Here is a 144,179-nt window from a genome sequence, read left to right as displayed (position 1 = left end):
ACTACAGCATTTCAGAAAACGCCACAGCATTTCAGAAAACACAACAGCATTTCAGAAAACACAACAGAATTTCAGAAAACACAACAGCATTTCAGAAAACACAACAGAATTTCAGAAAACACCACAGCATTTCAGAAAACACCACAGCATTTCAGAAAACACAACAGAATTTCAGAAAACACCACAGCATTTCAGAAAACACTACAGCATTTCAGAAAACACCACAGCATTTCACATTGGACGGAAAGGGTATTCCTTTAGGGAGAACACTTCTTGTTTGTGATTGGACAGAGCCAGCCAGAGAAGCACTGCTGTGATTGGTTGTTTTTGCTGCCAGTCAAGAAATGACGCTTCGTGATTGGTCAACACCCGACAGCGAAATATGTCCCAACGGTTTTGATTGATTGATTGAAAAGTTTATTAACAGCTTGTATATTGGGTACAGTACAGTACAGCTCAAAACATACAATTGTTAAGGGGATGCAGACCAGAGAAAGACTTTCGTCTTGTTTACATCAGGGTCCCCCATTTCCAATTCATCATATCATTTAAGACATATAAGACATATTTGACATACAGATGGCTTATTTACAATTTACATACAGGTGGTTTTTTACATACAGATTGCTTATTTACAATTTTCATTTTAGATTTCGTTCTAATACATCCCAACACATCAGCCGTTAGCACACACTCAGAGCTCACAGCTCCTCATATCTGTTCAGAAACTGGACACAAGTTAAACATGTACAAACCACAGACTGTCTATGTCATGGTGAATACAGTCGCTGCTTTATTTATGTCTGTATGACGTTGTTGTGAGTGTGGACGGAGCAGCAACACGTTAGTTTAGCCTGATGGATCCGATTCCATTCAGAAAACACGCATTTTAAAAGCTTTTCGCCTGCCGTCTTGTTTGCAGACTTGTTAAAGCGTTAATTCATGGTTTTTACTAACCGTTATCAGTATGTAGTTGCTTTGGCATCACTTTCAAACGTGTATTACAATTAAATTACGGTCAAATATGTTCATTTTGTTGTAGTTGGTATCTCCCATTGGATTTACATGGGGATACGCCCCGCCCCCTCTCCAGCGCGTCTTGTTTGAATGACAGGAGCAAACACAGCTGACAGCCGCGGTGAAACTCGAGCGATTAGAGCGATGCGAATATTGGGTGGTCTACCATAGTATTTACATGGAGATAAACCCCTTAAAAACCATGAATTAATAAAGCATTAATTCTGTGTTTACTCCTGTCATTCAAACAAGACGCTGGAGAGGGGGCGGGCCGTATCTCCATGTAAATCCTATCGGAAACGGATCGACCAGGCTAAACTAACCTGTAGCTGCTCCGTCCACACTCCCAACAACGTCATCCAGACATAAATAAAGCAGCGACTGTATTCACTATGACATAGACAGTCTGTGTTTTGTATATGTTTAACTTTTGTCCAGTTTCTAAACAGATATGAGGAGCTGTGAGCTCTGAGTGTTGGGCCAATCACGAAGCGTCATTTCTTGACTGGCAGCAAAAACAACCAATCACAGCAGTGCTTCTCTGGCTGGCTCTGTCCAATCACAAACAAGAAGTGTTCTCCCTAAAGGAATACCCTTTCCGTCCAATGTGAAATGCTGTGGTGTTTTCTGAAATGCTGTGGTGTTTTCTGAAATGCTGTTGTGTTTTCTGAAATGCTGTGGCGTTTTGTGAAATGCTGTGGCGTTTTGTGAAATGCTGTGGCGTTTTCTGAAATACTGCGGCGTTTTCTGAAATTCTGTAGTGTTTTGTGAAATGCTGTTGTGTTTTCTGAAATGCTGTGGTGTCTTGCACTTCAGGGCCACCGTACTAAGATATTCTAAACAAATTATATTTGAAAACATTAACAAATATATATATATATTTAAATATTTATTTTTATATTTTGTTGTTGTTACATTTTTCATTAGTTTTACCAAAATAACTTGATTTAATTGTATTTAAAATAATATTTCCAAAGAAATAAATCCTTCGAATCTGCCTGTTCAGTTTCTGTTGGAATGTGAAGGGTTAAATGCCGTCCCTGCGAGTTATGTGAAGACGGGAGAGCTTGTTGGTCCCTCTCTACATTCACAGAGGGCCAGCTATAGTAACTCAACGAGAGAGTAATGTCAAATGACAGTACAATTGACCAATCATATCTTCCCTCTAAATGGGCGGGCTTTATTTTCGCGGACTTTATGACAAGTTCCGCCCGCTGTGAGGTCTATGCAAGTGGTGCAGCGGATTCCCTCGATACAAAAGCAATGGGATTTCTCCATAGGATTTTGGAAAATAGCTTGAAATAAGGTCTGTGGAAAACGAACCTGTTAGATAAATGCACGTTTTGTTCAGCCGGATAATATCCACATGTCTACCCTACTTTTATTATTTTCGAATCATAAATCTAATCGATAGATTTATGATCGATAGATTTATGATTAGCATAAGTTCGTTCATGATGGCTCACTTCAGTGATAGTATTTAAAAAATATATATATTTTATATTTTTATTTTTAATGAACAAGGTAAATATCATACAATTGGTATCAGTAAAATGTATAATCTACAATAAAATCTCGTTTAAAATTGTGTTACGATGTCTAAAGTTACTGATAAGTCACATGTTTCCTGCCTGGCCTTGCCCATGGCATTAGTTTATCATTACCGGGCGGAGCCCCCGAGACAAACAGCAGCAACCAGCACGTTGCAAAAGTCTCAATAGTAAACTGTGCCGCCGAAACATAATTTCAGCCAATCAGCGCCGTCAAATATTTTGGTCACGAGGGCGCTCACGTTGGTGCCCACGTTGCTTACGTGCGTTGACGTGAGTTGTTTTTTAGACTCGTGAGTGACCAAGGTGACGCAGTATTTAGAATGGTGTGCAGGTGGAGTCGCCGGACCTCGGTCCGCACCCAATTCCGTGCAAGAGCTACTCTCCAATCCTTTCCAAAGGAGAAGTTTGGGAGATAAATTGATACTTAAAGACCTTGGACCGGACCAACCCGATTTGTATATATCACAGCAAGCTCGTGAAAAAGACAAAACGTATCAACGAGGCTAGCTGGATGCAAACGATGCAAACAGGTAAATGCTATCTTTTGTTTCCCATGCTTGCTCTTCAAACAGCCGGGGACAGGCAGATCTGTTCAGAAACTAGACAAAAGTTAAACAGGTACAAACCACAGACTGTCTGTGTCATGGAGAATACAGTCGCTGGTTTATTTGTCTGTATAGGCCGTTGTTGTGAGTGTGGACGGTCGGAGCATATATAACGTTAGCTTAGCCAAGCTCCATTCAGAAAACAAGCATTCTAAAAGGTTTTTCGCCTGCCGTCTGTCTGCAGACTTGTCAAAGCATTAATTCATGGTTTTTACTAACCGGTATCAGTATGTTGTTACGTCGGCATAATTTAGAAACGTGTATTACAATTTAATCACGGTAAAATATGTTCATTTTGTTGTAGTTGTAGCTCCCGAGCCAGCGCGTCTTGTTTGAATGATGCGAGTAAACACAGCTGGCAGCCGCGGTGAAACTCGAGCGACTTGAGCGATGCGATAGGAGCGTTTAGAGCGAAGCGAATATTCGCATCGCGTCCGGTCTGAACGCATCATTAAAGCGAGCTCCGCGCTGCACTGGAAACGCGCCATTACATCACCAGAAGTCCTAAAAAAATGTACTCACTATATCAAAAGCCCCACCAAAAATATTTTCCACCAGCCGCCACTGGTGATAGTGATGATGACATCGTTGCGAAATTATTAACCGAGTCATTTTCAAGATTGAGTTACAATGATAAACTGGAGTGGCAAATGATCAGCTGCATGACCCCGCCATGAAGTGCTTCATCCAAAAGGACAGGTGGATGGACTTTGTGTTTAAGTGATTTGATCATCAAAGGTAGGCCTGAGTAATTTTAATGTGGTCCGCCGTGCCGACTTAATTCATTTGGAATTGTTACTTGGCTGTGGGAGCCTGTCATGATAGGTGTTTATATAAATGGTGTTGTTTTGTGTGGTAGAGCAGTGGTTCCCAAACTTTTTGTGCCCAAGGCACACCAAAGGACAAGTAAAAATCTCAAGGCACACCTATTATGCAAAATAGCCCTTATAACACGTGTTATCACTCATATCATGTAAAATATCTGTAAATGTGCATAATTATTTACTAATGCCAAATAAAATGTGACAAAGACAACTATATTACGAAATATTTCAGAAATTAATTTGAAACTTTATCAAATTAGGCTTCATCAAAGCAGCTAACACACTCATTTAAACCAGACAGGTCACAAAATAAAAAATGAGGCAAAGGAAACTCAGCAGAAATTCAGCACAGAGAACTGTCAATGCAAGGAAGCTGCATTGTCCATGGTCCTGAACTACAAATTATAAATTATAAATGTATTACTTAAAAAAAAGTAATATATTACACTACTTCGTTACTATCTACATAAAGTAAATCGTTACTTTACTCGCCGAGCACGTACGAACTGCGCATGCGTGAGTGGCAATAACTTTCCTTACCAGCAGGCAGCGGTAGTGTGTATTTGTCATTCAATACAGGCAACAACCGGAAGACAGAGAAGAAGAACAAACAAACAACATATAGCGTGTGCGGTAGCTTCACCTTAGCATGTGTTCTTTGCAGGTGTTTGTTGAGGTTTGACCACGTGGTGTTTGCAGCAGTGGATAACAGCTTCTGGCCTGGACACAGTTTGCACCTCACCGTCACATTCCTGTCTATTCTTCGGACAAACTCAAAGTAATGGGCATACCTCCACTCCCTCGAAAGTTATCGCTGACTCAGCCATGTTTATGCAGCACTGCACGTGGAGATGTGGATGCGCAAATCACGCAGATTACATACATATAAACCTACAAAGTACTGATAGTAAATTAAAAAATAATTATTTTTGTGTAGTTGTATATTGGAATAATAACGTATGGTTGCACAAAATCCCACGGCACACCCGGACTTGCCTCACGGGCCGGCACACCGTTTGGGAACCACTGTGGTAGAGGGTCGCTGTCATTCATGCGTTTTGCACCCCGGGCGCTGTTTTGATATTCCGCTGAAGTATACGCTGTGACGTAATATCTCTTCTTTTTTTCGAGGGAAGGGGGGTCAGAGGGCCTAGGTATAAAAGTCACGGCTCGCCACTGATATATATACATATATATATACATACACACACACATCAACATACACATTTATACACATGCACACATTAAGATAAAAGCACAACAATCAATGTATACAAAATAACAGTCACTTCAATATCTTTGGGAATGTACATTAGTGCAAGACTGTCCATAGCAGCGTTAAAAAGTGGTGCTGGATTTGAGTGCCTGACATGTTAAAGAAAATGAACTCCAAATATGATATAATATATATCTGTGTTCCCAATTTGTTGCTGCAATAACCAATTTTTGACCTTTCCTTTGTGTGCCGATATAACTCACATATGAAGGTGGATGCTTTATAAAGACAACAGCAGAAAAGAGAGACCCCAGACACGGTGAGTGTGCTATTCATTAACCAGGCTGGCAGCAGATGAGAGAGGATGAAGAGACTGAAGGAAGAAGCGATGGCTTTTAATTTCCTGCAGGGAGCACGCCCTGCTGCCGCTCTACAGCTTCTGTTTATCCGAGGGCCTGTAATTCCTTCTGGCCTCTGCCTTGTGTCAAGTTACAGACTCCGCTTCAAAAACACACAGCATCCCTGCCACAGCAAAGACAGAGTGAGCCCGTACAGTGGACCTCCGCTATCTGCACCAGCGTGACTCAGCTGCACATTAACGTCATTGCACAACCACAGGCTCTAATGACCGTAATATCCAGCAGACCAGCTGTGGAGGGTAAACAGCACCTCAGAAGTCAGCATCACACAGTACAAAGCATGCAGTTCAAATAATTATACAGTACCCCCTTGGGCATGGCCACCACCAAATATGTAAAGATAACATTATTCCTTAGCCTTATTTAAAGTATTCCAAGTCAGATGTTTTAAACCGGTTGTTGCTTTTCAGAAAATCACAACAAAGAGTTTATTTTATAGCCATGCGGTCAGTTGGTTAGTGCACCACTTGGCTCCAGTATAAAATATCTACAGCACAGATATTCATGGTGTTCAGAGGATAAGGCCTTCTGACTATGATGATGCCCTGACTTTTCCTCTAAGATAGTCAAAACATTGACATTAAGGTTTTTGGATGAAAGGCCTGTGACATGACCTCTGAAGTTGTCTTTCACACACAGACTGTGGGCTGAAAATGGACATGATGTCTTCCGTTTAGAGACTCAACATTGACCTAGAGGAAGTCAAGTATTCTCTGTGTTGTTGACCACAAACTAACCACCCCCACTCACCACACAGAGGCGTGAAATATTAGAGATAGTTGTGGCAGACAGATTTCCACACGGACACTGAGCTCCTCTGCAGCCGGCATTGCGTGAGAGACAGAGATGTTACAGTGGAGATAGAGACACCTGTGTTTTCGTTTATGCGTCGCTGCGAGGTTGAAGTCTGATGAAGTTGAAACTTATTTGAATTGACGTATGTTATGATGGTGTGATTTGGCTAAAGCTCAGTGGCTTATATACGGGGATAATGAAAGTCAGGAATAACCCAGTAACCCACTTTCGTTGCAGCTTTTATCTCCTCTGTCGGGAGGATTACAGGAAAAAAAAACGACAGGCCTGATTTTCATGAAACTTGGTGAAAGGGTAAAGCATGTGCCAAGGAAGAATCTATTAAATCTTAGAGTGGACCACAATCACAGGGAGACTACAGACAACATTGAAAGAAATGGCATTTAGCTTTGCTTTGCCAGACGTCTGCAGAAAAGAGTGCCCCTTTTAGTTCATGCTATATTTCAACACTTTATGTCCTTTTGTCAGCCTCCAGCTTCATGTATACAATTATTATACTTTTATTTAGTCTCAATACGTGATGCTGTGTGATAGCTTTCTTTTCACAGAGAAGGCAACTTCTTTCCAAGTAGAAAGAAGTCACTTTTTGAAGTGCATAAAGTATAAATCTTTACCCATGCCTGAAAAGCTGTGTTTTCAACTGTTTCGGCTCGAGTTTTTTTCTCTCTGCTGTTTTGGAAGCTGAGCCAGAGACACCTCCAGTCTGGAGTTACTGTAGAGTTTGCACAAGTGACTAATGTTGGTTACAGTGCCATGCTAGACCCCAAGTGTACACTCAGATTGAAAATGTGTCTCCTGTTACCCTGTGCCAGACTGTGTGACAGTTGGAAGTTGGAAAAGTCGTCGAGGAAAGACTCCCTCCAAATGAGGCCAAGTGACAAGTGGGTGCCAATCTGTCAGTGGGCATCACAGAGGGAGAAACACAGACCTGAGACATGCTTTCCTGGAGCCATCAAGTCATGGACTATCTAGGCAATTCAGAGAAAGAACCATGTTGGAAATGTAAGAATGTATTCTCAACATGAGTTTATTTGACTTGGTTTACCATTAACATAAGCTGCACAGGACAAATACAGTATTTACTTGTTCACTAGAAGTTAACTGCCTTGCTCAAGGGATATTTTTGGGAGGTTGCTCTAAGAGAAGATGGCACACAGATAAAAAAGGTGTAGGTGGAAAGGTGATCTTTTCTGTGTACGTAGATCCTAGATTTTAAAAGAGACTTACATTACTAATGAATGGCAGTAATGCGAGGTTCAATGTGTTTGAAGCAACATGGCGATAGACTGTGTATGAAATAGAAAAGAAAGTATAATCCTTTGAGGTACACAAAAATGTATATGAATCTACATTTTAAACCAGAAAATATAATAATACTGATTAACAAGGATATATTCTGCCACATTTTACGATGGAACTTCAATAACAAAACACTTTGAGTCATGAGCTCACACACAAACATGAATCCTTTTAGCTTCCGGCATGTGATCTTGGACAGGTACTGTATCCCTTTGATGGCGAAGGTCACATTTGGTACCACACATATCTAATGGCAGATCTGTGTTTACCGGCAACATTCCTTCACCAAAAAGCTCCACTTACGAGCCTCCTTAGCGATTGGCCTGTGTAGTATTCAGAGGAAGGCATTCTGCTCACATTACTGGGTCAGTGGCATTGCTTTACTGGGCAGACCACCTGGGACAGATTCAAGTCTAAGCGGGAAATTCCTATTTAAAGGTTACGGGAAAATGGTAGCTCTAATATCAGGTGGTTGATGGATATTAAAGTTGCAAAAGGTATGAAAATCAAGATTTGTAATACGCATAATGATTTCGTTTTTTTGAAAATTGCACATGTTTTAGTGTTGATGAATATAACTCCCCGTTTTCTTCAATCCTGTGACTGTATCTGCCACAGTGGATGATGAGAAACGTGAGGGCGCAGTGTTGGGTTCCATCCAGACCCATTTTGTGTCCTCGATCGGTGGCGCGAGACAAAAGCACCACAGAAACCAGAGCTGGAGGTAGTGCTGCACTTTTGCCGTGAGTCAGGAGGGGCAGAAGAATGGAGGCCATTCTCTGTCCGGCCTGCCTGGCAGTACTGTACACCTCGGAGAAGCACTCAGCGCTGAGGGGAGATGGGCCGCCTGATAATGCACACACACACACACACACACACACACACACACACACACACACACACACACACACACACACACACACACACACACACACACACACACACACACACACACACACACACACACACACACACACCTTAGCTTGCCAAAGCCCCACAGACGGGAGAGGGGGGGTTTGAGGCATTTTGTGTTGGTGTGAATTCACCCGCTTGCTGAGTCAGTCACATTTGTTTAGTGGAAGCACTGATTGTGAGAGTGAGAAAAAGCACAGTCCTTGTCTTTTGCGACACCAAAGTCTTTTGTGGAAAAATAAGCATCTGTTCATCACTATTTTTTTTTAGTGAGTGTCTTGACACGAACATAGCACTCCAAGAGTCTCCTTTCTGTCCTGCCTTTTCAAACACACTTTCAATGAGAGCGCTGAAATGCTTTGACAGAGAAACTGGCACATGTATTGTGTTCAAAATCCAAGATGATAGTTCTCCAGAACATCGTGGTGATCCCATGGGGGCTATACGCACACTAAACAATGGCTACTGCATCAAAGAAGCTTGTAGTACAAATCAGTCAAAACAAAGATGAGATATTGCATTGCAAGTCCTCAGCCAGGTGGGCAAAAGCCAAGTGTTCAGGCATAAAGAAAAGCTGAGAATCCCCTTGAGGAGTCGCCTGAGAGAAGTGACTCAGGTCCTCAGGAGACACCAGAAGGCAGTTGATGGACATATCTCACTGCTTTTCATAGCAAGGCTGTTGTAAAACTTTACATTTCAATCAAAAACACCTGCCCACATTCCTGTTTCGTCTGATGGACGTTAAAGGATCGCCTGGATGAGGAGATCCATATGTGAAGGGAACTGCTTACATAATTGGGAATGTGAGGAATGCTCAAACATCAGGCTAGATTTATGTCTACCTGTTGAAAGACGACACAAGTAAAGAACAGACGAGTTCTTATCTAAACATCCTATACTTATTTTACTACACCTGAGGGCTGTCCCAATATTAAGCAGTTGATAAAAATACCAGTGAAACTTGCTGATTCTTGATAACCAGTTGGATAACAAAGTAAAACCAAATCACTGATAGCTTATGTAGTAAGTTTAAAAGGTTCCCCAAAATCTAATCTAGTTATATTCCCGTGAAAACAACTCCTCCAAAAACTATTTTTATTCACTTTCTGTTCAAAGAAAAGTTGGCAAGAATTTGAACCTTTGGCTATTTCTCCGTTTTTAGAAAAGCTAGAATGACGATACAACTCTATAAAAAGTCTGTAACGTAAGATGTGTCCTTCTTTATTTTATACATTTCAGAAAATGGCAACACAAATTATCATCAAAATCTGCTATTTCCGAAGCTGAGATATAGCTTTCTCTTTGGTGACCATGAGGGCATAATCAAAAGATATTTACTCGACATAATTTAAGATCAATACAATTGGCTATTTGGTAAACAAGGTGTCTTTTCAGGATGCTAATCTAAATGCATACAGGAGATGATAACTCTTGTTCTGTACATGAACACCTACAGGATTTTAACCTGTTAAGCACTGAGCCTGTTTTTCAGGTCTCAGGCTCGAAAATGACATTTCCAGAACAAATGACCATAACTCAGAGATGGAGTACTCCAGTCCTGGACTCGGACTCGAGTGCCGATTTTCGGGACTGGTGACTCGACTCGGACTCGCGGACTGATTGACGGAGGGGCGTTGAGGCTCCGCCCATGTTGAGCTCCCGCCCATCTTGAGGTACTGCGCACTGCAGTGAGGGGCTTCTCCGCAACTCGGACTTGGACTCGTGAATTCTCTCGCACGATGACTTGGACTCGGACTCGTGAATTTCCCCCCCCCCACGATGACTCGGACTCGACTTGTACATTGACGCTCCGACTTGGACTCGGACTTGAGCAAGTTTTCTCTAGAGTCTGATGTCCTCTATCCTGGCTTGTGCACCTGTGAGGCGAGTTCACGTATACTGGCCCCCGCTGTTCCAGTCTAAACATGTCTAGGACACACCCCGCATCATGCTGCATGCTTTCACACATTCTGCTTCCACATTGGAAAAGAGCAGCGCAAAATGCTTGTTATGTTGTATGAAACAAGATTGAAGAGAAGGCTCCATAACACATTACTCTAAGGATCGAGTTCAGACATAGGCCTATAGGCTGTGTTGAACACTATTGATTGATTGATTGATTGATTGAAAAGTGTATTAACAGCTTGTATATTGGGTACAGTACAGTACAGCTCAAAACATACAATTGTTAAGGGGATGCAGACCAGAGAAAGACTTTCGTCTTGTTTACATCAGGGTCCCCCATTTCCAATTCATCATGTCATTTAAGACATATAAGACATATTTTACATACAGATGGCTTATTTACAATGTACATACAGGTGGTTTTTTACATACAGATTGCTTGTTTACAATTTTCATTTTAGATTTTGTTCATCAGAGTAAGGTGATCTAATCAATAAATAAAGATTCAGCTGATAACACGAAAGCACATGGCTACTTAACATGCAGAATGATGTCATTTTGCATGCTAAGTAGTCATGTGCTTTCTGTGGCTTAATCTTTATTGGTAAACTGATTTAACCGGTAAAAGTGCCTTCAAAATAAGAGTCCCGATCTTATTACTATCAAAATAAAAGTGCAAAACGAAAACTTTACCATAGAAAAATATTGGCATACAAATATAATCACTTCTCTAAAAGTTAACTCATTTTAAATATAGTTGGACATATTAACGGTCATTTACAATAATAATATTACTATTAGTAATAAGCTTTATATTTGTATAGCACCTATTACAAGAATTGTAGCCAAACTCGCTTCACAGTAGTTCAATAGACAGATTAGTATAACATGACAGGATAAAAGCAAGAGGAGCAGCTATACATTTCAACACATATATCCACGAAGATTAATACATGAAGACTTGTGACTCGGACTTGACTTGGACTCAAACACAGGTAATGATGACTCGGACTCGACTCGGACACTCCTTGGGTGACTCGGACTTGGACTCGGACTCGACTACGACTCTCCCTTGGTGACTCGGACTCGAAGAGTGGTGACTCGAGAGTGACTTGGACTCGTGAATTGGTGACTTGACTACAACACTGCCATAACTACACTTCTAAAAAGGGGAAAATTAATAATCTTGTTTCTCAAAGCAATGATAAACCTGTGAGTTGGGTGTAGAAAAGTCAGAATCAATATAGATGTTTTTTATTTTAAAGAAAATTCAGATTGAACATAGTAAAAAACTGTAAAGTATAGTGTCTTCTTTACTTATAGTAAAACCCTTGGTGTGATAGGTAGACTAAAAGCTTTAGGAATCCAAAGTACAACATATAATAAGTACCCTGTATCAAGATTGATGCAAAACAAGTGACATTTTACCTTTTTTAGAGAGGTTTAGCAAAAAAAACTCTACCTCTGAGGTGATTTGGGTGGAAATGGCTGTTTTTACCGTTTCTCTGGAACCCATTGGTCGATTTTCTGGAACCCATTGGTCTCTTTTTGACCGTTAGAGCCAATAGAATCGAAGGGGGATTTCCACATAAACACACACCTTACCATTGAGTAATGACAGCTATGCGCACACAGTTTTGCATGAGTGAACCTCTCTCGCTCTGACATCTGGAAACGGAAAAGCAGGTTTATTGCTTATGGATTATCAGAAATCATTTCAAAGTGACCGACACATTGGATTAACCTATGGATTAACTTCAGCAGCGTTTTTATCGATTTAATGCCATTGAAGACCACTTTTGACCAGACAACGACAAAAGTAAGCCATGTTGCCGGTTTTAGCTACTTAGCGCCACATGTTTTGATGTCTGTTCTTGTTAAAGGTGGGGTAGGTCATTTTGGAGAAACCAGCTCGAGTGCGCTGGAATTTGAAAATACACAGCCGGAAAAAATCTGCCACTTCCTTACAGAGCCCCTCCTCCAACACACACGAACGCGCACATGACCAATGAGGGCACAAGATAAGTTTGCGCACAGATGGAAGGCTGACAGGCAGGTAGGCCATCCAGTTATTTTAGCCGGGCCTGGCTAAAATGATTGGTCGTGCTTTTCACAGTACTACGGCTTCCACAGATTACAATTTTTAATGGATTTTTTGTCAAAGCACTTAAGATATTCATTGCTATCGGGATGTTAAGAGCATTCCATGGAATATAACAAAAAGTGTATCTCGAGCCGGTTTCTCAAACTTACCTACCCCACCTTTAATATCTTTGCGAGTTCTTATCATGGAGTGATAATAATAATAATCGTAGGTACCGATCGATTCTGTGTCTTCTCACGATGCTAATCGATGGGTTGGACGTGCAGTTATTTTTCGCTCGTGGCTAATTCATAGGCTCAGCGTTAGCTTTGTGGTTTTTAAAAACTTTTTTTTTTAAAAAGATCAGTTAGCTTTTCTTCCAGTTACATGGATATAAAACATTCATAGTTTATTGAATATTAAGATGCCCTCAGACACTGTTTCCTGTAGATGACGCGTTTTTCCCCCGGTATCGTGGGGGCGGTGTAGAACAGGTTAATGGGTCTTTGGTTTCTTTTTCTGTTATACTGAATCCAGTATAACAGTATGCATATGGTGTTAGAAGAGTTGTGTTTTATTGAAATTCCATTCAGTCATCTTGAAGACAGTTTATTTTTCATCTCAATCACACTTTCAATGAAATTAGAGACACAATTATGTTTGGAATGCTTTCAACTCTAACAGTTCCAGGCTTAGTATAATACACATAGCATTTTAAGCATTTGGTTTCAACTTTAAATGACAGGAAATCCACATTTTATTGAAGAACTCAAATCCATTTGCTGCAGGACTTAAGTTAATAAAATAGGACATTTAAAAAAGGTAGTGCAGCCACTTGGGTACCAGACTTTTTGCAGCATGTTTATGTTGAAACTAAATGTTTAACCTTTGATTCAGCTTTTCTAATAAAACACCTCTCAAGAGCGTACAATGCTGTTCCTGCTCTGTAACCTTTTGATATGTCCTGATATGGTGTAACGTCACAATCAAATCGGCCTATTAGAAATCCTGCAGACAGAAGACTTTCACACAGCGATGAAGTCTGTTTTCCTGCAGATTTCCTAAAGCTTGTGATTACTGAGCTAATTACTAACATTCCTCGGAGAACTTACAGGCTACTGGTCCGAACGTGGCAGCTTACGAGAACAGTGGGCTCCTTATACAGTACTGTAGCCAGACATATGCACACAGACAATATGCTGTTCTGTCATATAAGACGTCCCTTAATGAACCGTGTATGGTTTATAAAAGAAAGAATGTAGCAGGCAGAAACTAACTTCAGGGGTATCGAAAGCACTATAAAGCTGCATAATGCAAGATTTTTACAGTAAAATACGTGCGTCTACGGTAGTCCTGTGGATGGGTGCATGTGTGGGTTATGGTTGGATATGAGGTGGTGAAAAGGAGGAAGGGGCGGGCTGACATATCTTCTATGTGATTACATTCTGTTATATTATTAAGCCCTACGGCTGTTATGTTATAAAACCAATACAAGTAAGGCGGAAAATGCACCTGTTGTAACCAAAATCATAGCGTTCGGTTTTGTGGGCTTTCTGTCCTTACGTTGACTTCCAGTGTTGTGGATTAAGGCACAATATTGATGGCTAAAAATAAATTACTGTCAGAAAAATAAGACCACTGTCAATAATTTCACAATTCTCTACATTTAATATGAATATATCCCCATCCAGATCACTGGCTTCTTTCCATTCACAGCGACAGACATTGTGACCTCATTCACTAGTCGGGCTGGCAGACTCTGCAAATTACAGGGAGACATCAGTCCAGACCTAATGGTACAATCCTGACCAGCCTCTTTCATCTACTGTACACTTTGGTGTTTGTGTCCTCCAGCAGGTTAGTCGTAGAGAAAAACAAATCCAACCCTCATTTTGAAGAGCAACCAAACTGCAGTGATAATCTGCTTGAGTTGGATTCTTCCTGATGAGAGTTTCTCATAAAGGGATGGAAACCAGGTAGGTGGGTAGGGTGTAAAGAGTTTAGTCTGAAGGCTAGGCGAATAAGTGATACATATAAAGTTTAATTTAACACAGACTTTGGATCAAATGTGCAAAAATGTACCACCTGTGCAAAAATTATCAAAGATTTACACATTAATGACATAAAACATCAACCTTCAAACAAAAAGACAGGGGAGCGGTTTAACAAAGTAAAGTGTCATAAAAGTTCCAAGTGTGGCTATTGTTTAAAGCAGGGGTCAAGGTCCCCTACTCAAGGCCCGAGGGCCAAATCTGGCCCGCGACTTCATTTTATGTGGCCCCACAAGAGCTTGCAAAGAATATAATATGTTTATTACATGCTACTTTACAGAAGCACGTTGCCCATAAACGACATGTCCCACAATGCATCTCAAATTTGACTTTTTCTCAGAATTTGACTTTTTGTCAAAATATGCCTTTTTTTTTTTTTTAAATTAGCCTTTTTCTCAAAAATAACTTTTTTTTCAAAATGTCACTTCTTTTTTTTTGTTTTTCCAGAATTTGGCTTTTCTTTTTAAATCATTTTGTGACATTCTCACTGAAGAGACTTGCAATTATTTGCCCTAGACTTCTGCTTTCAGACGTAGTTCATTATGAAGCTATTACCCTATCCGATAATAATCCAATGCAGAGGCAATAATGTAATATAATACATTATTTTATATATATTCAATATTTATATAGTCTTAAAGTTACAACCGGCCCTTTGAGTGCAACCGTAATACTGATGTGGCCCGTGATGAAATTGAGTTTGACACCCCTGGATTAAAGGTATAAATATTGTTACTAGTTTGATCACAGAATGAGATTTGTCAGGATTTGGGTGGATTATCCCAAAAAAGATGCACAAAAAAACTTCTCAATCATTTCTCTAAGATTTTTACCTTTTTGTTCCTTGAAAAATTATCTTGCATAAGTCTAGCGTCTGTTGAAATGACTTTGTCAGTGATAGCATAAAGCTTTCCCTGACTGATGGAGTGGTGCACGACAATCATATCTTTAAAATGGGCACCTATATAAAGCCACAATGGAGGAACAGAAAGCTAAATGCACCCACAGATTGATTTAATAAGAATATGGAGGCAATATAAATACAAATGGCTCACTCTTAAAACTGTGCTTTATAAGCATTTGCATTATTTCTGCCCTCATTCCAATGACTATACCAAAAATAAGCGCCTATACTTGCTATTTTTATCCCTAAAGCTCCTGTAATTACATCTTTTAACATTTAAAGGGTTCCGCTCACTCGCAAACATGTATTTATGGTGTTATCTACATGGCAATTTAGGATTTAAAGAGTTTTAGGATGCCAACCACTAAAAAAGGCAAAGGATTACTCTAATTACTCTAAACTAACAAAGTAGTGCTTTAAAACAATGACCAGAGAGCGCTAGGGATGCATACCGGTATCCGGTATTACCGAAATACCAGTTACTGGTGGCTACGGTATACCGTACCGAAATCAGATCCGGTTTCGATACTTTAAAACATTTTTTTAAAAGTGAGTCCGTGGCCCGTGATGGCGGGTGTTATAAATTAGATTGCATCATCGTTTTTCTTCATATTTTATGTATCTTTCATTGTTTGTTCAATACTAGAAAGGTAAAAGTCCCACAAATTAACTGTGATGGGATTTGTTTTCTCTCACCAGTGAAGGTAAATGTTGATTTTAAAGATGAGATTTGTTTGTTTGTGCAATGCCGAGATCTCATGACCATTATTCTATTATGTATTTGTTCTCTAGGCGAATCTCAGGTTTAACATTAATTATAACGGTGCTATAACGGTCTGTTTGCATTGACAAGATGTGCTATTCACGCGGCACACCTGATGGCGGGTGTTATAAAAGATATTCCATAATCGGTTTTCTTCATATATTTTATGTATCTTTCATTGTTTGTTCAGTACTAAAAGGTTCAAGAAGTCCCACAATTGAATTTAATATTCATTTGACATGTTAACTATATCGTAAAGCGCTTCATTGGAGTAATTGTGGGATGATACATTTTCAAAGTATCACGATATGTATCGGTTGAGTATCGGTATCGTTCAGTGGTATCGGGATCGTAAAAAAGTTAACGATATGCATCCCTAGAGAGCGCACAGTGGGCTTAAATGTGCTGGCTATTTAGCTTGCCCACTAATGAAGCCATTTAAAGAGCACTGCCTGGTGAGGGTTAAGCCCGGTGTAACCATCATGTCTGCAAACGTGTCCAAAGATATTAGACTCAAATGTGTCTCCAGTCTTAAAGAGGCCATGGAATTGGATCTAATCTACCGCAGGGACCTTGGTTTGTGATTATCAGCGTGGAAATGATCCATTTAACGTTGAGCTGGGTTGTTGGTGTGAAGGATCATCGAGAGCTGAGCCATGACAGGATGGGAGGGAACCACAAATGAGATTGGTTGGGTTTGTGAGAGCTAAAAACCAAACAGCTGTCTGTCAGAAGGGTGTGGTCCAAGCATCAAGACAATACTAATTCTTCATTGGTCTGTATGGAAATTCAATTGTTTTTTTACTTAAAGGTCCCATGTCATGGCCATTTCTACTGATCATAATTCCATTTTTGAGGTCTACTAAAATACATTTATATTGTGCAATTTTCCAAACTCACATTGGTTTCTCACAGCATCTCTGTATAGTATGTGTATTCACTCTGTCCTAAACGGCTTGTTGGAGCTCCTGCCCCCCCCCCCTCCCTGTGAGCCCAGTGGCTGTCTGCGAGACAGCGAGACACAGCGAATCCCAGCCCGAAACACACACACCCACAGCCTGGCTGGGAGTTTGTGTGTGTGCCCAGGCTGAGTTCCGCGGTGTCTCGCTGTCGCCGACCCCACACCAGTGAGCCAGCTCACACCGCTCCTCGCAGCAGCGAGCCTCGCAATGTGTGTGTGTGTGTGTGTGTGTGTGTGTGTGTGTGTGTGTGTGTGTGTGTGTGTGTGTGTGTGTGTGTGTGTGTGTGTGTGTGTGTGTGTGTGTGTGTGTGTGGAAGTCCGCGGATTGGTCCAAACGTAACGGCTCCGAGGACGTAACGGCGTGCAACACAATAAAACAGATAAAATAGTACAAGTAAATACAATAAAATAGAAACAGAATATGATAGAAACTGTGCAGAATAGTCTACAGTATATACAGTTATTGGAATATTGATATATATGGAGTTGAGTGTTAAAACAGCAGGTCATCCTGATACATGAATCTTTGTGTAATACCAAGCGGCATCGGTGGGATTACTCCCCTTTAAGAGATATTCTCTTGTTGGACAAGTTTCTGTCTGCACACGACACCGCTGTGCGTCAGTCAACATGCCCTCGGAGCAGGGTCACCACGCTACATCAGCTCCGACTTATCTCCACTTCCACTGACATGCTCTGTTGTCGTCTTTCTGCGGGCTTCACTGGACAGAGACAAGGCCCCTGCAGAGGAGGACTGAAGTCTATTTCTTTTATCTTAACACAGATTAGCAATTTATAAGATGCCAGGGCTGTCATTAAATGCCACAGGCTGTTTAGTGGAACACAAGATGTGAATTAGTGTGTTCAGGAAGAAAGTATGACGAAATAGAGAAAGAAGAGACGGACAGTGGACAATAGGGAGGGGGGGAAAGGAAGGACAGATAACTTGATGGTATACAGCTGAAGGAGAGAGAGATGATGTTTGAGTTAACTAGGAAGGCAATTTGAGGAACAAAGCATTCAAATTATGGGAAGAAGTGGTTCAGGACAGGAAAAACCAGGGAAGGAATGCGCCAAAAGCAAACATAAGATGGATACTTAACTATACATCTAATAAAAACATATATTAATGTAAAAACCAATATTTAAAGATATTTAGGATAAAACATCAACAAACACTGCATTTTTAACATTTAAACAGATTATTCTTACTCTACTACAAATGAGAGATTGCATGCATCAGCTCTTAGAATACAGTACTGTAATCCTTCACGTGTTTGCACATAAATAATCATAATAATAATTCATCCCATTTTTATTTAGAGGGCTTTTCAAGGCACTTTACAATTACACATATTAATGTAACAGTTACTACTGTGGACAATACCCACAGGAGCAAATTAGGGTGAAGTGGCTATAAGCATAAATAACTGCTCAGTTCAGCAGGTTCCCCAAATAAAAGTGATGTTTAATCTAAAATAAACATAAGATCAGAAATTAAAGTCTGATAAAGCAGAGGGAAGTATTTTTGTTTTTACTGAGAGCCGTAAAATGTGTTGCAAAGGAGTGTGTGTGTGTGTGTGTGTGTGTGTGTGTGTGTGTGTGTGTGTGTGTGTGTGTGTGTGTGTGTGTGTGTGTGTGTGTGTGTGTGTGTGTGTGTGTGTGTGTGTGTGTGTGTGTGTGTGTGTGTGTGTGTGTGTGTGTGTGTGTGTGTGTGTGTGTGTGTGTGTGTGTGTGTGTGTGTGTGTGTGTGTGTGTGTGTGTGTGTGTGTGTGTGTGTGTGTGTGTGTGTGTGTGTGTCCCTCTGCTGCTCACATTAGACGGAAGTGCTGCTGCTGGACGAGGAAAGCCCTCTCTCTCCGGCGGCTACTGGACGTTCTGGTTGCAATTAAATTGCAATATGAGGGAGAGAGCCGGCATGTGCCCAGTGTAACCAGGCTGCGGCAGCCAGATGTGATCCAGCTCCAGGTCTGGAACAAACCACTTTGCTAATAATGGGGGGTGGATGCCACAGCTCCGGGGTGTTCCAGGTGGTAAATGGGTGCTAATAGAAGTCAAAGAGAAAACATGCTTCCTCTACGTAAAGGTTAACCCGGTTGGTTTTACACGCCCAAATACAAACATTTCTTTATATATAAATATATACACAACGCTGAGACTAAACATATAGCTTGTGAACATGTAGACTTCTATGTTTAAAACCTGTGTAAATACCAGGGTTAGGTATTCAACCCAAACCTTGGAATTCAATCTGGAAACAATGTTGTTTTTAATATTGTGTACTATTTTGTAAATCAGATACTTATTAATTGAAATCATATTTTCAGACTATATTTGGGCAAAGTTCTTGTAGGCCTTCATTTGTGAAGCGGAGCCCAAAACCTGATAATAAATTCAGCCAGATTTTTGCTTTTTTTTTTGTATTACCTAAGTTTTATCTTTATTTTTACATTCAATTTAAATAATTAAACTAAAAGATTTATTCACCAATATTTTCAGTTACATTTTTAACTTGTTGTTGATTATAATATCCTTATCATAGTTGTTATAAACGTAACTTCTTGATTAATACTTGCAAAAGGATTAAAATATTTAAAGGTTACCAAATTTAAAATAATGTGCCTGTTTGGTGAAATGCAATTTTCAGAGACATGTTTGCAACATTTTTAAGACATGCTATAGATTTTAAACACAGAAGCTTTGTGATTATTTAGGTTAATGTTGAACTATAACACCATGCCATCCAATAAGTACTTTCCGAGTGTGAATCCAAACCCAGGATCCGCTTCAGGAAATGAGGCAGGTATTGTTCGTCTGAAAAGTAACCCTCTTTGTAGGCAGATTAAGGCCTTTGTTTCAGGCTCTCCTCGCACAGGGCCCTCATTTAGACAAAAGCAACAAGCAAACACCTAATTGCCACTTGCACATGTCATATCAAAGGATCAGATCAAGGCTAGACTTTACTAAAAGTAGTTTACAACGCTTCATTGCACAGACGCACAATTCCCTGAGGTGATTACAGTCTGTGCTGCTTTAGCAGGAAGTCCCAAAACACTCAGGTCTACCATTAAAGGTCCTGTAGAGATTACCCACGGATCAACACGATTAGCTACTGTGGTAACACCAGCCAATCAGATTGGGTCCCTGGAGCATGAAAACAGACTCATTATTCTAAACAAAGGGTCATTTCAAAAAGGGCAAGTATTCATTCTGTAAACAAGGATCTTAAGTTTTATTTAGAAGGAACAGGAGTGCCTTTTGGGCAGATTTCATAACTTTGTTGGCATCTTAGAGCCGTTACATAAGGCGATTATCTGCTATTTAGAGCTTGACATGCATTTCCTACATATATCATGCAACTTATTCAACTGGAAAAGAAAAACGGCTTTGCAAAACAGTTACAGGAAAGATTGTGTTGTGTTGTTCAGAGTAACTTTTAACAACTAGCTTTCTTTCAATGTGCATGTTTTGTTCAAACAATTTAAATTACACCATAATAGTCTTCAGTTCAGTCCTTACGTTTGGATAGGGTCTTTTTTCTGTGATTGTCTGTATGGTCGGTTTCAGTTGGTTTTCCATGGGTCCAATTTTGACAATAATAATTGATAATGTAATTCCACTTCATGTCAAGATTTTTCATTTATCGTAATAAAAAAGAAAGCGCTGCATTATAAAAACAATGATAAACAATAAAAAATGAATGATAAACAATGATAAAGGGTCAAGATGACAATTAAAGCAAATTGCTTCACTTGTTTTTTTCAGCACCCCTGATCATTTCCCCTAAAGCTTTAAAAGGTCAACTGAGTTTAACAGAGGCAATCTTTATTTTATTCTCCATAGAGACCCTGCATTCGGAGGCGCAAAAACAAGTCGTAAATTAACTTTATGGTCTTTTTTTGGATTGACAGCAAAGTCGCTAAACATTGTCACATAGGATTTTCAAAGTCACTTAGCTGTGAACACCAGCCTTTAGGGAAAGAGAGCACTGATGCTGGATATCATCCACTCTAGTTTGTTGGATTGAGACAAAAAAAATTCACATGTGTATGCGTTTCAACAACATCCTTTGTGTGTTGTGTCTGAAAGAGGACCTTCAGGACCCTTTGTGGTATCGAACCGGCCTCAATGCAGAGAATTCCCATGCAACACATGAAAACTCACAAATGTCAGCATATGGAGAAATCAGGCCACTAATCGTCCTTTGTCACCCGGCGACATTCCTGATGTTCACCCCTGGCAACCAGGACTTAGGGAAGCGCAGAGATTGTGTTTGACAGCCGTGTCACTGAGCTTAGTGCTTCTCAGGCGGGGCTGACCGCCTCTCATGGGGACCCCCGCACTGTGTTTGGGTGAGGCGGGGTGAGCTCATATCACAACACAATGTAGGCAAGACAAGGACTCAAAATGGCCTTTTTGCAGAACATCAAAACAAGGTAACACATTTGATTGATGAACCAGCCTTTTTATAAACTTGGAGACGGTGTTGACAGCTGAGTGACATATTTACGGGGTAGTGCATTAACACAAAAAGTGTATTTTCTTTATCAATTCACTCTTTTAAAGTCTTTAGATTCAAGTTCATGAATCATGAGTGTAAAGCAGCGTTTAACTTTCAGTCAACAACCGGGGGTCAGTGAGGTCATATTTTGATTCATCAGTTTTTTGCACGAGAAAAATATTCTTGATTTGTTGGTGTATTACAGAAGAAACTAAAACACGTTTCTTAGGTAATTTACTGACATTTCACATACATTTAATTTGAAGTCATACACATCAATATATATTTTCTATAAGTATAAATCTCACATGCAAATATAACTAATGGGAACAAGCACAGGGACTTCTGATTGGTGGCAGCACTGAGCAACCCAGAAGCCGTTATCAATGATGCAAAAGTTTAAGATGTATGTTTAGGTTATTGGAAAGCCAGTCCTAGCTTAAACAAGATGTGCTGTGGTGAATTTAAAAATAAAATGGTGCAAAATAAACATGTAAACTGAGCTTTAAATCAAATGCAGATAATTATAATAATTTAAATTCCGAGAAAACAACCTCTAAATGTGTTCAAATTGAAATGTCAACCTTTGCCACTTGACTAAATATGAATAATAACTTGTCAGCATGTTTTTCTAAAAACCAGCTGTGCTGAAAATCCCACTATATCAACAAGTCAGTAAAAGCGAAACAGCTGAGGTCTTTAAAGCCATTTTTATGAAGTTGGTGCTATAATTGCCCATTTTCAGAATAAAGCCATTTTGATCGTGTGATTAGAGACAGGGGCCAGTTCGAAACGCTCTAAAATGAGCAGAGGTTCCCGACCCAAAATAGGCGAGTCTATCTCTAGCTGCACTCTGACCAGCAGAGGGCTGTTTCATCTTATACTGCCTCTGCTATTTCTGTCACTTCTCCGCACGTTCAGATAAACACTTCCATTCCACGATCCCAAAGAAATAGTTAAGAGACCGTGATTATAGCTTTGGGAGTGTCGTAAAGAGAGCTCCGTTGGGAGGGGGGTGGGTGTCCTGAGCCACAGTTTCTCTTCCCCGTTTCTTTTTAGAATGTTTCTAACAACGTTCCTGTCTCCGGCGTGTTGACCTGTAAGGTGAACCGCTCCTGCACGTGCCGAGAGTTTCCCTCCGTCTAAAAGCAGGTCTCCTCAGACTCCCTGTCTGGGACACATTTTAAAGAGCGAAGCAGCTACATTTATGCTTTTTACTGAATGTGACCCTTATGCACAAACTAGCATTGCCACTTATACTATTGCATGACACTGTTAGGCAAATGTATAGTTTCTGTACACACAGCATCAAGTATCAATGTAAACAGTATCTTTAACTTTAGACACTACAAAAACATGTCAATTTGATATCCAACCACCGTCTCCACAATGTATGACCCCAACTGCATTCCTACATTCAATCGTGTCTCATTAAAACTCACCCTGAGAACAGCAAACCAACATAACATGGTATAACAGGGGACAAATTGTGAGAAGAAATATGAGCGAACCCATGGCTGCAGTTGCTAGGTCCAAGTGTGCAGCAGCGGTTGCCAGGTTCTGCAGGGAAAACAATGGGAAGCGGCTGGGTAGTGAATGTGGTGTCCTTTAATGTGGCTCTTAGCTGTCTTATTGGCTGCCAGCTCCATGCTGATTTACACCACAGCAGCAATTCACAACCCCAAACAAACCCCAGACAAATAATTATGTCAGGTTGACTCTGTCAGCTTATCATGGAAGCAAAACAGAAAGAAAATGTCGACCACAAAAGGCCGACGTCTCTCCAGACGATGTGATGAAGGAGCCGTGGTGCCGTCTTTGAGGCCTGGTCGTGGATCTACTGTACTACGGTTCATACACCCGGAGGTCTGGAAGGAGAAGGAATGCCTACAGAATAATTTGTAACTAAAATGTAAGAGGTATGTTGTATTTTAAATCAACAAAAATGCATATGTGTGCACAAATAAGGAGGACTCAAAGAATAAACAATCACAAGCTCTCAAGGGAGTGAAGCCCCTTGAATGCGTCTCAAATAAGAAAAATGATAAAACACACATTCATTCACACACACAGACACACACCATGTATACATCACTTCAGGGGACATTACATTGACTTATATGCATTTCCTGGAGACTTATCCTAACCTTAACCATCACATGCCTAACCCTAACCCTAAACCTTACCAAGTCTTCACCCTAAAATTAATGGGGACCTCCATTATGTACCCATAAAGGAGGCGAGTCCCCACACGTGACTTTGTAAACAGATTTAGGTCCCCACAAGTATAGTAATGCTAGGCCACACACATACACAAATGTATTTATACAGCCAATGATTACAATACAAGTTAGACTATTGTCAAGATGTATATCAAACATAATGTGTTTTTAAAATGATGAATCTCGTAAGGCTTTCGTTTGCAGTAATTGCTCTGCAGGAACAACTCTATATTTGCCTGAAAATACATGAGGTCTCGTGGGTTTGCATGACCCTAAGTTTGAATAAATGCCTTTAAAAAATACTAAAGAAGAAATTGTTTTGATTTCCTTTTGTTTTGCGTTCAGAAAGAACCCCAATCATGGTGTAAAATGTCCCGCAAAATAGGAACAATCGGGTAAAAACAACACAAGTCACACCAAGAAGTGACAACCTATCATCACCAAAGTCTAGACATGTTGAAAATACATATTAGTGGTTACAAATGTACATTGTAAAACTTGCAATAATTCAGCCATTTATCACCAAAATGATGCACTGACTACAAAAGGAATGCAGTCTGCGGATGGGCCTCGACATTCAGCATTCCTTACTTAACTCAAGCCACACAAGAACTGTTCATAATGTAGCATAAGTACTCTTCCTTTTATATTGAATATACATCAAAGAGAGCTGCAACCTTTATTATCAAGTAGGGTCTAATAGAGGAAACTTAATTTCGATATTGAACCGAGTAAAGTGAGGTGCTTTCTGCGGACTCACTTCACAAGTCAGGTTTTTTTTTTTCTCTGAGAAACCCATTTTTCAGAAAGCATCCAATCTGCGATAGACTGCAGATGGATGCATAACGCCTGCTGGCTCTTTGTCCTCGCTGCATCAGTTTGGCCCTCGTTCAATCCACCTTCAAATGTCATAAAGGATCTTTCCTCTACTTTCCCTGCATCTCATAGTCTCTATGGCGCCACTGCAGCATTTTGGGATGCTCTTAAAATGGTTCAAAATGAGAATAAGAAAAACGCATGAAGGAAGATTTTGACCAGATCTGAATATAGCTGTTTTTACTTCTTAGGAAAGCCCCCGCCTGTTTATCATTATATCTTCAAAATAGGCAAGAATACCTCATGCTGATCACCTCAACATGTTTCTATTCAAATAAAATCGGAAACGCAGATCGAGCACTGCAGCTTACAGATGCTCAACTACAAAGGGCACACAAGGCAGTTAATATGATGCAGATCTCCTCTGCCCATCTGAAAAGGATGGGAGCAGTCAGGCATGGCTCTGAAGGGAACTCTGGGTATTTCCTTTCATCTTCGCTCTCTTGGAGGCAGAAATAATAACATCTTCTCTCTTCAGTTTGTCCAACAACTAGAACAAGGATTGATGGTTCAAAGGTGGTCTTTTATTATCATATACAACAGACAGAAGAATTGCTCACCAGGGTAGACTAATTATTTTATTTTTTTAAGTTAAAGGGCAGCAAGGAGAGATGCTAAGACAGATGTACACTCAACATTATGACTATTGACAGAGAGAACTAACCAGCCCAGGTTGTCAAGAAATGCATTCAAACAGTCTTTTGTTTTTAAAATAAATATTCTGATCACAAGCTTAAACATATGTGCAAACAATGCAGTATTTCTATCTGTGTGCAACACGTTGATTGTTCAAAAACTTGACAAATGTAACGATGCTTAACACCCATCTCCATCTGTGGCGGTGGTGGCAAAGTCCATAAGGACTTGGCTTGGCAACTGGAAGGTCACAAGTTCAAGTCCCGGAAAGACCTAGTGCTACCGAGGTGTCCCTGAGCAAGGCACCATTCCCTACACTGCTCCCCGGGCGCCGTACAGAGTGGCAGCCCACTGCTGTACTACGTAATGACAATAAGTTGAATTTATTTTTTATTCTAGTAAGGCAAGGCAAGTTTATTTATATAGCACTTTTCAACACAAGGCAATTCAAAGTGCTTTACAAAAAATGAAAGACATTAAGAAAATGGCATTTAAAATCAGTCATTAAAAAGAAAAGCTAATAAAAGAAACATTAAAAGAAAAAATACATGGATAAAAGTTACAGTGCAGTTTAAGATATGAATAGTTCAATTAAAAGCAGCGACAAAAAGAAAAGTCTTCAGCCTGGATTTAAAAGTAGTCAGAGTTGCAGCGGACCTGCAGGTTTCTGGGAGTTTGTTCCAGATATTTGGAGCATAATAACTGAATGCTGCTTCTCCATGTTTAGTTCTGACTCTGGGGACAGAAAGCTGACCAGACCCTGAAGACCTGAGAGATCTGGATGGTTCATAATTTAGCAGGAGGTCAGAAATGTATTTTGGGCCTAAAGGGGGTTCTATTGAGCATGTTTCAGCGTAAATCACAAAACAAATATACAAAGGTTTCCCCTTACTTTGTTCTCTAAAATAAGAACTGGAAATGCATTTCTTGAATGTTTTCAGTGGAAGCCTGAACTTAAAATTCAACATTTTCTTTGCTGAGAACAAACATCAGAGCGGTATCCTGACACAAAGAACTTTAAAGAAAGAGCTTTAATCTTACACTGGGGCCAAAACAGAAGTTTTACCAAGACAGATTCATGTAAAGCTCTTAAACAAATGCGAACCAAAGGCGCGCCTGGGGGAATATATTTACTCTGTTAGGACTCCGAAGCACAGACGATAAACATCACTTTCAGAAACTTGAGATCACGCCATGTTGGTTTCTTCAAGTCCTAAACAACTGACACAAACACTATCTCTCAAAGTCTTTTGTTTAGGCTACAGACTCTGACATGTCTTCACAATCTAGCGGACATGTTTGCAATGTTTCAGTTTTTTATGTTGATATCCATGCCTTTGCTTAAAACAAACGGAGGCCTTGTGTTTGTGTGCTGGACAGATTTTTTCATAGCAACCTCACTGTGATGAGACAAAAAGTGTGATGAGAATAACAATGAAAGTGAAACAGTCAAATTGAAATATTACAAAAATAATGTAATGTGCGAAATGTGGCATGAAATTACACTTACGGTTTATTTGTTTACATGCAGGGAAATAACTCGTAAATGTTTGCAAATGTGTTAGTTCAGTGAAAATGTTTATGGCTGACCTGGCCAAATTTGCAAAACAGTTCCTCTTTAAATAACGTCATGATCATAAATTCCTGAAGCAACTAATTCAAGTTATTCATTCTCCGTATTTGGGTCTCACACTCTAAAAATACCTGCTCTGCAAACATCTGACTGTCCTGTTAAAAGTCGATGGCAAGGCTGTACTGTATATCTACATACAGTAAAAAGGTGGACACGTGTGTAAATCTGCGGCTCCCCTTTGCCTCTGAATGGGGCTCAGTGTTCACAAAACACCTGCTCACCTTTCCCAGCCTGCAGCTCTGGGACACGGGTGAGCTGAGGCTGAGATGAGAGGCTAGGGGGGGGGCAATGACCCTGCATACCCGAGGAGTCACGACGATGACTCTGTGCTGTGTGAAATGCTGCTTGTGGTTTTAGGTCATGTGCGAGGGCGTTGTCACGTGCTTAGGAAAGATTCATGACCGGTGGATTTCAGAGCAGGGAACACACTTCGAACAGAACAAGCCACACATCATGCGTTGTGCAAAGGCTTGAATAAACACACGTATATTCTCAAGTGGCCTTGCAGATCCCTAAATGAATACTGCCATGTGACGGGGATGTCACTTTCCAAGGCAGGGGGGAAAAATGAGTGCCTTGTGTACTTACTCATTTTTAAAACCACTAACATACTCCTTTACTGTGCAGCTATATGTAAACAGGATATGCTGTATTAGCCACAGCACGTCTAACATCAACAAGCAATGATTTTATAAAAAATATAACACAAGCAAAATATAGCTTTTACAGTCTTTTTTAGGCATATCTAAGCATCTGTAACGTTTGCCCTGTCTATTTTCCAGTGCTATTGTGAACCCAGAAATGTTGAGTACCCCCAAAGTTTTACGTTGTATAGTACGGGATTAATTAGCATAGCACATGCAGACAATAGCTTAATAAAATGGCCGATTTTGATAATTTTGGAGCTTATTGAATCAATTTCTGACATTTTCTGGATGAAAATTGAAGTTTAACCAGAAAATGTCCATATCTGTACTCCTAGTGACTCAAAACTGCCTCTTTTGTTTCTAAAAATATCAGAAAGTGAGGAAGAATTATATTATATAGCCAATACTGAAAGAAGCAACATAATTGAATGTGCTAAAGCATGCTCAGACTGGGAGTGAATGTCAGCAACGATAAGAAGCACAGATGATTGGCTTAACTAATGCTCAGCAGGCGCAGTGAGCGGTAAGCAGACTTCTGCTTTGAATTAGCACCAGCTTGCTATCTGGCAAGTGCAGCCAGTCAGTCCTTCCAGATGTTCCTGTCCTTGTATGATCCTCAGGTTTGCTCTGAGATCTCACCTCGGGGCTGGAAACCGAGACAAGGAAGCGCACACAGCGAGGGAGTGCTCTCTGCCAGCCAGCCTCACAAAGAGTCGTATGTATGCAGGAAGCTGCTCAGACTGAGGGAAGGTGCTCTGCAGAGGGTATGCCACGTTAACACCACATCTCTACAGGCAGTGACTGGCAGCGCGGCTTCACACAGGCCAGCCTTGTTTATTCACTTTGCATTCTAATACCACATGCTGTTGTACTTTCAAGTGGTGGGAAAAGAATAGGAGGAGACACAGGAGGTGTTTTTCTGCTCTTAAAAACTTTGGTTTGAGGATTGTGAAACATTGATGACAAATCTGTATGCCATTTCAGATATATTCCAAACAATAATTAAACCGATTGAATATCTCATCAGCTGGAGGTTGGGTGGCCTGGATGTTAAAAATATCTCATAATGAACTCTGTCAGGCCTGGATGTTCAGCTCGGGGATCGAGGTGATTGGTTCCAGTGTAATCCTGTGTTGCTCTGCAGCTCACCAAATCACACACTGCACAACAATGCAAAAGCACAAGAGAAAGTACATTCAGGCCTTTCACTCTCCTTACAGCCTCCTTTTGTTGTTTTATTTCCTTTTGTTGTTTGATGTCCTTTTGTTGTTTTATTTATGTTTTTATGTTTCATGTGGAACTACTTGAGCAGGTCCCCCTTGAAAAAGAGATCAATGATCTCAATGGGATTTATCTGTATAAATAAAGGTTTGAAATGAAATGACAGCAATGTTTGCAATTACAGGCTGACAACAATCTGCAAAAGTTGTGAAAGGACTGATCCCCAACACACAGACAGCAGCTGTTAGCAGAGCTGCTCTGAAGCCTAGTGACACTAAAAATGTTACACACACGTAGGATATCAATTTTGAGCTCGAATTAATCAATTTAAATGAAATACTTCAATAAATAACCAACATAAAACCAAGTTGACTTTCAGAACTACTCGTAAACTTATAACTAAATCAATATTTGTTATAAAACCTACTCAGCCAGAAAACACGACATGCTCAAAGATAATTGGCATTCGGAAAATATCTTTACTCGCTGTGTTCTCTTGAAAAAACGAATAACACATTTATCTGCCAGGGAAAGATGAACACTGACTCTTCATAACCAACGTTTTATGTCCAAATTGCGGCATCACACCCCGTATTAATGCCATACGGCCAACTTCTCGCTAGGACAAACAGGAATTAGACTGTCCAAACTGTCCCCTCATGGACATATTGGCCTGCGCCGCTGAACCACTTTCGTCACGCTTCGTATCGAATATAAAGTGGGTCAGGACAATGTGAAAGGAGAGATGTTGCTCTGCACATTATGCCAATGAGAGGGCATTACGTGATGGGAACACTTCAACAGAAGCTATTAAAGCATGTGTTTATGTGAAAATATGAGACCAGTTCTGTGAGGAGATTATTAATAACACTATTTTGTGAAAACGATGAAAGAAAGACCTGTGTAATTTGAATACGATGAGTGGAATGCATGAATGTGACGGATGGACAATTAAAGTGACGGATGGACAATTAAAGTAAGTGGATCCAATTTCAGGCTGCCCTTTAAAAAGACGATGATTTGAGGCAAAGACCTTTAGTTGACTCGCATGTTGTCAGACGAATAACTGCACTGTTTTTAGCTGCGTCACTGTGTCTCAGAGCAATGGAACAGGCTTTAAACTTTACATTCACAGTCCTAAGAAGGGTAATGGAAATGGAGGGCGGTGTGACGCCTGGCAGTGCGAGGTATGGTGAACTTTCTCTGACTGTTTGCATACATACAGATGAACAGAGGCATGAAAACGTGAATCTCAAGGTTAAAATTGGAGAATAATATAGTCTGATACAGGAGGTATGTGTTGCAGCTCTGCAGGTGCACAGAACGGACAATTAATGCTCCGGAGTGAATAGGTTTCTCATATTTGTAGGTAAAAAAGAAAGTCAAATCAAAATATGAACCCTTTTGAAAATGAAAATATTGAACTACGACTTCCATAGGCATTTTGGTAAGAAATATCCCTTCACAAAGCTTGAAATGTGATTGGTTGGTTTCAAGAGGTTAATTAACAACTGTCACAATCTGTAGTTCTGGGTCAATCTTGGATAAATTAAGCAACAAGGAAATATCTAAGCAATTTGAATATTTTGATCTATGACTTTTCACAGCATCTTCCTAAGAAATATGCTTGAAAATGTGGTTTCAAGGGCCAGTAACAACTGGTGGAAGTGAACGATTAGACATTTGAGTATCCGTTTTGTTCCCAACCGCACAGAACACGTCTTTCAAATGTCTGACTGCTCTAATTTGTTTTGTGTCTCACACTGGCTTCCATACCAACACTTGCAGAGGTTCATGGGTATTGTAGTATTTAGAGTCATATCAACTTGATGGAAGATCAACATTCCCCAGAAGGAAAGGATTCATTTATTGAAACCCATGGCCTAAAAATCCTATTTGTTTGTGTTGAGGAGCATTACGGATATAATAAAAAATAAAAAAGACTAAAAAAGGGATTCTTAGTTAAGAAAATCAAATCAAGTTTTATTTATATAGCACATTTATAAGCGATTTTTGGTCGAGCCAAAGAGCTGTACATATAATAAAAATAGCCTACAGTAGAGACACTTTACAGAAAATACAACAGCACAGATTGTTCAGAATAACAGTATGAGAAAAACGACACCCTCTATCCTTAGACCCTCACATCGTACAAGGAAAAACTTCCAGAGAAAACCCACAGTTTAAGGGGAACATGGGAGAAACGTCAGGGAGAGCAACGGAGGAGGGATCCCTCTCCCAGGACGGACAGACGTGCAATAGATGCCGTGTGTAAATTGAAGAGATAATACATTTTACAGCATATAGACCGAATGTTAGGAAATGCATGTGTCTGTAATAAGAAGATGAATCCACGAGGATGTCAGCTACAATCCTGTGGAAGCCATCAGGGAAGCAGCATGACGAGACCCAAGGCAGGACCGCAGAGACAGGTTCAGCCACGACCCGAAGTCCACGACTTAATCCAGAACTCAGGATAGAGGATCCAAGACACAGGACTACAGCAAGAGGATCAGCCTCGACTCCGGATCCCGGCGTAGATATAGATACAAAACAAGAAAAAAGATTTGGCTGGGTTAATCGGAACAAGAGAATACACAGACACAGACAGAGAGGGAGAAGGTCATTGGATAAAAGTTATTCTTGATAACCCTCTAGAAAGATCTCATGAACTTCCCCACTCAATCTATCAAGACCCGAGCAGTTCTATTAGATATAGGATAAGAAACAGAGATAGGGAGCACAACAACCTATCTCTTCGTCAGATGCACTCCCCCGCTTATCTAAGCGACTCTGTACCCCGTTACCCTCTACAAGGCCATAGACCAGCAGAGGGAAAATGGGGGGTGGGTAAGGGTAAGAGTTTTTAAGAATAAAACACAAGGGTCTAAAGGGAAAAAAAGATGAAATATAAGGTACTATATTTTAAGTAATCCTATCTACTATTCCTATATTCGAATAATGTATAAACTATTTAAAAAATACTTATGTATACCTGTTATGTTATAAATATTAAAATAAATAACTAAATGAATAAATAACTAAATAAATGAATAAATAGATAATTAAACAAAAGCCAGAGAGAAAAAGTGAGTTTTAAGTGTTGATTTAAAAAAAAAAAACAGGGTCTGGGCCGACCTCACATGGAGGGGCAAAGTATTCCAGAGCCTAGGGCCAGCCGCTGCGAATGCTCGATGCCCTCGGGTTTTAAGCCTGGTCTTAGGCACTATCAACAACAGCTGATCAGCCGACCTTAAGGCTCTGCCTGGGGTGTAGCGATGGAGGAGTTCGGCTATATAGGCAGGAGCCAGCCCATTTAGGGCTTTAAAAACAAATAAAAGGAGTTTAAAATCTATTCTAAACCGAACTGGAAGCCAGTGCAATGAAGCCAGAATTGGGGTGATATGGTCGCACTTTTTATGGCCAGTGAGAAGACGTGCAGCTGCATTCTGAACTAGCTGGAGGCGTCTAATTGAGGCCTGGTCCATACCCACATACAGAGCATTGCAGTAATCCAGTCTCGAGGTAACAAAGGAGTTAATAACCCTTTCTAGGTCTTTAAAAGATCAAAACGACTTGGTCTTAGCCAATAGTCGTATTTTGAAAAAGCAGGTCTTGACTACAATACTAACCTGCTTATCAAATGTAAAGGCGCTGTTAAAGGTCACTCCAAGGTTCATAACAGAGGGGAGGATATTTGTATTGAGGGAGCCCAGAATATCAACCGGGGAGACTATTGGTTGGGGTGCAAAAAAGATGACCTCGGTCTTGCTCTCATTGAGGGTGAGGAAGTTTTGGCTCAGCCAGGATTTAATCTCTGTTAAGCAGTCCTTCAATTGCTGTAGTGAATTGGCATTTTGATTGAGAGGCAGATAAGTCTGTACATCATCAGCGTAACAATGGAAGGGGATATTATATTTTGTGAGAATTGAACCTAGGGGCAGTATGTACAATAGAAAAAGGATGGGGCCCAGAATCGAGCCTTGGGGAACCCCACAGGTAAGAGGGGCTTTGGCAGAGGAGAAGGCACCCAACTGCACTGAGAAGCTACGGTCCGTCAAATAAGACCTAAACCATGCAAGGGCAGAGCCTGTAATGCCTGCGGACTGTTCAAGCCGTGACAACAGGATACTATGATCCACAGTGTCAAAGGCAGCAGTTAAATCTAACAGCACCAAGACAGCTGGGCTGCCTGAATCGGCAGCTAAGAGCAGATCATTAAAAACTCTTAAAAGGGCTGTTTCAGTACTATGCATAGGTTTAAAGCCAGACTGAAATATTTCATGCATACCATGCGTGGTTAAAAATGAAAACACTTCATGAATCAGCCTGTTTCACAACTCTATTAGATGCAGATTTAGTTTCCTGTCAGCATGTAATATTTAGCTTTGCATTATGGACTAATCTGTATGTTATGCTCTAACTCAGTGGTTCTCAAACTTTTTTCAATAATGTACCCCCTTTGAAAAAAAAATTCAGCCAAGTAGGCCTACCCCCAGATCAGCGCAAAAAAACGTGTTAGGGAAAAAAAGCCTATATAAAGTGGTACAGTACAGCGATGCACCATCAGTGTCCGATTTATTAAAACAACAACCTTGTAACTGAGAAACACTTAAATGCTACATTTCAAATGTTTACAATCCATCACTAAATTCATGGCAAACCAATTTTAATATCATGCAATAACACTAAGACGACATTAGTTGCATTGAACTTTTTAATAAATTGTACTTACATAGTGAGAAACATGGGCTTGAGCTTCACTGAGGATCTTTGCATGCTGACAGGGAGGCTAACTGCAGTTATTACACTTCGCGTTTTGAAATATGTGTAACTGTTAATATAAAACCCACACTGCTCAAACTTCGTTACTTTTCTTAAAATTAGTATATTTATTTATTTTGGGGCGTGGGATTTTGACCCCTCGTATAAACATATGCATAATGCTGCGCTATACTTTGCGGCCGTTGCCAAGCAACGCTTATTGTTTAGGTCCTTTTGATAAGCAGGCAGTCATATCATTAACTAGAACTAGCTAGATCTGATAGATTTGGACATAAACGCGAGTGAAGTCTAACCGGACACGAGAGAGAGATCAGATCAGCTGCTGCTGACGGAGAACACGCAGCTCTGCATGATCACAGCTCCGTCCGGTGTGATGGACCGTTGAGCGGAGCAACATACACTAAGAGTTAGACCTAACACACTTAGCTATTTCATCTACTCTGGAACAAGCTAAACTAGTTATAAATATATGTATTCTTTACTGTTGGCTTATTACAGGTTCAGCGAGCTGCACGAGACTGACGAGGTGTCAGGAGAGGGAGAGGAAAAGAGAGCTCCCCGTTTATTTTTCCCATTTTATTATCCAGAATTACTGTAAACTTTTGAAAAAAAGTAGTTAATCTACTATTAGTAGTTTGTTTAAATGCATTACTTATGTTGTTTTTTTCATTAACATAAAATAAATCTCACGTACCCCCTGCAGTACTCCAACGTACTCCAAGGCGTCCGCGTACCCCCATTTGAGAACCACTGCTCTAACTGACCTCAGGTGATGATCGCAGTTATTCCTTGGCACATAAACTAAGCAGATTTCACCTCATGTGACTCAATGTTCACACTCAGTTATTTTTGTCATTTTAAGCTTTCCAAGGAACATGTGGCTACACCAGTAAAAATATACTTAAAAGAATCAAGTCAGTAGAAATTCAATGAACTTTTCTCAGCCCCTGAGGTATACATAATGCTTATAAAGCCTAGTGATTTTAAAGCCATCCACATAAAGGAGTATAATTTAGGCTGCTAGCTTGATCCTCACCCTAATTGTGGCTGCACATATACACCAATTGGAAAAAGTGAGAGCATATAAAAAGGAACAGATTAGCATGTTAGGTTTCTCATTTGACCTCAGTCCAGCTTTGGCACATCATAAAGCGACGGTTTCCTTCCCCACAGAGATCCTGAGCTACACCAGACACGGATGTTGTTGTCATGCACATAGCCACTTCTATTTAGGACTGAACAAACCAACCAGCCATTATAATACAATGTCTCCATGAAAATCAAATGCTGCTCAAACTCCTGGTGTGCTTCGGTGGGGTGATCCTACCATGTATTACGCAGAGCATAACCACGTACATTACAATTTCAAAACCCGAATGTCTGAAAGTCTCTCGCTGATCCGTGATGGTGTCATGGCTGCCAGCGACACAGACAAACTGTGTTCATGAAGAGACCACACAAACACAAAGTGTAATGGATTCATTTAAATCTAAAGGGCAAAGCCAGAGTCATAGTGGAAGCAGATGCATACTATCATGTTGAAAACAGTTACAACAGCACCTCGTAAATATAGCGAGGTCAAAAACATTGCATTGACTATAATACAAATTCAAAATCTGAGTTTGGGCTAATTTGCACACGTTTTCTATAATGCCTTTGTGTGCTGTTTGAATGCAAGCAGAATTATGAAATGAATACCACACACTGAAAAACTGTTCTCTTGCTATACTGTGATTAATTTGTGTCTAATTGATTGATTTAACAACAGTTATCCTGTCCCTAAATAAGGCTTGACCGAGCTGTCGACACAAGCGTTTAATCAGAATGACAGCTAAACAAATGTTCATTGAAAATGGATGAATTGGGATAAACTGGAACAGATGCAGAAACACAAAGAGACAAGTTAGGACTTCAGTGCTTCAACATAGAAAACATTTTCTACATAAAAAGCAACTATTTGGACACATGATGAAAGTAACTGAAAAAACACTAATCACTTGTGAATGTATGAACTCTTATTCGTTTCTACAAGAAGTAAATGTACCAAACAGTCGGGGAAAATTCCAAGTTCCCTTCCTTTCTACCCTGCTTCTGGATCTAAGAATACATCTTGAAATGTTTTTTGTATTACATCCAAGTTACATTGCATTATATTCAAGCTACTGAAAGGAATAACTTGGTGTGTAGGTTGTGTGTATAATGGCAAGTGTGGTTGAAAGAAAGAGAAAGTGTGAGTCTTTACAAGAATGAAATCAGTTAAATAATAAAATAACTAATCCATTCATTATTTAACAAATGAATCGTCATATATGAAAGTAAACTTGTGAATAAATTGGATGTTAGGACTGATGGTGGTATATATGCAACGAAGTAAGAATGGGAATTACTGCCTTGGCAATTCCCTTGAATTCTATAGATGAAATTATTAAATTACTTGTCACAAAAATGTTTTTCTAAATCAAGAGACCGGTTTATGCTAACAGCCAACAGAGGGTCATATTTAGTTATATATAGGTTAAGTTCTTCAAAACCATATAGCATGGGTGTCCAAACTGCGGCCCGCGGACCATTTTGGCCCTCACTCAGCAAATTAAAAAAGTATAATCAATGACTCAAGTATAATAAACTTCTGCTTGTCTTACTTCTTAAATATATATGTTCAAATATATTACACAGAATTCATGTGTTAATAGGCCACATTTTCAAATAAATTCAGTCAATTAAAGTTGAAAACATGTTCTAACAAATCTAAGTTGATAAGAAAAAAGCCCAATAACAAATGTACATAACAACGTTGAAATACACCCTTCATATTTCCCCTTATGATAAGCAATCTGAGGCTTCTGTTTTAAGGGATGAGCTGCTAACACAATAAATGAAACTCTATGGAGAGCTGAGATGTAGGCTGTTTTTTTCTTTCTTAAAGCATTTTCAAGTATCAAGAATAATTTACCTACATTGGATTGACTTTTCCAATTTAACTTATGAGGCAAAATACATTAGTGAGTGGCCCAGCCCTTCGTATATTTTTCTGTGTGTGGCCCTTGGTGAAAAAGGTTTGGACACCCCTGCCGTATAGGATGTGAATGTGTCCAAAAATAAATAATTGCATATTTTTAATTATCACTTGGTTCCTTATACATTTAAGTCAAATGAGACCTCTACTGCTTCTGATTAAACATCACACCCGACACTTTGATGGTGAGTTGAATTACTGTGAGGGTGGCGAATAACAGGGCTTTCTGTCTGTGTGGGTCATTGTGGGGTTTGACAGAGGGAACGTGAATGAGTGGAAACAGAGGGTGATGTCGTCCTTCAGCCAAACCACAGCTGGCCAGATTACAAGAGTCTGGATTAGAGGCCAGGGGTTGGGGTAGGGATGTGGATCCCATTGATGTAGGAACACACACACGGAGAACACACAAAGCATCAATATCACCAGTAAGACACACACTGGCTCCAAACTGCAAAGGCATAGACATTGTTTTCAGCTACGAACCAATCTGTTCACTTTAAGCAGCACATTATTTATTTGAGCTGGGTTTTTATGTGGCCACTTTGTTGGAAAATCATCATCCATTTATGGCTTTTCAAGCAGGTTTCCTCATTTCAACTGTCAGGTCAATATAACGTTTACTTTGTGCCAAGTCTACACATTTCATCTTCACATAATAGACCTCAGACACAGTAAAGGCAAGAAAATAACGGAATATAACCTTGGCCTAACATCAATATCATTGTTTCAAAACTGCATATTTAAATGCATTTGGCTCACCATTGTTTTCGAACAGATAAAATGTCTCTCATAAAGCATTTCCAGTATGATTGGGAGAATGAAAACAATCTGCAGAGCACACTGAGGTCCGGCCACTGCTAGCAGGGCATGAAAGCTGCATTACACAAAACAAGATGAGCTTCACAATTGTATTTTGCATCTTGATTTTATGAAATAACTTCATTAGGAAAACAGCTTATCCATTGTGCAGCCACATGAAAAAAAACTGGGAAAATGTGTTTTTCCAGTTAACAGAAAAACAAGTCAAGACATTCACATGATAAGAAGCAGCAGGTCAAGTGTCAGCCATGAAGCTAATAGGGATAACCCTTAACTTAAGCAATACAAATACAGAAAAAGAATGGAAATTGTTGACCAGCATATAGTCATCAATGCACAAGCTCAAATAAGTGTGTAAGACAACCATTTCACATCCCTAAAGCAATGTAGGCCAAAGCACCAAGAGTTGGCATAAGTGGCAAACCCTCCAAAACAGCAGCAACAACCAAGAGACTCAGACATTAAGAAATTAATTCACAACCACAACAAAACAAATAATGCACATGAGTGAATGTAAGCAACCAGAAATAAGCTAATAATGAATCATGCAGCTGTCAACCAACAAGCTAATCTAGACAGTGACTAACAGCTACATTAGCAGGTGTGGCAGCAAAACCAAACACTTAAAAAACACATGCAGCGAAACACGTACCTTTTTTAAATTAAGCATTGGTCCCCGTGTCTTAGCAAGAAAAAGTTAAATCCCCTGTAAATAAGAAAGCTCAGACCTTTGAGTTGAAAGTTGCGCCAGGTGCGCAAACCGGAATTACGCTATTGACGTTCTCTTAAGCCACGCCCTCTTCAATCAAGACGTTACCATCACTGTTGCTAGGAGCTGTGGAACGTTCCATTCTAAAACGCATTTGAGGTACTTGAACTTTACCTGAGTATTTTATACTAGCCTACCTTGTACTTCTACTCTACTACATTTTGGAAGCAAATGTTGTACTTTTTACTCCACTAGATTTATTTTACAGATGTGTTCAGTTAGTTACTTCATACGTTCAGATTTTGACACACACTACTTAGGAAACGCTTTTCAAATATGATTATTTTTATATAGATTTAACCATCCAACATTATAGTTAAGTAACTGAAACCATGAGTTGGTTAGCAGAACATTCATTGGAATTAAGATGTTTTTTATTCAAAAATATTTAACACTTGAAAAAAAATCTTAAATACTTTGAATCCATATACTTTAAGTAAGTTTTGGTACTCACACTTAAATACTTTTACTTAAATACAATTTGTGATGCAGTACTTTTTCTTGAAATGTATATGTTTACAGTGTGGTGTTAGTACTTTTACTCAAGTAACGAATCTGACAACTTTGTACACCACTGGCCTCAGTTTTATCTATGGTTTTTGATCTGCCCTTTGTTCTTACCAAGTCTCCTTTGTGTGACCTAAATAGAGGGTTTTTTGCACATCAGCAAAAGCCACCATCTTTTTTTTCCCACTGAGTTCATCCAGTACATTTAGTAGCAGGTTTCAGTTACAGCAAATGATTCTGAGCAGATGCTGTCTTCACATAGACTCCTCCAAGAATCTGACAAAGAAAATTAATTCAGTCCTTTCAACAGCTAATCAATTTGCAGTTGACCAGGAGTGCAGAGATATCCAATTTTTTTTAAATCTGAATTGACACAGTACTGACAAATAAAATGTTTAATTTCAATATAAAGAAATGCAGTGTGGAGAAATAACTGCCAACCCAAATACGGTTGCAAAGCCTGGTCAGTAGGGCCCTGTGATGGGGGGTGAAGGATGCTAATCAGACAGAAAAACACAGTTGAGCATCAATAACTTCTCTTCATCCTCCAGTCAAAAAATAAACCAGATATTTTTCGTAATACACAGACACTATTTAATACTTTGTGCTGACAAAACTCTTCACAGTGCAAAATGGACGGATTGTGAATACCAGTAAGTTAACTAAACTTAATAAATGTCAAGGTAATCCCACTGTCAATACATTTCTTGTTTGTTGTGTTTCCATGATTTCCGACCCATCATTATGGTCAGCTGGAGTCTGAACCGTTAATTCGATGCTGCCACGCCGTGGGCTCTCCACACAACCCATACAGTCAGTGGAGCTGTGACTTCATAACCACATGTATGAATGCACTCGGCTATACAAAATAAAACATCAACAAATCATCCCACATGAATGCCTAATTGTTTGTAGGGAGTTCCCAAAAGCCAGTGCTGGGTCATGATGCAGTTTATAAATTAAAAGGGAAACACATGGGACTCACATCAGCCACTTGTGTGTGTTTTTATGACACGTGACATTTTCTCTCTTTAATACGCTGCCCGGGGTGACACAGAACTATGAAGCTCTGCTAGTCATGGGGTTTATATGAAAGTGCACCTATTATATGTGCTGAATTTATAACGTTTAATTGCAATATAGAAGAGCATTATTTTTGCAAGCTCCACCTGGGAGTCTAACTGTATGAATAGTCATATTGTGGTTCTCAATGTAAAGGGAATTAGTGCAAAATAGTGCGCTTCGTCAGTGTGTGAAACTCTAACTCCATTTAGATAGCATTATATACATTTCTGTGCCTTACTTTGAGAGATTGATACCAGCATAAAAAAGAGAAAGTCAGCACTGACTTAATAAAAGTTAAATAAAAACATCATCAAAGTTCTTTCATCCTGAACTTGGCTTTTACATCAGCCTTACTCTTTATAGTGTCACTTTATTGTCCTGTATAGTTCTATTCGTAGCTGAAGCCGCCATGATAACTACACAAACTCTATCGGTTACTTCTTCTTGCCAGGGAAGTTCCCATATGGGCACTTCCAAGCTTTCCAAAATAGAAGCGTAAAAGTAGTGCGCACCACCCAAAACCAGCCGCCGTCTCCGCGTCTTTCCAGCGTCCTTTCCCAGCTTCCTTTCCCAGCTTCCTTTCCCAGCTTCCTTTCCCAGCTTCCTTTCCCAGCTTCCTTTCCCAGCGTTTACAGATTGTGTCCCCTGACTTGATGTGGCCCCTGACAAGAGGTTGGAGGCCTTGCACACCCAGACTTTTCCTGGCGCTGTGCATGTTTTCAACCATTAGACAACAGCGCTTACTGTTGGTTAATGTTGAGAGGAGAGGGTTAATGGGAGTAGGGCCTTCAATTGAAGGAAAATACCTTACGATAATTGTCGCAAATCATATCAAATAAGATCTTCAAATATTTATGACGCAATTTTAGAACTGCGGAAATGCCTTCCTAAGGGAGCCGCAGCCACCATCAATATCCAAAGACCTTGATTAAAGCAACATGATTTGATTATGAATAATTATGGAGGAACACATGTGGGTTGCAGCATTGTAACTCTCATATACCCTCGGCCTCAGATACCTCTCTCTGTCTGGCTGCATACAACCATGAATCCCTCTCCATAATGTATGTTCTAGCTCTCTCAAAGTAACGAGCGTATTGACAAAGACATGAAAAATGTATCATGGCATGAAGCTGATCCTCTGGATTTCTTCAAAATTATGTTATTGTTTATGTCATAGAAATGTTTGTGCTACAACTAGTACTACTACTACTATGGGTCAAGATATTTAAATATACAAACATAGTGAAAAGGTATGTTAGGACAAGTGAAAGATAATTCAATTATATATATTTTTTATTTTTATTTTGACCTTTATTTAACCAGGATAGGTCTCATTGAGATTAAAAATCTCTTTTTCAAGAGAGTCCTGGCCCAAGAATGGTAACAGCACAGTTTCAGACAGTTTTACAGTTACAAACAATACAAAAAACACACAATCACAACACAGTATACACCAAGTTTAGCCAAAGCATTTACAGACACAGCGGCCTGCTTCAAGGTCATGATATTGAAGTGCTTTATTTGTCAAATGATTGAGAGTAAAGAATGAGGTTTCAGATATATTCAGACATCTTCACATCTTAACAAAACAATAAAGAAAAACAATTAAGAAAATATATCTTGAAATTCTGATAAATAAAACATGAAATAGATCAATATAATAAATGTAGAGAATGTGATCAAATAGATGAGGAGATTAATTAATACTGCTTCCATCATTGCACACTCCCTGCATGCAGCATCCCATTAACTCTCCATCAGGTGTGATATAGGCTTTGACAAGGCTGTCTTTCTTCAGAGGTCAAAGGTCACTGATGAGTCTTTCAGGAGACGGCAGCTCATCATTACGCCTCACAGACAGCAGGGTGCATGTCGCTAATCAACAGCTGATGAATGCTAGCCTGGGGTCACTCTTCAGGCTGCCTAATAACGCCTGTCTGCTGCCGAGTTACCCTCACAGATGAAAGGGCTGAGGTCAATCTTCTCCTAAAAGTCTCCCTGATCCCCTGTGGATCTCGAGAGGAGACTGTCATCAGGGTAGAAAATGTGTTCTTTAATATAGTCTCGTGTCATATTTCATTAGTTGATAGCACCGTCACAGATCTAGATGTAGCTTTTGTCCATGTTCAAGATGTACTGTGGCTTATGTTAGTCCCTGGTGAGATTGTATCCACATTATTCTATTTACTTTGTGACAATAGTGTACCTTTTTTCTATTCTGCACATTTTGTCATTTTTATTTATTTTTGTAAGCTTTCCGTGCAAAACATGTTTGTGTTATCCTGTTCCAACTTCCTTTATAAACATTTAAGTAGTTGTACTGTACAGATAGCAATTATTAATACAACCTTTAATGTAGATACATAATTACAATTAACTGGCTCAGTCAGAGAATGTAGATAGCTTAGAACAGCGGTTCCCAACCTGTGGGCCGCGGCCCAGAACGCATTGCAAGTGGCCCGCCAAATAATTTGCAAAACATTATGATTTGTGTGGAAACAATTCATCATTAAGATTTTATTTTATTTGAATCTCTTTGATCCTCCTTAGCAACGGTCATTACGGTCCTTGACCCGCCTTGGCCGCCACTGCGTCAGGCCGTTGTGTCCTTGGGCAAGACACTTCACCCTAATTTGCTCCTGTGGGTATTGTCCACAGTAATGACTGTTACATGTCTAATATGTGTAATGTGTAATTGTTAAGTGCTTTGAGCACCTGGAAAAGCACTCTAATAAAAATGTAATGCATTATTATTATTATTATTATTTACAGCGGTCTGTACTACTGGATTGCAAACTTGTCACATGTTCGAAATGGACCAATCAGAACTTTATTTAGCCTCCGTATTGTTTATGGTTGAACGTGGGCCACTAAAAAAATTAGATTCTTAAGTGGGCCCTTAGCTGAAAAAGGTTGGGAACTGCTGGCTTAGAACTTTATTGTTCTCACTGCATGTGATAATATATATTCGTATCTCAAATCTGTAAAAAAAGAGGTTACTACCATTCAATGCAGTAAGACTTTCTATAAAATCTGTGTTTTTACTCCTTAAATTGTTAGGTGCTTTCATATTGCTTCCAGTTATGGCGAGCACCACTTCCCTCCATACACTCGTTTTTGCAACCAGAGCAGAAATGGCAGCCGCTCACCTTGAACATCGCAGCAGTTCCATGATTAGAAGGTTCCAGCAGGTCTGGAACAGCCCCCCAGGCTGCTGCAGAGCGAGAGGGCACATGGCGCAGCGTGTTGTTACTGCAGACGTTTCCTGGACGTCCTGCACATGTTGTGGAAAAACACATCACTGTCCGCTTCCAACATGAAATCCATTGACCAATCTGCAAAGCCCTGTGAGTGACGCATAAGAATCACAAATTAACAGACAGACATACCTGAAAATGAATGGAAAAACAATAAAATAGGGATAATCCGTATATGTTTTCTATTTTGAAGGTTAATCACATTATGAGCAGTATGGAAAAAAATGACTTTGTGTTGTTCCTTTATTATTCTATTACTGTAATGTGTTTTGAATGTCCTTGGTCTGGTAAATGTTTGATAAATGAGTGTTTCCAAAGCCCAGGATCACATCCTCAAATGTCTATTCATCTAAAGCCAATATGCTTTTCAAGGTAACCAGACTCTTTTCACAAAAACAAAATGTTACCGGGCAAAACAAAGGATTTGCCTGTCTACCAGTGATCGGTCGCTCAGTTTGTTTATTGTGTGATTTTGAATAGTTTGGATTTAACATTGTATATTCACATCCCCAATTGAAAGGGCTTTCTCACAGCAAGGCAACATTTTCTGAATATATTGAATTGTATTGATTTGCTGTGAGGTAAAGTTACTGTTTTGTCAATGGAGTCTGGAGTCAAGTTTAGTTGTCCTTCGAGAAAGAGGCTCGTTAAAGTGGTAAAACTATTTTAAATACAGCTTACTCTTAGCTTGATAACATTTGTCTCAAGTGGCTAAAATGGATTTTGCTGTCATGCTGGTACTCCCGTCATACTGTAGATCAACACCGATTAAAGTTAAGAACCTCAAACAACCCCACTTCAGACAATCCAAACTATCGCTTTAACATCTGTCAGCTTGGCTCAATCTATTGATTCAATGTAGCCATTTAATAAAAACATTGGCCAAGCAACAGGTGAAGTTAGCCCAGCGTTGGCTCCATGCAGGCACAACCTAATGTACCCCATCCCCTGTTTTTGAAAGCTGTCCCAAAAAAATGTTCTGACATTGAAGATACATATTTAAACAGTTTCTGCACTGCAAGATATTTTCCTGAAACATAACCTCAGAGAGCCTGGCGCACTGTGAGGCACGAGGTATAAATGACCCTTTGTGTTGCTTTGTGGGCCTGACATCATCTCCAGACTGCAGGACCGACTGCTCTGAGACTTTTGTGGTACACCTGACCGTAAACTGAACTCCTCAGATTGTTACCTTCCTCACAGAAGCTGCCTCACACCCTCTTATTGTTCCAAAGCAGGGTTGTTCAGGTTCTGACTGGCCTTTTGGCTGTACTCTCACCTCGAAGCTGCTCTGGATCAGGAGCTGCAGTGTTGCTGCATAACAGTATGGCTGCTTCTGCATCTCACCCTGCCTACACTCAGCTTTTCCAGCCTGAATGAATTCCCGCTAATGAGGACAGGCACCGCGAGGGAACCGCTTTCATATAGGAAGCCCTTCATTTTGTTTCCACCCCACAGACGAGAAAAATCCTTCAGCCCTTCCTTTAGGTCATCTTCACTTGGCAAAAATAAATCCCTCATTGGAGCTCTGCTAAGCCAAATTCAAAAAACATAAACAATCCGTGGAAACACTTACAGTATGAGCGGCTCGTCCTCCATCCAATGCACATGTTCACATGATCTAATTTGACACAGAAAAAATGCTATGTGAATTATTTTCCTAAACCACAGCAGCTTCAAAACAAGGTTCTATTGATTGAGAACCAAACGTGCTGCAACTCGCTGACATGCTGGCTGTGATATTAATGACTCAGCGCTTCCAAATGAGTTTGTTGTTACCGTATGGTGAAATGGCAAGAAGCGGTTCTGGGTAAGGGTTAGGCGTTCATGTCATTTCTACTTGTGCTCGTGTGTAAAACAAGTCAAATGAGCGTCCATTACTGCATGATTTACTTTATCTTCTAGGAATACAATTAAAACACAGATAGTTTGGATGTTTTGAAGTGGGGTTGTATGATGTTCTTATCCATAGTCAGTGTTTAACCTACACAAGATGCTATATTTAGAATAGTTTCACCACTTTAGCTTCCCATCAGAAAGCCATTTTCTATGTGTTCTTGGGAGCCTCCATACTCCATTGACAAACAGTTATTTTAACTTGCAAAAGACTGGAGTTGCTGGTGTACTGGAGGCGTGTGGTGCAGTGGGTTGTGCGTTGGTGTTGGGATTAGGGGGTCACAGGTTCAAACCCCACTGCAGTCAGCATGTCGTTGTGTCCCTGCAAGACACTTCACCCCAAATTGCTCCTGTGGGGATTTTCCACAGTATTGAGTATGTAAGTCGCTTTGGATAAAAGCGTCTAACAAGTGACATGTAATGTAATGTAATGTAATATAATGTAATGCGTACCGCTGCCTTGATCGGTGAGTTTGTTTGTGTTATTGTGTGACTTTTGTAAATGTGAACTGCTTTTAAAACTGTGACTATTAACAATGACATATATTTGCTTTGGATCTATATATCATGTGGGAAAAATGATCTTAGAAGGGTTTGAGAAAATACAATTTGATGCTAAAACACACGAAGGCCTTCTACGATCTCTTTATGTTCATATTTGGATACATAAGGAACAGGACTGGAGATCTACCGAGTGACATCAAAATAATAATAATATGAATAATGGACCTTCCCTTTGAGATCACATAATAAACCGATGCATAGAGGTTTTATAGTATTTTTAAGGAAATATGTAAGGCATGAACATTTGCTTAACCTTTTTAGTATTTTATGCACATGCATTAAATGCCTGCATGTGACCCTTCTGAGAATATCACTCATTCATCGATGTGCAGCTTTGATCGAATGTTTTATGTGACCACTGGGTAATGCCAGCAACAACAGGACTGTAACTCTGCAGGCTTCACCTCTCTTTTCTTTTATAACACGCCACAAAGTGTGCGAGCTTTCCAGCTGATAAAACGGTACCTTGGTAGCAACAACACTCAGCCCCGGGAACGAGACTCTGAGAGCCATTGTGCATGTTTTATATGAGACTCAGTAAAGTTGGTATGTGGCACAGAGTCAGGTGCCAGGATTGGTAAAAACAAAACCAACACCGAGCCTGAGTCTGAGCCACGGTGGGGAAGCAGGAATGCTTGTGGAAAATCTCCCTTTTAAAACACAACAGGCCAAAAGAACAAGAGATAAAGATGGGAGACAGGAACAGAAAGAGAAGGAGTTAGTGCAACTGACAGAGGTCATAAAAACATCCACACAGCAGGCGGCTCAATGTAGAAATGAAGAGGAGTGTCAGTGAATGCTTTTAATTACTTTGGGTCGTGTAAATTGGTCTGCAGGCTCCACAAGGTTTGAATAGAGCTTACAGGGTTATACTCGTATATGTGAAAATAGCACATCCTAAATGGTTGTGTAAAGAAAAAAGAAGGAATTTGAGATTTAAAGATCCTCAAAATACAAATGTCTGGGTTGCTCTTTCTACGAATAAACCAAAGGCCTGTCAGATGTCTTGTTTCGTGGGACTTCTTTCCTGAAAACAAGACCTTTTGGCACCCAGGAGGTGTTTCTAGCACCAGGGTGAGACTCTGATCCACGCTAGCTGCAAGTGTCCTCTCCCCTCTGGGCCCCAGAATAACACATTTTCTTAAAACAGACTTCTCTCGAAAGCAAAGCAGTAGTAAATATTTCAACAGTCTCATGCAACACACGTAAATCATGCAGCATGCAGCTACTGAGCCAGGGCTAAAACAACATGATATTGTTTTATTTTCTTTACCCGCATTCATGTTTGTCCTTTTCTCCACCCATATTCAGTTTCTTATGTGGCCGCTGGACTCTGTCGTATTTGGCCTGTGTGTCATCTGGCCACACAGTCGACAGGTATTTGATAGTCCAGATACAAAAAAAACCATCTATAGAAAGGGATTTACTCTCTTTTATCCAGCAGATGGGGTAAGAACTCCAACTAAATTGAAGGTCTTGATTAGGGATAATTATGACTTTTATTCTGTCTGGTTTTTGTATTTATTACAGACCTTTCAGAGCTTGGTAATTTGTGGATTCCTATGTCATGTAATCAAATTAATATATAACTTTGACTCTGAAGAGGCTTGAAATATTGACATAAATGGCATGCAATACATCAAATCCTAATAAAAATCTGAAGATACATTCCTTTATCAAACACAAAATGTATTCATTTTCCCTAAACAGGTCTGGTTTTACTGGACTCAGATTTAATCAAGCCAGGCTCTTGGAGAAGAGATGAACCCTCCTGTTGTCTTCGAGTCAAATCTGACCGATGTATACTTTCATCAATCATCATAACTTTTTTGTTTTACATTCATTACATTAAGGCTTTATGATATCCTTCACAGTAGACATTTGAACATATAACATTGCTGATCACCACTTTCATTGAATTTTGGATGATTTTGTCAACTTTGTAAAACCCATGGTGTTCCCGGGCCAAAAATGACCGCCATAAAGAAAAATAATTAGTAACCATCAGGATCAGATGAAACACACACACAAACACACCCACACCCACACACTCTAAATGTGTTTCCCCCCCCCCCTTATGTGCCCAATCCCCCAATGTGAATCACCCCTGGCACACACAAACATACAGAGAACAATTTGATACATTTCCCGCTCTTATGTGCCCAACCCCCACATGGATCAAACCTGGCACACGCAATACATGTTCAGTGTCTATTCTTTGTATATTTACTGCAGTTTTTCATGTACACGTATACCAGTAGTCTGATACAATATGTACAGTTTGAAAGGATGTTAAATGAAATGTGGTGATGATTAATGGTTTTTGTGTTAATGTAATAGCAGTTAAAACAGGACCGGTCAAATTTGACCGCGAACACCAAAGTAAGGGGGGGAAACAAAGACAATAGGAGGGTTAAGTATGTATGTGTGTTCTGAGTTATGCTGTGCATGTTGGCGTTTCTAATGGCTTCATCGGTCTGCGACCTTCAGCACTCACTGGATCGGTTCGCAACCGAGTGTGAAGCGGCTGGGATGAGGATCAGCACCTCCAAATCTGAGGCCATGGTTCTCAGCAGGAAACCGATGGACTGTCCACTCCAGGTAGGGAATGAGTCCTTACCCCAAGTGAAGGAGTTCAAGTATCTCGGGGTCTTGTTCTCGAGTGAGGGAACAATGGAGCGTGAGATGGGCCGGAGAATCGGAGCAGCGGGAGCGGTACTGCAGTCGCTTTACCGCACCGTTGTGACGAAAAGGGAGCTGAGCCAGAAGGCAAAGCTCTCGGTCTTCCGGGCCATTTTCGTTCCTACCCTCACCTATGGTCATGAAGGATGGGTCATGACCGAAAGAACGAGATCGCGGATACAAGCGGCCGAGATGGGTTTTCTCCGCAGGGTGGCTGGTGTCTCCCTTAGGGATAAGGTGAGAAGTTCGGTCATCAGGGAGGGACTCGGAGTTGAGCCGCTCCTCCTTCGCGTCGAAAGGAGCCAGTTGAGGTGGTTCGGGCACCTAGTTAGGATGCCACCTGGGCGCCTCCCTAGGGAGGTGTTCCAGGCACGTCCAGCTGGGAAGAGACCAAGGGGTAGACCTAGGACCAGGTGGAGGGATTATATCTCTTCGCTGGCCTGGGAGCGCCTTGGGATCCCCCAGTCAGAGCTGGTTGATGTCGCCAGGGAAAAGAAAGTTTGGGGCTCTCTGCTGGAACTGCTACCCCCGCGACCCGACCACGGATAAGCGGGAGAAGATGGATGGATGGATGTTGGCGTATCGTTAATAATGTCCAATTCATGTTTGAACATTTCAATTTTTAAAAGTATTTCTATTTTAATTGTATTAAAAATGTATATTATGGATGAAAATATGGTTAACAAATTATTATGTTGTGTTTATGCATGGTTTGTAATCTTTCAAATGCAGATTTTGTTGCTATTAATGTCACTTTGGCGTGTTATTTCTTAACCTGCTACTTTATTAATTTGATACATCTTGCAAAATGACATGTAAAAAGGTAGCCAGGACCAGCGACATATAGATAGAAGAGTTACGACAACGGAAGTCCAAAAACGGTTATCGTCACGTGGTTCATGTAGACGAGGATCGTTCCCCGGAAGTCCATGGCGGGCAATGTGAATGCATTGATAACAGGAGATAGAACTACGATTTTTGGTAATTATTAGTGAATAACGGTTTTGATTTGCAATATTTATACAACAAATCAATATGTGTATGTATTTACATCAATATGTTTTAAAAAATAAAATAGAATTTGCTAATATTAGGTGATAATATTAGGATTAGTGTGAACAACTAGTTTACATGTTAGGCTAACAGTGCCTTGGTTAAAGAGCCTGTTGTTGTTTATTTATAGCTTTGAATGATTTAAAACCAATATTATCTTCTTAAACTTGTATGGTAGTCAGGAGCATCACTTTCTAATGTTTATTGATATATTTAGAGGGAGGGGATCTAAAGTAATGCTTTAAAATTCAGATTAGATTAATTTCTACCATTTTCTTATATTCATGGTAGTTTCAGTAATCCCATGGTAATTGAGGACACAAGTTATCTAAATGACTAATGTCATCTTTATGGCTTTCAGAAAGGACAGGAGACCGACAGGTGACTAGCAGCAGCAGCAGCATGATGATGATGATGTTAAATGTGTTGTTTTAGGAACATCCATTGCAAATACATGGAATTCAATAAACATTGAATAGCATATCATGCAGTTTGTCTGTGCCTTTTCCTCCGTGTTGTCCTGGTTTGCTGTGTTGCCTCCTAGTCGCCACCATGGTTTGCTGTGCTGCCTGGGGATGCTCAAATCACTCCGAGAAAGGAGTATGAATGTACGGCTTCCCCACTGACACAGAGCGGAGGAAAAAATGGCTGGCTCAAGTCAGCAGGAGCAATTTCACGACCAACAGCAAAAAAATATGTGATGTAATTATATACAAACACTGCATTTGCACTTTTTCACAAAACGAAAACCACACCATTGGGAAAGCTTAATGTTTTGTTTAATACAAAAAACAGGGAAAGGCTTGAAAAACACTGAGAGTTGAGACTCAGGGTGCAGGGTGAGGGTCTCAGTGCAGGTATTCAGGCTCCATTGAATCCCCCTCTGGTTCTTGTGCTGAAAGAGGGAGTAACAGACAGGAGAAAGGGTTATACACAGTGCTGCACATAACTGGTGCGCATGCGCACCTCCGCCAAAAAAAGAGCACCGGGTCATTTGAAAAAAGGCGCATTTGCGTACCAAAATTGAGAGAGGGAGAGAGAGGAGAGAGGAGAGAGGAGAGAGGAGAGAAAGATATTTGCGAGTTGCATATGAACTCAGGGTCGGCCCGTAGCACTGGCGTTATAGATGTTCGCCTAGGGCGCCAGATCTGGGGAGGCGCTGCGCTGGCAGTTCTGGGAGGGAAAAAAACATTTTTGACCGTTGGGGCTCATCCTAATTTTCGGCGTTGATGTAACAATATTCATAATTAAGTAAATATAACACCTTTTTCACCCCGGTTACACGTTTCATTTGCCCTGTACAATGGGCGCTGTAAGTGATGAAAATGGGGGATGTTGGCTTATCTGGTGCCCGCAGCTCACAGCCAAAATGCGAATGAGCGAGGGAGAGAGAGAAGGGCGTACCGCCCGGTGTTGTTATTAGAATCTGGTGCTAGCTGCTCTAACGGATATAAGAAGAAGATGTTTCTACAATAATGTGGAGGGAGAGTCCTCTCCAGTCAGACTGAGAGGCTGATAACTACAGCTCAGTGAGGTAAAGGACTGTGAGTGTTTAGATAGTTCACTTTAGTCTAAGTTCAAAGTAACAGTTTGGTCACAATTTATGTAAACACCATATTTCCAAGGCACTCCTTTATAATTATTGGGATAAACAGGTTTGAAATCATTCCAATGCATACTATAGTACAGTAACCAAAAATATCCTTTAAAACTGGAGATAAACAAAAAAATGCATAAATGTTAAGGTAAAATAAGATATGAATGAACAACACAAATAAAATAAGTTACATTAATTTGTTATTGGCTATGGTAGGTTATTGGTTATGTTCACATACTTATTTTATTACATCCACTTGTCTAAGATGACAACAGAGACTTTCGACCCAAACCCAGCTGTTGACTTGTGGATGCAAGCAGCTAATCGCAGACTCAACCAGAGAGGAAGAAGTAGGCCTACATCATCAGCTACCATGTCTGACAGAGAGGAAGACGGTCAGGAGAACAGTCAGGAGGGTAGTGATGACGGCTTGTAGGATTACTGGTCGTGCTAATGTTGTCTTGTGTTCACCTCTGCATGTGTGTTCTGTGTTCACCTCTGCATATGTGTTCAGTGCCGTGTGTCTGGCAAATAAAGTCAAGACCCCCTCAAAAGTTACAGTTTATTTCATTTTAAGGATGAGCACCAAGCAACATCTCCAGGTGCTCCTTTGAGAACCAGGGCAAAAAAGTTGTGCACCCCTGGTTATACACACTTATATAGCACACCTATTGGATGGGAAATTGCCTTGGGGAGATAAGGTGTTTACTTATATAAAACAGTAGTATTAAACTTACCTTGTGTTTTCACTCTCACTTAAGTCCCTCTCCCTTTGCCATCAATCCAAAATCAGCTGAGCTGCAACATTATACAGACAGGTAATAATCAACATAATCACAAGGACACAATATGGCTCTGCTAAAAACACTCACTCTTACACGCACCAAAGTTATATTTATCTAATATTTAACTCCCTCCACCCCCGCATACAATCCCGTTTAGAAGCCCCTCTTCTCTAATTCAACAACGTTGGACCAAATGACATTAAGAGAACGGAATTTACAATTAAAAGGCTGTTCAACGTGTGTTGCTAACTTGCTTCGGTATCCTAGCTTAATCTGTTATCTGTAAACGTTCCCTTAGGGATAATCCACTGACATCCTTTAATACACATGTTAATTTGAATCAGATGTACTGATAATATCCGCAATATAAATCTTTAAACTTCTTCTTACCTTTAAAAGTCCATCACGAACGGTCTATTATGCTGCAACTCTACAGCTCTGCTAGCCTTGGCGCTAACTTCCGGAGAACGATTGAGAGGCTCCACGATCCGCCATTGCTGTAAAAAAGTGGGCAATTGGAGTGAACGGAGATGACGTAACTCTCAGTCTAGATGGCGCTGGTCCTGGCCATCGTGGAGCCTCTCAATTGTTCCCCGGAAGTTAGAGCTGTAGAGTTGCAGCATAATAGACCGTTCGTGACGGACTTTTAAAGGTAAGAAGAAGTTTAAAGATTTATATTGCGGATATTATCAGTACATCTGATTCAAATTAACATGTGTATTAAAGGATGTCAGTGGATTATCCCTAAATGAGTAGATTTAGGTAACGTTTACAGATAACAGATTAAGCTAGGATACCGAAGCAAGTTAGCAACACACGTTGAACAGCCTTTTAATTGTAAATTCCGTTCTCTTAATGTCTATTTCTTCCAACGTTGTTGAATTAGAGAAGTGGGGCTTCTAAACTGGATTGTATGCGGGGGTGGAGGGAGTTAAATAATAGATAAATATAACTTTGGTGCGTGTAAGAGTGAGTGTTTTTAGCAGAGACATATTGTGTCCTTGTGATTATGTTGATTATTACCTGTCTGTATAATGTTGCAGCTCAGCTGATTTTGGATTGATGGCAAAGGGAGAGGGACTTAAGTGAGAGTGAAAACACAAGGTAAGTTTAATACTACTGTTTTATATAAGTAAACACCTTATCTCCCCAAGGCAATTTCCCATCCAATAGGTGTGCTATATAGGTGTGTATAACCAGGGCTGCACATAACTGTTGTGCAGGTGCGCATAGAAGCAGGAAGTTATCGGTATCGGTTTCAAAATACCAATATCGTGCATCCCTAAAATAAATGTTAAGGTAAAATAAGATATGAATGAACAACACAAATAAAATAAGTTTCATTTGTTATTGGCTATGGTAGGTTATTGGTTATGTTCACATACTTATTTGATTACATCCACTTGTCTAAGATGACAACAGAGACTTTCGACCCAAAACCAGTTGTTGACTTGTGGATGCAAGCAGCTAATCGCAGACTCAACCAGAGAGAAAGAAGTAGGCCTACATCATCAGCTACCATGTCTGACAGAGAGGAAGACAGAGAGGAGAACAGTCAGGAGGGTAGTGATGACGGTTTGTAGGAATACTGGTCGTGCTAATGTTGTCTTGTGTTCACCTCTGCATATGTGTTCAGTGCCGTGTGTCTGGCAAATAAAGTCAAGACCCCCTCAAAAGTTACGGTTTATTTCATTTTAAGGATGAGCACCAAGCAACATCTCCAGGTGCTCCTTTGAGAACCAGGGCAAAAAAGTTATGTGCACCCCTGTGTATAACCCTTTCTCCTGGCTGTTACTCCCTCTTTCAGCACAAGAACCAGAGGGGGATTCAATGGAGCCTGAATACCTGCACTGAGACCCTCACCCTGCACCCTGAGTCTCAACTCTCAGTGTTTTTCAAGCCTTTCCCTGTTTTTTTGTATTAAACAAAACATTAAGCTTTCCCAATGGTGTGGTTTTCGTTTTGTGAAAAAGTGCAAATGCAGTGTTTGTATATAATTACATCACATATTTTTTTGCTGTTGGTTGTGAAATTGCTCCTGCTGACTTGAGCCAGCCATTTTTTCCTCCGCTCTGTGTCAGTGGGGAAGCCGTACATTCATACTCCTTTCTCGGAGCGATTTGAGCATCAGCACAGCACAGCAAACCATGGTGGCGACTAGGAGGCAACACAGCAAACCAGGACAACACGGAGGAAAAGGCACAGACAAACTGCATGATATGTTATTCAATGTTTATTGAATTCCATGTATTTGCAATGGATGTTCCTAAAACAACACATTTAACATCATCATCATCATCATCATGCTGCTGCTGCTGCTAGTCACCTGTCTGTCTCCTGTCCTTTCTGAAAGCCATAAAGATGACATTAGTCATTTAGATAACTTGTGTCCTCAATTACCATGGGATTACTGAAACTACCATGAATTTAAGAAAATGGTAGACATTAATCTAATCTGAATTTTAAAGCATTACTTTACATCCCCTCCCTCTAAATATATCAATAAACATTAGAAAGTGATGCTCCTGACTACCATACAAGTTTAAGAAGATAATATTGGTTTTAAAGAATTCAAAGCTATAAATAAACAGCAACAGGCTCTTTAACCAAGGCACTGTTAGCTTAACATGTAAACTAGTTGTTCACACTAATCCTAATATTATCACTTAATATTAGAAAATTCTATTTTATTTTTTAAAACATATTGATGTAAATACATACACATCGATTTGTTGTATAAATATTGCAAATCAAAACTTTTATTCACTAATAATTACCAAAAATCGTAGTTCTATCTCCTGTTATCAATGCATTCACATTGCCCGCCATGAACTTCCGGGGAACGATCCTCGTCTACATGAACCACGTGACGATAACCGTTTTTGGACTTCCGTTGTCGTAACTCTTCTATCTATATGGCGCTGGCCAGGACTAACACTGGTATATTTACATTGAAATCTTGATTAATGTGCATATTGTCATGATAACACAAGTTAGATTTGCTTTTATAAGCATTGAATTTATAGAACAAATTGGGATTTGAAGAGTTTTAACTGGTCTATTCTGTACTTAAATGCACATTGTTTATCATATATCTGAATTCACACATGAACTGTCTTTAATTTAACTATTTTTCCTATTTAAATGTAGCCAAGAGCTCAAACTCAAGCTGACACGCTTCTACATAAACTGATCCTCAGTCCAACCTGTTCAACATTGCAATTCGAACAGCTGATAAATATTCATAATGCAATATTAATACTTGGTGTTGCACTTAACCGTTAAATTACCAACAGAGCCGTCCATCAGCCGCCTGCTGGGTGTCTCTGATCATCTGACTGTGTACAGAGATGGATGTGCGTCTGTCAGCTGTACCGCCTCCTGCTACTGCACACATTCCTTGTGTGAATCTGCTTTAAATCCTGCACAACACTGAGGCTTTCATGGTTGCTGACATGAAAATGTGAAGAAGGTGGAAATGTGCCAGTCTGGTGAGTGAAAGCTGTTCAGTAATGTGTGTTTAATTGTCAGGAATGGAGAAAGTGCCTGGAGGATGGGACAGGCTCTTTTCCTCACGACTCGTCATCACAGCCAGCGCCTGTCACTCCAAAACCATGACCTGGACAAAACATCTGACACAGTTTACATTCATCATCACCAAACTGTGATTTATTTCCAACAAACAGCACCCACTTATTGAGGAAATCTTAATCATCTGTCCTTTTATTTTCACTTTGATGCATTATGGTGCAAAAACCATTTATTGTGGGGCAATACCGCCCCCTTTTGGCATAGGCATTGCTTCAATTAGTTTATTTTGCCTTCAACTGGTTGTGCAGCTTCCATTTGGTAAGATTTCACTGACAAAAAAAACTATAATCTCATTTAAAATTCTTAAATGTAGGCTTTCATTGAAATAGTTTAGTTTAAGAACTGCATGATCTCTAGCACAGAGTATTGTATTTTCTCACTATAATATAATATATTTTGTATTGTCTGTTTTTACTTCACTTTTGTTCAAATGTTACTCTGTGTTTTGTAAGAGCTATTCAAATAAAGGTCAGGTCAATTAAATGTCTAAATTACAACACTCAAACGTGTCACCTAATAGTTTCTACTCAAGTAGATACATTCAGAAAAATGAAATGTCATACTAGATAAGAGCTGCTCAATGACTGGAACAGGCTCGCTGCAGAATTATAATTACAGTCATGCTGGGGACAAAATGTCAGCTGTCTGGCTCGGTGCACGCTGAGAAAGAGAAATGTTAAATCACTAAATCAGCCTTTTAAATCACTTTCAAATATGAAATATGTGAACTCTGAAACAAAGTGATGTCATTGAAAACCATTTCACAGGCTTGTTCTGAACTCTAAATGCTGTCATGCATTGACAACAGTCTCTGAATTAAGTAGCATGGATAACCACAGGGCCATCCCTGGCCAGCGTGAGGCCCCACGCAAAGTTATATGCAACCCGGTATTACGGCAAGACGTGAACATGTGACGATTTACCATGCTGGGAGACGTGAAGATGTCACGATTTCGTCCCTTCAAACGTGACAGTTACACGGTGTTGTTAACATGGCCCAATCAGTGGAGAAATACCCGGAAATGCCAAGCAAATGCTACCCCGACGGTCGGTTGTTATTGTCAATATTAATATAATAGTGATTTATTTTGTAATAGTCACACTCGATTTCGCCGATTTTGTTGTTGCCCCAGCTGGTCGACACCTCTTTTAGCAGAAACAAAGGCTACATTAATGTATTAAATCGATGTTAATCCATGCGTCTGGATGTGGAATTAACTGACGTGACGTTGTGCGATTGCGTTGCCAAGCAACAGCTTCGGTTCATGTTAATTTACAAACTCTTCAACAAGAACCGTAGTTATATTTAAAAACATTTTAGAAGGCCTCACGAAATACTTTAATGCAAATTAAAATGTAAATGTGATGGAATGTGTGTATAACAAAATACATCCGCATAGGTGCGACGCATTTGCAGCTCAGTTGAGGCTCCCTCCGCAAGATGAGGCCCCCTCCGCAAGGTGAGGCCCCACGCAGTCTGCATGATCTGGCTGTAGGGAGGGATGGCCCTGGATAACCAGCATGCTTTTTGTGAGAGCAGCACTTGTGATTTATAGAAATAAACTGTATAATAGCAAGTGTTACTCTCAAAATGAAGGGGTTTGCAAAAATGTATTTTATGTCCATCCTATGGCATGACAGTAAACTTTATCTTTATCTTTAAACTTTATATTTTATTTTTTAAGTAGACTTTATCCAAGCCTTTACACTAATATGGAAAACAATAAAGCTGTTGTTCCCAGATTTAACTATTCTGGAAATGTCTTTTGAAAAGCTCATAGAGAGACAAAAACAAGTGTACGAACATATCTTTATAAACATGTCTTGAAAACCCTAATGTGGATGCATGTTGCTTTTGAACATTAACATTGTTGTTTGTGTGTGGGCGCTGAGTCACACTGAGGTTTTGAGGGGATAATGTCAAGCCGCTGCAGGCTGTGTGAAGTTTATCACACAGAGCGTTACATTGGCCACTTGGGAGCAGCAGAAACAAGCTGTGAACACAACGTTGACATATTTTGTGTCTTAGCAAACAGATTTACTGTTGACACATCCAGCATTGGGAGGTCTTTAGGTGTCGTTGTGTTGGCCCCTTGATAAACAAATCTCAATTGATATTCACTCTCCTTTCAGCTCTGTGAATGTGTTCACCAGCTCATCACTTACTTTGACTTTCTGCTGGTCGTACGGGACAGAACCTGTACAGTGATGTGTTTAAGAAAACAGCAGCTACTACAGCAAAAGATTACAACATGAGAGCAGCGAGTGTGAAAAAACAATGAGCTAACATTTGCAAAAAATTGCTAAAATGCTGTTGAGTCCCTTTTACACTTCCTTTAGATTAATCAAAGTCACCTATAATTTGTTGTGTATCCGTTATCCATGAAAATAAATTGATAAAAGCAGCTTTAAGAAATACTAAAGACGAATATGTTGAGTTCACTTCTAATTATGTAGATTATTTTTGAAAGAATTTGAGATAAAGACTGCTCCTGATCAACAAGGGATCTTGAGGAACTGCAGTGCAGATACTATACATTTAGATCAAATATCAGCATCACCTGACATTATTTTACAGACACTTGTTCTAATGTATGAATTCATGACATGTCACAGTTAATTCTAGTGCAGTGAGACCTCTAGACCTCCTGTAGTGCAGTGAGACCTCCTGTAGTGCAGTGAGACCTCCTGTAGTGCACTGAGACCCCCTGTAGTGCATTGAGACCTCCAGACTTCCTGTAGTGAGGATGCTCTGTCCTCCCTCCTCCGGACAAACCCTGCAGAGCACTGGAGAGCAGGAGAGACCGAGCCTCTGGCCAACGACCGGACCCCCCGGGGGATGATGGTCTGTCTCCTAAACGCCGCTGACAGGTGAGGAAGAGTTCAGGTTAGGTGCTGCAAACGGTACCTGCTTTAACTGTGATCGCCTCAACGACAAGATAATAGGGATCAGGATTCCCTTGCAAATCCTATTCACGAATTAATCAAATTAATAAACTTAAAAAGAGATTTAGATTGCTTTCACTTTATTCAAAGTGATTTATTAATATGGAAACAACATTGATTAAAATGTCCCTATTAAGCTCATTTCAAGAATTCATATTAGTATTTTGTGCCTCTACTGTGACATGTTTGCATGCTTACATTTTCAAAAATGCTCTATTTTTATTTTTCTATGCTCATACTGCCTGTGCTGCAGCACCTCTTTTCACCCTCTGTCTGAAACCAGAGCCCAGTCTGCTCTGATTAGTTAGCTGGTCGGCTATGTTGTGATTGGTCTACGGGCATAGAGATGTCCCGCCCCTTAGTCTATCACGTACAATGTGTCGGAGCTCTATCCAATAGAAGTACAAGTGTTACATAGTGATGTCACTATGTTATGGAAGTAAACAAAGGAGTCCAATGGAGGTGTTTCAGGCAGGGGGAGGGGGAGTGGGAGAGAAACTCCCTCTGGGAACTTTGCTGACCATTTATATGCACACAATCCTAGAACACACTACAGGAAAGGGGAAACCCCAAAAAGCGTAATAGGGCCTCTTTAAATAAAAGACATGAGGGGAAAAAGGAAAAAGCGTATTTTCTTCCAATGCAATTCTTATTGTCCTGATTGTACAGATTATATAACGGTTATCCTGTCTGTTCCTGCTTTCAGTAACATCACCACTATTCTGAGAATTGGGGGGGGGGTTGCCATGGGGATATCTGCCGGTTGCCATTCACCAGCACATGTAATTGTTCCTCTTCACTGTCTCTCTTTCCCTTTCTCCCCGTCTCCCCGTGCTCCTCATGCAGCACTTCACACACAGTCGAGGGCGTTATTGTAAAACAGACAATAAAAGGGGACAGTGTGTTTATGTGTGTGTGGGTATATGCTTATGAATTATTGTGGGTTTTTCATACTGAAGTTGAGAGAGAAACAAAGAAGCAAATTATGTATGTAAAAATAAAACCCTATGAATGTGTCCTGTATTAAAAAGGTACTTATGACAGCTCAGATGTCAGAGTTTTCCTTTAATACATGAATGTTCCAGCAAGGAAGATTTTTCTCAAAGAAGCCCCTGCCTGTATATCCACTAATAGAAATTACATAGTATAGCCTTGACAGAAAGTGATATATAATGGTGTGGCCATTCAAAGCACATGTAAAGACTCCAGATGTACTGTGTTCAATGGAAAATATATATATAGTACCATTATACTGAGCTGGGAGCTTTTCAATAACTCACACACTCACACACACACACACAAAGTCACGTACTTATTGAAGATGTTTGGACGTGCATCTTTCACAAAGAAATGTCACAATGCTGTTATACCAAAGATATTAAAGTAAATGTTATTTATATTGATTGTTGTGCTTTTATGTATGTCTTAATGTGTGCATATGTATAAATGTGTATGTTGATTGTGTATATATAGGATATACATATGTTTATACATATTTTTATATATTTGTATTTTTGTATTCGGGATTGTGGGAAGCGGTATTTCGATCTCTCTGTCTGTACACACACACTGAAAGATTGACAATAAAGTTGACTTTGATAGGTTTCAAAATGGTTACTGCTCACATTGTAGTCACATCAAAAATTGTCTAAATCATCTATTTCTTAATAACTATAAAGACCAATTGTGTAGAATCTTTGTAATAAGCTGTAGTAACAGATTTGATTTTGATGTATCTACCAATGGGGGTTTTGCAGCTGTGTTGCAAGCACTCACCTCTGCAATTCTGTGTAGAGTTGATCTAAAGTCAACTGGAGCACGATTTACTGAAAGGGTAACGTTTCCCATCACAGTGCAGAGACTCAGCTTGCCTTGAATAACCTCCCGTAATGAGGAACTAATTCAGCCAGGCTGGAAAACAGGGAGGAGACAAAAGGATGCATGTAGGCAGGGTTCACAATTATATAATCACAGAAAGAGAAAGGGAAACTGTTATTTATGATAATTACTCCTATTCTTTTCATTTGAAAGGACGCAGTTACTTGCGTCATGTCATAAAAAGCTAGGCTGTATGTATTTTTCTTTTGTATTTTCGCTTTTTATTATTGTATAATTGTGAAGGTTTTGTCCCTTTCTATCCGACTGTATCCTGCATGTACAGTCATCATCGTAACAGGCGTTTGTCTCCATGGAAATGCATAATGTAAATGGGGTGTGGCGGCTATAAGAAAAAGTGCCAGCTGAGCTCTGACGCCATGTCCAAAATATACTATAATTAGACCCTCCAGAAAAACGCGATTCTGCAATCGCAGATTTTACCGCATAATCAGCAAAATGGCGCAGATTTTTAAAGGCCGCATATTTATCAAAAGGCCGCATAATCCCCGCATTTTTCCACACAAAGTTGAGAGAAAAAAAAGTTAACTTGACGTGAAGTGATGATGATGATGACGGGACGTCATCAGCTCGCGCATCACAGAAGGTAAACAACACCGTAGAGTGAACGTGTGGAGCTCACACGCGAGAGAAAACACCAAGATGAAAAAATCTAATCTATCTCATTTACCGACGAACATTTCTGCTAAAGACCGGGCAAAGCAGTACCCCGATGTCATGCACGAAAGTGGGGGGAAACTATTCTGCACCCCGTGCAACTGTGTGTTGGAGCATAAGAGAACATCCACGGTGAAGACCCACTTTGATTCATTCAAACATTCGAACGCTTTCTGCTGCTGCGGACAAGAAAGCCAAACAACTCACGTTCACCGAGGCATGAACCTCCAAAACCCTTTCGAGGGCTACAAGAAACGAGGTGAGAAGCCTACAAGATTGAAGCTGGTCAGATAACGAACATGAAATGAAATGAAAACAGAATGAGGCGGAGAAGTGTGTGTGTGCGTGAGAGAGAGAGAGTGTGTGATTAAAATAGCCCAATTGCTTTTACAATAAATAAACATTGAATGTGTTTAATTGTATAGTAAAGGGGTTTAACGTTAGTGGCAGGTTGTGTGTGAGAGAGAATAAATAAATAAGACATCCCAATATTTATTTTTTCCGCATATTTAGCATATTTCGCAACTTTCCGCATATTTCACAACTTCCCGCAATTTCACCGCATAAAATCACATAAAACCCCGCATGTTTGATCGCATAATCAAGAATTTTTGCCCGCGTTTTTCTGGAGGGTCTATATAATGTAAATCTGAAAATAAAATGTATCTTTTTTGGGAGGGTTTTATCCACAACCTGAAAACAGAGTGTTTGGAACATGTTGCTGGTGTGGTCGAGTGACACAGTGAAAACGACCTCACACTAACAGAGATCACACCTGTTACACACACACACACACACACACACACACACACACACACACACACACACACACACACACACACACACACACACACACACACACACACACACACACACACACACACACACACACACACACACACACACACACACACACACACACACACACACACACACACACACACACACACACACACACACACAGACAGACGTGAATTCCTTGCGTACATTTGTTTACTTTCTTCCGTCATATGAACATGTATTCATCAAATAGATCCTTTTCTGCTTTATAATAAGCGAAGTGACGTACGGTACTGCTGCTGATGAGTGTCAGGCAATTGTTTGACTCGCTCTATCTCAGATCTATAGTCTGCGATAGAGTGAGTCTGCAGGTCAACTGTGACTCACCACGCTTTCTCCTCCGAGCTGTCAGAAGATCTGGCTCGAGTTCAGAAGAAAAGCCGTCTCTCTGCCCTCAGGCTCTCAAAACGCTTCTTTCCACCTGTCATGACTGTGCTCATTTATCAGGGCCACAGCTAAATCTATTCAGACAGATTTCTTACACCTTCAGCTTAATATATAAAGATAAAGGTGTCTGTTTTTGGACAAAGAGGTTTGACAATGGCATTTAAAGAGGTCTAACTTATTATAGCGTTTCACAAAGCACACAAAGCAATTAACTGTACATTTAAAAAAAAGGTGATATGGTGTAGCAAGAGGAGATATTTAAAGCTCAAAATGGGTTTTATCTAATATATTGTATTTATTATTTGTAGATGACTTATTTTTGGACTGCTCCTTCTAAATGAATGAGGGTTAGAAAAGAAGGAAAATCAAACTACACTTAAGGGTCATGATATGTTGTTGTTAAACATTTATTGGATCATAAGTCCTGGATGGATATCCTCGTGGATTCATCTTCCTATTACATTATACACACATGCATTTCCAAACATTTGGACTACCTATGTTGCAAATGTATTATCTTTTCAATTTACACACGGCATCTATTGCACGTCTGTCCGTCCTGGGAGAGGGATCCCTCCTCTGTTGCTCTCCCTGAGGTTTCTCCCATGTTCCCCTTTAAAATGTGGGTTTTCTCCGGAAGTTTTTCCTTGTACGATGTGAGGGTCTAAGGACAGAGGGTGTCGTATTGTCATACTGATATTCTGTACAAACTGTGAAGTCCACTGAGACAAATGTAACATTTGTGATATTGGGCTATATAAATAAACATTGATTGATTGATTATTGATTTTCTGGGGTAGCATACCAGGGGGGAGATGTTGTGAAGAATAAACACATTCAAGTAAGTGCTAGAGAAAATATTAACTGAAATGACCTCTGAAAGGTCACATAACAATCAGGGGGAGATTGTTTCTCAGAAGCTGAACTGAGTCACAAGAGAACAGAGGAAATTAAAAACCTGAGAGGAATGATATTTTGTTTGTAATTTTACTTTTCTCTGGGGAGCTCTTGAACTACACCCAGAGGACTTCTCTTCCTCTGAGTCATGCCACATTGTCCTCCTGTCTCACGTCTTTCTCCTCACACCCTGTCTGAAGGCCGCGGAGAAACACTGAAGCTGCACTGGAGCATCTGGGTCTACCTGTTGCCTAGCAACCACATCAAATAAATTCAGTCTTTGCTTCCAGTTATTATGCCTATTGTTGTTACAAGTAAAACAACATATCAAGCAGTTACAATCTCTTCACTGTTGGATCTATTATCTAGTAAGTGGACTTTTTAGTTTTAGATGATGTTGTTAATGGGGCCCTCTAATGCTCATTTTCAGGAGCATATTACTATGTAGTGTCTCTATGACGTTTCCATACTTTAATGTTCAAAAAGGTCTTTATTTTTCTCATACTGCCTGTGATGCAGTACCTATTTTCACCCTCTGTCTGAAACCAGAGCCCAGTCTGCTCTGATTGGTTGGCCAGCTCTGCGATTTGTCAACATCTTAGAGATGTCCTGCCCTTTGGCCTAACACTTAAAATGTGTTGGATAACAAATAGTATAGAATGAAATGAAAAGCAAAACACTTAAACGATTGAAAGAAAAATAATTGGATTTTATTTATCTTTCAGTAATTTCTCCTGCAAAAACATCTAATAGAGCCAGCTTCAAAATTGTGAGGATTTGCTTCCCTTCCTTTTTGTTATTTTAAAGAAACAGCATTTAGTTTGGTGTCTTTACAGATTAAACTGTGTTTCTGAGTAAGAACAACTGACTTCATTATGTTGATTTTAATTTCATTCCACATTAAACTGGACCCTAAGTGGCAGAGAGCATAAACAGCATCGGTTTTAATTCAACATACAGAGTGAAGTCCTTTCAGTTAATGCAGACTGGATGGATTTGCATAATGCATTAACATAAAACACCCAATGAGGAACAAAGCCACTGTGCTGCATTTCCACAAGTTAGGCTGAAAGCATTAGAAAAATGAATATGTAATGTATGCATAACTCTTTAATTTAGAAGCTCAGTGAAAAGAACGTTTTCATGAAATGTATTTTCAAAAAACCAATCCTATTATACAGGCCCTTTTGTAGTGTTTTTGAGCGTCATATTGGTATTTAATTAGTAATAAAATTGGCCTTTGTATATCCAACTCTTACTTACTTGTTTTCCATAAGACTGCACCAGTTACACAATACTATTTTCCACAGCAGACTTTCCATGAGATCTGCGAGGGGAGAAGTCAACAATGACGACAATTCCTGCTTAGATTACAATAAACCAAAGCTGACAACAAACAGAGACTTTGTTCTCCTGCTACACAAAAAGCTCCTCGTGCTCCTTCTAAAACAGACTGCAAAGAAGATTAAACTCTACTTCTACAGTCTGGATTGCAGCTGCTAGAACTTGTTTTAATTTCAAATGAAAAACCGTGATTTCCTCTGCCATGTATGCTAACAAGAGAGTGTTTATAGTTAATCAAACATGTTTTCGAGCAACTCTGAGGACCTGAAATGAACCTGAGTGTTGTTTGTTAACTTGGTTATGGATGTCCAAACCTCGGGGTTGTTCTGCTGAGAGAATACATTACAGATTTTGCTTAGTCAGTAAGCCTCTGATCTCTTATTAATGAGTCTAGACTCTAGACGTTCAATACCCCTTCAGTCAAAAAAAACATGTGAAAACACGATGAAAAACATTGCCTTTTATGAAGTCACTGGAGAAAAACAAAAAAGGATGGTTAGTTTCACACAGTTTGTACAGTAAGCACGTGTTTTACTAATGATGCATCATGATACATTATATGTGGCTGTACATGTGGAGAATATGCACAAAAAGGCAACGAAATTGTTACGGTGTGTGCAGGAAGCAGGACCCAAATGCAGATTAAAGTGTCAAAAATATCTCCTTTATTTCAAGGCTATACTAGAAACAAAGACAGAACAGAACACTCACCGAAGACCAAGTCAAAACACAAGACGAACCGACAAAGACAGACAGAAAAACCAGAACTTAAATACACACCAGACTAATTATACAAACAAGACACAGGTGAGGAGGGAGGAGAAAACACAGGGACACCAGGTGCACACAATCGGGTAATAAGACACACCAGGGAACCACAGACAGATCTAAAGACAAAACACAACGCAGACAGAAAACCAAAGACAGATCTAGACAAGACACAACGCAGACAGAAAACCAAAAACAAATCTAGACTAGACAAAACACAACACAGACAGAAACAGGCAAGACAGGAGGTGAAGACCTTTCAAAATAAAACATGAAACAAAAGACAGAAAAAGACAAGACAAAATACAACACAGACAGATCTTGACAGAAATGTACTAATTTCTTTCTTCAACTTTAAAGTAATACATTTGCATGAAAATATACAAGAAAAATACTTACTTTGAGAAACCACAAGGACAGATTAGTGGCTGTTCTGAGCTTTCAGTCATGCTGCCTGGGCTTCATCAGCTCAGATAGAGTTGTCCCAGTTGTCATTGAACTGTAGATGTTACATTTACATTTCTTCTCGCATGACTTCTCGTACAAGTTGGGGATAAAAGATCAGATTCAAGGTTGATTTTATCGCACCCTGAAACCCGATGATGAGGAAGATCACGATTACAGCTTGTAATAATGAGAATAATAGTAAAGAATATGGAATCAATTGTTTGTTTCATCATCTGACACGAGCCTTCCTGACTGGAAAGACCATGTTGAATCTGTCTGTAAAACGATCAAATGAAATATTTACTTTCTCTGCACGTTTTTTTAGGATAAGTATATTCTTCTTCTTGTGTGACTATAAGTTCAACTGTAATATTATATGGTACATTGTGTCTATGTAGGATGCAATCTGTCATAAGAACCAGATGTGGAAAATGGGTTTTACATTCATTTGAAATGTCAAGCCTTTTGTGCAAATCAGGTTCCAAGACTCACCTCATGTTAAACCCTTTCTGTATAATATCACTGCTCTGAACCTCTGTCGTCAAGCTCATAATGGTCTCAGTAAAAGGTTGCTTGAATAAGACTTGAATTAAATCATGTGGAAAAAATGAGTGAAATCCAGAGTATTCTTAAACACACCCGTTTTGTCTGGTCCTCCTCCCTGTCGTTAGCAGAGTTGGGTGTAGCGCGTTACAAAGTAATGCGTTACTGTAATAATATATTTTTACCACTACCGCCGCCTGCTGGTAAGGAGAGTTATTGCCACTCACGCATGCGCAGTTCGTACGTGATCGGCTGAAGTCTTTGCGGTGTCTGGTTCCAGTGCAACACATGGCCAACATGCAGGAGAACACGCCGACGCAACAGCGTGAGCAGAGATAGACTGCGCAAAATATACAGATAGCAGGAGACAGAGGACAGCCATGGTCAGATAGGAAAACATTCAGGATCTGGATCAGTCTTATGCGACAATGGAAACTGAACTAAAGAGAACATTTGAAACTGTAGCAGTCTGCGTGATCTGCCTGCAGGGAGGGGCGGGCCGGCCCTGCGAGTAAAGTAACGAGTTACTTTATGTAGAGAGTAACGAAGTAGTGTAATATATTGCTTTTTTTTAAATGTAATATGTAATGTATTACTTTTTTTTTGTAACGACCCCATCTCTGGTCGTTAGTTTCCCTGGTGTGTCTGATTGTCTCATTGTGTTCACCTGTTGCCCTTGTGTTACTCCCTCCCCTGCCCAGCTGTGTCTTGTCCTGTGATTACCCTTCTGTGTATTTAGTCTAGTCTTCCCCTGTGTTCCATGTCGGTCCATTGTTTTCCCTCCATGTTATTCCACGGTCTGTGTTCCTTGTGCTGCTCGTTTATTTTGGATACTGCCTTTTTTTGCCACAGCTTTTATTATTTAATAAAGCTCGCTTTTCATTAAATTCTGCATTTGAGTCCTACCTGCTTCACCCAATCGTAACGCAATGGTTTTCCTGTTGCACTGGGAAAACGCATTGAATTACGCGCAGCATTTAAGACTCAAAACTGTATCTCCACCATGGCAGCTACTGTTTTCTGCCATAACAGTCTCTAAAAAGTCAACAACAGAGCAGCAGACGTAGAAGAATAATCACTACTCCTATACATACTGCTTTTAAGTAGTAGCAATGTATACTGTTTCCAGTCAAGTGTGAGTGCACAATTCCACCTGATAACAGCACAGGTAGCATGCAGCATATGGATCCAGGTTTTTGTGGACACAGCAGGGATTGTGGGTAGCCCAGAAGGGAGTTACAGCTTGACAAATATTTGAAGTGCAGCCCGGCTCTGTTTGCCTCGGCCAAAGCTTCAGGTTGAGGCTGCTACTATTGAATTATGCATCAAACGGGAGACACAGCCAACGGGGTGAGAGTCGGAGAAATTGAAAATTAAAAACCATTTCACAACTTCTGATGATGTAAAAAGCCGCGCTTGTACTACGGCTCTTTTTTCGCTTAATTTTTTTCACAGTCATTCGATTGAGGAAGTGATTTTCAGGAGTACCAGGGAGAAATCCATAACATTGATTTTTCGTGGACTAAAAGATACTTGGATTTTATTTTCTGTGTATTTTTGTATTAAAACATACTGGTAACGTTCTTCCATTTTTTCTGTTTATGTAATGCACTGTGTGTTCCAGAAAACAAGTCTAAAAACACAGATAAACCCTGAACATTTCACATTTTTATAACAGGTATTTGCATACATTACATCTGCATTTTTTATCTTTATCAAATCCACTTACATTTGAAGTACAAATGACAACAACATCTAACACATTAGAGGATATGTAAATATTTCTCAAAAGCGACGTGAGAAAAAAAGGCCAGCGAGGGACGAGTTAATCCCAAAAAGTGAACATAGTTACAAAAAACATTCCCACAAAGGGTTAAGAGAAAGGACTGACACAGAGATGTGTTAATTTACAGAGTGCAATCACAGCATAACCATTTTACAAAATATTTTGATAGTAGTTTCAATATCCTCGCTTCATAATGTGCTATGGAAATATATTATTCTGTATCAGTGCATCTCTCGGGATAATTGGATTTGTACAGTGTGTCCTGTTCAACTACCGATGCCAGCTCTAATCAAAACAGATTCAAAAGCAGAGATCTGTTGTCCCGATAATCATGCAGCCGTTATAGAAGTCCTTAATCAATCTGTCCGAGTCGCAAGGGAAGTTGGACACATTTCTCCCAGCGTGGTAAATATTTGATATCAAATTGATTCTCGTCCAATAAGAAAACTGCAGTAGTCGAGCTGAAAAACCTTCTACAAAGCGTCTGAGAAAATTGAAAAAATGTTTGAATTGACAAAGAGAAACCATGCGTCTCACCGAGCAGCTTGACACATCAATATCCTGCCGAAGCCCCCCCCCACCCCCTGTAATGAGTGGGGTCCAGAGCTGCGGATCAGAGGCGGTTCACAGGTCCACGGTGGCGATGGTGCTCACCTTGTTGTTCCGGCTGATCCGCCTCTCGGTCCGCGGCCGGGGCAGCTTGGTCTGGATCAGCTCCTCGGGGGTGTTCCCCAGCGGCGGCAGCAGCCTCTTCTTGCTGTTCCTTGTCTCTGGTAACCACTGGGGGGGCAGCTCGAAGGGTCCGAACCCAAACTGTGGGGAGTCCTCCGCCTCGGTAGGGGTCGCTGGGGCCACCTGAGATGAAGAGGCGTAAGCACACGTGTGGACCGGAGAGGCCCGCGGCGCTGTGACTAAAGGAGGGCCGTCCTTAGTGATTATCAGACCCCCCCCTGACCCCTGCAGAGGGTCCTTTGTGGTGATCACTTCCCCTCTAAAGCTCCCCAGTCTCGACCTGCCCTTGAGGTCGTCCTTAGGCCCAGAGCAGCCCCCTGATAGTTGAGGAGGGACCTCGTTCTCCACGTCCTCCTCCTCCTCCTCAGAGGGCCTGTAGATCTGCTGCTGGCCGATGTTAAACATCTCCAGGAGCTGGCTCCCGGAGCGGCCGGCGGTCTCCAGCCCCACCGGCTCCCCGATCACCCCCTCCGCTCCCAAAGAGTCCAGCGCCCCGGTGCTGACCACGTTACGGCGGCTGTAGCGTCTGTGGATCCGGGCCAGCAGGTCCAGCCAGCTGTGGCGCGCCGAGCGGTTCACAGTCAGAAACAGAAGAGGGTTTGTGAGCAGGGACACCTTGGGGAGCCAGAGCGCCGTCAGGTACAAGGAGGCGGGGAGCTCTTTAGTGTCCGCCAAGATGGTGCGATACACCACCAGAGCTCCGTAGGGGGCGCTGCAGGCGGAGAAGGCCAGTACCACGGCCAGCAGCGTGGCGTGCAGCTCGGCTTCTCTCTGGGACACGTACGGGATGGAGATGCTGCTCTGGGGAGTCCGCAGCGCCGCGATGATCACCTTCTTCTTCTGGCTGCTGCTGAGCGCTCTGCGGATCAGAAGCATGAAGAAGAAGACCAGCGCGAGAGGCATGATCACCGTGGTGACGTTGTAGACCAACACGTACACCATGTGGCCCAGAGAACGGGCGTGGTCGTCGGAGCAGGACGAGGTGACGTACACATCCGTCACATTGGTCACGCAGAACGCGGGGAGGCTGACCACGGTGGCGTGGACCCAGATGTAGATGACCAGATCTCGGGATCTCGCATCGGAGATCTTCCTCTCCAACGGGTACAGCACAGAGTAATATCTAGACGCAGAAAGACAAATAATTTCAGCATTAAGGCCTTTCTCAGTGAACGCTTCAGTTTCACAGTAGGAAAAGCACAGCTTTTAAAGAAAGGAAATGTTTAATAAATGTTTCTTCAAAATACCTTCACAGGAAACTCTCAGGAAATGAAAAGATATTTGTAGAGAAAACCCAAATGAACCAAACCCTTTAACCTGTTAAATCCCAAGCCTGTTTTTCAGGTCTCAGGCTCAAAAAATGACATTTCCAGAACAAATGACCATCACTACACTTCTAAAAGGGGAAAATTAATAATCTTTTTCCTCAAAGTAATGATAAACCTGTGAGTTGGGTGTAGAAAAGTCAGAATCAATATAGATGTTTTTTTATTTTAAGGAAAATTCAGATTGAACATAAAGATAGTGTCCGTCCAAAAATAATTTTTTACTTATAATGAAAACTAACCTTGGATGATGGTATGGTAGACTAAAAGCTTTAGGAATCCAAAGTACAACACATAATAAGTACCCTGTATCAAGATTGATGCAAAATAAGTGACATTTGACCTTTTTAGAGAGGTTTAGCAAAAAAAAACTCCACCTCTGAGGAGATTTGGGTGGAAATGGCCGTTTTTGACGTTTCTCTGGAACCCATTGGTCGATTTTGATGATTGACATCTCTTTTTGACCGTTAGAGCCAATAGAATTGAAGGGGAATTTCCACATACACACCACACGTTACCAAAAAAGTTTTGCCCAGAGCGAACCTATCTCACGCTCTGACATCTGAAAATGGAAAAGTAGGTTTATTGCTTATGGATGATCAGAAATCATTTCAAAGTGACACAGACACATTGGATTAACCTATGGATTAACCTTCAGCAGCGTTTTTATCGTTTTAATGCCATTGAAGACAACTTTTGATCAGACAACAACGAAGGTAAGAGATATTGCCATTGTTGCTACCTAGCGCCAAGAGTTATGATGTCTGTTTTTGTTTATTATGTTGTGAGCTCTTATCATAAACTGATAATGTAGGTACCTATCGATTCTGTGTCTTCTCACAATCTAATCGATGGGTTGGATTTGCAGTTACGATAAGTAATAAGGGTGTTATGAGTGAGTTTCTGTGCACACGCCGTTAGCATTTTGTCGCTCGTCGCTAATTCAGAGGCTGAGCGTTAGCTTTGTGTTGTTTTTTTCCCCGTTACATGGATATAAAACATTCATAGTTTATTAAATATTAAGAAGACCTCAGACGCTGTTTCCTGAAGATTATGCGTTTTTCCGCCCGGGGGTGGGTCGATGGGGGTTCAACAGGTTAATCATTATAAAACCTTTAATGTAAATGTGCTTCTAACAATTTATCATCAAAAAAAGAATAACCAAGGTAACTTCATCAATATAGTAGTCTTAGCTGAATAAATTGGACTCCTTAATAATCCAATAACCAAGAAATGACTGCAGCATGACAGTGTGTAAACTGTTTATAAAATAGGGGTAAAAAGGAAAAGTATGCATATTTAACATAATTCTACTGGAATGAGATTAAAGGATTTTCTCTCCAGTTATCCGGGGGATGTACTAATTTATACACAAGAATTTGAAATCATGTAACTGCACACCCATAATGTAAAACAAACTGTCATCCTGTTTTATTCCCCAAAACAATTAAGAAAAAAACATTAATTGCTTGAAGGATTTGCCCATTTCCCTGGATTATCTCTTCATCATCACCACCACGTACTAGAGTATGAAAGAGTGTGTGTGTGTGTGTGTATGTGTGTGTGTGTGTGTGTGTGTGTGTGTGTGTGTGTGTGTGTGTGTGTGTGTGTGTGTGTGTGTGAGCTGATAGCTGGTGCAGTCTCAGCCCGTCTGTACACACACAGCCTCGTTTGCCCTCCTTTAGATAAATTATTCATCCGTTAGTGTGATAGCGTTCTGATTGTATGTTGTTGCTATGGAGGCAATCTGGATGGATGGAATCTTTAGAGCAGTGAAACCAAGGCTGAGGCGCGGCTGCAACAACACACGATGTGACTGCAATCACCATAAGCATCACTTTGTATGTTATTCTGCTTTTAAATTTCATAATGAACTCCTGCATGGTTTTTAAATTGTAATCAATGCGGCCACTGCAGTCATCCAATAGTAATGTTTTGCACATACTGCAGGGCTTTTATACATGATGGGGTTATGAGTAAGCAGCAGAGATTTCATATGGTTGTTTGTTACCCTTTCTAAGGAGATTATGTTTTATGTTTGGTTTGTTTGTCTAGAGAACGGCTCCACAAGAAAGGAATGGTGACAGACAGAAATCAGACAAGAGGCCATCAGCGTTGCTAATTTTTCTCCAATAAAAGTAGCTTGCACTAAGAGGGTTTTAAATGTTGGTTTATCTAGTGAAAATTGCCTCTTTTGGCTGTGGCTTTTATCACTGCAGGGAGGCGGGGGACATGTCTGCTCAGCGTGATGTTCACATGCTCCATCCATTGGCGAAACTAAAGCCTTCTTGTTCAGAGAAAAGGGTTCTTGACGGAAAAATACTTTGTCTAAAGTAGATTTTTTTTCTATGCTCACCTGGTAAATGGTTTCAAGAATCATTGAGGTACGACCCATCAACCTTGTTCATGTCTCATTTAGTCCTTTTTCACAATTGATGTTATAGTTTGTTTAAAGGTCAGTGAATCTCTACATGCCTCCGTATTGTCCACATCATCTGATACATTGTTGTGTGCTATGATTGTAAAATACAGAAGGCTGAAAGAGAATATTGATCTGTATTATCAATGATTGTATGGATCTGAAAATAATAAATACATTTTCCATCTCGTACAACAAAACAGTTGGATGTGTGTCTACTTGTGTTGCGTCGATTTTTACTACCAGGAAGAGAATTACAATGCCAAGGGATGTGCTGATAAACTCATCCGAGTATTTGAATCATCCACTTCTATCGAGTGGCACTTCCAGAAAAAGTTAGTGGGAGGTACGCACCTGCTTTTTTCAAACACATCTCTCAGATGTCCTGGATGCAGGGCTGAAGTGAGCATAAAGCATCTATTTTATCCTACTCAGGGACACTGCGTTATTAGTAAGAGGTGGGATTTCATTTCAGTTGCTAGCCACAGTTTTCTATTTATAACTTATGTAGGTGCCAAATGCTACTTAGTGAGTCCATTGAGTCCATTATTTGTATTATTATTATTATTTGTTTACGTCACTTTTATTTATTTGTTGAGCACTTCCGGTAATTGCCACATGGGTGTGGTTTGTGTATAGATCACCTGTTTCATGTCGAGTGCGGATGACAGAGGGTGAGCTCATTTCATCCCTATAGTTATTATGTTTTGATTTTGTTTATTAAATATCGTCAAACTATCTGACTTCAGTACGGACTTTCTCTTTGAAAACGAGAATATAGCCAAGCTTAGCCTCTCGGCGACTCAAACTGAACTGGAAATTGAGCCGCCACAACTTATATGTACTACTCATGTGTGGAAACAAGTGTGTTTTCCTGGGCTGACCTGTCGAGGGCGATGGCGCTGAAGCTGAGCACCGTGACGGAGCAGAAGAGCTTGTGGAGGAACTTGATGGCCTTGCAGAGCAGCAGCGTGTGGAGCCACCAGCAGCATCGAGGGCTCGCTCCCAGAGCCACGTCGAAGGGAACGCAAGCCAGCCCGGCGCAGATTCCCGAGCACGCCAGGTTCTTGATGAATCGGTTGGTCACAGATTTGAAGACGTTCGTGCAGCAGGTGCACCACAACACAGTGGCATTTCCTGTGGGGACGAGGTGCAGGGATTTAGAAAAACATCAAACTAACACTTCATTTCCAAACCGGTGTAGAAAAGTTTAATTTCTGCACATATTGCTTGGCTAGTTTTGTTTATTTTTAAAACTCCCTTTTTACTACTAAAAGGCTTACAAAAAAAGGCCTTTGAACAATTGGACGGATTCTTAGGAACCAGGAGGGATGGCACGTGAATAGGCACTTTCTTGGCAGAGCAGAAAAGACTTCTGGTCGCCCTTAGTTTATTTTGAGCGTGCCAACATTAAGTGAGTGATAGCTTGACTGTTAACATGTATCATTTAAAGTCAAATACTATATGTATTACTATAAAGTGTGACGTATTTTGATTATTTTGTTTTAACATGTCTTTCACAGGACAGAATTATATCTTGGTGCTATTATTTTTGCCACTTGCCATGTGCCCTGATGTAACCTGTCCATCTGAATGTAACTAAAGGAAGAAACCATTTGAACATTACTGGGCATTTATAAAGGCTAATTCCCTGGATCATTATGTTTCCTCTTGTAAGTTTCTCATATAATGTCATTTCCCTCTCACTGTCAAGAAAGACCAAATTGCCTGGATACTCTAAATTGCCCATCGGCATGAAAGAAGGGGGACAGTCTAATTTGTCTAATTCTAAGTGTGTGAGCCATATAGAAGGATCAGCACAGAGACTGTATGAGTATTGCATGCACTGAGAATAAAGCTTTGTTCATATAATATAGATATCTGATTAGTTGCAGGCTCCTCATTTTACACCATCATTGAGTTTTCCTATGAACTGATTCCTTTTTAAGGCCAAAACTGATACCTTGAACTGATTTCTAATTCAAATGGTGTGCCACAGGACAAGATAAGACAATGATAATACATGTCAGTTGGTTTTACATTACAAACTTTCAGGAAAAAGTCACATTTTTCATTTGTAAATGCAAACAAATGTGTTCTGCTTGTTGCACTATATTTTGGATATACGCAGACATGAATATACAAATTGCAGTCAGTTTGAACAGATTTGCTCTTTTAAAACGATATATCTGTATTAATTTGGAGGAAAAAAGAGTGTGGACTCCTGCAAAGGTGTGATGGCACACAGACCTTTCAGGTAATTCTGGAGAAGCCTTTCACTCAGCTTCACAAAATCCCATCTGAAGGTGTTTTCAAAAAGGACCAATAAGGATTATTCTGTCAAAGAAGAAGAACGATCAAATAACGTTTCTAAAACAAATTTAGAGCTTGCTGAAGGGTGAAAAAATCTATTAAATCTAAACTGAGAGTGACAGCACTTGATAAGGTACAAGCGGGGAAACTGACATTTCTACGTTAAGATCCCTCTATCATTTGGAGCAACAGGACAGCAATGACTGTTAATTAGGTTTTGAATATAATTCGGGGCATACGGGGACACGTGTGACATCAGCCTCTCCAAATGTAATTACCCGCAGAGTGTGAGCTGTGCTCTCATTGTGAGAGATGGAGCAAGATGTTCCCTGCTGAGGAAACATTTCATTTCTTCCTGCAGGTTATTTGTTCCCCTGTCTGTACATGTTCAGTACACAGTCTGAAAAACAAGCACTCAACATCAATTGCCAAGAAAACAAATCTGTTTACAGTTTACAAAGATATTAAAGCTATCAAATCAAGGTTATATATAAAAATAATTACGAGTGGATGGGGAAGTGAATTGTAGCCGGAGAGGTTTTAGATGGAGCTGTTTTTAAGGGAACATTGTGTGCTTTGCTGCTGGTTTCCAACTGAAAAGGGTTTCATAGCAGCACACAGGAGTAGTATTTCAGGGGAACCCTAATGAAGCTGTAATTAATGCTCAGTGATTCCGTGAAAGCGGAATCACATGGGATAATGACACGAGCACAGATACTCATCGTTTAAAAAAAAGAAGGTCTTTTGTTATTGCCTTACAAGACATCCCATTAGCGCTTTCTGACAAGCACCGCTGTTGTCAATATTGCTGGCCTGGGCTCTTTCAAAACAGGTGAGAAGACAATGTTACAAATACTTGTCTAAGAAATAATATTGTCATGGTTGTAAAAAAGGATGTTGACTGCTGATAGGAAACAGGGGTCCTTTGTGTCAAACATGTTCTTTATCCACCTGGTTTTATGTTTTTAATAAAACACCACAGCAATTCCTTCTTGGATTCGAAGCACCAAGAGTCATCACTTCCATCTTCAGTTTAGTTCCTGTTTGTAAAAAACTATCATTTCTGATCTATTGCCAGACTGAAAACTCAATAAAATGATTCTGCAGGACCCAGATTAAGTTCAATGTTTGTGAACTTCTTGCGTTCTGCAATTTTAATTAACTTAAGGTCCAAGTTATGGAAAATCGTGGCTATGGCAAAAACATTTTGAAGTATAATTAGAACGAAACAAAGACTACAGTTGATTGTAATCTCATTAGTATTATTTGGTCATTGAACAAAATAAACATTTTACACAGATATGGCCCTAGATGTAATGTGAGGGAATCACAAAAGCTACAATTGATCATGCAGAGGAACATAAATGTGTGTAAGGAAAGGCAGGTTTATTTATATAGCAACTTTCAACAAAAGGCAATTCAAAGTGCTTTACAAAAATGAAAGACATTAAGAAAATGGCATTTAAAATCAGTCATTAAAAAGAAAAGATAATAAAATAAACATTAAAAGAAAAAAATACATGGATAAAAGTTACAGTGTAGTTTAAGATATGAATAGTTCAATTAAAAGCAGCGGCAAAAAGAAAAGTCTTCAGCCTGGATTTAAAAGTAGTCAGAGTTGCAGCGGACCTGCAGGTTTCTGGGAGTTTGTTCCAGATATTTGGAGCATAATAACTGAACGCTGCTTCTCCATGTTTAGTTCTGACTCTGGGGACAGAAAGCTGACCAGTCCCTGAAGACCTGAGAGATCTGGATGGTTCATAATTTAGCAGGAGGTCAGAAATGTATTTTGGGCCTAAACCATTCAGTGCTTTATAAACCAGCAGCAGTATTTTGAAATCTATTCTTTGACACACAGGAAGCCAGTGTAAAGACTTCAGAACAGGAGTGATGTGATCCACTTTCTTAGTGTTAGTGAGGACTCAAGCAGCGGCGTTCTGAATCAGCTGCAGCTTCCTAATAGATGTTTTAGTGAGACCTGTGAAGATACCATTACAGTAGTCGAGTCTACTGAAGATAAAAGCATGGACAAGTTTTTCCAAATCCTGCTGTGACATTAGTCTTTTAATCCTAGATATATTCTTTAGGTGATAGTAGGCTGATTTAGTAACAGTTTTAATGTGACTGTTGAAACTCAGGTCAGAGTCCATGACTACACCTAGATTTCTGGCTTTATCTGTTGTTTTGAACATTGCAGACTGAAGCTCAGCGCTAACTTGTATACGTTCTGACTTGGCTCCAAAAACCATTACCTCAGTTTTATCTTTGTTTAATTGGAGAAAGTTCTGACACATCCAGTCATTGATTTGTTCAATGCACTTACTCAGTGTTTGAATTGGAGTATAGTCTCCTGGTGAAATTGTTACGTAAATGTGTGTGTCATCTGCATACAGTAGCTATGGTAACTTATTTTGTTGTTTTTCATTATCTGAGCCAGTGGTAGCATGTAGATGTTAAAGAGAAGAGGCCCCAAGATGGAGCCTTGAGGAACCCCACATGTCATATTTGTCAAAAGTGGACCTATTATGCTATATTGGAAAAATATATTGTAGGGTCATACCAATACAAAACATGTCTGTGAAGTTGTTTGCTTAAAATACCAAACAGATCACCCATGGTAGCCATGCCTCATACTGCTCATACCCCTCTTTTGCAGCCCTGTTAGAGAAACGCGGATTTTGGGTCCTTAGCTTTAAAAAAAAACAAAGAGGAGGTGGAGCTAATGCCTGATCAGAATTCTACCGGAGATAAAGTTAAATTCTGCTGTGATAAAACGCCATCCTGTTCTAAACCACATCAAGGATTATTTCTGAAACAGTATGGAGCTCAAATGCTTTTTCTCTTGCGGGTTTATCACAAGGCGAGTTCTTTTTTTATTTCCTGCTTTTTAAAAACATGTGCTCTTCAGTACAGGTTAGCTCTGAATGTTAGCGAGGCTTGCTAATGTAAACAAAGACGAGTCAAAAACACGTCAGGAATTGTTTCTGATAGCAACTTTCTGAGGGTCCGCCGCCATTTTTGACGTCATATCGGCAGCAAATCTGGATCAGCTCCGTTGTACCCCCGTTTTTAAAAGATTTGGGTACGGAGGAAGAGAGAAAGGGTTTTATTTTCTGACGCTGCGAGAGTTCCCCGACACACTGGGGACACATATTTATGTATAAAAGACATCAAAATACCAAACCAATTTAGAACCGTTGCCGAAATGTGTACTACATCTACAGCTGTTAAGATATTTCAGTTGATAATAACAGTAAGTGATAATTTTCAAGGCTTTACATATCATGGTTAAAAAATACAAAAGGCTCTTGGGAGAAGCAGAGTGAGAATCAAATGTTAGTACAAATACAATGGTGTGATATTACACCCTGACAGTGGTTGCAAAGCAAGTGATTTACTGAAGGTGGGATCACAGGGCCAACACAGCACTTCATTTTAGAAAAACCAGCTGTTACTTTTAAACCATTTCAAACCTGAACAAACGTCCATGAACAGATTATTCTAGCACAGTCTTTAAATTCAGTGTTACAAAGTGCTTCACACAATCAAATATGTCCTTGTTAGAGCATCATGGAGACAGTATTTAGACCTGTACTTCGTTATAATCAGAGCCTTCATTGTCATTGTCCTTTAGCGCCTGAAATACTCACCTGACACTCGAGGAGCTCCTTGGTAACTATACTAACAGCAGCCAATGTAAAGAGAGAGCACTCACTACACATGATGGATTTGTTCCACTTAATAAATGAGTCAAAAAGTGTTTCTGCTTCACACACATGAAGCTTAATTGTGTCCTCTCTGGAAGCTGCTGTTATGTGTGGAACAAGACTCATCCAGGTGTCTAAACATATTATCATTAGCTGTTGAAACTCAAAGTGTGAAACATAATTAACACACATTTATTTTGTTGCAACCCTGGGATGTTATAATTGCTTTTGTTTCAATAAGCAACTTCTGTATGAATGGTAATGAGCAGAGGAATAAAGAGCCAGATATCCACATTCTGTAATTCCTCACAGACGTGATTAAGATCCGTAAGGGTGCCGTGCACACAGTGGCACATTAATCCGCTTTACAGTCAAAATCTGATCTTTGCTTTAACGGGATAAACTACAATTTTCTGCTAATAAATAGGAATGATATAACCTTGAAATGCATTTTTTGGAATTGCACATTTTTGCTTTCTTTCATAGTGTTAGATGAGAAGATCAATATAACTCCCATCTCTGAGTTTAAGGAGTGCCAGATATGCAGTTTTTAACAAGTGACAATGTGTTCTCTTTTTGTTTAAACTAAAAAGCACCTCTTTTTAAACAACAAATTGTTTTAATGCCCTCGCGTGGTGTACCAACGATGTATGAACCTGATAAATGTATGTGTGTTCATGTATCATGACGTGCACACATATTTTCTTCTATTTTTCAGTCACTCAGACAGATTTTCTCTAGAAAATGGAAAGATATTAAATCACACCCACAACGGGACAATAAAAGTGCCACATGATGGAACTAACATCATCGCTGACAGTAAGTGCCATCTGATGATGTACTCTAGCTTTTGTCATATAATGAAACGCTTATTGTGTTGTAAAAGTGGCTGGAGAGTCACAAACACACTTTTTTCAACCTCAAAGACAGTTCTCTGGATCATCATCAGTTGTATTATTCATTGTTCTACTCTCTGGGCTATTTATGGTTTCGTAGCCAGGCTGAAGGTTGGCTGCTAATAAAATATTTGTCCTCTTTTTTTGTATATTATATTCATTTGTATAGGTGGAATGAAACAGATCTCCAATCAACCTTACAATGGGCGTTTGAATAGGGACTGTAATTGTATTGTAATTATTGTAATGTAATTATAATGGCTTTTATATTAAAACTTGAATGCCAGTAAAACCTTGAATCATAATTACTATAACTGTGTTGCTATTAGCACTGAGTGTTGTGAGTTTGAGTGTTATAGCAATAAGGCTCATTTGCAAAGAAAGGGTCCCTTTTGCGCTATATTTCTGCATGTATCCTTTTTTTAATATGTGCAAATGGTAGGAAAGAGATAGTGTTTTGCGGTGCAGATTCCATGTCACCCTTTGCAGGTGCTTTGACATTTACATGGTTTCTTTTTGCCTAATTTGAGCAGGTTTATCGGCCGCACAATCCTTTTTAAAAGTGTGCCCTGGATTCACTGTCAATCTCCTTTTGCTATAATGTTTAAGGGTTGTGTCTGTTTCTTTTAACATACTCTATTTAAATCCTATGTCACTTGTTGTGCTCCATTGGTGCATCCATGCCTCCAAACCTCTGGCTTAAGGTTCACATTCTCATATGTGCTGTATTTTTTACTTATTTACATTTTAGGCTCATATAAACAAGGTTGTTTGAAAAGGAAAATAGATGTTTTATACGTATCCAAGCCAACAAACAGATAAAGGTCTCCCTTGCTGCAGGTCTCCCTTGAAAAAGAGATCATTGATCTCAATGGGATTTTACCTGGATAAATAAAGGTTTTGAATTTGAATTTGAAAGGAGGATTTTAAGCTGTGTTGCTAAAAGGCAGATTTCTGCAGCCATTGATGTCATGCTTCCCTGACCCTGCCACATTGCACTGCACAGCAGGAGGTGGTAATGAGTCAGAGCAATAGTCATTTTGCCATTTTGACAGTTTTGATTTCGTCCTATTTCATCATGGTGGACTGTTTGAGCGGCCTGTGATTGAGTCCACACTTTTCCCAAACAGCACAAGCAATCATAGCCGTGTGTGTTTAATGCAGCGAGGAGACAGGATGTGACAAATAACACGTTCATATGCTGTGCTTATTTTTGGCGGGAGGATTATGTTTTTTGGCTGGTATTAAGATGGAATGGTCAAAACGTGGTGACACTGATGTGCTGCTGCGCTCCATCAATTCTCACGGCTCAATCCTCACTTCCATCATCATCAGCAGCAGCCTGAGCTTCTCCTGGCACAAGCAGGAATATTTGTCTCAGAGCCAGCAGAGATTCAGCTTGAAAGAGGCTTACATTGTGTACGATGAGTTATTGCAACCAATTTTGCCAATTTCATGGTAAAATAGGTCACCAACACATGTCATGTTTACCACCATACTACTGTCTCTTTGGGTTGCAGACCTTTCAATGGAAGAAGGCATTAAATACACCATTTAAGTGTAACTTAAGTGTTCTTACTTTTTGTATGTTTTTATTTTTCATCAACATAAAGTATCGCTGCTTGACACTCAATGTAAAAATTACCATCAAACTAACATAAGAAGGAAAAACACACCGATAATCAGATATCTTCAAACAAGATTAAATGGGATGCAAACCGTATTTTACTTCTTTGTGCATCCATGTGGACAGCTATAGTGCAGAAACAATGCTGCTGTCAGTTCAATGTTCAATGACCAAATAACTGTTGCATGTCTTGACCTCCGTTTCAACAGAAGGAAGTGGACTTTATCATGATGACAATGTGGAAGATGTGCACAAGGAGTCAGTCTGAGTGCACCATGTTCTGCATCTTCCCAAAAAAAAACCTGCATCCTTCACCATTATGTCAGGGCTGAATATTGTAGGGATGTCTGACACTGATATGTTAGGAGTTCGAGAGAGGGTATCTTGCAGGGTTTTTTTTGTGGCTGTTGGGTTACAAACTCTCTAATTGTATAAGGAATAATTATATAAACACCAACATTCTATAAATAAACTATGGTTTGGCTGAAAAAGGTTAATTGTCTGACCAGTTTAAATGGGAAATTATATCACATTTGATTGAAAAACAGACCTCTTTTTTGTATGTATTACCTTATCATTCTATAAAATAGATTGCCTGTTGATGGTCATGGTATGGTCAAGTATGTACAATATGAGTTGGAAGAGCTAAATATCCCATTACCGTGACCATATTTTAAATGTTGGTACAGAATACAACAATTATATTCATTTCATTAAGGCATGTATGATATTTTAGGATTACTTGTTTTTGCAGATGTCCTCAGATATTCTAATTAATCTTGCATACATTGTGTCCCCATGTGGAAAAATGTACTATGTAATAACCAAACTGTTGAAGCTCATGGAAAACATGCCGTAGCCTAGTAAATGTTTCAATGGAGTGATACCAAAACTGTACATATAAGGTTTAAATGTCTGCAGGTGTAATGGGGGCCTTTTCTGTCAAGATTGCACAGTAAGTGTGTTAGAACTAGAAGCGACATACCGAGCAGCGATCCTATGAGGATGAACACCTGGATGGCGGTGGTGAAGTCCCGGTAGGCTTGCTCCCGGAGGAGGCGCTGCCCGGTGCCCTCCGCAGCCCCGCCGCGGTCCCACCGGAGCGGCGGGGGACTGGAGGCGTTCAGCGGCTCCAGCCAGAGGTGGGCTGCCGCGGAGAAATTGGCTGCCCCGTCTCCCACCGTCACAGCCCGGATCCCACTGTCCATGTCGCTCACCCCACGATGTTTAAGACGTCTGGCGGGATGTGAGCAGCCAGCATTGGAGAGGCATGTCAGTGTGGATGATAGCGATGCCTTGCAACCAAAACAATCTACAAGCTTGCAAGCAGAGATGTCAGTGAGGCAGACACACAGGTAGGCAATGCGTGTAGCTGCCTAAAATAACAGGTTCTTCTGTCAGGAAATGTATCTGATACAGCAGGAAAAAACATGATGCAATGATCAAGCATCAAAGCGCAGGGAAATATCATGCATAGGCAGCATGCCCCATAATCCTCCAATGCGGATGCATGGCAGAAATCAGTCACTGAAATCCGTGCGCAGTGATCAGGCAGTGATGCTACTCTGACACCGAGTGCACCTCAAAAACACACCGGGTTGCAAGTGTCTTTTCCGGCGAAGAAGCTTGCAGCACCGAGAACACGCCACCATCCCCTCTGGCCGTGCAGCTAAAATATCGTGTCTGTCTGTGAAGCTGATTCTCCGGCTGCGGTCGCATTGTCAGAGGCTGGTCATTGGTAGCCTGAGAGGTTTGGAGCAGTGTAACGGAATATCTCACAGCGTGAGGTGCCACACAAAGGAAGAGCCACTCCTCTTCTTGTATTCACCGAGGAACTCCACTGAGTCTTATGAATGACAAGTGTGGCCGAATTGCACACTGGTCAGTAATGGAAAGTAACTAAGGTCACTAACTGAACTTTAGCACCATGAAAGAAGTATTTCCATTCAAGCTATTCAATTGTAGATACATATTGTTATATATTGTTTCACTTCTCTGACAGCATAGTTACATTATATTATTATACATTCCCTTCCTGTCCAGTAAAAACCATGCATCTCCAAATGTGATGATCTTTTTGTCTGATAAACTGAAAGATGAAGTGTTCCTTTATGTGAAAGTAAAGTCTCCTACTTCTTAAACTGGACACATTATTTACATTATTGCAGAGCTAAAAACAGGCCTTTTTTTTAAGAAACTCACGAAAAGTCCCCCTTTTTTTTAGAGATACTTGTTTCTAACAGAACAGCAATGCTACAAACATGGAATTATAATTTAAATCTGACGCATTGCTGTAGGCTAAACTACCCAACAGTTTATATAAGTTAACAGTTGTAAACATCTACAGCAGTAAAATGCAACACAATAATGCAGCAGTAATAATATTAACACAGAAAATACAAGTTATCCTGAGACCCATATAAATGAGTTGACATTTTACAATAATTAAGCTTTATATAATTTGTTGTTTTTGCCAGCCCCAGAAGGTGCTTAATGTAACCAGACATGACTTTACCCTGAACACAAACCCTGCTGTTGTGCTCAGGCTGTTCTCTCACAGGAGCGTGTGACATTCCCCTTTGGTTTGCTGGAAATACAAAAATAGGAGAGGACATACCTCCGTAAAACAGAACAGAATTTCTAATTTACTTCATGTAATTATTCATCACAGTGTAAGTCTATTTCTAGCCAAACAGGGAGGAGATGCTTAAATGGACCATTATGCAGAAACGACAGAAGATCAATGATCTTAACTAATCATATGCTAATAATGCTAAATATATAAACTGCACTTGAATTTCAAGCATTAATCAGCACAGTGCTGATTCATGTCTGACATGCATTAAGTCACATTCTGTATCATGTGATTTAGAAACATGTCATGCATGTCTGCACCAGCTTCTGTAAAACACTGTGTGCATAAAGGTGGACGTACTGAGAGAGATATCAGTGTCTCAGAATGAGACTATTTAATGCAGGCTACATTATTAATAAAATCCCTAAGAGAAAAGCTTACATCATCAAAGTAAATCCACTTCCCTTTGAAACAGACCCTACATGTGAAATTCCAAGGTTTTCCACACAAACAACGGGATAACAGCAACAGTGGGATCAAATTACACGAACAATATAGGGTTTTGTTGCACAATCTTTGATAATGATGCGTTTCATCTTACGTTGAATGTGACAACACTTACATTATGTGTAAAAGACATCAAGAAAAATGTAGGAAGCCTGAGCTGCCACTAGAGGCCAACATTAATCAAATGATGAGTCATATTCATGGCGTCTTTGTCTGGGAGGCTAACTAATGTCTCTGCTGTTCTTCACTGTCTCATAAATCCACTGATTGGTGTAAGCGAGTGCGTTATAACAAGGATGATGAAACTAATGATGCAATTTGCTTGGTGTAAGACTGCAATCCTAAATCATTTTGGATTTGTTCTCTATGATTACTTTGTTTCCAGTTAATGTCCTTTATTTTAAAACATATAGTTTATGTACATATCAAGCATAATGCCCCAATCCAGTTTTATATATGTTATATTGTTGAATTACAATGATGGATTCATTAGTGTTTTTTGCTGGTAAGAGATACAGATTATTTCGACTATTTGATATGCTGCTATGAAGATGAACCGATAATAATATATCACAATTCAATATTATAAAAATAAAATGGAAATACTTACACTTCACTACTGAGCTAATGTAAGCAGATGAAATGTAACACAATCATATTAATGGTCAAAACAGTAAAACAATAAGAACACATTGTCACACTAGGATGCCACTAAAAAAAACACAATATTAAACTACTTTGCCCTTTTCCAATCAAACACTGAATTAACAAACTTGTATCAGAAACACAAGGAATTTAGGATGATAAAACTGCAATTGTGTGGAGTGTTATGTAAAAAGATACTGGAGGTAATTTTCCCAGCAGACATTTTGTCACCACATTGTATGAAGAGCACAGCTGTAAATAATAACAGTAACGATGGCTCCTTTACCTTCAGATGCCTCAGGTCACAGTCCTGTTATTATGCATCCACTCACTGCCTTGCCTTTAAATGGAACTGAGGCATCGTTATGTTTGGTATTAGCTTCACCTGTGATATCCTGCAAGGACCTGTCAACATACAGTTGAGGCCTAAATTGTTAGCCCCCCAGGAGTTATGGAACATTTTCCTAAAATTATTCCCAATGTTTCCAGCATTGATAAAACGTGATATAATCAAACATTCACCAGTGCTATTTAGTAGCTTTTGGTATATTTTGGAAAATAAAATACGTTTTAAGGCTATCTTTATATCAAATATAGTGAAAAATGGGTTGGTCCAAAATATTAGCCCCCAGGCCATTAATAGTCAATAGTGTACCCTTTCTGAGCCACAACTGACAACAACCTCTTAGTTCTTTACTAGGTTGGCACAGGTCTCTTGAGGGATTTTGGCCCATTATTCCATTGCAAATGGTTCCAGCTGGTCCAAATTGCGTGGTTTCCGAGCATGGAGATTCACTTTGAGCACCCGCCACAGATTCTCAATAGGATTGAGATCTCGGCTATGTGCGGGCCACTCCAGCACCTTGGTTTTGGTGTCCTTTAGGAACTGTTGGACCAATTTTGATGTGTGCTTCTTTGGGTCATTGTCTTGTTGGACGACCTAAGCGAAGACTAAGAGCAGATTTTTTTCATATTATCCCTCAAAATGTCAACATCATTTTAATTTTTCATGATGCCTTGCACCCGAATAAGGCTCCCTGGCAGCCTGAGGCTGCAAGACAGCCCCACAGCATGATGTGTTCTTAGGGTTGAAGGCCTCTCCCTTTCTTTGCCAAACATAAGCAACATCCATGTGCCCAAACAGTTCCAGTTTAGTCTCATCAGACCAAAGCACAGACTTACAAAACTCATCTTTACATTTCAAATGTTCAAGGGAAAACCTCAGTCTAGCTCTGATGTGCCACTCTTTGAGTAAAGGGGTTCTTCTGGGACGATGGCCCTGAAGCCCACCGCGATGAAGAGCCCTCACAACTGTGTTCCTTGAAACATCAACTCCAGAAGAGGCCAGGTCAGCAACAATCATCTTGGCAGATGTCCAGGGATTCTTGCTGACATCTGACTATTTTCCTCTCCAGAGTTCTTGAAATCTTGCGCTTTCGACCACGCCCAGGTTTGTTTCTTACAGAATTTGTCTCCTTGTACTTCGCAATGATGCAACGTACAGCAGTGCTAGACACTGTGAAGCGCTTGGAAATAGCAGTATAGCCTTCCCCCTTATCATGAGCCTCCACTGTCTTCTTTCTGAGCTCAAGACTGATTTCCTTTGTCTTTGGCATGGTGAGTAGTAGTATAGTCCCTCTCAATAAGGTATTCAAGTGCCTGTTTCTTGGAGTCCTTTTATGCTAATTGAATGCTCAGGTGTGGCTTGAAAGCTGATTGGTTGATTAGGTGTGGTTTGAAAGCTGATTGGTTGATTAGGTGTGTTTTGAAAGCAAAAATTCACATGGGGTCTAATATTTTTGTCCAACCCATTTTTCACTATATTTGATATAAAGCAAGCCTAAAAACTTGTTTTAATTTCCAAAATATACCAAAAGCTACTAAATAACACTGGTGAATGTTTGATTATATCAAGTTTTATCAATGCTGGAAACATTGGGAAGAATTTTAGGAAAATGTTCCATAACTCCCGGGGGCTAATAATTTAGGCCTCAACTGCCCTTCCTTGACTCTTCCTTTTCAATGGAAAACTGAAGCCTATGTGCTTTTGATCCAATCCAATCCATTTTATTTCTATAGCACATTTAAAAACAACAGAGTTGAACAAAGTGCTGTACATCAACAACTGTATAAAAACATAGTATAAATACATAAAAACAGACAGGACATGAAACAAATGTAAAACACGAGACACTGAAACCAGATCAGAAGCCACAGACTGAGAAACGTTCCTACATGACGTAAAAACAATACAAAACACTAGTAATATAAAAACCCAAATGTAAAAGCACAAGTGTCACCTGGTCTGTAAATGCCAGGGAAAAGAAGTGGGTTTTTAAACGAGATTTAAAAACAGGCAGAGTTGGAGCAAGTCTAACCTGGAGGGGCAATTCGTTCCATAACTTTGGAGCTACAACAGCAAAGGCTCCGTCTCCTCGCTGCTTCAACCTTGATTTAGGGACTACCAGAAGGAGTCTGTCAGCAGACCTCAGTGACCGTGTTGGTGTGTATGGTTTTAAAAGATCTGCCAGGTACGGTGGGGCTAAACCGTTTAGGGCCTTGGATGCGAACAGTAACATTTTAATTTGGATTCTAAAACAGACTGGTAGCCAATGTAAAGAGGCGAGTACAGGCGTAATATGTTCACGCCTGCCTGTCCTTGTAAGGAGGCGCGCAGCAGCATTCTGGACCAGCTGTAGGCGTGACAAGGAAGCCTTGGTTACTCCAATATACAGAGCATTGCAGTAATCCAGTTTAGTGGATATAAAACAATGTATTACCTTCTCAAAGTCATTAAAAGAAAGGAAAGGCTTGACCTTTGCTAAAAGTCTTAGCTGAAAGAAGCTGGATTTGACCACAGAGTTAATCTGTTTGTCTAGTTTAAAATCACGATCAATCCGTACACCCAGGTTTGTGACAATGGGTTTCACATATGGGACAAGAGAATCCAGCACAGGCCGGGCATTGGGGCCACCACTGGGTCCAAATATTATGACCTGTCTTTTTTTCATTGAATTTTAAAAAGTTCAAGGCCATCCAGGCTCTGATGTCCTGCAGACAGTCAGACAGGCGTTGCTGAGGGTTTGGGTCATTTATTTTCAGGGGCATGTAGATTTGCGAGTCATCTGCATAAAAATGAAATGAGACACCCTATTTCTTAATGATAGCGCCCAGGGGGAGCAGGTACAGGGAAAAACCATGACTTACTCAACAAGTTATTTTACCTTGCAGGACAGTGGAGTTGCTGGTTTATCGCTGCCTTGATTTCGATGACTGTGTTAATTATATTGTGTGACTTTGGTGAATCCAAACTTACCTTTTAAAATACCAACAAGGTCAAATTACTTGTCAAGGTCAGATGGCTTTAAAGAGACTATAGATTATTATTATTATTATTATTATCATCAAAGATGGATATAGAGGCTTTAGTTCCTTGTAGCGGAGAGCTGTCTGACGACAATGAAAAGCAGTGAAAATATTCTAAATATAGTATACGCTGAAAATCATAATACATCTTATGGTGGGTAATTATTTTAGGTATAATAAAATGTGTTTTGCTGCTGCCGTTGGCCAATGCATTACATTGCTTACCTTCCGTGCTGGTACTCGTTAAGTATCATTAAGTACACCTTTGAAAATGTCATTCATTAGAAACAGAAGGCAGTGTTAAGTGTTACTAACGACAGCCCTTCTGGCATGCTTGATACACTTGATTCAGCATTGCTAGCTAGCAAGTAGGCCTACTCTTGTTGTCCAAGTGGCTCTTGAAGAACTGCTGGACTCGTTCCCACAGATCGAGCTGAGCCTCTGAGTGGGCTTTTGGCTCCCCACCAAACGCCACCTCGCTCCCTACGGCTGCATGAAACCCAGAGGGTCAATGAGGCATGTAAGGGACTTCCAAAAAGTGTCCAGCTTTAGGGTATGTAACAACCTGAAAAGACTCTTTGCCATGACTTCTTAGCGTAGCAGCAGCCTGGTTGGCAAATAAAACACTGTTCCAGTTGTGGTCGTCTTCAGAAACAGCAAACAGGAAGTGGCAGCTGGCACGTTCAATTGGAAACTGTGACGCCCTGTTCTTTTCCAAAGAAGGGTCAGGTAAGCCATTACGTACATATAAAAGCCCAGAGTCTGTGAATGTAATATTCTTCAGGACAGGGGTAAGTGGTGGTATAATGAGGTCTTTGTAGTGTAAAGGAATCGCAGTATTTGCGTTGCAGCCATTAATGCAGACGGTGGCTGAGATCCCAGAGAGGAAAGAGGACATGGACAGAGCCAAACCGCCACTGTGAGAGATCGATATGATGCCGATCCCCGGACCTTTAACCTGCATAGAGATTGTTTGTATTAATAATCAACTTTAAAATATTGTTCCCCTGCTAATATGTCCTAATTCATAAAAACAACAACAATGTCTTAATCACATCCAAAACCGAATTAAATACACTACGGTTGCAACCGACAATTGTTTTCATTACTTCTTGTTCTACATATTATTTCGCCATTTTTTTAAATTAGTTGTTTTAATTTTTAAACAATGTCAGAAAAAACTGGAAAATGTTAACAATTCCTAAAGCCCGAGGTGATATTGTCTTGCTTTGCCTGACAAACAATCCAAAATGTAATCTGAAACTATAAAAATATTCTGTCCGACTCATCAAATAAAGAGAATTATCCTAAATGATGCTTTATATTCATCAGTTTCTGTCCCAGGCTTAGACGTGTGCCTTCAGAAAGTAGCCAGCAGGTGGCAACATTGGCACGGTTCATTCTAATATGGGTCAATATATCTAATACATTCTCAGTTTGAATGTTATTCATCAGAATTATTTTTCCCAAAAGGTGCAAAACAAAGACAGAAGAAATGGAAGGGATAACATTGAGATTCTACTAATATAATTGTGATTGTGTTTACTGTTTGAGTCTCAGACACTAACCTCTGGCTGTCTCCTCAGATATGTCACAGCCTCGTCAAAGTACTCCAAATCCAACTTTTTAGGGTTTTTTGGTAAATCCTCATAGCCCATATAGGCCAGCGCAAGAACAACAAACCCTTTATTTGCCAACAGGCTGGCTCTGGGCTCTGTGAGACGTCCACCAAATATGTACAAATCCACTATTCCTGGGAATGGACCCTCACCTGGAGAAAATCAAATATGTGTGAGTAAAAGTTAAGCAGAACACTCTCCAGTCGCTTAAAACACAACTAACCTGGTGGTATGAAGAGGACTCCTCGTATCCTTCCCTCTTGCACAGGTATTCTCTTCATCCCCTCTGTCATGTATCCTCTCTCGTTGGTTTCAGAGGCTAACAGCTCACCAGTCTCTGCACTCATCGCCTCGATCTCCACAAGTGTTGGGCTGAGCACATTCTTCTTCAGGAGTTTACTGTGTGGAATCTCCGGTGCCATGGCCCAAAACAAGCCCATGGGCTCCACTCCGGTGTAACTGCCTCCCAGAGAGGGTGCACGGCAGACATCCACCTGGCCTGTTTCATTTGCTTTGTACAGGGCAGAAGCCTTGAAAACCCGCCCTCTGTCATCAACTAGTCTGGACCTCAGTTGGACTTGTTTGTGAGGAGTGAGTCCCTCTACTCGTACCTGCACCAGTTTATCAAAGAGACATCGAACGCTGGGGAGAATTTTCAGTCGGATCTGCGAGTAAGCCATTACAGCTCTCTCTCTGTAATGGCCTGGGTGTATGTATCCCTTTAATCAGGCCTTATTGGTACAGCTTTGTGGTCACCACTTCTGTGAAAGAAAAGGAAACATTTAATAAATGTCATCGCTTTCACAAAAATAAACAATCTTCTTTTTTAAATATGTATTTGATGTCACACACACACAATACTATTCTTTGCCATTCCATATAGTTTTTTTTGATGATTGTGTTTATCTTGGGACCCACAATGTATATGTATGGAACAAGCTGTAATACTCTGCACTGAACACGAATTCCACCAGCCTGGCTGTGTGGTCATTAAAGATTCTAATCTAATCTAATATTTTTTGACAAAATACTCTTCCATCTGTTTTGTTTAGTGACTGTGTAATTTTACATGAAGAATGCATTTTCTATATTGTGTCAACAGTGCCATCGCTAAACTTAAACAGTAGTCAAGTCATGATCAATAACTTTACAAGGTCATTATATATTATGGCCCCTGCACAGATATTAAGGGGAAGGTACAAAATAATCATGTGGTGAAGCCAAGGCCAAAAGTAAACTGCAATAAGATGCTTGCCCACCAACAACACTTGCAGACATTTTCATTAGACACAGTTGGGAAAGCACACTGGTGTAAAACTGAAATTAATGATGGCTGACTTACATTTAGCTGCTTTGATTTCAAGTCATGATACCTTGGATGCCTGCTGCCTCTAACTGGAACACTTGAATAGAACAGAGCCATTAATGTTATTAGTAACACTTTTTCCTGTTATGACAAGTCAACAATATCTACAGTGAAAGAGTCACATGTGCAGCACCTGGGTGGTTAGATAAATAACACGCAGTAGCCTGTCCTCAGTTGAGAGAGTAGAGTTCATTCATGTTTAACTGGGGGAAAGGTCAATATAACACACCTCACTTTTCTGAAAACGGATAAATGAACCGACGACATGTAGTTAGCAACTAAAACAAATAAAACAAACTGTACGTTATGGATAACGCCGGTTAGCTAGCTTAAACATACAATGAGCTAATATTAGTTAGCAGTGAAAGTAATTATGTAGGTTTGAGCAATGGTTTATGTTTAACTTTATCGCCTTTGTTTTACTACAAACTACTGACTGGTTTACGCATACTGTAAGTATCTATCAAAATGTATTTCAAACAAGCCAGAAGATGACTGATTGGCATACCTGTACAACTACGAAGCATTGATGTAAACAGAAAGCATGGAACGTCCACCATTGAAGCAAGTGGGAGAAACCACTTTGCTAAGAAGGGGGAGATCCGTTTTTGCATCAGCTTCTTCTGGGTTTTCTTTAGTTAGTGAGTGCACTGATTTGAGTAGTCATGATTTAACGATATGGTCCTTTAAATTAAATGTATAAGAAGTAAAATAAAAGGAGAAGTCTGTAGCAGTACGACGCCAACATCAGGGGTTCATCCCTCTTGTGAAATGTAACCCTTCCATATATTTGACAGTGGTTCCTGGGCAACCATTAAGAGATTTTAACTACTCAAACATGAGATAAAATGTAATAACTACTTATTTTCAATTAGTAATAATGAATTGCCACATACAAATAATCGACTTCAGGATCATACACATGTTTGTAGGAAGGTGAAGCAGCCACTAGATGTAGCATTTGCACAGTGTATGTATATTTGGGAAAGCAGGAAAGGTTAAGACACCCTTCCTATACAAGCAACATTACATTTTGATCTCCTTATAGTGTATATGTTATTTGGAGAATGCCCTATAGTGTTATCACCATGAATCGGCCTACAATAGGAAAAGGACAGGACATGATAGGAAACTCATTTACACCACATGTTCCTGCTGTGGAATAGATTATCTGATTAGATGTTGGACCACCTTGCTGCATATATTTTCATATTAATGAGCTAAATAGCAAAACACTAGGCTCAGCTGCCTCTTGTTTATCTCTAGGGTACATGTGTGGGTCTTGTCAGAGATTGTTTACATGACTCAAGGACATGTCAAGGGGTTTTTCAGGAGATGTATTCAAGTAATCATTATTTGGCCACTGCCAGGGTTTCCAAACCTCTGGAATCATCAAGGGATAGGAATCCTTTATAGACAAAGCGGGGAAATTAAGGCAGGAGGGGGATATGCTGTAAATAGAGACTAGGGAGGGAGCCAAAATTAACAGGAATTGTAGAAAGGGAAAGTAAAAGTGTATTTAATAGCTATTCAGTGGAAAACATCAGATTTATTGTTAGTGAATTTCCTTCCTCTGCCTTTAAATGTTGATCATTAGCGACCTTTGCACCATTTGCTCCGTGCAATAACATCATAACAAATAAAGTGAGACATTATTATAGACCATATGGACAATACAAGACATACAGTATCAAAAACTTCACAAAACACTATAATCCTTTTAAATAAATGTCTTTAAAGTGTCTACAAAATAGTGTCTTATTGTGCTAAATAGTAATAATTGTAATTTAAAGAAACCTATACTTAAAATGGAAATGAAAAACAAGATAAAGGATTGATTAATGTATGATATGGATGAATTTATCCTCATATTAAATCTGTTTTATATTTTCCCTGCCAACGTTTCTCTGTAATAAACATTATCTGGATTTCCTAGCTGCCATGCATATTTAATGGTTCCAGAAAAACCAATAACCCAATTAATATTGATTCAATATTTTTCTAACGCATCCATAAGACCAAGATGTTTGCAAATACTTTATGAATTCTTGCAGGCTAAGATGATGATTTCAAAAACAAACAACTTCCTCTTTTGATGCTTGCAGTGACACATTATGTTTTGCAGGTAGTACAGAGTGAGCTGCGGTTAGGTATGACGAGAGATCTCACTTTCTATCCCTTCTGAGTAAATGAAAGTAACAATCCCACCCACTCTTTTAACTCTTTTATCTGCAAGCACATTATGTAAATACAGTGCAGTACTTAGTATCAAATAATGGAATATACGAATACTGTTTAGGCACATTATGACCACACGTATATGTATTGTATATACTCATCCACTGGTGAGTTTAACAACTACTGCATCTATTCATATGCATGCCATGATGATGTTAAGAGCCTTTCAAATTGTATAGCTATAGAGGAAGAAAGAGGTAGACAAAACCCAACATAAAAGATACCTGTTCTATAGACCTAAAGTACATAATAGGTAAATATAGGTTGGCATGGACACATTCCTTTTCATTTCTCACAAATAGCTGTACATTTCTACAAGAAAAGTATCAATAATGATTCATTTGGTTGCTGATCATTGAAGATACAAGTATTTTATTATATTTTACTCAGTTCCTTACATAATTATATTTTGTGTATTTTGTCTTTATTTTTCTAATTTGTAACGGACATCCCCCTCCCCCCCCCCCCCACTCCAATTGCTCCCCGGGCGCTGTACAATAGCTGCCCCCACTGCTCCAGTCCTAGACTAGACTGGTACTAGGATGGGTTAAATGCAGAGGCCAAATGTCAGGGTTTCATCCCCATTCTATTAGTGTCTAATTTGTAGCATTTGCAGTTGTTATTGTTATTCTACATTCACCTGTTTGCACCTTACAAATTATGTATCACTTGTATAGACTCTTATGGCACTACTTCTATTCTATTTTATTATATTTACTTGCACTATTTTATCTGTTTATTGTGTTGCACTGTTGGAGGATCCTGGGACCTAAGATTTTCATCGACATAACTACACTGTAGCTATGTACGAATCACAATAAAAGCCTTGAATCTTGAAAATATTGATGTATTTTTCTCTCTTTGTGTGCATTTTCTTTTGTCTCACCAGCAAAATGCGGTGCTTTTATTCTGAAGTCGAGCCCTGTGTCAGAATAGGATCCGCCCTTTTTAACGAGGTAGCCATGGAGACCGCGCAAGAGCGAGGAGGCAGCTGGTAGAGCGAGTGTTTCCGCTCACCTAAAATAAAGCGCCGAGGACAAGGAACAACGGAACACCACTGACGGAGCTACACGACGAAAACAACCATCATTTCTTTTGTATTGTCTCACCACATTCTGGTTTTGGTGTCTCCATTTGTTACGACCTTTTAATGCCTCGAAAGTGAAGCAGAGAGAGGAGGGCTCGTCGCTGGTAACCTTTCCGTTGGTGAGTCCGTTTTGTCTGTTTTTACGCAAGCTAAGCACGCATAGGCCACTACGAGATCTCTCGTCTTTCCTTTTCCTTTAGTTAGTGTTTGTATGAAAACAATCAGGAAATAATAGTACAAACCCTAGTGCGACATTTATTGATATATGTCAAGGAGAATTACTAGTTGTCAATGTTGTGTTTGCCAACTAACTAGCTTAAGTGTGTTGATAATTAAGCTAGCCGTGACACACGTTAATAAGCTAACTGTTAACGATAGGATATATTTAATTTCTGACACTTATATAGTACGCTTTAGGTTTTTATCAGATATTCAGAGGTGGAAGAAGTACTCAGTTATTGTACTTAAGTAAAAGTAGAATTATTACCACAGTGTAGAACTACTACAAGTAAAAGTGCTGCAATGCAAATGTTACTCAAGTAAAAGTATAACAGTATACTAATATACTCCAAAGTACAAATCGTTCAGGCTGGTCCATTTCGGAATAATGTATACATTTGGGATTTTAAATATAAATGCATTATTTGTTTATCACAGTTTAATTTGATTAAATATGCATAGTGCAGGGTTTCTTGTTGATGTACTACAGGTGTAACTAAAGTCTTATTTAAGTGTTGATTATATTTCATATCGTCAATTCAATGTAACTAAAGGTATTGCATTAATGTAATGGAGTTAAAGTACACTTTAACCTCTGAATTGTAGAAGTGGAAAGTAGCAACAATTTTAAATACTCTGTGGGAAGGTATCTCAAAATTGTACTTAAGTAAATGTACTTTGTTACTTTACACCACTGTAGATATATCATTACTTTACAAGTGTAGGGAGTAAGTCCATACTCTAACAGTTAACAGCTTTAATGTTACTGTATTGATATTCTTTTCATATCACGAGAACAACAATACAGTTATCAACCTTGTGGCACAATATCCACATTACTTACGGTGAATTAACTTAAGACTGACAAAGACCTTACCATTGTTTGTGTAGCTACTTTAATACAATGTATTTTCTGTGGTGGTGTCTTTGTTTTTGTGTGTGTGTGTGTGTGTGTGTGTGTGTGTGTGTTCCTGGCACTTCACCACACTCTTTGTTTAAATAGCTCGCAGTACAGTTGCACGTGTCGAAGCGTGTGACTCAGCTGTAGAGCTGCCATGAAGTCAGTACACCATGTTTCATACAGTAACAGACTGTGTGATTGACTTATAAGGGCCTGTCTTCATCAGATCATTCCTTTCAGTGTAATTTCCCACTCGCTCGCTATAATGTCCCAATAATAGTTCGAGTCGTTTCCTGTTAGCTGGGCAGAGTAAGATATGACCTTAACGCAGCAACAAAGGCAAGGGAGTCCAACGGTGAGCTGTTTATCATCATAATGGAGGGCGTCGAAGAAATATACATTTAGATAAAGAGAGAAGAATTAGTGTGTGTACCTCTAAACAAATAGTATGGTGTGCTGTGTCAGCCTACCAATGTTTTGGTGAGTTGGGGTTAAAGATTTGATAATGTCTTTGCCAGAGTTTACTGTTGATCTTTCATATACGTTTAAGTACTTAGATATGAGCAAAAAAAAACTTACAATCCTGCCAGGATAAGTCTTTCATTAACAACTCCTACATTAACTGTTGATATTGCTTACCATGGTGCAATATGCTTGGTTTAAAAAAAAGAAAGTAGAAGGGTATTACTGTAAATGTACTCCCCACAAATAAAACCACCGTCATACAACACTGTCCCGTCAGTGGGCTACTTTGTCTAGCATGACATAGCTCAATGATTACATTTAAAAAGGGACCAACACTTGACTTAGTCCAGAGAAAGCCAATACATATTCTTTCATTGCACCTTTTTATGGTTAGTGTTGTTGATGTGCCTATTTCCACTTGATATGTTATTATGCTGTTAAATCATTGTGATCAAAGGTACACATTGTTTGTGTACATATGTGAAGGCAGCTTATTTGTGTTTTTCTGGAGCTGTGAGTTGTACCTTCTATGGCTTGATTTCAACTTAAAGACATTACCACTGTGGAACTGATGAGTTAATTGTTGTCACAATCAGCCATTTAACTCCTATTGTTGACAGAGTTGTTTTGTTCTTCCACATTGTTCACACTCTGAGAATCTACAGCAGTTATACAATGGGCAGCTCTAATGTTTCTTGAAGTAAAACCCAGAGTGTGACTGCAGTAAGCTTTTGACTACTCCCAGTCCAGCATTCAGATGCTTTTCCTCTTTGACAGCATAGCTTAGAGAAAACACATTGCGAGTACAGATAAGAACACTGTGTTTGACTTCACTCCCGTTCTCATATTCCCTCCCTCTTATCACCACTGTCAACATAACATATGGCAGTGTTTCTCCTGTTTCATCGTACTGTTTGTCTTTCTCCTGTCTGTTTCTGTCCCGTTCCTTGCAGCAGTACAGAAGGATGCTCAGGCGCTGTGGGGCTTAACACTACATAATACTTCATAACAAAGGGTCCTTTCTGTGCTGCCATGCAGAGCCCCTTCCCTGGGCTCCCTCAGCAGGCCCGGGCGGGCTCTTCCAGCAGCATTAGCATTGGGACCTATCGAGTGAAAATCTCCTCCCGGCTCTTTCTTTGGCACACTGAGTGCTCTCTGTTCCCGGACACATGCCTGCGCTGCTGCTCTCCTTGGCTCCCTTTGCATTCCAGGAGCCTCGGGCAGCTGAAAAACTGCAGTAGCAGCCTGCTGGCTGGCTGGTGTCTGAAGTGGAGAGTTGCACACTTTTCCCCCAAGTTGAGGATTAAACAAACCAAGTATTTTTGACGTAAAAAAAACACCAATTTCCTAATTAAATGGAACAAAACATTACCTACGCACATCCCAAGTACGCCACTGCTGTTTTTGCAGTGTCCTTTAGCCCTGCATCATTGATTATCTACATTATTACATCATTATGTACGGATTGGCTGACATACTTCATGTCATTCTAAGGTCTATATAGAGTATTTTATCGCTTTCTCCTTGTATTATTCTTCCTCTCAGTTGCCTTTTTGTTTTGGTGCTTTCATTTCTACAAAATATATATCATATTCTGTCAACCATCCATTCCAGTGACATTTATGTAACTGAGTAGTCATACTGCAATAATGGCTTGAAGGTCAGTCATTTAGAAAGACTCTGTAAGGACGGCTATTTAAATGTTTGCCTGTTCATGTACAAATGATTCGGTAAGTCTGATGTTACCTGGCTACATGCAGCTGTCGGCAGGAAGCGGTGTTTACGTGGTTTGAGAGGAGATGTTGTTCCAGGAAACTCTTGAAGTTTAAAATAGGAGCGGCTTCTTTAATGTGATCTGTCAAGCTGAACGTCTTTGGCAGTGTCTGACAGGAAGCCCACACAGCTGCAAGTTAGAAAATTAACATCGAAACTTTAATTATTTGTGTGCTTTTGCTGTCAAACTGCCTGCTGTGTTATCAGTCATATTAATGTGCATACAGTCACTGCAATCATTTAAAGGTCTTCAATACATTCCTTTCACTCTCTGTGCTACCTTGTTCCAGCTAATTGGAAGACTTTCTGGGCTACCTTAGCACAGAGTTAATGACTTTGTCCTTTCCCAGACGCTCTTGTGTGAAAGCAATTAAGCTATTTCTGCTTAAGTTTTCAATTTGCTAACACACTGGTCTGTCAATATTCTGCCCTCAGCCTTCTCCGGAGGTCGGCCCTGCATTAAATATGCTGTCCTAATTGGTATTTACATCCAAACCAGTGCCGTTAAATAAAAACATGCAATATGTTTTTGCCCTACCTGGTTCTTTTGTTTGTCCTTAATATTTCTAAGACGCTCATCTGGCAAGAGGTCCTCTCTGTAACCCCATGCCTTCGCAGCAGCGCTCTGATCCCAACATGGACAAATGAGACCGTGTCTATGTATCAAATGGCTGGCACACGTCCCCTGCATGTGTTTTTGACTGGCTGCCCTTTGGCTCGATGCGGTGCCCGATCTGTCCTGCCAAATCCGGCTTACGTCACTGCCTCCCACTTGCATGCGCCACATGCAGGTACGCCTCTCCATCCTAATCCTAGAGACGGAAAAGGTGGCAGGCAGTAGGGGGCCCGGATGTTTGTGTAGGGAACATTTCTGATTTAAAATATAACCCGAAAGGCGATTACAAAAACAGCATGAATGTGAAAGTGTGTGTTTACTCTTTCTTCCCTCATTGCTGTAGTTCCGGGTCAGCTGTGCCAGTGGCCACGCAGCAGGTCGGCAATCAAATTCTCGGCTCTCTAAGTGCAGCCATGCCATTACCGTGGCCATTAGCTCAGCAGCCTTGTGTAACTGTAATAGGCCCTCTGCCCTCTCTTGAGGATGTGCTTGCTTGCCAGCTAGCTAGTTTTTTCCACAAAATGCAACTACCGCTGCTTCATCCCAATCTCTCTAAAGCAGCATAACAAAGACTGTGCACCTGCATCTCATTTATGTAATGGCAGTGTGAGTTTCAAAGCTTCCCCGAAATCAACCAACACATGCTTTTAGGAAGTTGGTTAAGCTGGTATCATGGAGAGAGATTAAGGAAGAAAGGATGGGGTTTAAATTGTAGTGTTTTTTTCGCAGAGATTAACAACAGATACCACTTTTATTAGACAGGAACAGACCAATGGTACCCTTGTTGGTATTTAGTGGCGCAAGAGACAAACCAGAAGCTTATTAGGCGCTTTTGTAGACTTGTAAAATCAACTTTAGGTCTGTCATCAGCTCATACTGTATGTTGGCCATATGAGCAGCTAAGGAATGCTGGACATGTTCCAGTCAGCAGCACCTGAGGAGCTTTTCTTTAGATCCTATCAAACTCTATTGCTAATACCATTGTGCAGCATATGGCAGGGTAGCATCACAGCTGTGCAGACGGTGGTGTTGCATCTGTTTGTCGCTCAACTGTAAAGTACTGTCTTTTGCAAAAACCTGCTAATGACAACATTCAATAAATCCACACTGCTTAAAAGTGTTTTGATTGTGTGCATTTTGCATGAACAAACTTGTATTGAATAAAGAACTAATACAGAGTAGGGATGCAACTGGCTCCAGGAAGTCATACACATATTCAAACGTAGCTTATTTAACAATGAAGCGACAGTAAAGTGCAGCTCCTTGAGCAAACTCCTTCAATGACGATCAGATATTTGTTTGCAAAGTTGCCGTAGTAATCTCTGTTTTGCGCTGACTCTCTCTCTCACACTTTTAGCCTCTAATGCTCATACCTCATCAGCAGCATGGACCTGTTTCTCCTTCACATCCTTTACAGCGGAGTGCATTGGCTGCTTGGTTTACTTCCCTCCCTTAGCCAAAAGTGTGAATCGAGGGGAACTCTACCGCTGTCTGTCTGCCTGGGGTGTGATTTAAATAGCCAGATTTAGTTTAAAGAACAACAGGAAATGCATGTGGATTCATTCATACTTAGTGTCAGTAAACCAACTCCTACTTGATGACCTGCAGAGATGACTTCTTTTTTTTCTTTGTGACTTTCTTTTCCCCTTGCGGTGGTTATAGCTCTCTCGCTGTGTTCCCTCCTGTCTCTCTCTCTGTGTTGCTTTTGGTTACATAATCCTCGCCGAATGTTGATGGTAATCCGCTTCTCCCTCTCCCCCCTCCCCCCCCCCCTCTCTATGTGGCCTGCTCAGGTTAAGCCGTAGAGGTCTCTCGCTGGTTGTCGGAGGAAAAGATGTGCGATGGAATGGTAGCGTTTCAGACGAGAGCCCCGTCCTCCTCCTCTTCCTGTCGAGCCCACAGGCTGGCTGCCTCCGCTCTTCTCCTCCTCTTCACCCTGCTCCCTCATGGTCACGCATCAGGTAAGACACACACACACACATTTTCTCTGTGTCTCCATTCCCCACATGATGCATATCGATTAAACCGCCATCTTCGCCCCTCTCTTGTGAATTGATTGAGGTTATCTCCCCCCGTCTTGCAGGTCAGTTAGATTAAATTGGCTTCCTTTTTACCCTTGGGTCGGTCGGGTTGCTCTGCCTACGAGCGGTAGCTGAGAGCTCAATCCCATCCACTGTGGATCCATTCACCGGCCTAATGAGTCACAATAGTTTTACTCCGCTATCGAGTGAAATGGAGAGACCATGCTGTCTGCGGTCACATTGCTGTCATAAGGTTTTAATCAGCCGTGACATCCACTGTCCTCTGAGAGCTTTTATCACGGATACAGAGCTTTGTTTGTTGCCCCACGACAACCTCCAAAAGAGGTTTTGATCGTAGTTTATTATCTTTGAGTGTGGGGCATTAGGTTTCCAAATTGATTTGGTTATTGTCCGGTGGACGGAAATGTTGTCCACACACAGTAGACATGGGACATTCTCATCTATCTTAGGATCTAAAGAGCTCTTGTCTTTTTTTCCCTTCTTCCATAGGAATATAATACTAACGGCATGTACTCACTGAACTCGTCACTTGTGCCAGCTTTTCTTTCACTTCAGCCGTCCAATGTTCCAGTCCCCCTCCCCCCTCCCCCCCACACACACACATACCATGTATACATCACTTCAGGGGACATTACATTGACTTACATGCATTTCCTGGAGACTTATCCTAACCTTAACCATAACCAACACATGCCTAACCCGAACCCTTACCTTACCCTAACCCTAAACCTAACCAAGTCTTCACCCTAAAATTAATGATTCCCCTTATGGGGACCTCCATTTTGTCCCCATAAGGGAGGCGAGTCCCCACACGGGACTGTGTAAACAGATGTAGGTCCCCACAAGTATAGTAATGCTAGGACACACACACACACACACACACACACACACACACACACACACACACACACACACACACACACACACACACACACTCCTCACATAGCCGGCTTGTGAAATGTGCCAGATGTCCTTGCCACAGAGAGGAGGCAGACTGTGTATGTGTGAAGAAGTCAATGTGTGTGAGGGGTAGTTTAATGCTCTGGGATGTTTTTAAAGCTTTAATTGAGTCGCTTTCTTTAATGGCGTTAAATAAATGAATGTGAGTGAGAAACGGCAACAGAAGGAATGGAGGGAGACAGAGATTGGCGGATGAGCAGGGGGGGGGGGGGGATCTGCTGATCCCAAGTGTATCGTGGCTCTCTCTATCTATGTGTTGCATAACACACATGATTCATGTGAAGCCCAGAGGGGCTGGCACCACGCTCACGTTCTGCATCTAGTACACATGGCGTACTCAGTGATATTTGACCTGAAATCCGCAGCCCACGTGCTCTATGTACTGTATGTTATGTGTTTATGTGTGTGTGCTCCACATAGCCACATTTATAAGTGGATTTGTACACAGAAAACACAAATATGATGTTTGTGGAAAATCCTGTGAGTGGCTGTATCAAAAGGCAGTCGCTGTATCAACTGTGTTCATGACAGTTGCTGTACCCATAATGCACCTGCACCTTTAAGACTGCCAGTCAAAATGGAAAAGGACAGATGGTTCCTTAGACTCATGTCTACGATAATCTGCAGATAAACAAAAATGTAAAAGGCTCCGTGTCACCTCATCAACGTTGCAGTTCATTTTTACATAGTTGATTTTGTTTTCTTATTGACACTATTATTACTTTATGTTAGTACGTGCGTAGTTTTCAAGCACGTATGAAACATTAGGCGTTGCTTTGAGTGAACTGACGACAGTAAAAAGGCTATTTGTAGGTGTTGTCATAGGTGTGTATTTTCAGCATAATTACTTCCTTATAGTGCACAAGGCAATATTCATGCTGACTCACAGTTCAAGAGTTCTGGCTCTTCAAAACATCACTTGATATTTGCTCTCCTGCAATAAATGAATTTAAGCTCAGATATATCAAGATACCAGTGGGTGGCTTATGCACAGGTGTAGAGGCAACTGTTTTGAAATAGGCCTTTTCCCTGACCTGTCAAAGATGATTGAACACAGACACTCAGATTTCTGATGGGGGCATTTTCAATTCAGGCACCGTAGAGTGATCGTCAATATTTATCTACCTATCAAAAGATACATTTATTGTGGAATGATAGATTTTAGAGTCGTAGCCGCTTGAAAGCAGAAGTAACAGAAAAGTCTTTTTTGAAAATATGAGAAATAGGCTTTCTTCATTGAAAAGACTCACAGCCAAGACGAGTGAATATAAATCAGAACAGCGTACATGGGGTGTAAACATAAAAGACATAGCCATTTCAATACTAAAGACACCAGTACATACACTTACAAAATGTCAGCAAGGCATTTCCATAATTAGAAATATTACCTTAAAGGTGAGGCAGTCATTTGAAACCTTTAAAGTCTTCATGTTATTATGTCTTCTGTTCCCCCCCCCCCTCCCCCCTCTGCCTCCCGCTCAGCATACATAATTCACAGGTAATCCCTTGACGTGTTCCAGGGATGGAGATTGCTCTGGACATTTCCATGAATATGAAATGTCATCACTGCTGACAGACCTATTCCAGACTCATATAAATAGCAGTTTGCCGTATGAATAGAAATGGATACTGAAAAATATAATGTACAGAATTTGCATACTGGAGCTCGAAACGCCAGAGACAGAACGGAGCAGCTTCAAACTTCTATTTTTAGAATTCAGGTTTTGTCACTTTTTAGTTTTCTGTCTTTTTGGCAATGTGTCTCTTTGAAGTATTGGGAAATATGATGGGGACGTGATTAGACACAGTTACGATTGAGGTACTCCTTGTTCCCATTCTTGGTTTCCAAAGAAAGAAAAGGCTTTGAGCTTCCGCTTTGTTGGCCTCTGTAAAAAGGCCAAACAATTTCTCGTACCTTAATGCGCTCCATGAGGAAGTAGTCACAACGCTCTTTGAGGCCGATGTATTTTTAGATCCAAGCAGTGTCGTTTTTTCTCTTGTTCAGCTGCTCAATGTAAACACGATTACCAGCGGACTATCACCTGAGCTAATGTAAATGGCTGTGTTTGTTGTTTCTGTGTATAATTACATTTCTGTCAATGATTCAGGACATCCTTCCAAAAGTATAAACAAGCTCTATGGAATGGGTGCCAGTAAGCAAACGCCAAAACAAAACAACTCTGGGTTTGTAAGATAAATGGCAAGACTATGGAGGATTCTTCCGGGCGCAGTGCAAATATTACTTGTTTCATATCTTTTCTGACATCCTGCTAAGTTCACTTCAGCTCAGTTCCTAATATGGTGTCAATGCCTTACAGTGAGCTTTTGTGGTTTGTTTCCCAGGAGCTGGAACTAGACAATGAGTCAGAACTGAAAGAGGAAAGAAGGGAACTCGGAGCGCCAAAGGGTCTGTTCACATGGATCACATGCCGTGTGTTCTGCTCTGAGAGTGTTGTATGTCAGGAGGCAGAAAGACTCGGACCGTCCTTGTGGGGTCCACTTAGACACATAAACGATGCCCTCCACAAACGCATTGTGTTCTGAAGTTGAGTTAAAGCTGTACAGGAAAGGGCCAGCGAGGGCCAGAAGTCTCCCACCTACAAGCCCGCTGTGTGCTCTGTGTGGGGGGGACGTTTATGTATGTTCATGTGCGAGAACGGGAAATGGCTTTCCCCTGCCGGGCTTGGAAGAAAAGTGGAGTCATAGGGCAAAGTCAAGAGCAGGGGGAGGAGAGCAAGAGAAGGAACACAGAGCTGCCTTTCTAATTTCCTCTGGGATTTGTGTTTGTTTTTGACAATCAATTGTTGCCCATTCTTGGCTCGAGTTCAACGCATTTCTCTCCACCTGATGAAGTCCTCCATTGCTCAGACAGATCCCTTTTTGTTTCGGCAGCTCTTGCGTCACGGACCAACCCAAGGATATGAGGATGTTTTCTTGAAAGTCGATCGCAGGGAAAAAGACTCGACAACTCCCTTTTTTCCTTTTTAATAACAGAGTAGACTCCAGTGGCTAGCATCGCATCATTGCTTTGACCACAGAGGAAAATATCTGAATGAGCCATGCCCCGCTCTTCAAACAGCTGTAGACTTTGTAACTTGGAAAATGGTGTGAATAAAAAGCTGTAGCTTGCTAAGTCTGCCTGTTGAAAGTTTGGGAGGTGGGTTAGGTGTAGAAATAGTGCAGATAGAGGGAGGGGGAGGGGGGGGGCATGGGTCCTATGCAATTAACTGTTGAGAATAGTTCCCTGAAGTCCTGTTAGCAAGGCTGTTTGCAGGCAGGAGGAAAGCAATATGCTAGCTACTGGCTCCCTTCTGAAATGTGAGAACAAAGAAGGCTTTAAGGGGGGCGTTGGAAGCAACAGGCCGAACCACAGCAAGCTAGCTGCACTAGATCACCAGTTTGCTATTAGGAATGCTTACTCACTCTCTCTGTGTGTGTGTGTGTGTGGTGTGTGTGTGTGTGTGTGTGTGTGTGTGTGTGTGTGTGTGTGTGTGTGTGTGTGTGTGTGTGTGTGTGTGTGTGTGTGTGTGTGTGTGTGTGTGTGTGTGTGTGTGTGTGTGTGTGTGTGTGTGTGTGTGTGTGTGTGTGTGATTAGCCAGGTGAGGCCATTAGCGGGAGCCTGGTGGACTCCATCAGCCTTTCTCTTTCATTACCTGTGTGTTTATCACTTGAGCCATCACTCTCTGCTCTCACCCTGTGCCACTTAACAGCTCTTGCACCCAATCAAACCCTAAAGGGAAACTTAAAACGCTCCACTGGACAAAGAAATACTCCATAGAAAGAGATACTGCAGTCTGCCGCAAGACCATTTCTTTCACTTTAAAAAAACCATTCACCGGAGAGGGCAATTCCTGGACACCAATATTGGGTGTTTAAAGTGTCTTTGTTTCACATTTTTCTCCTGCACTGTGCCACTATCTTGTTATATCTTCTCCACTGATGACCGGTGCTGTAAAGTAAATGTTAAGGAATGCCGAAGCAGGAAGTTGTGGCCCTGGCATCAACGGCCATATCTGAAGTCAGTTGAGAGGTATGGAGCATATAAAACCAAGCTGTTCCCTGTTATTTGTTGTGCTAATGCAGAGTATGTAATGTTAAAACCTGTGCAGTTATTATTTAAAACACCATGTTATTTTGCGCCCCTCAAAGCTTTGTTTTGGGTATCAACGGCCATATCTGAAGTCAGTTGAGAGGTATGGAGCATATAAAACCAAGCTGTTCCCTGTTATTTGTTGTGCTAATGCAGAGTATGTAATGTTAAAACCTGTGCAGTTATTATTTAAAACACCATGTTATTTTGCGCCCCTCAAAGCTTTGTTTTGGGTCTCTCTCCAGAGCTTGACGATTGTGTGTAAGCCACATTAAGGCGTGGAAGAGGAGAGGCAGTTTGTAAATTGTTTCCTAGAGAAATGTGTGTGGTTGACTGAAGCAGCAGGCAGTCATAATGATTTCCAAAGGGCCTCATCTCAGGGACCAGCCGGCTGAGGAGAGGACATCTCTGACTAATGAGCTGCTAAATATATCCCCCAGCCTCTCCTTTCTTCTGTTGCTTTTGCTTCTGTTCTTTCATCCAGTCGTTTTATTTATTCTTGAGTTTTTTTTTAACCGCCTTTGTACTTGTTTTAGTGTTCCTCATTTGCTTTGTCAAGTTGTTTCCTTAAAAAGTACATATGTAAAGCCTGGTGTATTGTTTATGCCCTGTTCGATCTGTTTTCCTCTTGGTCTGTCTTTCTCCTCTGTGATGTGTGTTGTTCAGGCCCACTGAAACAGTGTGGGCTGATTTTTGGATACACCGTTAGTCAGCGGCAGCCTCCTGTTCAAACACATTCATCAGCTTACACATAAGGCTGCAATCATCCTACACACAAGCTGCTTTTGCTAACAGTTGAGACATGCACACTGTGTCAGACTGTGAGCAACCATGTCTTGATGCGGGTACAGCAGGAATGGGTTTCTGAACAACAGTAGGGCAATAGGGGAAGGCTTGTGATTTATTCATCTTCCCTTTTTATAACACTAAATCACACAAATTACGACTTTTAACTGACAAAAAAACCAACATTTTGCTTTTATAATGCAAGGAGTTATCAGTTATTCACAAGCTTACTGTAGTTGCCTCAAAAATGTAAAGCACCAGTAGCAGCATTTTCCCTTAAAGCAGCAATTACAACTTCAAGCCACGGAAATTGTTAGGTTCGACAGCAGCTGCAACACGACTTTTCCTTTTTTCTTTACAGCTGTGCTACATTTCTTTAGCCATGCCAATTTAGCAATCAACAGCCAAGTCGAGGGCGGCAACTGTCATGTTTCGGACCGAAATGCCGCCGGGTAGCGTGGTTATCTCCTGCTGGGAATGCACATTAGAGTACAGAGTGGAAATACACACGGTCATGCTTCAACATGCCACAGCAGTAGCGAGACGCTGTAAATGGGGCAATGCTGTGCTGCATCACGCACACACACCCTTAATCTGTTGACTCAGCTTTTAGCTTTGGTCCAACTTTAGCTTTCTGTGAAGCTCTCGTCAAAACTTGACTTGCTCAATAACTTTTTTCGAAGAACATATATATAGGCTACTCAAACACAGTCAGTCCCAGGATGCAACATGAAGCGTGATCTTACAGACTTGCTGATTCATAGCTGAGAGGGATACATGTGCTTCCCTGCTGCTCTCGTGTTGTTGTTTTGGGCGGAGGTGTTGTACAACTGTCTTCAATTAAGCAGCTTATGCTCCAATAAATGTGGAACAGAGATTGTAAATAAGGGTAAGAGAAGGGAAGGCACTCCATAACCCATGATTCTTAGCTGGTCAACACAGAGGGAAGTCAAAGGATATACATTGGATCAGCACGCCACCGCTGTAGCTGTTAGGTATTAAATGCCTTCCATAAAGACACTAATGCAAAGTTGCTGACTCGTAGTCTGGTTCTTCTATTAAAGCATGGCCTCTCTAGTTTCTGCAACACCCTTTTTTCACACATCCATAACTCAGTTTCTACTGTAAATACATCAAATACGCCTCGGTCTCCTTGTTACTCGCGTGGTGGCTAAATTATCATATGGTATTTCCTGTTTACCTCATTAGCTCAGGGGTGAGGAACCTTTTTCCTCTCAAGGGCCATTTCAATGTTTTCAACATCCTCCGAGGGCCGTACAAATTATTGACCTCTGCTTAAAAATACTAAAATCACAGCCCATTCATTTGGCCTTTCTTTCATGCTGTGCAAAGAAAAAGCAACCTCTTAATCCAGATATCTGGCCATGACTCACGTATGCATTCACGTGCACAGTTGTGGCATGACCACCCAAACAGAAAGATATGGACACAAGATGTGTGCAAATGTATTTAGTTTCCTATCCATGTGAACATGATTTAAGTGGGGGGGGTACCTAACCTCCTCTAGGGGGGTCCGGGGGGCATGCTCCCCCGGGAAGATTTTTTTTTAAATGTTGACGTTGAAAGCATCAATCTGGTGCACTTTGGGAGCAACATGAGGAGACCTATGGATACATCTCTCAACACCCATATGAAACAGAACTGGAAGCAGATTTTCTTTTTCTTTATGGATATTTTACAAATCACTAACCTTTTAAACTGTATTCTTGTTTATTAATAACAACTTTTTTTTACCGTCATATAGTATTTTATACCTGTTTACTTTATTCTCTTATTTTTGTATAACTATAATGATCATATAAAGATGTGCCTTTACCTCACTGGTTGTAGAAAAAGCTTCTTATATTCGTTAGCATAGCTAGCTAACCAGATGCTAATAACAACAAAGTTATTGACTGTATGATCAGAATGACAGATGAACAGATCGCCACTGGGCTTTCAGCTAAAGACACAGTCACGCAGAAACTGCAGCATGTGTACGGCTCTTTATGGCTACTGCACATTTTGGAAGTGCCGGAGCGGAGCGGCGTTCTGGTGCTCCCCGTCAGAACTACACCCCTGTCAGACGAGACATATACCACGTGATGACACGTTAGGCTTGTGTTGTGTTCAAGGACCCTGACCTTGGCCAGGAAAAACAGGCACTCACTTGTTTAATTATTTTGCGGTCTAGACTTCTTTAATTTTTTTCTTTTTTGCGTGTGTTTATAAATTACCTCGAGGGCCACACCAAATGGTCTCGCGGGCCGTATACGGCCCGGGGGCCGGAGGTTCCCCACCCCTGCATTAGCTCCATCTATTTCCATGGCTGGAGCTGTCAAGTCCATTAGATTGCATGTTGAGATGTTTAGTTGGCTTGGCTCCACTCTAATGCCCTCTGTCCTCATTACATCATCTGCAAACAGCTCCCTGCTACAAACGGCAGCCACACGTCCAAGGTCTTTGTGTCGGCTACACTGGAGTCCATTTGGATAATTGTGTCGGGATTTATGAGAAGCGTGCATGTACGTTATCTTCATCTATATAATCATTTGCATATCTATTTGTATAGGCCTGTAGATTAAAAAATAATCTTTGAATGTATATTCGATTTAAAGAATGATGACAAATGGACATCACAAGCTGTTACAGTCCAACATCCTCTTTCATTACTTGTTAGACGCTTTTATCCAAAGCGACTTACATACTCAATACTGTGGACAATCCCCACAGGAGCAGTTTGGGGTGAAGTGTCTCAGGGACACAACGACATGCTGACTGCAGTGGGGTTTGAACCTGTGACCCCCTGATCCCAACACCAAGGCTCTATCCACTGCGCCACACGCCTCCCAGCTTAGTCTGACCAACCGCCAAAACAATCAATTTACAATGAGGAATAAAGAGAGCTTTAGCATGTGTGAAGCTGCAGTCTGTAACGAACGCATCTCAACACTGCACTTGATTCATTTTTTGTTGATAGGCTTATCTTTTTATAAAATCCTTATTTTCACAGAGCTCGTGTTTTTGTGTGCGCTGAAACCATTGTCACCATTTTGAATATTTCTAACTTACTTTGCACATTGAGAAATACCTTGTGACGTGTTGATGACTTTATAGTGCCAACATTTAATTCAGTATGTGTAAGTAAACGACTATATTTGTCTGTTATTGTTCTGTGCTTCCTTTCACACTCTCAGTCGCTAACACGGCTACAAGTGAGACGTGTAGGTGACGTTACCGTGACTTAATGATGGCCTATTCAGGATTTGGATGATGGAGTTTCATATCTGTCTACAAACTCATCGCTCTCTATCTAAGGATGTAAACAGTACTTTGTATCTTCCTCACGGTGATAAACAGTAGTTTGTTGGTACCTCTCTCACTGGACTTCCTACTCACAACAATCTCCCTGTTGTGTAGTCATTTTGACACAAATTAAATCAGTCTACTAAAATGCTTTCACTTCCTCCACCTTACTTCCTCTATTGTAAACTGTTCGTGTTCTTTATGAAGGCACTGTTATTCAGCAGTTTTTATTGTCGCGTGTGAAGTTTCAGTTGAACAAACTCAAACTTCATCCAACTTTTCTTGACGTGGCTTGTTTTGACTTTTACTTGAGGCTTATGATATTTTTCCAGGAGCTTGATTTTGTTTATTTGGTAATATTCTGTTGTCTCAGGCACAGGTTTTTGATAATCCGAGTATTATTACTCTTCAGTAGATCTGATGTAGTGACGGCAGTGAGTGTTGATGCTGCCTCTGATCCAGATCCAGGTCCTTTTTCATATTTAACATCAAAGGAAATTGCGTCAACTGCCATATTTAGATTAATGAGCTCTTTAATATTTAACATCAAAGGAAATTGCGTCAACTGCCATATTTAGATTAATGAGCTCTTTAATATAACGTACTAACGAATATGATATTTTTTACGACACGTTATAGACCAAACCCTCAGTTGAGAAAATACAAAAATAATTAGCAGATTAAATGATAAAAACAATTCTAAGTTACGGCACAAATTACACTGACTTTTGCAAGTTTGTTCAGCTTCCCTTTGTGATAAGGAGATTAGCAGCAGGTTCAGTGTATTCTGAGGTGACAGGAATTTGCAATAGCCTACTTAACCCCGAGTTATATATTAGTGTAAGAACCCACTGCTAACCGACAAACGGCATTCCACCTCTCTCAGTGGAGAGGGCCGCATGTGTTCATAGCTTACGCTCTCACTGCCATTTGTCCACCCTCAAAGCTCAGTTGAACTGTATGATGGCCGAAACCGTGACTGCATTTTGGAATCATTGGCGATGTAACGGCAGGGCTCGACTGCAACGGCAACCATTCAGAAAAAATGTCAACCACTTCTTGGCCTTGGCAACCAGTTTTTAACATAAAGAACTAAGGACAGCAAACAGCTAAATGTGCACCCCAAAATAGATAAATGTTAATTATTTGTTGTATTAAGAGTGATATTTAATTATGGTTGTGACCAGTCGGAACCTGATACTTAAGTTGCACGTGCATTGGTGTGATTACGGAGCCAGAAAGCGATGTAAGTTTACTCGCGTGCATACGGCGCACCGCGCACGTGAGTAAACGTGCCGTGCGAAGCAAAAATTATGTTGTTTGACTGTGGGGTAAAAAGTTCAGCCAACACCTCAACTTCTCAAACGGATGTTCAAAGTGATTCAACTGATAAAGCGCAAGATAAACCCGAACGAAAAGCAAAGAGGAAATGTGTAAAGTCTTGGGAGGTGAAATATATATGTACATTCTGCTCCGTTTTAAATATAGTTAGACATTTTAAATATAGTTAGACATATTAAAGGTAATTTACAGCATTACTAATTAATATCTAATTCTTAACTGAATGGTTTTCATTTATATATGGCCAATGACAGAACCATAATCAATGCTGAAGGGCCAATGGATCTATGGTGGGGGTCAGCACAAAGGTCAAGGAAACCCACATTTGAAAGGGAGACAACGGATGACCAAGAAACTAGTGACTTGCTCAATTCATTTGTGAGGGATCTGTGAAGAACATGACAGCAGCTGCACTACTGGGATTTTGTATACCAGCAATTGAGGGTGGACAAGTTTACTACCACTTAAGTTTCAAATAATTGTGTTAATTACTTAATGTAAAGCATTTGAACATTCTTTTGTGTCACATGTTCATTATTAAGTTGATGTATAACTGTATAGTATCTTAATTATTTAAAATATAAGGTGACTGTATTTTCAATTTTGGAAACCAAAAGCTGATGCCTGGTTGCCAGCCTGGCAACCACTTTTAAAAGTTAGCGTTGAGCCCTGTCAAAGAGTGGGACATTGTTGTTATTATGACTTTATCCCTACGTCTGTTTCAACTACGGATAAATCACAACAATTGTGTATCTTAAATCCTGTTATAAGGCTTTCTGTAATATAACTGCTTCATTTAAAGTTGCTTTTCCGAAGTGTTGTGTTGCCTATAGTACAGTATGTGCTGTGCTATAGCAGTGAGCCTGCCCACCTTAACACACACACAGATAAACATACATTTGCCAAACAAGAAAGACCAGCTGCAGAATAAGCTTGGTCATACTGTGGTTTTAAACTATTTGCATACTATTACAGCTCTCAACAGACTTCAACCGCCCTCCCCTCACCTGTAGAACCAACATATCCAGCCCTTATAAGCAGGGTTGGGATTATCTCCCTGGCTTTCACCTTCAACAAATGTCCCAGGCACAGCACTCCTACCTCTGCTAGCTGCTGAAAGATGATCATCCCACAGTTCACATTGACAGTTTTTAAGGGGGGGTTTCTGAACACATGCACGTGTGTGTAGGAGGGGTCCCACACACTCTTTTGTTTTCCTCTGAAAGCTGAGAAGAAGGAATGTCTGCCTCCCAGCTGTCCTCAGCAGTGAGGGTGATAGAAGCGAGAAGGGGGGAGCTCACAGTTCCGCTAACATCCTCCCATCTGTTACTCTGGGGGGGGGGCAGGCAGAGTGTGCGTGTGTGCTTGTACCTTTGGGGTTGCAAAAGAGGGTCACACAATGGTGATACCCCCACCCTGCCCTCTACCCTCTATGGCCCCCTCATGCATATTTTACCCTTCATATGCAAAGTTGTCTGTTGTCCTGTTGTGGAGGCACGCTGCTCAAATCTGTTGCCGTGCCCCCTCCCTCGGTGAGCGGGACAATGGGCTGATATGGCAGCACACGTGGCTTGCTAAATGCATTTCAACAGCAGGGGACAAACGGGTGGGGTGGTGGAGGATCTTGCTGTTGATGTCTGTTAGGAGACTTCCTTCACCCTGGGTGTGTTTGTTTCTGTGAGTCGCAGCTGCAGGAAGAGTTTCAACAAGCGAAGTTCTCTGGAAACGCTCTTCGGGAAGCCTACAGATGTTTTGACTCGTGTTTTTTGGCAAACTTCCCGTTTACTGTAGATTGGACTTTGTTGACTTGGCACCAGTGTACAATACAGACATTGTTTAAGTGGAGATGAAGGTTGTGCTCATTGCTCTGTCTGACACTCTTAATCACAAACACACACATTCAGCACACGGATTGGATGACATCGAGTTGCCGTTTACAAAGGCGCCTTGGGACAACCTACATTTGAATAGTGAGTAAACTGACCACCTCTGTGTGCTCAGGCTTTTGTATAAAAGTGCCGGCACACTGCATCCCTGATCTTCATCCTCCCCCGATAATCCTCCTCAGTGAGGTCACTCCACCTTTCCCCTAGAGCAGGGGTGTCGAACTCAATTTCATCCCGGGCCACATCAGCATTATGGTTGCACTCAAAGGGCCGGTTGTCATTTTAATTATATATAAATATACATATGTAAATATATAATATATATGAAATAATGTATTCTATTACATTGTTGGCCCTGCATTGGATTATTATCAGTTCTGGTAATATCTTCCTAGATGCCTACGTCTGAAAGCAGAAGTCTAGGGCAAATAATTGAAAGTAAATATTCAACAATTACACCAATTGTATTGTATAGTATGTTCTTTGCAAGCTCTTGCGGGCCACATAAAATTAGGTGGCGGGCCGGATTTGGCCCCCGGGCCTTGAGTTTGACACCCCTGCCCTAGAGCGTCCCTAGGATGGAACAATAAGAAAACTCGGGTTCATACTTTGAGATTTCAGCTTTGTTCTGCATTCTTTCTGCAATACAGAAAAACAAGTCTGCCTTTTTTTATAAGATGTTTTTTTCTCTCTCACATTTCATTCCCAGAACCTTTTCAAAAGAATGTGCTCTTCTCTCGGAGTCCCTTCCCAGCTGCTATGAAAGGGCGAACATGAAAGCAGAAATGATCGGATTGCGTGTATCAGTGTTACAGCATGACGACTTCTCACTCGCTAGATGTAGAATTTGACACTGCTAGTATCACTCACCCAGACATTAAGTATCCCATGTTACGGCCCCGTGTCACCCATCCAGGTCAGAGCCCAGCGAGTTGTGTCACTTCATACTGTGTGAAGTGTCTCACTGAAAGCTCATCTGTGATGATGTGGTGTGTGTGGAGGAACGAAACTGAGAGCAGACATTACATCTTATACACACCATATAACATTTTGTGGTTGCACTATGACTTGCCTCATATATTTTAGTTTATAGTCACTAGAATTTAAGTGACTATACTATAAGACAGATTTACATGATACCTGCAGTTAACTAGTACTTTAACTGTTGTATAAAACTAATCTTGAATCCGTGAATCTTCTACTTTTTGAGTCCAATATCAAACTGTTGCAGATGAATTTTCTACTTCCTTTGCGGCATGCCGCTCTAATCCCTCCTCGTCTCCCTATTTCCTGTCTTCAACTTCGTCAGTTTTCCAATAAAGGCGAAACATTGAAAAACATAATGACAGAGGCAGAGTAACTTTTCCCCCGCTGTCAGAGATGAGTTTCCAGCTCTCCAATTGTATCCTACACTGCATAGGCTCTGCCGCCCTGTACTGCACTCTAATAACAACAGCTTGGCGAAAAATCCCACGGATTAGCGGCAGAGACGGGGGAACGTGGCAAAAAACAAAAACACCCTCAGCCCAAAAATGACAGCAACATCATCAAAAACAACAGAGGGCTTGGCGCGATGCCAACAACAAGGAACACAAACATATTTACCCGGCCAAAGAGAGCATCATCATCCTCTTTGGGTTAATCCAACACACAACCCCACCCACCCCTCCCCGTATTCACACATTCCCCTGCTTCTTGACACACTTGAACACACACCCACTGGAAAGCGCACCCCCCCTTTAGAGCCTATTGTTCTATAGAGCAGCCAAACAGCTGGCTGCAGAAGTCATCGGCATCTGATCTGCTCTACAGTGCTCCCTGTTTGTAATAGAGGATAATTGGAATTTTTAATTTGCCAGAGCAAAGAGGGTTAAGACCCTTGTCTTCCTCAATCCAATCTCCCTTAAAGCTCTTAGCGGGCGAGTTGTGCCATCGGTAACAGATGGGGAAAGGGAGATATTCACAGCCAGGCAGGCACTTCCTAGCAAAGCAGGGGATTTTAACACCCCCCCACGGCCTGAGTGTCCTCCAGCATGGCTTGAAGGCGCTGGATGTTGGGATTAGCAATCAGCCTCGTGGGTGCTCTGTCCTTACCCAGTCCTCCCACCGCATCAAGTGTTTCTCCAACCTCTAAACAATTACACTCTTTGATCGTCTTACAGTTGTTAGCCCACGAGATTTCTAGTGGTTTAACCTTTTTAACATGTCCTCTTCATTAAACCCAATATGGCAAATGTCAGATCTTAAAGGCCTTAATACCTCTGTGATGCTACACTGACTTGAGATAGGCACTTTAGTGTTGAGCCGAGGTGCCGTCAGAACCACAACTCGGCTTACTGTGTTGTACATGCTTTGTTAGCAAGGTTATTGAACAGTTTTCATATACATCTGTCATGTTTAGGATTGATTATACAGTATGTCTGCGCAATGTTTTCTAGCCTTCAGTTAATTTTGAAAAGACACTGTGGAATGATTACACTTATTACCGTATTTCTTACTCGCTTTTTCCACTAGCTTCCACAAAGCACTTGCGACACTGTTTTAGTCATTATTGATTTCAACAATTCTCCGGAACCGGTCCTCTTGAGCAAACTCTTCACATCAGACCGTTTGGAGAACAGCTTGTGTTTAACTGTGACTCATTCCTTTCCTCATAAGCACAAAACACGGCGTCCTGAAGTCTATTCTGGCATTGCTTAGTGCCGTTAATCAGTACTTTCCCCCCCGAGTGTTTTTAAAGCCAATGAGAGGGCGATGGGAAAGGGACAGCCAGGTTTTTTAATCTTAACCACTCTATCATCTCTGGATACAGAACAAGCCTTCATTCTTTCCTCTAATAGAGTCTCTCCGTTGTGCTAGCCCAACCCACAGTTAGGTATGTAATATATCTGACGGCTGCTTTCTTCCAATTGTTGTTGCAAGAGCCTCTCCTTCTCACATAGAACGAGTGGACTCGCCGAGACATGTCTCTTTTTGCCTTGTAATTGCTCAGGGACACAGTCCTCCATGCTGACAGTTTGTTCGAGCTCCCTGGCTTCTTCCCCTCCCCCTCTCTCTTTCTGCCTGTGAATCTGATGACTACCTTTCCTGTCAGTATTTTTCCCACTTACCTTTCTCTTTTTTTGCTAATTTGCCAAAGTAGTGTCAAATGTGACTCCCATTCCTGTTTTAAGGCAGGCTCTTACTTTTTTTGACTGGTATAATCCCATGTGAGAGTGATTTTAAGTCAAATGTCTTCACTGCTTCACATTTAAGAATCACAGACATTTCCTTTTTTTAATATTTTGTCTTCCTGCCTTTTTATTAAGCCGACAGGGTGAGCTCGAATCAGAAGTTGTTTTGCATTTATGCTTGGAAACTGACTGAACGGATAATTGGTTATACAAAAAGTTTGCTAAATAGGATAAAACATGACATTAGGACTAGCATAGTAACCATAGATACTAACACACTGATACCTGTGTGTGTGTGTGTGTGTGTGTGTGTGTGTGTGTGTGTGTGTGTGTGTGTGTGTGTGTGTGTGTGTGTGTGTGTGTGTGTGTGTGTGTGTGTGTGTGTGTGTGTGTGTGTGTGTGTGTGTGTGTGTGTGTGTGTGTGTGTGTGTGTGTGTGTGTGTGTGTGTGTGTGTGTGTGTGTGTGTGTGTGTGTGTGTGTGTGTGTGTGTGTGTGTGTGTGTGTGTGTGTGTGTGTGTGTGTGTGTGTGTGTGTGTGTGTGTGTGTGTGGTGTGTGTGTGTGTGTGTGTGTGTGTGTGTGTGTGTGTGTGTGTGTGTGTGTGTGTGTGTGTGTGTGTGTGTGTGTGTGTGTGTGTGTGTGTGTGTGTGTGTGTGTGGTCTAACCACTGATACCACATTTGACTGGCTTCATGGTTCGTTTAGACTGACCTGAGTTCAGTGACCTGATCCCTCTATAAGAATTAACCCTCTGTTAGCCTCACTCAGCAACCATTTCTCAGCCGTAATGCAGCGGCCTTCCTTGTAGATGTAACAACAAAAGGAGTGGATTTGCTTTAAGCTTCTTGTCCCATTCTGTATTCATTCAGCTGATGAGATGTTTCTCCTGCTAAAGCTCCGATCTCCCTATTCCCTCATCAATATATGTTTTTATTACGCAGACACATTGTGAACTCATGACTTATCACTGAAGTCATTTGTGTCGAAACAAATCTTTGTTTTAAGCACATGCATTTGGTGTAGACAAATACTACTGTATACCTACTTTCTATGATAATGAATAGAAGTACTTTACATTTCTGAGACAATCCCACATAGAATAAAGCAGTTTGAAGTCACATAATGAAAACCGTTAGCACTCATCTGTCTTCAGGAGTTGTATTGACTGCCACCACAAAAGATCAGAACAGAGGCTAGAGGCTTTTGTCCTAAACTGCCCCCTTAGGCCTTTTTGTCCCCCCCCACTGCCTCCCATCCTGGGGTCATCAATTGATCACCTTTACCACCTCCATTAGCACCACCTCCTCCTCAGAGAGCCTCCAGTGTCCCCGAGGCGTCTCGGCGAACAACTGCTCGGCTCGCGGTGTCAGATGGTGTCTTGAAACGAGGCTGTGCAGATAATGTTTCTGCATCTGTTGGAGACGTTAAACCAGCCGGTCTGTCAGGGCTGGAATTCATGTCTATTCCTTTGATCTGCAAATGTGGCTTTCTAAATGCATATCAGTAACTCCTCTGAATGACATGTGCTTTACGGGGGTGTTGCATTATGATTTATATTAAAATAGTTGTTTTGATTGTGTTGTTTAATATTTGTTTTGAGGCTATAAGTTCTTTATTTAATCTATTCAAAACCATGCACCTGCAACTAGAGCTGTAATTATTACTAATTATTTCAGAGAATGAATCCTGCAGGTATTTTAATACTATTATTATTTGAATACTATTTGGTCCCAGCTTCTCAAATATGACTTATTTATGCTTTTTCTTTTCTCATATGAGTTTATCATATGTTTGAGTCTTGAATGTAGGTTAAAAAAAAGGAGAAATGTACTGCTTTTTTCACTTCCTTTGGACATTTTATTGACCCAAAAACTGGCCAGTAGCTCAATAATGTGTCCCGGAGATTAGAGGATGTTAGCGGCGCTGCTGTGGAAATGGTCTCTCTTTCAGTCTCTAAACACACACTGAGGAAAAACAAAGTGTCTGTTTGCAATGGTGCTGTTGTTTGTTTGTGTCAAGTGAGCGATAAGGCCCTGCAATAGACCATGGCTAATATGATTTCATAAATACTCAGACCAAGGATTAAACAATGAGCCATATGGTCATTAGTGATGGTGTTATTAATGTTCTTTTCGGCGGGGGTGTTTTAAATGTATTATATCTGGGTCTTGTTACTGAGATAAATCGCTACACATATAATGCCATAATCACATAAAACCATGAATAAATGCACTTATTATGACAGATTTAATTTGTATATAATGGTTTTAAGTGTTAGAGCTGCGGATGAACTCACCGTGATGTTTCCTTTGTGGACATTTTGAAGCCTTAAGTTCGTCAATTTGTTTTTTTAAAGTAAGAATGGACAGCTAAGTGCAACTGAATGCTGAACACAACATATTAAGACACCCACATTGTTACAGTTAACTTGTCATGAACTGCAAAACCACTGTTAAAGGGTTTCACTTGAATGCCATTGGAGCGATCTGTACCAACATCCTAAATGATACCCTGCTTCATCGTCAGTTTGACACTAACCCGGACCAATTTACAAAACAAACATCCTGCTGTATTGAATAGCGATTGGGATTATAAATCCATTAGAATTTTTTTTTAATGAAGTGAGAAGAAGGGTCATTTTCCCATACAACTGGACTGGGCTTCACTTTCACAATGGCTTTGTTTTCAGACTTATTTATTTTAATTGTATCGTTTATTTGGCAGGGACAATGCACAGTAATGAACACTTAAAACATTCAAATGTGTCAAGCGTAACAGTGCCAGATTTAGCTTTGAGCTCATTTCCATCCGCAGTCCCTCACATAGAAAATTACATTTTACAAACATAGCAAAAACAAAATACATGATATGCAAAAGAGCAAGAGCAGCATACGCGAGTATTAACCACATGGCCGTACACTATAGCAGCGACTTGGAGGTTGCTACTTGGTTGAGGAAGCATCACCAGTGTAGCTGAGCCTCAAGTCTCAGATAACCACTTCAAAGATGATCGAGATCAGTAGTTATAAAATCGGTATGTCTGTCGGCCGTTCTGGAAGATCGGTAATACAGAAAGTGAAGTCGGCCTCCTGCTGTCGTGTCTCAGTTTACACAGGTGCTGCAATGTTATGTCAGACCTGCTGGATTTAGATTCTCTGCACTCGCCAGATTGCAGCTCCAAATGTGTGTGTGTAGTAACATGAGCATGTGTGTCTGTGTAGAGCTGTGGGAGTGCAGCACACTTTCAGATCATTCACTCTCATACTGCGTTGAAACACACTTAGACACAAGGAGCTGGCGTGACACTGCAACATCTTAGATGGAGCGTGGGAAGGTGGATCAAAGCTAAATTAACTTTTTTTGCCTCATCCTGTCTTTATTGGCTGGCTCAGAGCTTCAAGTCTGTCATTAGAGCGAGTAAATGAGTTCCCTGTCTCACTGCCGGACAGATAGACGCAAGGCTGGCCCGGGATGAAGACAAGTTAATAAGAAAGAAATGAGAGAGGGGAAATTAGATCTATAGGAAGCTCTTTGTGACATTTTATTCCACTGTGAGCACTTCAGGTTTTCTCTGTACTGCACAGCTGTCTCTTCTCATGTTGATATAATGCTTTCCTTTGCGCAACCTAGTTTCCAGTAACAATACCTCTGAGTTTCAATTATCAGCTCAGCCTGTCAACTTGACGGAGTTTCCCTTTGACCCAGTGGCAGCTGCCTGCAGAGGAGACAAGCAGACAGTTTGTGTCAGCCTAATGACAGAACCGCAACAATACTCCAGCAGCACGTTCAAATTGCCGAGGAGCCAGCCATAACAGGCAGCATTAGTGATCGTAAATTCCCTGTTTATTTCACATAATGTTGGTACATCAGAAGAACCAGGACACATGTTTGACAAATTGTCCTTGTTCCCCCAGCAGGCCTGCAATACATTTAAATCCCTGCATCTACAGGCACTTTCTAGAATCCGCTTCATTTCGTACTTCTGTGCTGTTCGGATAGGGAAACTTCTGTCAACCATTCTCATTGTCTTCCCTTGTTTCTGTGTGGCTGCAGGTTGTGCGCGGCCCCCCGGCGTGCAGCACGGAGACTTGCTGAACCAGACCGAAGCCAACCGGGGGTCTTTCCCCCTGGGCGCCCTGCTGACCTATGGCTGTGAGCCCGGCTACACCGCAGATGGAGCCACCACCATCTTCTGCACCAGCTCCGGGGACTGGACCCCTCAACCTCCACGCTGCATCAGGAGCAGCGGTGAGCAAGACTTAGGAAATACATCTATGGGACACAGCGACATCAGTGATACTACAGAAACGGGGGGGGGGGGGGGAACGGGGAACACATGGACAGTTCATAATGCTTATATAAGTGTGTGTGAAAACAACAAGGACTCTATATGATTATAGCATTTACAGTTTTCTCTGTATTTCTTTTTAAAAGTCAATCATTGAAAGTGACATTCTCTTTTGAATTAATAATGTATTATTGATAAGAAGGGGAATAGAAGGAGGGTTTCTTAGTGAGCAAACTTTCTATAACAGTATGTTTTACCTGCGGTCATTCTTTTTTCTTCAAAGGGGATGTGTTGCGTTTATTAAAACCTTTAGGAGTATTTCCAAGGTTCAAACAGGTAAGACTAATTGCCCCTCATCTTTCCAAACAGGAACAACATATGGACAGGAACAACAAAGCTCCCTCTAGCAGGTGTTTAAGAACAGTTTAAATTGGTTTTCTGTTAGGGGGTAATTCAAAATACAGTTCAGAATTCTTGCTCCAAAACAAGCAGTTTGCAAAAGTAGACTGGGTTTCCTGTACTTGAAGTATAGTTTGTGTTATAATACAATATAAATGAGTGTATGGTCTGTTTTAAAACAAAAGTACTTATTTACTTCTGTGTATAACAAAACGTATTATAACTAGAATAAAGCATTTTCATGGATTGTCACTACTAGCAACATTTAATGGTCAACGTAGTGGAATGATGGCTTTTAAAATAGAATAGAGAATAGAATAGAATTGGGGGAGGGATGAAACCCTCTTCAATGGTCTCACATGCAGAGCACACAGTGACATTTGTTCTCTGCTTTTAACCCATCCTAGTACCAGGAGTCTAGTACTAGGAGCAGTGGGCAGCTAATGCACAGCGCCTGGGGAGCAATGGGAGTGGGGGGGGGGGAAGGGGGTTGTCCGGTGCCTTGCTCAAGGGCACCACGGCAGGGCAGGAGGTGAACTGGGACCTCTCCAAGTAGCAGTCCACACTCCATATTTTAGGTCTGGTCGGGGACTTGAACCGGCGACCCTACAGCTCCCAGTCCAATATCACATAGTATAATATAACGAACAGTGAGGACTGTCCTTGAGAGCTAGCAGGGAACATTGGGACATTTCACCCTAAAAGAACAGCATCCAAACCTGACCACAGGTAGAAATGCAATTTCGATACACAACAACAGCAACGATTGTTAACATCTCTTCTGCTTCTGTCTCTTTTCCAGTGTGCTCTCCCCCCACGGAGCCAGAGAATGGGGGCTACCGCTGTCACCCGTCTCCCTGCCCCCACCTCGCCCAGAAGACCGTCATCGAGTACTTCTGTGACGAGGGCTACGCTCTGAAGGGAGACTACAAGTTCCTCACCTGCCAGAACGGAGAGTGGGACGGCCCCATGCAGATCAGCTGTCGCCTCACACAAGGTCGGCCACCTCAACTTATTGTTTCACATCTTCGTGAGCACAAACGACTCGTAATTCAAATGTAAATCTATGAACCCCGTTTTCATTTCCTCTCTGTTTGTTCTCCTTCAGACAAGGAGCCCAGTTCTCCGCTGGGGATCCCCACTCTGTCCATCGTGGCGTCCACAGCCAGCTCCGTGGCTCTCATCCTGCTGCTGGTGGTGCTGTTTGTTCTCGTTCAGCCGAAACTCAAGTCCTTCCATCACAGCAGGTAAGACGCATAACTCTGTTCCTCAACCAAAATAAATGTACCTGTCTGGATTCAACTCCAGACTATAACTTTTATTAGAATGATCACATTATTTGATGATCATTTAGTATACTGTATATTCAGGGTTCGTACGGGTGCTTGAAATCCTTGACAATGCTTGAAATTTGACGTGGTGTTTTCAAGGTTGGGAAAGTGCTTGAATTTTGGGAATGGTGCTTGAAATTGAGATAAAGTGCTTGAAAATGTAAAAGCTTTACTTTTACAATAAATTGCTGTCTGACTGAATAGTTCGCTTTTTAGATTAAAAGAAAAGAATTGCTTCGCTTCTACATAAAACAGCTCCGCTGCACCTTCCCGCGCTATGCGCGCGACCTGCAAGTGTTTGTGTTACGTGTGACCTGGGCATTCTGATGAGAGTGATAGATGACTGTGTGCCAGGAGGTTGCCGTTTCAACGAGCTAGCAGAAGACAAATACAAGCCATGGCTAAGACGAGGGTCAAGCCCACGAGTAGCCTCCTGCAACGTTTGCAAAAATAATGATGCGAGAGTCTGCGCTGACGAGCCACATGAAAGGTACGCCGTAGAAGAGCATTTTAGATTAGGCTAACGTTGCATGTTATGTTTGTTTAAGCTAACGTTAGCTAGCTGAATAGCGAACTCCATGAGGGATAATAATAATTGCAGGGGACAATCATTTCAGATGAGCGTACCTATGTTATGTGCGTTACAGTCGCCATCCTGTGGTGTTCAGAGGATGAAGCACTCACGGCATTTCGTGTTATGGTCACGAAATATAATCTATTGATTCGACACAGAGCGATTTTGAAAGCAATGTATTTCTACCAGAGGTGTGGACTCGAGTCACATGACTTGGACTCGAGTCACATGACTTGGACTCGAGTCAGACTCGAGTCACACATTTTATGACTTGAGACTCGACTTGACAATATCACAAAAGACTTGCGACTCGACTTGGACTTGAACACCAATGACTCGGGACTTGACTTGGACTTGAGCCTTCTGACTTGAGGTGACTTGCTACTTTAATTCAGAGGTCTCCAACACGCCGATCGCGAGCTGCCGCTAGAAGAGCAGACTCCCGTCGGGGAAAGCAGAATCTTCAGCTGCTCCTACTCTTGCTGAGAATCCTTGCAGGCAGGGGCGGGTCTTTATTTAGCTGGGCCACCATGCGGCCAATCATATGCGAGGACACACTAGGATCATACCATTATGTGAAAGAAGGGTGGGGGCACAGCACGTGCAGAGCGACGGGGAGACGGGGAGCCGGATTTAAATGCAAGCGCGTCGGAAAAAGTCAAGAAATGAGCGAAAACCGAAAAAAGAAGCAGCATCTGGCTGCTTTTCAATGATATTGGAGAAAGCAAAGCTGAGTGCAGGATTTGTAAAAATGAAAATAACCTTCAGAGCAGGGTAAACACTCAGGATTTATTGTCAGAGGTGGGAGAAGTTCAGACAATTAAAAAAAAAAGTTACAATCAGGGTTCCCGCGGGGTCTTAACAAGTCTTAAATTTGATAATCAGAATTGAAGGCCTTAAAAAGGTCTTAAATATGATTCAGAAGGTCTTTAAAATTATCGGATTTTAAAGGTACTTCTATGTTGCGATAGCGTCTAAATGTGTTTTGGGGGAAATGTCCGGGCTGCAAAGTAACCAGTACGGTAATAGCCTTTCAAGTTCCCCCCAACAATTTGTATTGAATTAAATCAACATGGAACCAGTAATCACTAACTTTGTTTCCCCCGGCCCCTTGTTGGAGAACACCCAGCTAGTAACCTAGCAACCAAGCTTCAGCTCATGTAGCCTATCTTCGAATCTACTTACAAATAAATATGGGGAAGTGTAAGTTCAACCGTATTTGGTTGGAAAACATCTAATTTAGTGCTTGGTTGAAACCAGTGGAGGGAACGTGTTTGAAGCCCGCTGCACCTTTTGCAAAATAAATTAGTGTTTGTTTTGCTAATGTAGCGTTAGCTAGTGTAGCAGCAGCTAATGCAGCGTTAGCTAGTGCAGCAGCAGCTAATGCAGCAGCTCCCGCAACAACACCGGGGGACCTCCGGGCGAAGTTTGGGTCTACGTCAACCCTAAAAGCGGAGGTGCTGTAGACGCTAAATACCGTAGCTAAACACCAATCATACAACAGCAACGATGAAATAGTGTCGCCAAGGCAGCAGAGCTCTGAATATAGCTCTTGTCACTCTCTCTCAGACACACACACACACACACACACACACACACACACACACACACACTAGGGCTGCTCGATTATGGCAATAATCAAGATTATGTTGGTCAATAATTAATATCACGATTATTAAATATGATTATTCATTGACTTTGAAAACATCAATTTATTGAACTTTAAAACAGATAATAATTTGAACAGTATCTTTTTAACTGTTGATTACCCTGAACGTATAATTCAACTGAAAAACCAATACAAAAATTAATTAAATAAATGATACATTACTAACAAATTAATTAGATCAAATATGTTGTAGTGCACTGTCACAACCTAGCAAAGCAAAATAATCGTTTTTTACGATTATGTTGTTTTCGTAATTGTGGCAGGCCAAAATCGTAATTGCGATTAAAATATGATTAATTGCACAGCCCTAACACACACACACACACACACACTCAAGCGCACACACATACACACACTTTTTGTCTAACACGCTAACACAGTTCTGTACTGTTACGCTGTTGTGTTCAGTCACTGTTCTTATGTTGAACATGAATACATTTACTTTGTAAGTGATTATGGGACGTATTTCTTCTTTATATACATTTTCCTTCATACTTTATTGCCGTGAAATAGGTCTTAAATTCTATTCAAAGTGGTCTTAAAAAGGTGTTAAAAAGTCTTAAATTTGAGTTGGCGAAACCTGCAGGAACCCTGTACAATAAAAAGTCCTGCATTCAAAATGTTACAAGTAAAAGTACAAAAGTATTAGCATCAAAATATACTTAAAGTACCATCTGCAGAGGGATCTAGATTCAGGTGTTCTTTTCCCCATAGAGACGCCTCGCTGCACATTATCCCTTGCATAAAGATAGATTGTGGGTCCCTTATAACATGTTGTACACAGTAGAAATAAACATTCTGGTTACCTCAACATCAGGGATCTTATCCATTAAACTCCTTCTGAATCAAACCGTCACGGTAGCCTTACCTTACTGATCCCTCTTAAATTAGAAAAACACACGTTACTTTACCAGCAGAGAGAAAATGGATTATTAAATTATTAATGTGACTAATAAAGAGCAATTTGATTATTAAGTATTATTCTGTTGATCGATGTCATTACATTTGGTGAAAAACACATAATGACTTGTTTATGACTCGTTTTGTCAAAGTTTAGGACTTGACTTGACTCGAACTTGCCCATCCTGACTTGAGACTTGACTTGGACTTGCAAAACAATGACTTGGTCCCACCTCTGATTTCTACTGGTAGTATGTTTCGTACCTAAACCAAATGTGACTTGCGCTCTCGAAATCAGTCACATTGACCCGAAGACACATTTTCGTTTGTATTACTGGTCTGGGGGAAGCTCGCGAGTGTGTTTGTGTATTTTTGCGTTTGTGTACCGGGGAAACACTCACAAGAAACACCGGCTGTTGTTATGCCTGCTGTGACGTTACATTAGTCCGTTCTCTTCTTGTAATTATGCCGTCACAAGCTTCAAAGTTGTATTTATCATCTGAATTTGCCGAAACAAGTTTAATATTCTGAAAGCAAGACTTTGTTTATTTGAAAACAGATGAAAACAAACTGTCTTTTATATAAAATTGAAGTATTATACAAGTAAAACTACATGTTGCTTTAATCCCATGTAATTGTAGAATGAACGCAGTCTTCCTTTGAAGAAGTCAGGTGTCTTGAGTAGCATTACCTACAAATCATTGGACACATTTGTAAATATTATTTTCCACTTGTTACCATTGTGAGTCTGTTTTTATGCAGCTCTGCGTGATTTTGTGGCTACAATTCAGACTAATACGCTACCAGAGGTGGAAAAAGTACTCGATCTTGTACTTGAGTAAAAGTAGAAGTACCAGAGTGTAGGAATACTCTGTCACAGTAAAAGTCCTGCATTCAAAATGTTCCTCAAGTGAAAGTAGAAAAGTATTATCATCCAAATCTAGTTAAAGTACCGACAGTAAAAGTAGTCGTTGTGCAGATTGGTCCATTTCAGAATAATATATATGATATGTTTTATAATGATTGATCATGAAAGTGTTCTCAAAGCTGGAGAAGGTGCAGCTAGTTTGAATGACTTTGTATACTGCAGGGTAGCTGGTGGATTTACTCCAGCTGGAACTAAAGATTTAACAATTAGATTTCACATCATTCATCCTGATCTGTAAAGTAACTAAAGGTATTAAATACATGTAGTGGAGTAGAAGTACACCATGTACCTCTGAACTGTAGTGGAGTAGAAGTACACCATGTACCTCTGAACTGTTGTGGAGTAGAAGTACACCATGTACCTCTGAACTGTAGTGGAGTAGAAGTACACCATGTACCTCTGAACTGTTGTGGAGTAGAAGTACACCATGTACCTCTGAACTGTAGTGGAGTAGAAGTACACCATGTACCTCTGAACTGTAGTGGAGTAGAAGTACACCATGTACCTCTGAACTGTTGTGGAGTAGAAGTACACCATGTACCTCTGAACTGTAGTGGAGTAGAAGTACACCATGTACCTCTGAACTGTTGTGGAGTAGAAGTACACCATGTACCTCTGAACTGTAGAGGAGTAGAAGTACACCATGTACCTCTGAACTGTAGTGGAGTAGAAGTACACCATGTACCTCTGAACTGTAGTGGAGTAGAAGTACACCATGTACCTCTGAACTGTAGTGGAGTAGAAGTACACCATGTACCTCTGAACTGTAGTGGAGTAGAAGTACACCATGTACCTCTGAACTGTAGTGGAGTAGAAGTACACCATGTACCTCTGAACTGTAGTGGAGTAGAAGTACCTCTGAACTGTAGTGGAGTAGAAGTACACCATGTACCTCTGAACTGTAGTGGAGTAGAAGTACACCATGTACCTCTGAACTGTAGTGAAGTAGAAGTACACCATGTGTAACCTCTGAACTGTAGTGAAGTAGAAGTACAACCATGTACCTCTGAACTGTAGTGGAGTAGAAGTACACCATGTACCTCTGAACTGTAGTGGAGTAGAAGTACACCATGTACCCTCTGAACTGTAGTGAGTAGAAGTACACCATGTACCTCTGAACTGTAGTGGAGTAGAAGTACCACCATGTACCTCTGAACTGTAGTGGAGTAGAAGTACACCATGTACCTCTGAACTGTAGTGGAGTACACCAGTAGGAACTGTAGAGGAGTAGAAGTACACCATGTACCTCTGAACTGTAGTGGAGTAGAAGTACACACCATGTACCTCTGAACTGTAGTGGAGTAGAAGTACACCATGTACCTCTGAACTGTAGTGGAGTAGAAGTACACCATGTACCTCTGAACTGTAGTGGAGTAGAAGTACCACCATGTACCCATGCTGAACTGTAGTGGAGTAGAAGTACACCATGTACCTCTGAACTGTAGTGGAGTAGAAGTACACCATGTACCTCTGAACTGTTGTGGAGTAGAAGTACACCATGTACCTCTGAACTGTAGTGGAGTAGAAGTACACCATGTACCTCTGAACTGTAGAGGAGTAGAAGTACACCATGTACCTCTGAACTGTAGAGGAGTAGAAGTACACCATGTACCTCTGAACTGTAGAGGAGTAGAAGTACACCATGTACCTCTGAACTGTTGTGGAGTAGAAGTACACCATGTACCTCTGAACTGTAGTGGAGTAGAAGTACACCATGTACCTCTGAACTGTAGTGGAGTAGAAGTACACCATGTACCTCTGAACTGTAGAGGAGTAGAAGTACACCATGTACCTCTGAACTGTAGTGGAGTAGAAGTACACCATGTACCTCTGAACTGTAGTGGAGTATAAGTACACCATGTACCTCTGAACTGTAGAGGAGTAGAAGTACACCATGTACCTCTGAACTCTAGTGGAGTAGAAGTACACCATGTACCTCTGAACTGTAGTGGAGTAGAAGTACACCATGTACCTCTGAACTGTAGAGGAGTAGAAGTACACCATGTACCTCTGACTTGTGTTTACTGCCAACCTAAAAGTACCTCAAAAATAGTAATCAATAATGTATTGAAAAGTTATTTGGCTGATTGTTTTATATCGGCTCAGACAGGTTATATGGGACATACAGATGGGTCACTCATTTTGAAATATTAAACTTAGTTTTCTTTTCTTTAATTTTTCATCCTCGTGTAGAATGCTATCACGAAACACACATTTGGTTGTTTATAGCATAAAGAACATCTGATTTAATGTGAGGTAGGGAAATAATCATTTGAGTATGTGTATATAAATATGTAATTTACAACAGCTGTAAGATGCTTGAAAAGCTGGAAAATGCACCTTGAAAATGCTTGAAAAGTGCTTGAATTTGACTTTGGAAAAGGTGTAAGAACCCTGTATATTGTTTACCGGTGTAGAAAGTGCTGAAACATTTGGTCTGTATCTCATTACTGCCTTATAGTGCTGCTGTTTTAGGAAAATACATTTTAGTTTTTTAAATGCCAGATCTGTCTTGAGTTGTTTTGGCTTATCAGTTTTGTTATCAGGGTACGTACAAACCAAACGCAAACAAATCCTTATTTCCATATTTTTTTGTTGGTTTCGCACTCCAAATGTGTGGTGAACCGGAGCTAGCCAAGCATTAAATAATCTTGATCAAAACATAGATTCAAAGTTTATATGAACATCTGGTCAAAATAAATACATTGAAAAAACATTCTGGGGCAGTTGAAACTTTCCACTTAAATAGGGCAATACAAATATTTCATATTCTTTTTTATTTCCCCTTAGATTAAGTCATAAAGAGTATGTGTACGTGTCACATGACCCAGTTCAATTAGTTTCCTTGTCTTTACTGAAGAGTGTAAAAAGAGTGAATGATTAGCCTTTTACTTCTCGAACAACAGCTGTTGCCAGAAACTCGTGAGAGCTTTATTTCTGTTTGCTGTGGAAAAACACAGTCTCAAGGTGACGCAGCAGATTCAGCCTTTCATTCTTTCTGTGGACACACCTATAACTCAGTGTTGGTTGAAACAAGTTACATGAACAGGTTGTTCCAGTTGGCATTTCTTAGATACTGGAAAAATAAAAATAAAAGTATGAAATCCAATCAGTGGATGATTTAGATGGAATGCTCATTGGCATTCTTGTTGATGTGTTGCTGAGGGCTTGGTGCAGCCTGCTATAAAGGGATTGTCCTCTCAGAGGTAATGCTGTGACACACACATGACTGCATCATGCCTTCAACCTGACCCTCTTCCTCACTCCTCTTCCTCACTCTGCGTCTCTGTCCATCAGGAGGGAGCAGGGGGTGTCCGGCCAGTCCAGCTCCATCATGGTGGAGGGGGTCCAGGTGACGCTGCCCTCCTATGAGGAGGCAGTTTATGGAGGAGGTGGACCGTGTGGGGTCTCTGGTCCTCCACCTTCTCCGTCTCCCCCCGAGGCTCCTACCGAGTCTCGGGTCCCCATCGTGCTCTCTGAGGGTCCTCAGGGGGCCGCCGGGGGCCCCAGCAGGAGCCGCCCCCACAGAGACTTTGACTTATGTCTCCCATCCACGTCCTCCTCATCGTCCTTCTCCTCCCGGCGCCACGCAGAGACGGCGCTGGTTCATCAGGCCCCTTCTTCCTCCTCCTCTTCCTCATCATCATGGGCTAGAGAGCACCCTGGGGGTGCCTGCGCCGGCCCCCTACCTCTCCGTAGAGACTCAGAGAGCAGCGACCAGCACAGTCTGCTCTCCGTCACCTCTGTGGACGACTTCTCTGACGGTGAGAGGAAGCGTCTGCTTTCCACACATTAGCTTCTTAACAAGGAGCCAGACCAATGGCCCGAATGCTATTTGAAATAATGATGTATTGGGATTTTTGTATATGAAATCATAACAAACACCATTTTTGAACGGATTCCCTTAGATTAATTACAAATAAGTAGCTACTGAGAAAAAGAAGATCAAATACTATAGAAATCTTTTTGTTTGTTATTAGGCATAAACAGTTGAAGGCACATGATCTCAGGCATTTCTGCACTGCAGTTTAATATGACTTATCTTGCTGACGAATACTTTATGCATCGGTTAAGATATCAATCAGAGAATGCTTACAGTGGCAACATATAACAACAGACCAACATACTGACGTATATTTGGTGATGTAATGTATTGCAGGACAGTGCGGTGGGTAAACAGCTGACTCTAGAGCCCTTACTCTATTCTAATGTTTGCTCTGTTTCCCTGCAGATATCCCCCTGCTGAAGGAAGCATGAAGCCTCCAGCCTGCTAGCAGCAGCAGCACAGTCCTTATTTCCCTCTCTCACTGCTGACCAGGACTGACTGTGGCTGTCAACCTACTTCCCCCCCACTCCCCTCACAGCCTGCAGAGAACAGACTAGAACTATGCCCCCATTCCCCAATGCAACCCGTTCTGCCATTGCTTTCCATGCAGAGCAAAGCCAACAACCAATACTTGCAATGATGGAGCACCACTGCACCCAGCTGCTGGATCGAAATAAAGACAAGCCAGACAATAAAGTGGTGCCAGCTCAACATAAATCCTTTAGATCCTTTGTAAGACATACATACTGAGTCACGGTTGTGTACTATAGGCTTTGTTTTATCACACACTTGCCTCCTCCCAGGTGTACTTCTCTATATAAACATTGCTCACAGAGGCTTCATCGGAAAAAGGCTATAGCAACACGTCCACTCCGTCTGGGATTGCTGCGGATAAAACAAAAAAGATACTCCTGATGTTCGCCCCTGACGCCCGGAATCAAAAATCGTCTTCCCGCTGTACTTGAAAAGGTTGTGAGTGACGGCTGGGATCTATGAATGCTGCATGTGGTTTTTAGTTATTGCTGTCAGAGCGCCATGGCCCGCTGAAAGAAGCACGAAGCCTCCTCTGTCTCTCCCTCTCTGCTCTCTGTGTGTCCGTGAGGCGTCTAGCTTATGGATCAGTGGGATTGAGAACCACTTCACAAGAGCTAAAAGCAGGCTGCAGCATTTTTTTAACACCATATCATAACTACAAATAAACACGCTTTTTTTTTTCTGCCGCCAGCTGCACCCAATTAATTGGCGATTTAGATTCAGGACTTTGCTTTAAGTCTTACCTGTATAAGAAGACATGGGATGCTTTTCATCATGCTAGCATCTGGATAGCATCAGTTTATACAACTTGATGGAAGACTTTCTAGTAGGATACTCTTGTTTTCCTTTGCTCCAAGCCCCATAAGAAGCCTTGTCTCCTCAGTCCTTGTCTCCTCAGTCCTTGTTTCCTCAAGGTTCATTTAAGGGATGGAAGATCCTCCATGATGTCAATTTTCGGTTCATAGGGGGAAGTGAGGAAGAATACGTTGGCATGATGAAAAGCACGATTATGTCACATTTAGTCTGAAAGCTGAGAAGAGTCTTTTCTTTCATGGTGATCGGACACTTGACTAAACTTTAAGCTTTTTTTCTGCTTTTCTGCCGTCTGTATTTATTGGTGTGTGGCTCAGTTTGCTTTGACTTGCTGAATCTGTGTGAGTGTGTATCTTTATGTGTCAGCTAGTTCAGGACATGTAGTCATACGGTCGCCTCGATACAGCCATTTCCTGATTCGCCTTGCTTCACAATGTCCCCGTCTTTCACCATAGGAAAATATCCATCCCAGCACTGAATAAGTCACATGAACAAACCAGCGTCCCGTCAGCCAAGTAGTCCACTACACAATGCGTGTATTATTCATGTACTCTCATGCTAGAATATTCATCATTTTCTGCTGAATGGCTGGAAAACCCAAATCCCCTCAGAGGAACTGGCTCTCGCCCACCTTCCCACTGAATAAGACTCTCCACTATTGTGCATTATTGACACAACTGGTTGCAGTGCAACGTTTTGTGAAACACCCCAACCTCGCCTCATACACTCACTCGCCCTCCCTAATGCCAAGTGCAAATTTAAGAGAGTATCATATTATTTAGTTATAAATCTGTTTTAATTGAAACGCTTTTAGTGGTTGAGCTGGTCACCCTGGAAACGACATGACACTGATGGATCAGGAGAATTACCTTTCAAGCTAAACTGCTCAGAGAACCCCCCGGAACAACCCTTTCTGAATTTCTATTCTTGTTTTATTTGGCATTAGTGGCTGTCTGTCATTGTCAATGGCTACATTATTAATGCAAACAGAATGTTGCCTTAGACTTGTAAATTGTCTTTTTCTTTTTTTTATAATCTTAAGCGTCCGCATTGGTTGCTTTAAAATATTGCAACATATTCTGTTTTCCCAATGGCCTTACTCTGTTCTTTTCTATTCTATGCATAAAACTGTCTTTGTGTATTTATCAATGAGTATACTTTTGCTTTGGACACGACTAAACGAATGACCATTCTTCTCTGTCCCCCCATAGCTTTTACAGCTACTGTGATGATGAAGATGGTGGTGATGATGGTGATAATGATGAACGTATGAGCACCTATATTTCACTATTCCTTTGCAACAAGGCAGTAAAATATTATGGGATTGAAAAGAGACAACAAAAAGAAAATAACTGAACCATTCAGAAACACTGTTGTACGGTGTTGCGTTCCTGAAAAATAACAAAAGTACACATGTTGATTCTTCGTTTCAAAAATGCTTTCTGCTTTGGTTTTTCCTCTGTACATGGCAATGGGTGTGAAGATAGTAATTTAATATTTGTATAAAGTTTAATTTAATTTTACAGTGTGTATATAACTTTCTAATTAAAGCTTTCTTTTAAATGTGGAATATGATTGGTCATTATTTCCAAATAACATGTTTCTATACTTCTTTGGTTGAGAATCTGGAAAGATCTGAACCATGAAGAGAAACTCCTGTTCACTATCAGAATGAATGCAGTAGCCTACTTCCTGGATCTGTGCAACCCATAATCGGTGTTATATTTCTAGAGCTATTCCTAGCGTGCATCACGTATTATCAGTCGCATATAGTACCTCATGATACTCTAACCAGCTATGAGATCACTAGCAAACCTCTGTATAAGGAAGACCTCTATCCCTTCCATCAATTCAGAATCAATAAATAACCATCAAAATGGAAAGTACATGTATTCTTGGTCAAAGGTCCTCCTAGATAAATATGTTATGTTCATAACTGCTTCCTGGATTATGTTGCCGTGTTTTATACGACTGCAGAATGACACACCTGACTTCTTGAAACCAATTGAGTATGCTTGCAATTTAGAAAGACATGTTCTACCTGGATTCACTTTATTTTAATGTATTTTTCTTGGATGTTTCTTATTTAAGCTATAGCTACTGTTGATCATTGTTTACTGTGTACAGAAATATTGTGTCAGAGTGACACCTGGTGGTCATAATCAGAAACGAAACCGATGAGTGAGTGACGTCATGTTCGGAAACCACTTCGGCATTCTTCGTTTTTCTGCTGCGTCACCATCCGCCAGGTCGCAGAGAAAGTAGAACCTTTACATATCTACCAAGTAGAACACATCGATTGATTAATAATGGGGATTTAATGCTTTGCTAAAAGGTTACAGTTACATGCAAAAACCCCATCACAACAGTGCTTCGGTCATTTCATACTGTGCTTTTATGAGTATCTTAGATTACTAATTTGATTACTGCAAATACTAATTCTTTGTAAAAATTAACTTTTTTTAAAGTGTGGTCTTCCAGTTACCCTGACTGTGACTCCCTCTGGCTTTACGGTAAGAACAAGGAATTGGGATAAACCCTAACAGTGCTCCAGATCATTTATCTACTTGTATCATACTTTAAAAAAAAGAGATAACTGGTTATGTCTTGCCTCAGTCTGAAGCAGGATTGGTTACAGGATTGTGATCATTTCTGGCAGATTGTGGTCTACTACTATTAATGCCTGGCTAACCCCTTTATACAGTCTATGCCGGGCAAACCGCACTGGTTCGAATGAAGGAGCATTACTGTTTAGCCCAAGCAGCAAATTGACAACTTATTTGTTTAAAGGTCTCCTATTATACAATTTGTAGGCATATATTATAGGTCTCAGATATATATAAATATATACAAAACATGTCTATGAAGTGTTCTGCTCAAAATACCAAACAGATCACCCATTGATTATAGCCATGCCTCATACCCCTCTTTTTCTATGTGTGTGTGTGTGTGTGTGTGTGTGTGTGTGTGGTGGTGTGTGTGTGTGGTGTGGTGTGTGTGTGTGTGTGTGTGTGTGTGTGTGTGGTGTTGTGTGTGTGTGTGTGTGTGTGTGTGTGTGTGTGTGTGTGTGTGTTGTGTGTGTGTGTGTGTGTGTGTGTGTGTGTGTGTGTGTGTGTGTGTGTGTGTGTGTGTGTGTGAAAATCTGATTCCCATATATATATATATGGGAATCAGATTTTTATATAAATGTAGTGAGGAAATCAGTTTAATGTTACGGATTGGTTAGTGACGATGGCAGTGCTGCGCGTGCAGGGATCCTTGAAGTACGCCAACGTGCGTTGACTTGCGAAGGCGCATTTATTGCTGCTCGCATCTTTAATTATTATTATATTATTTATATCAATATACTTTTTATCATTTTATTTATTTTATATTTATACATTATTGTGTTATGTCTCTTGGAGGTAGACATGAAATCATCAAAAATGACATAAAATAAATAAAGGAAAAAAGAAGGGAAACAAAGAAAAATAGAGTTTCATATTTCCGATAAAAAAACAGTTTTGATTGCCGATTTAGTCATACTGTTTTTTAATAGTTCTACTATATTGGTTTAACTATTGGCAAGAAGGTTTAAAATTAGGATTCCTTAAAATAAAAAACACAGATGATATTTCCGGTTATATCTCACCAGTGGGTGGCGCTAACGTCTAAAAAAAGAGTGGGAAAACGTCAAAGAAGAAGAAGTGGTAGAAAAAGACGTAGAAGAAGAATATCGTTTTCATTATACATCCATGCTCAACCACCCCCTCTCTGAAAAGCAAAGGCTCCATTTTGTTTAGTTCCTGCGGTCACAGTCAACACACCCTGCAAGGAAAACAACGACAAAACCCCGTCTACAGTAAGTGCACAGCGATTAAAATGTATCTCAACATCACTATAGAGTTGTGTTAAAATAAACATATGTTGCGTATGAGCATTGTTAGCTTAAAATAGCACGACCAACGGATGGCTAAGAAATTGGTTGTTAGGCCCCAGCGTTTGTCTTGCTAGCTTGCTAACAAAACATGTTAACCAACGTTTTTAAACGGCTTGATTTGCGAGTAGTTGTAACATTATTTATCATGTTCTGTGTTAGATACATTCGTCAAGTTAATGTATGTACGCCTGTTTGCAGATAATTGTAACTACGACATCGGAAATGAGTGGATGTCGTATTTTCATCGGCCGTCTGAGCCCATCGGCCAGAGAGAAGGATGTGGAGAGGTTCTTCAAGGGATACGGCCGCATCCGGGATATCGACCTCAAGAGGGGCTTTGGCTTTGTGGTGAGTCCTCTTAAGTCATATACAATTATTCTGAAAACTTATATATGCTGAAAAAAACCCCTCAAACTCCAGTGTTCAAAGTAACTTAAACTCCCACTGTACATTTTACATTTATATTCAATTCTAGTGTCTTAATTTCTCTTATTTTTTGTATGCCGTTGCAACGCAAACATTTCCCAAATTGGGATCAATAAAGTACTTATCTCTCTAAGTATATCTACTCAAGTACTGTTATTAACTACCGTTTAAACTACTTTGTTCTTTGGCCTAAGTACAAGATCTAAGTATTTTTTCCACCTCTGTCCAACTTTACATTCAAATATCTGGGCATTTGCATTTCGCTCAACAGGCAATTGGGTTGAGAAATCCTTTGTTCATTATTTGTCAAGAATGATCCTAAACCGGTGTGGAAAAGGGACAAACGTGTGGTGTTCTGTTTGTTTAGGAGTTTGACGACCCCAGAGACGCTGAAGATGCTGTTTATGAGCTTGATGGCAAGGAGTTGTGCAGTGAAAGGTAGGAGTTATGCAAAATCAATAATGGGGAATAAACTTGTTTGGGTTCTCGTTCTCTTCTTACTCTGCCTGTTTCATCAAGAACTGTTTTTACAATTTTTAAAACGAAACCCTCTGTAATTCAGGGTGACCATTGAGCACGCTCGTGTGCGTCTGCGTGGCGGCCGCGGCGGCAGCAGAGGAGGCAGTGGCGGCAGCGCCGGAGGACGTTTCTCCTCTGATCGCTATGGCAGAGGCTCCCAGAACAGTCGGAGGTAAAATTCTTACATCATGCAAGGTTATGGTTACAAAAGGCCTTTAGCTAGGATATGGTATGGGTTTTGTTTTTTTACCGCACATATTTTATTACATTCTATTTCAATGTAAGTACTGCTTTATTTAATTAAAAATGTTACTATATTTTTTCTAATTTTACTATAATGTTAAAATAGTTCTATCTGTGTTTTTTAATCTTAATTTTTGTTTTACTTATGTATGCACCACGACACCAAGTCAAATTCCTTGTACGTGTAAACCAACCTGGTAATCAACCTGTTTCTGATGATATCAGATAGAATCGCTTGGTGTCATTTAAATGAGGAAAGGAATGCATATAAATGTAAAAGTAGGCTTACTTTCAACAGTCATTCTGTTCATTATTTAAGGATTGCACTCGTGTTTTTTATATTTGCTACTTCTTTTTCTTGAGATAAAACAGTTTACGGATCTGTTGACAAGAAGTTAATGAAAGCTCTTCAGCTCAGTCAGTAGTTCAACCTCACACTGTTATAGTTCAATTGATTGATTCTTTTTTTCTCTTCAGCCGAAACCCTCCTCCGATGCGCACGGAGAATCGCCTCATCGTTGAGAACTTATCTTCTCGTGTCAGCTGGCAGGTTAGTTTTTCCACATGATTTTTATGCACAGCAAGTCTACAAGCGGCAACAAATATTATCACCTCCAACAGTCTGCCTCCAACAATACACACATACAACTGTAGATTTTCCGTGATGCTAAAAAACATTGATTTTCTGGAATCTACTCAATCATTTTTACTTGGCTTGCTAAATGTTAAAACTTTTTTTTATTGTGATGAGGCCCAAATTGTTATTTAAAAATAAATTATTAAATCTGCATCTAATGCAGTTAAGTAATGAGACAACAAAATTAGAAAACATTTAATTTGTTCATTTTTTTTCAAATTGTAACCAATTCTTCACCCCTCTATTTGCCAGCCTGACTGTTGTGTCATAAGGAAGAGCTCGCTTATGGTGGAGTTAACCCCTTCTGGGTCCTTCTGTCTGGGTTGAGCCCTGAGGTGTCAGCCAGTCTGTCCTACTCCTAGTTGATGCCTGCTGGTCATGTGAGCGCTCGCTCCTCACTAGAGGCGCTGGCGGCCCCTTCGTTCGCTCGCACCGCCCCCTGTTGAAGGCAGGGGGGCGCCTGATGTGTGGCTGAGAGAGAGGAAACAGAGAGTTGGCAGAGAGAAAGGAGAGGAAAGAGCGAGAGTCGATGGTGATGGTGGTGGCGTATTGATCGATGGTTCGTTAATTTGAGGGGCTTCAGTCGATCGATATCCCCCTCCCCTCCCCCTCTGGTGTTCCCGCACATCGCGAGAGAGAGAGTGTGAATTCCTCCCAGGTGCCCATGGATAATATCTGCAGTTATGGTCGGCTCGGAGAGCCTGCGGCCCCCTCCAAAGGGTTTCGCTCTCAGGTAGTAGTTTCCTCTCTTCCACCCTGTTCACTCTCTTTACTGAGACAGGGTGCCGAGACAAGGGCGGTCCCGGCGTGGAGCCCTGTGCCCTCTTAGTCAGGGAAAATGGGGCTCTTGGTGCCAAAGGCTGCCCAAGTGGCGCCACTGCAGTTCAGTTCATGCAGATGGTGTTCATGTCTCTGTAGTTGTAATGAGTCCAAGAATCTCAAAGCTTTTGCAAATACTTAATTGATTTTCCACTCATAACACTTATCAAAATTGGTCTCTTTAAATTGGCATACATTGTATTTTTTCTAAAAACACATTTAGTTTGAAGGACTGCCTGTGAGGTTCTTGGACTCATCATCCTTATCTGCAGTAGTCTGTGTAGTCCTCTCAGACAATCTAACCATCTCTCTTTTTGGGTAAATCAGTGCTGTTTTATATCTCAGGCTGTGCTTGTGTCCTGAGCCTCTCCATAAGTTGACTGATGTTTACGTGTGTAGGACCTGAAAGATTTCATGAGACAAGCTGGAGAGGTGACATTTGCAGACGCACATCGCCCCAAGCTCAACGAAGGGTAAGTCCATTATCTCTCTAAGTGGCCATTGCTTTCCAATCGATGACATAAACATACATCTCAGATTGTAATTATTGTGTGTTGTGTTTTCAGAGTCGTTGAGTTTGCCTCTTCCAGTGATCTTAAAAACGCCATGGACAAACTGTCTGGAAAGGAAATCAATGGCAGGAAAATCAAGCTCATTGAGGCAGCCAGAAAGAGGTGAGCGGCTCTTTCTTTCACTTGTTGATGGTGTCCACATTCCACCCACGTTTCCTTTTTACTCACTATAAAAACATGGCCTAACAAAGCATTATGACTTGGATTAAGTAGAGCTGCATTTTACCTTTCTTTCAAGTCAGCAAAGACGAATGAAGCCCTCTTCTGATTGTGTTTAGGTCTTTATAAGGTTGACTTCAATGAATTAATTTAACCATCTCTCATGCAGGTTGAATAAATCCAGTAGATCTACATGTGTTTTAGACGTTTTGTACCCATACTTTTCATACCCTAATGCTCTCCTTCGTCTCTTTCCCTCCCAGGTCGAGGAGCCGCTCCCGCTCCGAGAGCTCTTCTCGCTCACGGTCCCGTTCCCGCGGTCGCTCTCCATCTCGCTCCCCCCGACGCTCCCGCAGCCCCCCCCACAAGACCCACAACCGCTCACGCTCTCGTTCCCGCAGCGTCTCCCCCGCCGGCGGTGCCAACTCGCCGTCCCACAAATCAAAAGACCCCCCGAAGCGCTCCAAGATGAGCCGGTCCGCCACCCCCCCCTCCCCGATGCCCGCTCAGAAAGCCTCTCGTTCCCCGCTCTCGTTCCCGCTCTCGCTCCCGTTCCCGCTCTCGGTCCACCGACAGCCAGCGCTAAAAGCCACGTTTCAGTTCAATGTAAAACAACTTAATTCACCAGTAGACTCGGCTTAGAGGCACGCTGGAGCTCCCGTGTATCAAACGGGAACATTGAGTCAAATAGTTTGTAGTCATAATCGAGAGCGTTTAAATGAAATCACCATAACAGACGACACTCTTTTTACAGTGATGCTGTTTGTCGGCCCCCCCTCCTTTCATCAACCTCATGTACGTTTACACCCCAACTCTTTTTTTTTCACAAGATCACCAAAATGCCCGAGTGAACCAGCATCATGTTTCACCGTGATTGGGACTGTAAAGTTCAGAATTACTTTGAAGAAGGAATCTGTCATTGTGACCACTTTCTTTCAGTGGCAAATTTTAACCCATTTCCACGTTTTAAGTCCTCATCGTTCTTGTTTTTTCAAAGTCAGTTTGCCTCTTTTCTCTATTTTCTGCCCTACTGTCACAGCTGTTGTCTATCTATACCTGAGGATGCTTGCATGTGCTTCCCCCCCCTTTTTTTAAATAAAATGTAGAATCTTTGTTTTTTAAACATCTTTTGTGCTTAATATAAATCATCATTGGCTTTGCAGTATCAAGAACACTGCTCAATACCACATTTTTCCAGCAGTTCACAGAACTCTAAATGTCATGGAGCTTATTCTCACTTGCCGTTGACAGTTTATTTTATTGTGTTGGGAGATGTAATTCTCCTTTGAGGCAAATGTCAACACTTTTTTCTAGACTTGTAATTAAAGTTTTTATTTTTTTCTTGGTTTAGGTTATATTGTTTTTGTGTACAGCATTGCAGACTTTTGTTTTACATAAGTGTATAATGTAATTCCAAGAATGCTGGTTGGTACTGTGACTGTTTCTGTGGTTTAATGAACATGTAGACAAGAGTTTGAAAAAAAAATGCAACATTTTTGTATGTAAGGATTTTATTTTCAGTGAAAAATATGATTGACGTTTGTATGATGTAGGAAGATGGACGTTGGACTTAAACAATAAAAAGATTTTAACTAAATCATAAATGTTCTGTTCATCACTGATTGTAATGAAACCTCTACCTATCCGTCTGCTGACAGTGCCCAAGACCAGGCTCAAACCCCAGGGCACCAAGCCTTCGCAGCAGCTGGCCTTAGGCTCTGGAATAGTCTGCGGTTGCTTGGCCTCTAATGGTTAGAGGATGTTGCGATGTGTTTGCTCAAAATAAAATAACAAACTTTTGCAACAAAGAAAATAGGCCTTTACAATATTCAAAAGAAATACGCAAAACTCAAAATAAACAACTACGGTATTCTTTCTTGATAATGCTTATATAACTTCATAACTTAAAGAGTACTTGTTTTAAATCCTCACAAAACACACTTCTTTGGCCTTCTAGTCAGAGCGGAGCATGACACCTGACTATTCCCTGTGTTTTATTTTTTTATATTTCTGTTGTAAATTATTGTCTTGTGATTGTAGTAAAGTGTTTTTATTACATGTACAGCACTTTGGCTTGACCAAAAATCGCTTTTAAATGTGCTGTATAAATAAAACTTGATTTGATACCTAGTCATTCAAGGTGTACATAAACACTACGACACAAAGTGGCTGTCGGTCATTCTGACCCACAAACCTTTGCACAGCAGATCTTCTGTATGTATAGAATATGTTGTAAACTCTCTAATATTGCAAAAAAATGTAACTTAACCCTTCTCTTGCGTTTCGGTTCAAAAGTGACCGAATGACTTTTGTTTTAATCATAAATATTGTGTTTTTCATCCAATTGCCTCAATACCTTATGTTATCCTCCACACTAGGCCTCTGAACATATACACTTGATGATCACCACTTGCATTGCATTTTGAGTGATTTATTCAACAGTGAAACACCTTTGACGTTTTCGGTCAGAATTGACCGCCATAGAAATGAATGAGTATGTTCATCCTGCAGATGGAAAACATCTATACACACACGTTACGGGAACCTCTCCCTTTCTCACGCTGTATGATACAATGTATCATACCTTCTCACAGGTGCAAGCTCTTTTTCCCTCGAGATACACAAACCTCTCTCGCTAAATGCGCCTTCCTTACTGTCTCTCAAGCAGTTATATTTGTGCCTTGCTCACATTTGACTCATTGACACAATGAGCAGGCGACCAATTAGGCGATTTTCTGTATCAGGGGCTCTGGACACATTTTTTGAACCAGATGAAGAGGAGATTGAACCAGATGAAGAGGAGATAGAGGAAGATGTCTCAGAAATGGAAGACAACAGCGATCCAGACTGAGCCTACAACAGACCAGGAAGAGGCACCTGAGGGAGAGGAGGGAGAGGCCCCTGAGGGAGAGGAGCCTGAGGTGACATTCCACAATTTTGCATTATGTGCGTGAACACACAGTTGTTCTGATATGGTATATTTCTCTTTCAATAAATGTTCATTGAGGAAAACAGTATCAGTGTCTTACAGTGAATGCTGAACTTGATGGGCCCACCGGTGGGTCCGGACCATGACATGAAACACTGGCTTGCTTGTATCAAATCAATACATCCCATACATCATTGGAACGGGAAGAATCTCAGCTACAACACTAACTGAAGCATTTCCATCTCCAGTAAACACAGCCTACAGGGCAAGCATTTTTATAATATACAGTAATGTAAAATAAGCACTATCTTTGAACTTACTGCCAAAAATAATATGAAATTCACCCCTGGTGTCGTTCTGTCTGTCATCCATTGATTCTACTTGCTTTGACTGTTCAAATGAGATGTCAACTATCAAAATTGGATAAGGGGTTCCAGAGATATCACTGTGCAAACCACACCGGTTAATTTTGACCGAAAATAGCATGGGAAGGGGGGTATGGGTATGATGGTATGACCTAACGCAAGAGAAGGGTAAAGAGTTATTATTCAGAGGAACAAAAGGCAGAGAAAAAGTAAAATGACAATAGAGAACTGAGGCTGAAAATATAATATGTTATCAGCAAAACAGATTAAGATATAGATACCGGTAATGAATTCTATCTGTTTAGTTTTTTTGAATTTCCAAATTCACATGGCATGCTTCTTCAAAATACATATCACAAATAAAGTATATTTTCACTTATATCTATTTGTTTTTACTTTCATTGTCATTACATAGTACAGGTACTAGTAACGAAATTGTTTCTCTGCATTTGACCCATCCTAGTGTTAGGAGCAGTGGGCTGCCATTATTATGTACGGCGCCCGGGAAGGCAGTGTAGGGAACGGTGCCTTGCTCAGGGACACCTCGGTAGCACTTGGTCTTGCCGGGACTTGAACTGGTGACCTTCCAGTTGCCAAGCCAAGTCCCTATGGACTTCGCCACCACCGCGATTTATTTATATATTTATGTTTATACTGCTTGTGATTTAACTAAACTGACATTTTTTGCTTAAATATGTTTCATTTTTTTAACGACACACCTCACTCTCCTTTGTGCTTTTGATGCCAAGTCAACCTCCGTCTCATCTCTCCACATCCTCCCTCCCTGCTGTGTGCAGAACATTACCTCCACAGGATTTATCTGTTTTGCAAAGAAACTCATAAGAAACCAGAGAGTTTGATAAATGTGTCTCTCGACTGCATGCTGCTCTGAAAGTGTGAATTGCACACCTGTTCTTGGAGGTCAGTTTGGAGAAAATAGAAGAAATCCCACCGAGTGGATTCCCCAGACACAAACACTCATTCCTGCATGAAGATAACAACTGACACGTTTGTTCACAGCTGTGTGATGTATTGTGTTGCTACATGTTGTGCCAGAGGTTCCTCTACTCTTCTCTCTGAAACTGAATCCTTGTGTGAAGGTAATCTCTTATTTTGTGAGACAGAAATGACAAACACATACTACTAGGTTGAACAGAGGTGCCATCTAGTGCCTCAATGGATTTCTGCAGTTTAGCAATACCTCAGGATAATCTAATTTAGAGTGAAAACGCTTATTTACAACACAATATGTGTGTTTTAGGAGATCAAAATGTGTTTTCGGCAGGACACAATGTCGGTCTGTAGGCCTGAATTATGTGTTTAATATATTGTCAAGCATCCCACCAAATGTATGATTTGTTTTACTGTGTGCTTCTGTGAATGTATCAGTTACATTATCCAACTTTGAATGTGTTTCCAATGTGGACATTTCTGAAGAAGAAGATGCTGTGAATGTTTCCAAAATGTCTTTGAATGCTTTCTGCTTGACATGTTTACAAGCAACTACAATGAGTCATATAGAAGAGGAGGATATCTAGATTAGTATCTGTGTACTGTAAGTGTTGTTTCAGACAAAGCAGGATCTACATTTGAAGTCTTTATGGCGGCCCCAAGAGGCTGCATTTTCCATTACACACTCAATAGAATAGTTTAAACTTTAATGGAAGAAACATATATATATTTGGCTTTTGTTGCAGGCTAACCAATAGAGATGCCTATTTTTGGCGCTTTCAGATGAGAAAGGCTTCACTCAAAGTGGCCATTAGCTGCCAAAAACCACCTCAGATTTTGTCAGAAGGAGAGCATTAAAGACCCAAATGGGTGATTATCATCAGGCTTGTTGGCGACAGCATTCTGGCAAGCCATCAGATTAGCATTTGCCAAGTACAAACTCAACTTTGCACATGATTACAAATTACGTTCACAGATTGTTACTCTAAAGCTCGTGCCAAGGTTCCTGATAGCTTTGAATCCTTTGCTGATCTATGCGAACACCCTGTTCAGTAGAGAATAACTGAAAGAGGAAACTCCTCATATGTAACTCTGTGGCAGAGAAGCTCCTACTCAATGCCTTTGAGTTCTGGCGGACATTTATAATTAAAATAAATCCAAGAAACACATCCTTTGAGACAGTGCTCAGTGTTTAAGATGATTCATAATGGATCTACTGAGTGGAAAAACGGCACCGACTGCTTTGTGTTTTACTGTTGATATATCAGCATGATGAGGCGAGTGTTAAAGAGTTACATATGTAAATAAGTCTCTTATCACAGTGACTAAAAACCCTGGGTTTGCGACTTCCAATGCAGCCATGCAATAAAGAAGAATTGGAGTAAACTCACTGTTGAGCTAACACATCAACAGCATCACTCTTAAAGCATGCAGTTTAA

At 40.7% G+C, this 144,179-nt stretch overlaps 4 protein-coding genes across 4 annotated transcripts; 2 read left to right on the top strand and 2 right to left on the bottom strand.

Moving 5' to 3' along the window:
* Positions 1-67,830: 67,830 nt before the first annotated feature.
* Positions 67,831-82,762, bottom strand: gpr176 (G protein-coupled receptor 176). Its single transcript, XM_034220088.1, has 3 exons — positions 81,966-82,762; positions 73,322-73,574; positions 67,831-69,816 (listed from the first exon to the last, which is right to left on the bottom strand). The coding sequence occupies exons 1-3, from the start codon at positions 82,186-82,188 to the stop codon at positions 68,586-68,588; spliced, it is 1,707 nt and encodes a 568-aa protein (XP_034075979.1). The 5' UTR covers positions 82,189-82,762; the 3' UTR covers positions 67,831-68,585.
* A 3,917-nt stretch (positions 82,763-86,679) lies between these two features.
* On the bottom strand, positions 86,680-91,774 carry LOC117548666 (acyl-coenzyme A thioesterase 1-like). The gene is made up of 5 exons (XM_034220064.1): positions 91,567-91,774; positions 91,035-91,095; positions 89,916-90,453; positions 89,642-89,844; positions 86,680-89,031 (listed from the first exon to the last, which is right to left on the bottom strand). Exons 3-5 carry the CDS (start codon positions 90,370-90,372, stop codon positions 88,582-88,584), a joined length of 1,110 nt encoding a protein of 369 aa, XP_034075955.1. The 5' UTR covers positions 90,373-90,453; positions 91,035-91,095; positions 91,567-91,774; the 3' UTR covers positions 86,680-88,581.
* A 2,490-nt stretch (positions 91,775-94,264) lies between these two features.
* On the top strand, positions 94,265-132,771 carry susd6 (sushi domain containing 6). The gene is made up of 7 exons (XM_034220968.1): positions 94,265-94,502; positions 100,151-100,318; positions 119,993-120,187; positions 121,429-121,623; positions 121,735-121,873; positions 129,326-129,792; positions 130,260-132,771. Exons 2-7 carry the CDS (start codon positions 100,192-100,194, stop codon positions 130,283-130,285), a joined length of 1,149 nt encoding a protein of 382 aa, XP_034076859.1. The 5' UTR covers positions 94,265-94,502; positions 100,151-100,191; the 3' UTR covers positions 130,286-132,771.
* Positions 132,772-134,886: 2,115 nt separating this feature from the next.
* Positions 134,887-140,095, top strand: srsf5b (serine and arginine rich splicing factor 5b). The gene is given in 9 exon segments (XM_034220961.1): positions 134,887-135,042; positions 135,319-135,468; positions 135,914-135,984; positions 136,109-136,237; positions 136,786-136,858; positions 138,164-138,237; positions 138,331-138,438; positions 138,759-139,019; positions 139,021-140,095. Coding segments are annotated over 8 exon segments (903 nt in total). The 5' UTR covers positions 134,887-135,042; positions 135,319-135,342; the 3' UTR covers positions 139,082-140,095.
* The last annotated feature ends 4,084 nt before the right edge of the window (positions 140,096-144,179 follow it).

Source organism: Gymnodraco acuticeps, unplaced genomic scaffold (genome assembly GCF_902827175.1).
Source record: "Gymnodraco acuticeps unplaced genomic scaffold, fGymAcu1.1, whole genome shotgun sequence".
NCBI lineage: Eukaryota > Metazoa > Chordata > Actinopteri > Perciformes > Bathydraconidae > Gymnodraco > Gymnodraco acuticeps.
This window is presented reverse-complemented; position numbering and strand designations above follow the sequence as displayed.

What these genes read in the sequence shown, in the direction of transcription:
- LOC117548666 (XM_034220064.1), bottom strand. Translation starts at nt 90,372, where the DNA reads ATGGCTTACTCGCAGATCCGACTGAAAATTCTCCCCAGCGTTCGATGT. An exon ending in AGTCCTCTTCATACCACCAG is followed by an intron (nt 89,845 to 89,915) that starts GTTAGTTGTGTT and finishes GATTTTCTCCAG; the next exon opens with GTGAGGGTCCATTCCCAGGA. An exon ending in ATCTGAGGAGACAGCCAGAG is followed by an intron (nt 89,032 to 89,641) that starts GTTAGTGTCTGA and finishes ATCTCTATGCAG; the next exon opens with GTTAAAGGTCCGGGGATCGG.
- susd6 (XM_034220968.1), top strand. Translation starts at nt 100,192, where the DNA reads ATGTGCGATGGAATGGTAGCGTTTCAGACGAGAGCCCCGTCCTCCTCC. An exon ending in ACGCTGCATCAGGAGCAGCG is followed by an intron (nt 120,188 to 121,428) that starts GTGAGCAAGACT and finishes TCTCTTTTCCAG; the next exon opens with TGTGCTCTCCCCCCACGGAG. An exon ending in CAGCTGTCGCCTCACACAAG is followed by an intron (nt 121,624 to 121,734) that starts GTCGGCCACCTC and finishes GTTCTCCTTCAG; the next exon opens with ACAAGGAGCCCAGTTCTCCG.
- gpr176 (XM_034220088.1), bottom strand. Translation starts at nt 82,188, where the DNA reads ATGGACAGTGGGATCCGGGCTGTGACGGTGGGAGACGGGGCAGCCAAT. An exon ending in CCTCATAGGATCGCTGCTCG is followed by an intron (nt 73,575 to 81,965) that starts GTATGTCGCTTC and finishes TCGTCCCCACAG; the next exon opens with GAAATGCCACTGTGTTGTGG. An exon ending in AGCGCCATCGCCCTCGACAG is followed by an intron (nt 69,817 to 73,321) that starts GTCAGCCCAGGA and finishes TTCTGCGTCTAG; the next exon opens with ATATTACTCTGTGCTGTACC.